General features: G+C 47.3%; 9 protein-coding genes across 10 annotated transcripts; 5 read left to right on the top strand and 4 right to left on the bottom strand.

The window, feature by feature from the left end:
• Positions 1-530: 530 nt before the first annotated feature.
• LOC103536640 (vacuolar protein sorting-associated protein 29) lies at positions 531-2,892 on the bottom strand. The gene is made up of 4 exons (XM_030460358.1): positions 2,861-2,892; positions 2,295-2,483; positions 1,493-1,728; positions 531-921 (listed from the first exon to the last, which is right to left on the bottom strand). The coding sequence occupies exons 1-4, from the start codon at positions 2,861-2,863 to the stop codon at positions 804-806; spliced, it is 546 nt and encodes a 181-aa protein (XP_030316218.1). The 5' UTR covers positions 2,864-2,892; the 3' UTR covers positions 531-803.
• A 1,006-nt stretch (positions 2,893-3,898) lies between these two features.
• VPREB3 (V-set pre-B cell surrogate light chain 3) lies at positions 3,899-4,676 on the bottom strand. The gene is made up of 2 exons (XM_008502834.2): positions 4,494-4,676; positions 3,899-4,264 (listed from the first exon to the last, which is right to left on the bottom strand). Exons 1-2 carry the CDS (start codon positions 4,660-4,662, stop codon positions 3,936-3,938), a joined length of 498 nt encoding a protein of 165 aa, XP_008501056.2. The 5' UTR covers positions 4,663-4,676; the 3' UTR covers positions 3,899-3,935.
• Positions 4,677-9,139: 4,463 nt separating this feature from the next.
• CHCHD10 (coiled-coil-helix-coiled-coil-helix domain containing 10) lies at positions 9,140-17,482 on the bottom strand. 2 transcript variants are annotated; one of them, XM_008502722.2, is made up of 5 exons: positions 17,478-17,482; positions 10,387-10,460; positions 10,114-10,297; positions 9,764-9,902; positions 9,140-9,404 (listed from the first exon to the last, which is right to left on the bottom strand). In XM_008502722.2, exons 2-5 carry the CDS (start codon positions 10,446-10,448, stop codon positions 9,385-9,387), a joined length of 405 nt encoding a protein of 134 aa, XP_008500944.2. In that variant the 5' UTR covers positions 10,449-10,460; positions 17,478-17,482; the 3' UTR covers positions 9,140-9,384. The 2 variants fall into 2 exon arrangements, with proteins under 2 accessions (XP_008500944.2, XP_030316220.1); XM_030460360.1 differs by lacking the exon at positions 17,478-17,482 and having other exon boundaries at positions 9,764-9,899; positions 10,387-10,463.
• Positions 17,483-22,188: 4,706 nt separating this feature from the next.
• On the top strand, positions 22,189-40,954 carry MMP11 (matrix metallopeptidase 11). Its single transcript, XM_030460521.1, has 8 exons — positions 22,189-22,414; positions 31,229-31,479; positions 32,706-32,849; positions 33,867-34,000; positions 36,451-36,698; positions 37,031-37,244; positions 38,569-38,826; positions 39,716-40,954. Exons 1-8 carry the CDS (start codon positions 22,289-22,291, stop codon positions 39,847-39,849), a joined length of 1,509 nt encoding a protein of 502 aa, XP_030316381.1. The 5' UTR covers positions 22,189-22,288; the 3' UTR covers positions 39,850-40,954.
• A 34-nt stretch (positions 40,955-40,988) lies between these two features.
• On the top strand, positions 40,989-53,000 carry SMARCB1 (SWI/SNF related, matrix associated, actin dependent regulator of chromatin, subfamily b, member 1). The gene is made up of 10 exons (XM_030460590.1): positions 40,989-41,241; positions 42,885-42,996; positions 43,627-43,656; positions 44,954-45,083; positions 45,938-46,075; positions 46,759-46,886; positions 47,430-47,596; positions 47,986-48,176; positions 51,573-51,704; positions 52,629-53,000. Exons 1-10 carry the CDS (start codon positions 41,149-41,151, stop codon positions 52,666-52,668), a joined length of 1,161 nt encoding a protein of 386 aa, XP_030316450.1. The 5' UTR covers positions 40,989-41,148; the 3' UTR covers positions 52,669-53,000.
• Positions 53,001-55,172: 2,172 nt separating this feature from the next.
• LOC103536637 (derlin-2) lies at positions 55,173-60,719 on the bottom strand. Its single transcript, XM_030460729.1, has 7 exons — positions 60,592-60,719; positions 60,384-60,449; positions 59,701-59,774; positions 59,115-59,208; positions 57,045-57,240; positions 56,597-56,687; positions 55,173-56,074 (listed from the first exon to the last, which is right to left on the bottom strand). Exons 1-7 carry the CDS (start codon positions 60,682-60,684, stop codon positions 55,960-55,962), a joined length of 729 nt encoding a protein of 242 aa, XP_030316589.1. The 5' UTR covers positions 60,685-60,719; the 3' UTR covers positions 55,173-55,959.
• Positions 60,720-60,936: 217 nt separating this feature from the next.
• LOC103536635 (solute carrier family 2, facilitated glucose transporter member 11-like) lies at positions 60,937-73,868 on the top strand. The gene is given in 10 exon segments (XM_030460694.1): positions 60,937-61,080; positions 68,273-68,373; positions 68,924-69,093; positions 70,557-70,756; positions 71,098-71,167; positions 71,170-71,195; positions 71,656-71,757; positions 71,882-71,952; positions 72,871-73,006; positions 73,668-73,868. Coding segments are annotated over 10 exon segments (1,221 nt in total).
• LOC103536549 (solute carrier family 2, facilitated glucose transporter member 11) lies at positions 69,395-85,641 on the top strand. Its single transcript, XM_030460647.1, has 12 exons — positions 69,395-69,412; positions 78,601-78,699; positions 79,170-79,330; positions 79,695-79,819; positions 80,633-80,762; positions 81,714-81,862; positions 82,301-82,488; positions 82,926-83,036; positions 83,690-83,791; positions 84,570-84,645; positions 84,974-85,101; positions 85,378-85,641. Exons 2-12 carry the CDS (start codon positions 78,604-78,606, stop codon positions 85,582-85,584), a joined length of 1,473 nt encoding a protein of 490 aa, XP_030316507.1. The 5' UTR covers positions 69,395-69,412; positions 78,601-78,603; the 3' UTR covers positions 85,585-85,641.
• Positions 85,642-88,138: 2,497 nt separating this feature from the next.
• LOC103536546 lies at positions 88,139-117,721 on the top strand. Its single transcript, XM_030460693.1, has 25 exons — positions 88,139-88,248; positions 88,855-88,953; positions 89,544-89,704; positions 90,555-90,679; positions 91,036-91,165; positions 101,397-101,545; positions 102,095-102,282; positions 103,407-103,517; positions 103,594-103,695; positions 104,773-104,848; positions 105,815-105,942; positions 106,242-106,441; positions 109,530-109,595; positions 110,973-111,150; positions 111,304-111,402; positions 111,842-112,002; positions 113,532-113,656; positions 113,900-114,029; positions 114,608-114,756; positions 115,124-115,311; positions 115,457-115,567; positions 116,075-116,176; positions 116,341-116,416; positions 117,056-117,183; positions 117,515-117,721. The coding sequence occupies exons 1-25, from the start codon at positions 88,225-88,227 to the stop codon at positions 117,719-117,721; spliced, it is 3,213 nt and encodes a 1,070-aa protein (XP_030316553.1). The 5' UTR covers positions 88,139-88,224.
• The last annotated feature ends 648 nt before the right edge of the window (positions 117,722-118,369 follow it).

Below are 118,369 nucleotides of genomic sequence, written 5' to 3'. Positions count from 1 at the left end.
ACTCCAGCATCACCCAGACACCCACTGAGCATCCCTCCACAGCAGCACAGCTCCTCCAGCCATGCTCCCCCTGACCTCCCACCCAGAGGCTTCTTTGCAGGGCTCCTCACCCACCATCAGCCCTGCACACTCCCCCCAGTGCAACCCAGAGAGCTCCTGTGCCAATGTCACATCACTCCAACAGCACAAACACTCAGACTGCTCAGCAGCACCTGGGGACAAAAAGAAGTGCTCTGGGCACTACCAACTCTTGTTGGCTCTGAGCCCACCCAGCCCCAGCACCCAGCTCTCCTCACCACCCTTCCCAGAGCTGCCTCTGCCTTTCTCTGCTGCTCTCAAGGAGGAGGTGGGATGGGTCTGCCAAAGCAGCTTAAGTCCTTGGGCATCTCTGGCAGGTTCCAGTGATGAACCTCAGGAAGCAAACAGCAGCTTCCTATGAGCCCCCAGAGCCTCCTCACATCAAATTCCAGCCTCTCTTCTTTTAGAAGCATAACAAACAGGACCCAGACACATGAAACAGAGATTTATTATTCTCTGTTCGTTTTACACAAGAGATTCAATGCCAAACCATCACCCCCCTCTGTGACTCCCTGACGAATGAAGCAGCTCCTCCGTAGACCCCGGTAATTTTCCACTCATAAGAGCAGCAGCTTCTGCTTCAAGTTGAGGTTGGGAACCCTGACGGCTTTTCTCAAGCACTCAAGCGATGTGGCCGCTTCCCAGCCCCGCAGCTCCCCCGCGTGGTCTGCGGGAGAGGAGGAGGAGAGGGCGGTGAGAAGTCAGCCAGCAGGGCTGAGCTGGATTCAGTACTTCTTAAACTCGATTCTTTCTACTTTCACATCATCCTCAATAAGCTGGTAGACATAAGCTACAACTGTGGAAGTCTGGATATCCATCAGGACAAATGAAGGGATGATGTTCCTGGAAAGAAAACACATCTTGACCATCTTCCCAGGTACCTTACACTTTGCTGTTGACATACCTTATGCCTACAGGTTCTAACATGCTTGGCTGCCAGGGGCTGGAGGGGTCTGGTGAATGCTACAGGGTGGAGGCACTGGCAGCAGCCTCTTGGGCAGAGCTGCACTGAGCCCAGAACAGTCCCCAAGGCTGCTAAACAGCCTGAGTTGTGTCAGGCTCAGATATTCAAGCTGGCAGTGTCCCCAGAAGTCTGATTTCCTACAAAACAATAGCACACAGCTTCTGGGAAGACACCAGAAAGCAAAAGGACTTCAAGAAGCTGCTGCAGCTCACCCTTCTCCTGGCCCAGGAAGCAGTCCCAGACACACCAGTGCTGGGCTGTCATGCCCAACACATGGGTCAAGTAAAAACCCTGGGAACAGGGAAGCCCCACTGTGCTCCCCAGGCAGGGAGAGAGCCCATCTCCTGCTCCTCACAGCACCTCACCAGTGCTCTGCATCCCCTCACACTGAACACACACAGTTTGGGTAATGCCCAAAGGTTCTGCTGCACTGGGGAGCTCAGGACTCACTTTTCCAAAGCACTGTAGGCTCCTGTAGCTGACCCGGGGTTGATGTAGAATTTATTTTCATGTTCAAACGCTTCAAATCTGTGTGTGTGCCCCGAAATGAGAATGTCCACATCCATCTGCCTCTGGAGCAGTGCCAGGCTGGCCACATCACCCCAGGGAATAACTTGATGGCCATGAATCAGCCCGATTCTGAACTGCCCAACAGTCACAACCTTTTCTTCAGGATAATTCAGGCACTGAGAAGTAGAAAGACACAGGCTATAAACCAGCCAAAGACTCCCCTCACCTGCACAATGCAGGTTCCTACATTCCAAGATACAAACCCTCTTCTCACTACTCCAGAACTCAAGGTGCAGACCCACTGGGTGCCCACACCACACCCCAGCAAGAGCAACTGCAGAGCAAAGAGCTGGGAATTTGCACTGAGGCCAGAAGCCTCAAAGCCAACCAGTAGTAAATAAATACACACACCCCAGTTCCTGCAGCTACACAGCCAGCTGGGGGACTCCAGAGGTCTCACAGCAATCACAGACTTGTGCCAGAGTTCATATGAATCAAGTGACTTTATTACCCACCACCACTGCCAGCTCTCCCCTGGTGCAAGCATGACAAGAAAGGTCTCCAATATAATTCTGTTTCTTCAGTCTTATACATTTCTACTTCCTATCCTGGTGAATTATGGCTCAGGAATTGCTAGTGGGGAAGGACTCCTCTGCGAATGCTAAGGGGAGACAAAGCACACCAAGAGAACCACAGCATGCAGGGAGGCAGAGTGAGGAGTTAACAGCAGGGAGAGCTTTACCTCAGAGTCCCCCTTAACAACGTGAACGTCCCCAGCCAGAGTCCTCAGGTAGTCGTAAGTCTCCTTGGTGCAGAGGTTCCCAGTACACAAGATGTGCTGAATCTTCCCTGGAACCAACAGCTTCTTGAACTTTCCTGGCAAACCACTGCACCGCTGGGGGATGTGAAGGTCCCCTAACACCAACACCAGCTTCGCACACGGCGGGAGGAAAGAGAGAGTTTTAACCCGCGGTACTTAACATCACAAAACCTCTCTGCCGCCCTGCGGCGTTCGCAAAGCCGGGCAAACCAGCACAGGCCCGGCAGGATTTACAGCAGCTGCAGCTTTCGAGGAACAGCCCCTCGCATGCCCGACCTTCCCCGCACATACAGCCGCATCGGGCAGCGCCAGGCTCTCGCCCTCCCGCATGTACCGGGGGGAAGGGAACGCGCTGCCCCCCGGGGCGGCGGGGCAGGGAGCCCGGGGCGGCGGGGCAGGGAAGCCCGGGGCGGCGGGGCAGGGAGCCCGGGGCGGCGGGGCAGGGAGCCCGGGGCGGCGGGGCAGGGAGCCCGGGGCGGGCCGCTCACCATCCCGCTCCGCCGCCAGCTCCACTGCCGCGTTACCGAGACGCTCTCTGCGGTAACCAGGAAGTGATGCGCCCCCCTTTTCCCCTCCCTCGAGCCAATGGCGGCGCCAGCAGCTTCCCACGTGACTCTGCGGGTATTGCTCACGTGACGCGTGCGGGGCGGAGCGGCTGTCCCGGGTCTGGGGATGCTCCAAGGGCCCTTCCCCTTCCCCTTCCCTTCCCTCCCGCACACACGCGCGCTGTGTTTTCCCTGGAATCCGTGGATTTGTATGGGGAATGCATCGTCTCCCTGTGTGGAAACGGCCCGACACAGCGCCCCGAGTGCGCGCGTGGTTAAACGCGTCCTTCTCCTCGCAGACTCTGTGGGGACGCCGGGGCTGTGAGGGGCAAAGGCAGAGTGAAGGGAGCTGGGGGGAGGTGTGGAGGTGCTCCCGAGGGGGACAGGTCCTTGGCGGGGGTCATACACTCCCCCGCCCTCCCCCCATGGGTCCCTCTGGCTGGGCAGGACGGGCTGTGCCCAGGGTGGGTGACACAGCTGCATCGCGATGGACACCCCTCCCTCCCTCAGGGGTACCACCTACATCCTGATGGACACCCCCCCCCGCGGTATCACCGTGGCCGTCTTGGCTCTGCGGTACCGCAGTGCACGGCAACACCCCCATACATGAGGCACGGCGGGGATTCCTCGGGACCCCCCCCACACACAGCACAAACCCCGTGGCTAATTAAACTTTATTGGTAATAAAGACAAACCAAACCCTGCAGGAGCCCAAGCCGGGATCAACCCTGCTTTGTGCCAGGTGCTGGGAGATCTCGGGAAAGCCCGATCATGGCAGAGGTCTCCCTCCTCCCACTGCTGCAGGAGATGCTGCCCTGTGCTGCTGGGCTGAGCCCGGGCAGGTCCCGCACCCTGCCAGGCTCTAAATCTCCGTGGGGGACATTTGGGATCGAAGAGGAGGCTACTGCCTCAGCACAACACAGCGCTGCTGGGCTCACTCAAGCATACAAGGGGGCTTTTTCCATTCCCCACAGAGCTCGGCCCCAGGGGAAAAGCAGAAAGCTGCAGTTTAAGGTTCCTAAAACCATCTGAAGGCGTGTGACAGGGAGCAGTAATAGTTGGCGTTGTCTTCTTGGCAGGCAGAGGCGATGATGAGGATGCAGGCATTGCTGGATAGGTCTTTGGTAGCAGAGAAGCGGTCAGGAATCTTGTCGGACTTGTGCTTGTCTTGCTCAGAGTTGTAATAGAGCAAATACCTCAGGGAGTGTCCCGGGCGCTGCTGGTACCAGGAGATGCCGAACTCGCTGATGTTGAAGCGGGGGCTGAGGAGGCAGGGCAGCCGAGCAGTCTGCCCGGGCAGCACCGACACAGAGGGTGGCTGGGTCAGCACAGGCTGAGCCCTGGAAGCTGCGTGCACCAAGGATGCTGTTAGTGATGGGCTGAGCCACATCTCCTGTCACCCCTAGCCCCAAAATGTCCCCCTGCTCCCTTGAGGCAGCCCCATGACACAACCTTCATCCTGCTCATCACACCACACAGCCCTGCTCAGTCCAGCACCCCCATGGACAGCACAGTCCTGTCTGACAGCCCCCAGGGCCTCCTCAGACAGCAGCTGGCACAGCCTCACTACACTTACCTGTCCCCACTGTCCCTGCCAGCAGAAGGACCATGAAACCCAGGGCCATGTCAGGAAGCACAGGAAGAGAGGCTGTCTCTGAGAAGGTCTGTGCTGCTATACAAGCCTGGGTTGCTGTGAACTGGTACCAGGGAGGTGTATGTAAATGACACAGGGGGCTCAGGGACATTAACAGCTCCTTGTGTCTCTTGCTTTGCTGCAGCTGGGCTTGAGGGAGGGGGCTCGAAGCAGTGGGGCAAGAGCTCAGCTCAGCATTGTGACCCACCACCCACCTTCACTCTGTGCTGAGCTGTTCCCTCCAAATGCACTGGTGCATGCACAGCCCACCCCAGCACCCTCTGCCCTGGGCACTGGGGTACAATGTGGGGCCATCACTGACCACCTCTCTTCTATTAGGGGGAGCAGAGAGGGTTCCCTGTGGTCTTGCATCCCATCCTTCTCTCTCAAGCCTTTTGCCACCAGGAGCCTCAGCCACACGTTGCTGCCTTCTGTATGTAGCTCCATTGCTGTGACAAGAATGACTGCCCTGTGGCACAGGCTGGGAACCACCAATGGTGCTGGGGATGTTGCTGCTTTTGACAGCTTTTTGTACCAAAACAGCAGCCACAGGCAGACACATGAGCAAGTGGCTGTCAAAGTCACCTGTCAGAAATCACTCCCCAGGGGTGCTGGTGCAGTGAGCTGTGGCTGCAGCACAGCTGGGGCCTTGCACGGAAGGACATCAGACTGTCACAGCAAAAGGCTGTCAGACTCACTGGGCATAAAGCCCCTCCTGTTTGTAGCACCCACCACAGGGCACAGACACCCTGCTACACAGCTACACAGCTGGCCTGACCCTCTGAGTCCTCCAGCCCTTGGCAATCCCTGGCAGCAGGGTGGTTGGCACTTTGCCCCATTCCCAGGTGGTACCCCTTGTCCTCCACAGGCAGGCTCAGCGCCCCCTAAGTCTGAAATCCAGAGCAGCTGGGAGCAGAGGGAGCAGGCAGCCCTCCCAACAGGCTGATGTTCAGACCAGGCCCTGCTCTAGCCTGGAAGAGGCTGAACAAGCTGCAGGGACATTCCCCATTGATGGGAAATCTGAGTACTGAAACCACGGCCGAGCTGTGCTGCTGGAAACGCAGCCCCTCCCCTGGGCTCCCCAGCAGCCAGTGCCATCACCACCAAGCATTGTCACCTTGCTGCCTGCCACACAGTGCTGGCACAAGCAGCCCCCACACCACAGGTCTGGAGAGCAGCTGAGGGGAGAGGCTCCCTGACCCCGTGTTTGGTATGGTGAGGCAGGGAGGTAGGTGGGGAAAACACCAGCTTTGACTCGGCTCTCAGGGGCAGCTGGCCATCTGGACCATCTTCATCACTTGGTGGTGGCCCCATGAGGGATGTGGCACCTTGGTGAGCAGCAGTGCCCAGTGGTCAGGGAACAGGGATAGCTCTGCCAGGGCACATCAGCACCCTTGCTTCACCTGTTTAAAAAACAGGGAGATCTTTAACCCATTTACAATGAACCAGAGAAGAAAAGCATTCTCACAGGACTATGCCGCTGGCAAGGAGGGAGGCCAGAGGCAAGGATGCTTAACACAACCAGAAGAGCCATGGGACAGAGGTGACAGCCACCAGCAGAGGTCCTCTGCTCCTGGCTGTGCAAGAAGGGTTCCCCTGAAACAAATCCTGGCCCTCGGTTTCAGAGCAGATTATCTGTGGTGAGAGGGAAGGAGCTGCCTGTCCTGGCCTTGCTCACAGTTGGCTGAGAGCCTTTGCCTGATGCCACCAGACACACGTGGCCCTAAGCCTTTGCTCCCTCTGCTATTTGAATTGGATCCCCAGCTCCGACTCCTGACGTGTGTCAGCCCTCAGCATTTCTCAATAGTGACAAACTCAGTGAGAGTTCATGGCCAAAATGTTCTCTGGTGACTCAGCCATCATCTCCAGCTCCTTCCCCTTGTGACTGGGACAAGTTTGTACAGACCAGCAAGGGCTCGCTGCTTTCTCCTGCTCATAGCTGTAAATTGAAGGACAGAGACACTTCATGAATCAGAACCCTTTTGCCCAAATTAAAGTGTTCATCCCTGCTCCTAACCCAGAGCAGTCCTGGTGCTAAGCCCCAGCAGATGTGGCTGTAATAGAGCAGCTCAAAGCCCTACTAATGGGCATGTGGGGATCCTATCTCAGCTCTCAGCCCCTCACTGTGCCTCCTGCCACATCCCCAGGGTTCCTACAGGAAAGGGAGTGCTACATCCTCATCAGGGTCACTTGTAACTCCTCAGTGAGAGGGCACAGCTCAGCCCCTGCACCAAAAGGGTCTGCTTCAGGGGTGGAGTCACACACCATTTCCAGTTAACTGTCCCACACACCAGGAAAACCCTGTCATCTAGAAACAAAGATGTAACTTTGGAGAGGGGCTCTGCTTAGCAACCACTCGGACACAACACAGCAGCTTTGAGGAGGCAGAATCCACCTCCCATGAAGAACTAGGGCTGAACTTTGTGTTTGTCTGAGGTGGCTGCCCTGGGGGAGGAAGAATCTTTCCTGGGCAGAGCCACCTGCTCCAATAACAAGCGTTGACTTTAGTTTTCAGTCAAGATAGAGACTGATCCATTTGTCCCATTCTGCTGGCAGGAGGGGAAAGCACTGAAGCCACCTGCTATGAATCCTTGCTAGAGAACCTGGGCAAACACCACCCTGATCTAGCAGGTAGGAGCCAGGCACCTACCTCACCTCCACAGAGGAGCTGGGGGTGCAGGCATGAGTGCCCTCCCTGCCCCAGCCCCTGTATGCCACATGTGGGACTGTCCCCTGCATCCCACTGTGCCCCTCCCAGCACAGCTCAGAGAGGTTCTGGCTGTGGGCAGCAAGGAGGGACCAGCAAAAGTCAAGAGCTGGTTTGCAGAACCTCTCCTGGTCAGCAGTACAGCAAGTGCCTGCTGCCCTCCCACCCCATCCCAAGCACAAGCCCCTGCAGAGTAGAGAACTTTGAAGCAGACAGGGGACATTTTCTTGGGGCAAACAGTGGAGAATCATAGAAACAGCCAGGTTGGAAAGGACCTCTGAGATCATCAAGTCCTGAGATCCAGAAGAGCAGGACGGATCAGGAACCCAAGAAGTCCCATCTCCCAGTCTGTAGTCTCACAGCTGGCACAGCCTCACCACACTCACCAAGGGGCAACTGGCCAAGGCTGAAGGCCAACACCTATCTGCTAGTGGGTCATCCACAGGTTGGCTGCAGCAGCTCTTGGCACACAGGTGAGAGACCAGTGGATAAGAGGCTCTTTGCAGAGGAGAGCTCAGCCCCTCACCAGCACCCCAGCCAGGCCCAGGGCCACCTCACAGAGCAGGAAGAGCTCAGAGCTCAAGGGCACCCCCAGGATGAGGGACGTCCCTGATGGGAACAGGGCTCAGCCACCATGCAGTGCCACCTGAGCACTCATCCTGCCCATCAGGAATGCCCCAGGGCTCTGCCCCAGATCCCCCTGCTCCTCTCAGAGGGTCACACATCCAAGGCCACACCTCAACAAGCCACACAAATGCTGCAGCACAGCCAGGGACCGGCAGCAGCCTTCTGCTTCAAGTGTCATTCAGAGTCCCCACAGCTCCAGCAGCAGCACTGCAAGCACTTCACCAGGATGGGTCAGGAGACAGCACCCACCTGTTGGAGGTGCTCCTGATGGTTCTCCTTAACAGCTTCTCTACCCAGACCTGCACACACCATCAGTCTAATATTTATTTCTGAAAGGGAGTTAGTTAAAACAACTTCATTACATAGGCTGCTCACTGAGGTAGCACAGAGCACTTGGGCTCTGAGTCTCTGTCATTGACTTTTTCCCTTGGCTGCCTCTCAGGAGAACACAAGGAACCACAGATAAGGCCAGGGACAGCTCAGAGCATTAATATACCACTGGGAATTTAGGCCCTGACATTTAGAAGGGGTCAGACTTTCAACACCAGCCTGCAGTATCTGCTGGCAGCTTTCACCATCTAGACCTGAATTTCCTCATAAATTCAGGTAAGCAGCCAGGAACTTTCCCAGTATTCAACATCTAGAGGTCAGCAATGAACACATTAATTTTGCCATGAAAATTCATCTGTTAAGAATTATACTATGAGACCAAAGCTCCATCTGAAGCCTCAAAATTCTCCTTCACACCAACACAAGAAGCAGGGTCTCCTGCTGGAGGCAGCACTCAGACCTTTCTACTACTGTGACTTTAAGGAGGAAGCAGCTCCAAACTTAACCTGATGCTGGTGACCTTGAGAGCATTGCATAACCTGCTAAAGCTTTTAAGTAAGATCAGCCAACTGTATATGAGTTAGACAGCCAGACAGGTCATGTTTTCTTAGCTTCAGGGTCACATCAGCTCTTAAGAAAAGGATAAGAACAGAGAAAGAATTTATTTCTGAAAATACTGTAGGACACTTCTCAGATTACCTCTCCAGCCTGTCCTCTGCCTGGAACAAAGCCAATCCAGCCTCAGCTCAGCTGTCGATCCACTTTTGCTAAGTCATACAGGGACAGACCTTGCTAGGCTGTACCTCTGAAACCATGTACCATGCAGAAAATATGCAATTGTACCTTGGCCTTTAAGCAGCTGATACTGTTAACATTGACAGCTTAAAAATTAGCTTAAGAAATAAATAAAGAATATGCACAAGTGTTCAGTCCTAATAAACTCATTTATTTCTCTGTAATAAATAGAGCGCTATCTGAACTTCAACCTCCCACAAATCCCAAATCCCATTCCTTTCCTTCCCTACTAGTCCAGAAGCGAATTACCACTAAAAGACTCCTGTCTGGGCAGTCTGTCCCCTCCAGCTCATCCCTTGTCTGTTTGTTCTTCCACTCCCTGCAGGCAGCAGGGCTCTACACCAGGCTCCTCTACTCCTACGAGGGGCAGATTCTTCACAGGAGAGAAGAAACACCTACAGGGAAAAAAGGATAGGTTCAGGATTAGGTGCACGTTCCACAAGCTGGAGTGACCAGAAAGACAAACACAGACTTTGCTTTTAACAGATGCAGTAGGAATTAGGGAATCAAGCAGGGAAAGCAGGAAGCTTCCCACTGCAGCCAGAGGGTACCTACAACCTCCTCACCTTCAGAGACATGGTGAGGATCAAGCTTCCTGCATTCCAGAACACAGGAAAGGCAGAACTGCTTCCTGTTTGAAGCCTTGAAGGGCACCCTAACCTCGAGGGGTTGCTCCTGCAACCTTTGAACCCTCTCAGGTTTCCCTCTGGCAGCAGCTTCCCCAACCCCATCCCTCCCGGGGGGACGGACTCACCACTGCTGTACTTGCACTGCTTCAGCGCCTCGTTGAAGCCCTCGCACAGGGTCAGGTCCTTCTGGTTGGTTGCACATTCCAGGAACTGCTTTATCTCATAGTGGCAGGGACCATAGGGCGACTGCTGGTACACGGGCTGCTGCGGACACGAGGATGGTCAGGGAAGGTGACCGGGGGGACCGAGCCACGCCCGAGCGAGGACAGCGGCTCCCCACAGGGACAGCCCCGTCACCCCGGGCTGCCGCGCTTGCCTCCTCCCCGCAGGGGCCAAACGGCCCCGGTGCCCGCTCCCAGGCCTGACCCTGCCCCTGTGACAAGGACGGGACAAGGACGCCCGGCCCCGCTCGCACCTGTGCGGGAGCCGCCGCCTTGGCCGGTTCGGAGGAGCCGCCGCTGAAGACGCCGGTGATGGCGCTGCCCACTACGTGTCCCACGGCGGAACCCACCGCCACGCCGGCCGCCGTGCTCGCCATCTGCGCCATCAGCCCGGGCTGCGCCGGCTGAGCCGCCGGCATCGGGGCCGCCGGGGGAGGGCTGCGGAGAGGAGCGAGTCAGAGAGGGGTGGTAGGAGCAGACGGGCCCGGCACACGCACACAGCCCCCCACATCCCCACGCCCCGGTACCTGGCCGGTGCCGGTGCCGGTGCCGCCGCGGCCCGCCCCACGCTCCTGCTGCCTCTCGCCATCCTCTCGCTGCTCTCCCAGCCCCGCCCCGCGCGCTGCCTTAAGAACCGGCGCCACGTGACGCCGCGCGCATGCTCCGCCGCCGCGGCTGAGGCACCGGCCCGGTCCGGCCCGGATTGGCCCGCGGGGAACGAGGTACCGGAACCAGCTCCCCCCCACCCCCCGGCGCTGCCGCACCGACCCGCCAGGGGGCGCCCTCGCCCGCCGGGTCGGGCCCTGGCTGTGGTCCCGATCCCCATCCTGATCCCGGTCCCGATCCCCATCCCGGTCCCGATCCCCATCCCGGTCCCGATCCCCATCCCCATCCCGGGCTCTGCCCCGGTTGCAGACGCGCAGACGCGCGTTGGTTTCTCCGCGGTCCTTCGCGGCCACCGAAACTTCCGAACCGGGAGAGCGGCGGGTCCAAGTGTAGCAGCCCGGTGCTGCATCGGCTTCTGCCCAGCCCCGTACGGACACGGACACGGACACGGACACGGACACGGACACGGACACGGTCACGGACACGGGCACGGGCACGGACCCGCTGTCGGGGGTGCCATAGTGTCCCCGGTGTTGAACAGCGCCCGAGGGAAGATCCCGGGTGAGCCCGTCCAGCCCCCGGTCCAGGGGCCTTGAGTTCCCCAGTGCGATGGCCTCTGCCTGCTCCAGCACAGGGGTCACCCCGCAGCTCCATCAGTCCCACTGTACAGAACCACAGACCCACTGGGCTTGGAAAGGACCCTCAGGACGAGGGAGTCCAACTGTTAACCCACCACCACCAAGATCACCACTGAGCCATGTCCCTCAGCACCACATCTGCACAGCTTTCAGGTCCCTTCAGGGATGGTGACTCTGTCAATGTCTGGGCAGCCTGTGCCAGGGCCTGACAACACTTTTGAGGAGGAATTTTTTCCTAATATCCAATCCAAACCTGTCCCGGGCAACTTGAGGCCGTTTCCTTTTGTTCTGTTGCTTGTTATTTAGAAGAACAGCCAAGCACCCACTTGCTGCAATCGCCTTTCAGAGAGTAATAAGGTCTCCCCTGAGCTTCCTCTTCTCCGGGCTAAACAACCCTTTCATGCTCTTGAAGCACAATTGCAAAACCTCTTATTTTTATGTCCAAAGGAACATCCAGGAAGGCCTCGAGGGAATTGGAAACCACTTTAAATCTCTCACATGTGCCTGGAAGGCAAACTGAAACTCACAGCCACAGGGGGAGTAGACTGTGCTGGTTTATGGTCCTCATACCTACCACACCAGTCACACCATCAGGTGTTTATCACAGGCAGATGAGGCAAAAAACGCACCCATTGGAGGGTGAGCTGGCTTCTAGCTGTGCCCAAACTCAGCACTTGCAGATGAAGCAACCCATCATTTCCAGAGCCACTGGCCCAAATGTGGCTGAGCTCATTTTTGGGCTCCTGACCACATGCTAAAGAGCCACAGAGCCTCCCATGAAGGACCAAGCTCCATGCAGTGCAGGCAGGGGTGCAGGCAGCAGGAGGGAGGGCAGAGGCACCAGGGGCAGGCAATGTGCAGAGCCCAGCACTCTGCCAGGGAGGCTTCTGCAGGTGTTGTGACAAAGCAGAGCTTCAAGGAGGATGATGTGGTGGCTTTTTTTGATGCTCAGAGGCGCCTTCTCCCAGGCATGGAGCAGAGCAGGACAGAGCATGAAGGGGCTTGCTGGAAATATGTGATGGAGACAGTGGCCTGGGAGAGGATGAGTGGGGAGAGGTGGATAATGAAGGGCTGAGAGAGGGAAGATGAACAGTCCACAACTGGGGCAGAGAAAAGAGGGTGCCAGGGAGGAGCCAGGGTGGGGAGGAATGATGTGGTCTGAGCCAGTGACCAGCACAACAATTTTTGCAGCAGCCCTCTGGATACAAACCAGCAGATCAAGGAAACCTGTGCAAGGTGTGGACATAGTTGGGAAGGAAGAATCCATGGAAAGATGATGATAAGCCCTCAAATCACGAACAGACAGACTGGATGACACCAGATTTACCTTCAAACCAATTTCTTGACAATCATCTCTTCCCTGGCACCCCATCTGGTCTCTGAGGTCTCTGTGGGTCCAGGTCTGATTGATGTCTCACTGGGATGGGCCTGGCTGCTTGTTTCTTTGTTGTTCCATATGCCCTATGGAGTGAAAGAAATTTCCAAAATTGAGAAGGATCCAGAAGTTGTCCAGGAAAAAAAAATTTAAAAATCCCAGCTATGTAATGTCTCCAGGGCTGTGTTCATACATTCAGCAAGTTATGAAAACTAGCTCTTTGGGCTGGTTCATTGACTGGCAGGAATTAGAGAGCTAAGTCACTGCAGGGCTGGCAATTAGCTGCTGTGTAAGTGTTTTTGTAGAATCAAATTTCCAGCACGAGGGCAAGAGAAAAGCATTTGTAAAGCAAGCCATCCCCCAGCACAGGAGCTGGGCGGGTGGAGGGAGAACCGCAGCTCCTGTGCTCCTGAGGGAAGGTATTGTGCCTCAAAAAAATACAACTTTGGTCTCTTCTTCTGAGGGGTAACAGCCCCAGATCCTTTCTCCCATAGTGCCAGGGAGCTTGCCTGCCCCTGGAGCTGTGCTGTGCAGTTCTGCTTTCAGCTGGAACAGCAGCATTTTACATTCAGCATTTGCTTGTCTTTCAGCCACTAATGAAGCGGAGAGGGAGGCAAGACATTGTCAAACCAGAAGAATGTAACTGGAAAGCCCCTGCAGCAGCAGCACCTGCTTTTTTTTCCTTTTTCCCAGCCTTGCATCCCAGGGGAGCAGTGCTCCTTCCCTTCCCTGGGCAGCCCCATCCTGCCACGCTGAGCCACAGGGATTTGAGGGGAAACAGATCTTAAAGACATGAGGAAAAAAAAGGAGGGAAGAAAAAGGTGACCTCAGGGAGCCCCTCACTGCCAGGGACCCCCAGGGTGAGAGATCAGCTCTTTGCCACCAGCATGTGAGGCTGTAGGGCCGGGGGTACCAAGCTGTTGGCTTCTCTTCTTGCTTGTCCCTGGCCATAGGAAGAATCTGGGCATCTGCTGAGCGGGGGGAAGAGAGGAGGGACTTTCAGGGGGCGTAGGGAATGCCAGACATCCAGCCATAGGAAACCGAGGTTCATTAGTTCCACTACACGCTGAACAACTTGCTGAAGGAGCCTGGGTTTCAAGCTGAGAGCATCCCTCTAAGCTGCATCTGGGGGACCCTTTGATTTGGTTAATTAGACACAAAGATTTTCTGTGCTGTGGGAGGCCGGGTATGTGCTGAGGAGCACAGCAACCTGGGTTTACTAATGAGATAATTTATTGTGGCTGTCTGAGAAGGCTGAGTGTACACAACTCCACCCGCACGCACACCACCCACCCCAAGCCCTCTGCTCCCAGCTGGAGAGTCCTCAGTGCTGGAGGTGGGAGCACTGTGTTCAGTCTCCAGCCTTCCCAGGAGCTGTCCTCACCTCGGGGGACTTGTGCAGCAGGGATTTATTTGCATCTAAATATCCCCACAACAGTCTTCACTGCTTTCCTATCCAAACTTCCCAATTTTCAGCCTAAACATGATCTTTGAGTCAGTCAAGTAAGTAGCTCTGCCTCTGCCTGCTTCCCCTGCTCCAGAAGATCTCTCCTTACATAGTTCAAGTGTTGGGGCTTGCCTACACTTGAGCGTTAACTCTGGATTAAGGGACGTATAAATCTGACAGTAATTAATTCCTGAATAGTGCTGGGAAGGTGAAAACTCAAACCCAGTCATTCTGAGTAACTCGGTGCAGTGGTACAATCCTGGTAGCAGCAGGATCAGGTAAGACAAGGTTTGTAAAAAGCAGGTGTGTTTTTTTCCAACTGCTTCTCCCCATTGCTCTAAAAGCAGATAATAATCTCCCCCTTCAGAGTCTGCCTCACTGAAACCCTCTCACTGTCACCACTGAAACACGGCTACAAAGAGATCCAGGAATTCCCCACGCGTTTGGGCTGCAGGGGGTTATTTCACAGGTAAGGAATGCAACACCCAACCTCCCTGAGTCCCCTTCTTGCCTCTGCCCCTCCATCAGGTGACAGAACACCCATCTGCCTTTACCAGCCTGCCCATTCCCAGGGTGCTTGCTCAGGGGAGTGTTGCCACCCACAAGTGACACGTTTCCCCAGAAGCCTTCTCCACACAGCCCTGCCACGCTGCAGCACATCCCTGCTCCATCCCAGCCACCAGCCACTGCCAGCAGTAGCCATCTGGAGATGCTGATGGAGCCTGCTGCCTCCTGAGATGCAGGTTTGTGCTTGGAAGAACCCTAATTACTGCATGCAGGGGCAGATCTGGGCAGTGCTCTGGGTGTACCTGAATTTAAGTTATTTAGGTTAGCAGCAAATTGCATGGGATGGTTGCTCAGGGATCTGGGCAAACTATTCAAAGCAGAAGAAAGCGTCTGATGAATTAGCCAATATTTTTGTTTGTGGACAATCCCAGGAAAAAAAAAAAATGAAAGAAAACCTCCAGTTCTTACCATTGTGTTTGCTACTCAAGATTACTGCATGAATCATTTATGACTGAATGTATTGCAGTCAGTGGGTTTCTCATGTCCTGCTTTTATTTACATCTTTGAGCTCTGGCTAGTCCTCATTTTGCTGGTGCCGAGTGGCTGATTCCAACCTCCCAAGTCCATATGGAGCTTTCAGGTCAGGCATAAATATGTAAACAGGATTTTGTTATGCTATGTTTTTTGCAAGCAGAAGATGCAACTGACTAATAATAATAATAATACAGAAGATGCAACTGACTCATAATAATAATAATAATAATAATAATAATAATAATAATAATATCCCAAACAGGCAAGTTGCTGCCACTAAAAGGAATTCACAGATTTTTCATGATCAAAGGGACACATTTCCTGCAGCCTTGCCTTGCCACTGCTCCCACAAGGAATAACAGAGCAGTAGGATCAGAGGCAGGTGACATCCAATGGCATCACCACTGCAGGATGGCACACAGCACGCTGTCCCCACACAGATCTCTGCATCCTTCCTCAATCTCTTCTCAGCCAAAACACAGTGTTGTGGAATGAAGTGACTGTACTGCAAGAGCCAGAGATAAGAAAAGGGAGGGATAAAAAAATGTGACATTTAAACCTGGAGGAGCTACAGATGTCCAGATGTGACTGCAAGGGAAGGGAAGGAAGGGAAGGCAGCACTACGGAATGCTGTTTCAGCTTTCAAGTCTTGTGCTCCCAGGATCTACATGCCATTTCTTGGATGTGGTTTGCCCTGAGGGCAATCTCAACAGCTGTGAAGTTTCAGCAGATGAACAATGTAGTTTTCAATAAATTTCACAAAGCAAACGAAAGGATTTTAACTCGTTCACGCTAGCCCACTTCTGGTCTGAAGGCTCTTCCGGATCTGAATCCATTCACATCACAAGTGTTTCCCATTTCAGCCCCAGGGCCTGACTGCTGGAGCACACCTGAGCTAGGCTGCTCTGCTTTGGGTTTCCAGAGAGTGCTTTCCCATCAGAAGAGGCTTCTCTCAGACATGCCCGTGGGTTCCAGGAGGTGCAGGTAGATCTCTGCATTTACCTGTTCCACTTAAACCCACCCTGGTGACCTACAGGTGGGGGAGGGTATCACAGGTGGAATGTGGATGCCCTCGTCTGCATTGGTGGTTCCCCAAGCAGGTTCCTATCAGCACAGGGCTAACACCACAGAGTTTTCTGTAGTAAAACAACACTTGAGCAAACACAGAAGCACAAATGGGGTCTGTGTTCAAGGCAGAGGCACCCTTGACCTTTCAGGAGGCTGTTAGCACCAACCCATAAACAGCTACTGCTTTCAACTAGGTTATTACAGCAACAACCTCCCCCACCTCCCCCTTCCCACGCAAAGACAAAGCCCATCCAGCAACCAGAGAGATCCAGTCTGATGCTGCAGCCTTTACAAGCAATTGACAGCCACCTGTGATTCAGGGTCCTCTGTCTCTGGTTTCCAAAGTGTCCCACATGTTTTAGTCACCATATTGCTCTCTCTGCCCTACCAAAGCCGTCCAGACATCAAATTCCAACATGTTCAGCCAAAAACTAAACACTGGACCCTATCCTTTCTTTCTTTCTTTCTTTCACAGAAACTGCCAGTGGTATTTCCCTTCTTGCTTCACTTTGGTCTCTGAGTTCTTCCCTAGATCTGAGGCGTCTACACTGAGTTTGTATCAGTGCAGTCTTGGTTCAGCAATTGATGTCCAAGAGGAAAGTGGAAAAGCACCTTGGGAACTGAGCTCTGCCATGAACTAGCTGCCAACTTCTTGCCATGACATTTGTCAGTGGCAACAGAATGTGGGTCACAGACATGTCCTTCCCCACAGCATCTGGGGTAGCATGAGCTCTGAACTCACAAAAAAACAAACTAGCAGCTGTGACACCCACTGGATCCCAAAGGGAGCTCAGAGAGCACTCACACCAATTGAAACCCACATGTTTGTGATCTCCCTTCCTGGTTATCTCTGGACTGAGTTTACCTGCTATCCTGTCATTCTCCCCTCCTGGCTCACATTCTCACTGCCCCACTGATGCTGGCAGGTGCCCTGTAGATGTCTGTTCCTGCTCTGTCAGCACCAACCAGCCCAGCTGCTCCCCTGCCATGAGCACAGCCACCCCTGGTGCTACTACTGCTGGTCCTGGCTCTCTAAGCTGGCCTGGACATGCCAGGGATGGTCACCTTCCCCTCATCATGGGATGGTGGGATGGTGCCTGAGAAATGGGGCTGGAGGGTCCCAGCAACAGCCAGGCTGAGCCGAAAGGGGCTGGAGGAATGGTACCTGTTCTGGGGAGGAGAGGAGAGAGGGAGGGAGGTCAGGGACTTGGCCTCTCCGTGCAGAAATGTGTGTAAAGAAAGGCCTTGACCCACACCCTGGATTCCACAGCTCAGCTCTGGGGACGGGGGGGGAGAGAGGACAGGATGGGACATTTCCAGCTTGTTCATAAAAGCCTCATCTCACCAGCCCTGCCTGCTGCGTCCCCCAGGCCCTCCACCCCTCACACTGGGTCCTATTAATGCAGTCCCCCTTAGGCTAGAGGGAATCACATCCCAGGAGACATTCCAAACTCAGCTCAGCCTCAGAGGGGATCAGAGGGAGCCAAGGGTGGGGGGTGTTTCACCAGGACGTTTGGTTGACAGGGAGCTGGCAGGTCGGGAGTGCTCCAAGACAGCTCTAGCAGCTGCCTTATCAGACACCCAGCAAGTTGAGGCTCCTCTCTCATACTCCTGCTCCGTGTCTCCCACAAACCAGTTGTTGTTGCTGCTCTGTGCCTGGAACCTCTTCACCTGGGCTCCGCCGGGTGCTGGGAGTATGGCCGGGCACAGGGACTCCAGGCAGGGTCTCTCACCTTTCTGCTCAGGTGATGAACACAACCCTGGTGCTGTACAGCCAGGTCCAGGCTGCCGTAGGGGCTCAGCACCCTTCCCCAAGCACCGACAGAGCCTCAACCACGAGCTCCTCGCAGCCGTCGCCATCTGCACCAGCCGGGGCTCACACCTCTTGCCAGGAATTGGAGCTGGCTCCCCGGCGTCTGGCTCCTCAGGTGAATTGTGGTGTGCCCTGAGCCTATGCCAGGAAAATGCCAGGAGATGAAACTCCATCTCAGGCCAAGAGACACGAAGATGGATGTGTTTTCCTTGCCTGGCTTATCTCGCAGGCAGCACTTTCTCACCGGAGCCCGACACTATTTGTGTGCGCTCGGCTCCTGGCACGGGGGCAGGAGATGATGAGACAACAAACATTGTGGTTTACCTCTGCGGGGATGCTGCCTGGCCTGGCCCTGCTGGAACCACGGCCCAGCACGGAGCTGCTTCCCGGGGTTGAATCCCAGGGCTGGCTGCAGTCGCACAGGGGCTGCAGGAGGAGAAAGGGGAGGAAGAGCCGCACGACCCTGAAGCTGCTGAGGGATGGGCTGCAGCTCCTGAGCTGCTCCTTGAGGCACCTACTTCTGCACTGGACCCGTGGGGAGATGCAGGGCACCTCAACAGGGAGAGGGACAGGATGGTTCCACCACCATCTCTCTTGTTCCTAGGCTGGAGGAGGCAGAGGTGGCAGCCCCCAGCCCTGCAGGTTTCCCGAGGGCACTAAGCCAGGCAGATCCCAACCTCAGGCAGGCTCTGCACCCCTGGGCTCAACCTCCTTAAGGTCAAGGAGGAGCTTTTTATTTTCTAAAAGGTAAAACAAAATAAGTGCAAAATAAGTCGTAGTGGATCAAGCAAAACTTTCTGGAAATTCATACTGAGGCTGTTAACATTGGCCTAGTTAAGCTGAAGTCTATAAAAAAATATTTTACTTTGGTATTTTCAAGGTGTGATGTTTGGAGCCAGGACAGCCTGTACTGTCCCAGCCATTTTCATTTAAAAGATCTTAAAAATCTAAGATTAGTTTTGAAGCAAAGCATTTTGCTGACCAACAGACATTTTTTCCATATTATTTTACATGTTACTTTGCCTTTCCACTTCTGAGCCCAGGCCCAAAGGCCAAATTTACCCTAACTCCACACCCTCTTCTTGCCCCCTCCCCAAGTCTATGCTTTGGGCTGCCAGCTGAGGAGAACCAAGTAATTCAAGGCCTGTTCAAGAAATACTTCTGATCCTTGGTGTTTTCAAGGGCAGTTCACTGTGCGTGACTCCCAGCCTTGTTTGCACCTACCACCACCTGTACTAACACCCACTTTTGCTGCCTAGGAGCAAACAAGATGCCAGGACCAAAGAAAAGGGGAATCCCAAAAGTGAAAGAGTGAGAACAGAGACTTGCCTGATGACAATGCATCCCCGTTTGTCACCCATGGAGCAGTGATGCTGGAGACACCAGTTCATGAGGCCATCACCTACAAAGAGGACAGGAAAGACATCAGAGAAGAGAAATCAAAGGGGTTTCTCTGACCAGGGGACTTGTGCTCCTGGACCCTCCTCCTGCTGCTCAGGGAAATGCCCAGGAGGTGTAAAGCTCCATGCTGACTTTGCAGGGAACCTAAAGCAGTTCTCTAGGCACACAGAATATAGCTGTGAAAGTCACACCAGGGAGGTGGCAGGAAACAAAGGGCTTTGGACAGACAGGCTTAATCCATTTAAATTCAGTTTCTCTCTCACTTCCCCCCCACCCCCTTTGCCCTTAGCTCTCATCTGAGACCTCTTCCCCCACCTCCTCTCAGTCCAAAGTGCCTTGCACCAGTTTCACACCCAAGCTGAAAGAGTTATTCCACCTCCTAGCAGAATTAGACCCACTATTCCCTCTTGCACAGTCTCTTTCCACCAAATGTTCCCTGGGAAGGGGCTGCTGAGAGGTCAGTCCTGGTTAGTGGTTCCTGTCAAGATGTCACTTCTCTTGCCCAGGGTTCAAAAAGTCTCTCCCTGCTGGAAAGCCATAGAGAAATGGAAGAAGAGCTAGTGCTTGTGGCCAGACAGACTTGGAAAAACCTTCACAGCTCTGCCACTTGTTAGGACTGAAAGGCTTTTTAGGCAGGTGACAAGCAAGAAGAGCGACGTGTGGGACACTCCATCAGCAGAATTGGTGACTGGAAGGTCACAAAGGCTTCCACCAAGTTTCTGCAAACATCACAAGATCCCTGACCCCCAAATTTGGCTTCAGTCTGGCAGGAGCTGCAGGAAGGCCAGCAGACAGTGCCTGCACTGAGAGATGTCAGGCTGTCAGCGCTCTGGGGCTGGGGTGGGAGACCTGTGCTTGTCTGCCAGCAGCCTCCATACATCCAGGGAGCTGCAAACTGAGGTGGGGATAAGGGCTGCATGGGCACAGAGTGGCTCAGAGAGCTCCTGGCACAGGAGTAATAGCAGAAAGGACTTCTGCAGGCTTCACATAGGGCCCCCTGCAGAAGATAAGCACACAAGCCCCCAGAACCCCCAGTGGGCCATTTTCCCACTGCTAAACACCTACTTCTTGGCTGTGAAATAGTTGTAATCCCAAACACACCATGCGCTTTCTTTTGTGTTAAGTGCCTTGGCAGGAGCCAGCAGTTCTCACATGCACTCCCATCTCTGCAAGGACAGTGTTTCCCAGAACACCCTCTACAAAAGTCCCACTTTATTATTAAGAGCCAAAGTGCTCCTTGCTGCCTCACAGGCTGCTCCCACGCCTCTCCCTGCTTCCCCAGGGCACCAAAAGGCTCCACTACCATGGGCTGGAAGACACCAGGCTCCCAGAGACATCAGCATTCAAAGAAAAGACACTAAAGGAAAGAGAGACAAAGGCAGGAAAGCTTTCCTTACTGGGACCCAGCTGTCTGGCTCAGAGCAAGGCAAGAACGCAGGATTTGCTCTGCATTCCCGGAGCACAGCCAGAACAGCAGGAGAGGGGTAAATTCCCCAGTGTAAAGTCTGAGTCCTGTGAACACCAGCTCCTCTCTTCTTCCCAAAAACACCAAACACACCAAACACACAGTTCTGGTGCATCCAACAGCCACCAGCTAAGCACAGCAGCACCTTCCAAACATAGCCACGACCAGGCTCTTTCTTCTCACATCTGCTCACCGTACCCAGCATTTACATCCTCAATATGGTTCCCATAAACCAAAACATGAACAACTGATCACAGACAAATAAAACAGTAATACAGTCCGGGATGTCAGGAAGCCTTCCCCACTCCCTGCACACCAGCCCAGGCAGCTGGAGATCAAAGTTTTCTTATTTGCATACATTTCTTGAAACAATTTGCAGCTAAAGTCTGAGGGGATGCTGACACAGTCCAGGGCTTCTTCCATAGAAACAGAAACCAAGAAACCAGCTCTGTGCATTGCTGCCTCCATCTCCAGGTGGCTGAGCGTCTGGAGGCTTTGGCACCTCCAAAATGAGGGCTGTTCCCATCTTTTCCCTCCTCAGCATCCCACACAGGGAAAGACTTCTTGCAGATGGTAAGCGCAGGGCCAGACGCACACAGATTTCTTCAGCAGAGATCTGCAGAGATGCAGAGACATTTAAACCCAGAGATCAGGCACCCTCCCACACTACAACAAAATCACAGAGGAGCAAAATCCAGAGAAGGGCAACGGAGCTGGTGGAGGGTCTGGAGAACAAATCTTATGAGGAGCATCTTGGGGAACTTGAGGGGGGGGGTTAGTCAGGAGAAAAGGAGGCTGTGGGGAGACCTAGCACTCTGTAGTTATCTGAAAGGAGGAGGTAGTGAGGTGGGGGTCGGTCTCTTCTTCCTAGTAACACGCAACAGGTCTCAAGTTGCACCAGGGGAGGTTTAGATTGGATGTTAGAAGGAACTTCTTCAGTGAAAGGGTCATCAAGCACAAACCAGGGAAGCAGCTCAATCACCATCCCTGGAGGTGTTTAAAAGAGCTGCAGATGCGGTGCTTAGGGACATGTTCCAGCACAGGACCCAGCTGAAACACGTTAATGGCTGGACTTGGTGATCTGAAAGGTCTTTCCCAGCCCTAAGGATACTGTGATTCTGTGATTGAGCCGTCCCGGTGGGCACTGAGTGTCTAACAGGATCGTTTTAGTCCTTGACACCCCTAAGCCGAAGAGGGCCCAATCCAGATAGAAACCAGCTGCAGGGCTGAAAGGACTGACACGGGGCTCGGGCGACTCCAGCAGCTGCAGATGCAAAATCAGGAGCAGCGCGCGTACCCAGGGACTTCCACAGAGGCCAGGGGATGGGGACAAGCAGGAGCGGGAGGGGGGTCCCGCCCGGACCGCCCCGCTCCGCCCCGCCGCTCCGGGGCGGAGCGGGGCGGTCCGGGCGGGACCCCCCTCCCGCGATGCCGCCGGGCCCCCGTGTCCCCCCCGGCCCGGCTCGGGGAGAACAAAAGGCAGGAGCGGGAGGAGACGCGGGGAGGAGGGCAGGCGGCCCCGGGGGGGGGATAAAAGCTTCAGCGGGGACCCCCCCCCCATCCCTCCTCCGCCCCATGTCCGAGCCCTCTCCGCCGCCCGGCATGGCCCGTTCGCCGCTGCCCCCCGCCGCCGCCGCCGCCTTCTTGGCCGCCGCTTTGCTGCACATCGCCTCCGCAGCCCCCGCCCGCCGACACAAACCGGTGAGTCGGGACCACTCCGCTACCTCTCTCTGTGTCCGGCCACTCGGCCACCCCCTTCCCTCCCTAAATCCCAGCTGTCCCTTGCTCCGCAGCTCTCCGGTGCAGCATCCCCCCCCCCCAACCCCGCCCCGCCTTCCATCCCCTCGGATGCCGGCACTCGGCATCACCCAGCCGTGCCCCCCTCAACACCCCCGCCGGGCACCCCCGCTTTGGGGGCTCCTCTTGGGGAGTTTTCACAGGAGTGGATAGGAAAAAGGGGCTCTCAAGGTAGGGAACGGGACAAGGAGAGCTGAGGACACAGGATCCCCCCTTCAGTTTAAAGGCAACCGAGCTCTCGCTGCCCGCAGTAACTCCCCTGCATGTGCTGCCGATTCCTCCAAGTGTTACTGGGAGCCGAGGCTGGAGGGATGAATGCAGCGCGCAGGGAGGAGGGGAGCTGCAGGGCTCTTTCTTCCTGCACATGTCTGCCAGAGCCCAGCACCTGGGATGGAGTCGGGGCAGCAGGGAACTCCGCTGCCGGGGAAGAGGATTCGGGGGACGGGAGAGGACAGAGAGCTCCTTGTGCCGGGAATGTGTGTGTGTAATTGGGTTATTATACACACGCGCTTCGCCAGTGTGCCATAAAATAATGAGAGCGCAAATGCCCGGTAGCAGCCCAAGGGGATTAGTTCAGGTTCTGTCGATGGTTTTATTATCAGCTCTGTCATCTGAGTACTTTCGAACTTGGCTGCTAAATATGCTGTGGGCTGGGACTTGGCAGGGAGTTGCCTTGGCCCCCAAAGTGCTCGTATTATTCCAAACAAAATGTCACAGCTCTGCCTGGGAGGAAGGTGAGGCCAAACACTCGAGCGGTGGCAACCTGCACCCCGCTTATGTCCCCGCTCCGTCGAGTTCATCCTCGTCCAAACCGAGCCACGGGTGGGCTGGGAGGGACCTGCCCCAAGCTGGAGCCCGCTGGTTCCTGCAGAGACGCTGGCTGGGCTGCCGTGCCTCCAGCTCTGCCGTCTGTAAGCTGAGGAGATGTCGGTCCCGGAGGGACCCGCACAGCCTCTGGTCACCGTCTGGCTGCCAGCCAGGACCTGTGCGGGATCCCCGGGGAAGGGAGAGCCAGCCCGCGTTTCACACTGCCTGAACTTGGGTCCCGTCCAGATGGGATGTGCACTATTCCTCTCCTTCTGCCGGTGCTCGCAGCTGCTGACTCCAGCCCCAGAGGTTGCTGGGGCTCATCTGCCTTGGCTGGTACCCCTTGAACAGGAGGAATACACCAAACTGCAGGACAAGCACAGAGTTAGAGCAGGGTTCAGGTCTGCTCAGGCTTCTGCTCCATCTGATCCACCACAACATGCCTGAAAAAGGTATCCCCCAAATGGTGGTCTGCTTCCCACAGATGGGTTCTTCCTCATCCCAGGATAATGCTCTGCATCTTGAGTGCTAAGGCTTTCCTCTTGACTGGACTAATTCCAGGTGATGCTTCTACAGGTATGTTTTGTCCAGAAACATCTTGTGCTAGTGTGTATGACTAGCCATGTGGAGCTCAGGATTTCCAATCACATTTGGCTCAGTCATTGCAGAGATAGAGAGTGCATGGGTATGAGGTTGGAACTGGACAGAAGATTTCCCATCCTTTCATGTAGCAGCTCTCTGATCTGTTCCTTATCTGTTCTGGAGGTCACTTTAGCTCCCTAGAGGTAAAGCCAGCATCATAGTGGTTGCTTTCACATATAACATAAATTGACAGCAGTGCACCCCATTCCTCTTCCAGCTAGAGCACTCATGTCAGATGTGGGATGGCTGGGCTGACACTGGCACCTGCAGGAGTTTCTGGCCTCAGCCCTTCTCTGCCTTCTGTTACTGCAGAGCTCTGCCATGCCATCACATGTTCACTTCTCTGGCTGCTGCCAGTCCCTCTGTACAAAGAGAGGTTTCCCTGTGTCTAACAGCAGCTGATTTCCTGTCTGAGCACCTTTTGCTGTTGGGTGATGAATGAGAAAGGAGCTGAGGGACTGAGCTGGGAAAAGACACACTCCTACAAGGCAGACAATTGTGACTTCCTTGACCTGTGCTAGTAGGACCAGCACCTGGCACAGCAGGATGCTGCACTGTGACTTTTTGGTGCTCCAGTAACTACTCACAACAGCAATGCTGAGGGGGGAGGGAATCAAGGGCTAAGATTAATTGTAAAGCCAGGCTACACAGAGCAAACTGCAGAAGGAGCTGTGTTCTTTGTAGCAAACCCTGTAGATCTCCTTCACTTTTGCATTAGCACCTAAAGAAAGAAAGAGAAAACTGAGAGCAGAATATGGGCTGTGTCTGGTGTCCACTGTTAAACTTGAGAACAAAAGATCTGCAGTCCTCGGGGCAGTGAACGGCAGAGCCTGAATTCCTGCATTGCTTTCGGGTCCCCTGGGAAATCAAAGTCAGCCCATTTGCTGGGAAACTATCTCTCCTGGAGAAGTGCTGGGCACCCTCCCAGCAGCCAGCATAATCCCTTGGGAGTGAATGGGTCCTGCAGCTCCCATCTCAGGACCAGCAGGTTCCCTCCTGGGAGCATGGTGCTGCCTTTCCTGCAGCCCAGGAGCCTGGGAGGCCATCGGCCTGGCTTGGGGCTCCTGCAGGAAGGGTTTGATTTGTTCTCTTTGGTTTGGTTATTTAAATAGCGCAGTGAGTGCTGGGGTAATTTTAGGCATGTTTATCCTCTGCTCTGGGAGAGGCTGAGGACACATGTAAGTTATTCTCCAGTGGGTTTGATGTGTTTGTGCTTTCACATGCAATACATATGCACACCCTGCAGCGTGGCAAGACTTGGGGTGTGCAGCTGGCAAAGCAGAGCTGGGGGTGAGAAGAGAGCAGGGAGGAGAGAAGCACTTTGAGGAAGATGATCCTCACTCCAGGTCACACTGTGCTTCACTTGCTTCCCCCTGTGCATATCCTGCCCTGGTACCATAACTTGGGGTACATTGTATGGGTCTTGTCTAGAAAAGGATCTTCTGTGGCAAAACTATCCTGCAGAGATGTTTCATACCAGTCAGCTCTTTTCTCCCAATCCCAAATACATAGGCAGGTGAACAAAGGGTTCCTGGATATTCTCACACTGAGGACAGCTCAGCTGGTAATGAGAATGGAAGCATTGCTGGGTCTGCACAGAGCTGTTGAGCACGTCAGGGGTTCACTGAGGGCCACAGGTATGTTTTTAGAGGTTCACTGAAATCCTGGTGAAGATGAGATCCACAGGAAGAGGCAAGTGACCAGACCTCCTCTACTTAGTGGAATTTGTGCAGGAGGAAGGAATTGCTGTCTCACAAATGTGGCTCTGTGAAAATAAGTGGAGGGGGGAACCCCATCCAGATACCTTCAGGATACTGGGTAGAGGTTTAATGATTGTCTTGTGGGTTTGGAGAGCCCAACCTGCACATCTGAGCAGCATACACTTCCTGAGGGCAGAACATCTCCCCTCACAGCTCTGCAGAGGGCTCCTCTGTGCCACGTGGCTGTATCCAGTGGGAGATGTCCTGGCTGCTGGGCACCAATAGGTCATTGCCCGCCTTAACTTGGATGTGATTGTACAATGAACAAAACATCTCAACCCCTTCCTCCTCTGGCTGGAATGTGCTGCTTCCTAGAGCAGTTTCTTGGTTTCAAGGGGATTTCTAGGTCATCAGATTAAGGGCTCTTGAAACCTTTTGCTATCCTGGCATCCTGGGGATTGTTTGCTTTGTCAGTACCCCTGTTTCTGGTGAACTGTTGCTTGGGTGACACCATCAGCTTGGTTGTGGTGTTGTTGACAGACTAGACTCACAAACTGTCATGTAATAAAGTGTCTGATAATAAAAATAGTCCTGCAGTGTTTATTTATTTGCTTTCTCTTCTTACAGCAGAGCCTGGGTCTTCTCATTCTGTCTGTGGGCATAAACATTTGCAGTCCACAATGTTTCATGTCCCAGTTGCTTAGGAAAAATAAACATTTTCCTTTTTTCGTTGCCAACAACAACTACCACCAAATAATCCGGAAACAAACTGTCAGGCCCCAGGAGTTTGTGCTGGTGGTGCCACAGAGTATGGGAAGGAACCTCCAGCTGTGTGTGCACGGCCAGGCACCACAGCATCTCCTGCTTGGCCTCATTTGGCCAAAGTTTGGCCTCAGCCTTTGCATTCCCCCTCACTCTGTCTGCAGTTGGATGAGGCTGCAGCCCAGCAGGAAGGAGCCAGTCCTGTAGCAGAAGTATTTTGTGTTAAGAAAAAGTTCAGTTAGAGGGGTTGGGAGACTCTGCAATGTTAAGGGGGAGGTAGGATCAATAAGTGTGGTGGCTTTGCCTCACCATTGCTTCCACTGAAGTTCCATTGTTTGCACTATGAGTGCCTCAGCCAGGTGCAGGCAAAGCTGAGGGGCTGACCAGGCCAGGCCATGAAATTTTAACTACAGCTTTAGCACCTTCCAAGGCTTCTGGCACATAACCTGACCAGAATGGGGCTGGCTCCAGTTTTACCAAAAATCCATCACCTGTAGTTGCACTTTCAGACTTGCAAATCTACACTGGGCTGAGAGCCAGGCTGGCCAAAACCTGGCCATGGGACTCAGGACAAAGGTGCTGATTTCAGGCAGAAACATTGCTGCAGACCATTAAGGGGGTGAAGAGCCCCTTGGGGGCTTAGCCACACAACAGTGGGCAAAAATGGGGTGAAAGAACTGTCTTGTGTGAGAACTGCAGGAGAAAGCAACTCTGCCATCCTTCTCCATGCACTAAAGTGAGGGCAGGAGCAGTCTGAGGGGCAGGGTCACACTTGGGAGGAGGATAAAGCCACTAGCAAAAGAGGCAGCAAACACCAGGGCCTCACCAAACTCAGAGTAACAGAAGGAGAAAGCAGGGAGAAATGGAAAAGCAGGAGCAGAAGGGACAGGGAGGTGGGGAGAAAAGCCATAAGCCTATGTCCTAGCAGAAGAGAAAACAGCCCCCAATGACAGGGGAAGTATCCAAAACTGATGGGTTTCGTGTTGTAACTTGTCCAGTCACTCCTGTCTGAGAGGAGCAGGGTCTCCTTTCATGTCTGTGCTGCTGGAGCAGGCAGGGGCCCAGGTAATTAGGTACACGACAGAGGAGACAAGTTTAAGTTCAGGGCAAGCAGCAGAGTTTGGACCAAGCAGAGAAGAGCACTGGGTTGGTCAGTACCAGGCACTGGCCTCACTCTTGGTTTTTTTTTTTTTTTGGTCCAGTGTTGCTGATACTGCACTGTGGCTGTGCTGCTCCAGCTGCTGCTCCTCCTAGGAGGCTCTGGAGGGCAAGTGCAGCCCAACACAATGAGGTTAAAGATGCTCCCAGTTCCTTGGGATGGCTGGGACACTTCCTGGGAAGCCTGGCTGGTGTTCATCTGGCCCCAGCAGACCCAGAAGTGATGGCTGCTGTATCACAGCCTTCGAAGGCTGATAAAGCTGTGAGGAACTGAGTGGTCAGTCTGTACCTCGGCTGTGATTTTTGTGCTCCCATGGGATGTGTCCTTTCCCTCCTGTCCCCTGCCTCAGCCTTTTGGTCACAAGGAAGAGGTACTTTCTGTCTCTCTGTGTATAGCTTTGTTGCTCTGCCATCCCCACTGCCCTCCACCCTTCATTTCAGGCCTGGCAGTCCCTCTGTGCTTGTGCTGTGCAGACATCTTGATGCTTGATCCCTATTGCAAAGCCCTGGCCTCTTCCCTTGGCTGAAAGTTTTCTGTTCCCATGCTCCCCAGCAGAGAGTTATACTGTGCTTGGCAGTCCAGGTAACTGCACACAGCCAGGGGCACAGACCCAGCCTTGTGCCAAGGTGCTCTGAAACCTGTCCTGGTTGCAGGGACCCTCCTTTGCTTTTGTTTTCTGGTAATCCTTTCCCCTCCGCTGGTGGGATGGAGGAAGCGGAGACTCTTTGCTAGTCACCTAGCAGCCTGTGCCCTCCTCATTCTCTCTTCACAGGTTTGCACTAGCCTCAGCAGCAGCACAGCCCTAAGCAAAGCCCTAAAGCTTACAGCTGGGACATTCTATCACATTGAGAGATTCTCAGGAGAACCCAGAGAACACCCAAGAAAGAGGGACTTTGGTGCTGGGTGGGAAGGATGCGACCTTAAGCGAGAGGATGTGTTATCTAAGCCTTGGGAAGTGCCAGCAGTGAGGTGTGTCCAGCCAAGGAGACCAAAATCTCCAGCCTGACGTGTGTCCTGAGCATTGTTTGGCAAGAGGTTTCTGCCTGTCACATTTCCCCTTGCTGGCTGTGCCTGCAGTGGCATTTTCCAGCCCTTTCCTGCCATGGTGCTAATGGTGGTGCAGTGACAACAAGGAGAAACTTGCTGTGTGCCTGGGGGCACAACGAGCCTGGGTTCTCTGTCCCCAGGTCTGCCTCCTGCCCCCACCCAGAGCCAAATGCAGGGCCACTCTCTATCCCCTCCCAGGGCTGGGTGACAGCAAAGGGCAGGCAGGCAGGAGCAGGAAGGGTCCTGCCTAAGGCAAGGTGGGGTTTGGATGGCTGGAAACTGGGATTCATGCCAGTGACCTTGAGCTAACCAAAGAGAAGAGAGAAAACCTACCTCTGGTCTGCGTCTGAACAGGGGATCCCATGGGGTGAGAAGGCAGTTGCTCCTCTCTCTGTGCCTGCATGGAGGAGAGTGAACATCTTCAGTTTATGTCAGTGCCCCAAGCCAGGAAGGAGGTGATCAGCCTTCCTGGGCGACCAGGGGGTTGTGCTTAGCTTAGCCAAGAAAAAAAAAAAACTTATCTGTGTCAGCCTCAGCCCACTCACCTGGAAAATTCTTGAGAGTTTCCCAGTGCTCCCAGTTCCTCAGTGAGAGCTCTTCCCAGGGTCCATCTCTACTCTTCCTATGTACCTCAGAGCAGCTCTCCTCCACCTCCTGCTCCTGGGACACCAGACATGTTCATCACCTGATGTCCTCAGGCAGCAGGACCTGCCTCCCATGACAGTGGATGCTCTTGAGCACACCCAGGAACAAAGAGCCACACAACCCTCTAGGCTGGGTTTTGGTGACCCAGCTGCCATTGTGTGCTTGGCAGAGGCTCTCACCAGGACTGGGTGCAAGATGTTGGCCAGGACATGAACCTTATCAGCTCCTCCTGCCAGCTGCCCTTTGCAGGAGCTAGCTGCCAGCCCAGGCAGGGTGCCAGGCAGCTCTTAGAGAGCTCCTCTTTGAGACACAGGTACCTCTGGCCTGGCAGGGCCCCAGCAGTCAGCAGGAGCAGCTGGGTGCAGACTCCCCTGGGACAATCCAGTCTGTACACCCTCCTTCCACTAAAGCACTGGATGGGTTCCCAGTGCCACAGGTGGTCAGATGGGGAGGCTTTGCTGTGCAGGATGTAAAAGGGCTTTCTCTCTTTGCATGTGTTGATGGTTTGGTTCCCATGGTGTGTGAAAGTGAACTGGGATGCCAGCACTGGGTTGGTGGTTTCTAAGGCAAAGGTTGGCAGGTGCCAAGCCACCGAGGGTGGTTTGGCTGGCTGGGAAGGACAAGCCAGCAAACTGGAGTGGTGACAGACACACAAAGAGCCGGACACCTAAACTGCACCTTGTGTGACCTCCCAGGCTCCTGCATCACTCAGAGGCACGGGGCCATTACAGAGCTGGGAGCTCGGCAGCAGAATTAATGCCAAGAGCCTCACACATCATTCCAGCCCGCATGAATGGGCTCATTGTAGGCAACAGAGCAGTGGCAGCACGCGGATTACACGGCATCATGGCAGCCCTGGCATCGTGCCCACCTGACCTTCATGTCCCCAGCAGGAGAGCTCTTTACAAGGGAAGCAAGGGGACTTCTAAACCCAGGTCCTCACTTTGGAGCCCTGTGGGATCTCTACCTGAGGGTAGAGATGTGGCACTGCTGCCTCTCAGCTCCTCTTGCTGCCCACACACCCTTAAATTTGCTCCCTCAGAATCAGGCAAAAAATTCTGCGTTTGGACCTCTGGTTTGTGCAGCACAGTGTCACGGGGACCAAGCCCCTCTTACCCCACATGCCTCACAGCCTGCTGGGGATTATGCTTCATGCTGGCCTCATAGTCCTGCTGTCAGGTGGGAAAGTGATGGGAGTCAGCTAATTAGCAGAAGTTAAAGTTGCCAAAGGGAACACTGCTTTTCCAGCTAAGTGTGGAAGAGCCAGGCAGAGTCACAGAGTGCAGTGCAGCAAACAGGGTATGGCCCTGTCCATCCTTCTGCAGAATTGGTGGGCTCAGGCAGTGATAGGGGCTGCAGGGACAGTCAGTGCTGCTCTCTGCCCCATGGGCTGGGCTCTCAGTCACCCCACCAGATCCACATGTCCTGCTCTCCAGCTTGCACTGTCCCCCAGCCATGCTGAGAGCTTGCTCAGCATGGCAGGACAGCAAGGAGACACCATGGGAAGCACAACAGTGTGCTGGAGACTAAGGGCTTCCTCGCATTAACATCACCTCTACCCGGGGCCAGGAGGGAAAGAAGGATGTGGGGTAAAGGGGGAGAATTCACTCCCAAGTGATTTGTTTCATTCCTGAAGGGTCTGGTTCTCATCCACAGTTTGCAAAAGCATTTCCTGCCGGCCAGCTGCCAAGGGAAAATGGACCAAAAATAGCCCAGTGCTTAAGAGGTGCCATGGCAGGACATGGTGCCTTTCAGGTGTGACCCAGCCTGGCAGCAGCAGAGCCCAGGCACAGAGGGTGTTTGTGGGGAGCAGTTTGTGCTCTAGGAGCTGGGGAACAGCCCCAGACAGAGGTGGAACTCACTGCTGCAGTGCTGCTGTGGGGAGTTCTTCACCACTCTGCAACCAGGACCTCTCTTCCCAGGCACTGCAGTCACAGCCTCGCTTTTCCCTTGTAGGACACATCTCGGAAGCATCACACTTGGAAGGAGCAGAGTCCTTGGCTGTCTTCCTTGGTGAACACTATGGGGACCGGTGTGCCTGCCAAGAGATTTCCTGCGGGTGTGGGGGAGCAGGTACCAGGCTGGAACCCTCCCCGCTGCGGCGTCCCCGACCTCCCGGCCCTGCTGGACGGGCAGAACGGGCGGAACCGTCAGAAGCGATTTGTCCTCTCTGGTGGACGCTGGGACAAGACTGACCTCACCTACAAGTAAGAGAGACCAGGAATAGGAGTCAGGCTGGTCTGATTCTCCATCCTCAGATCCCTCAGTCTGATTTTCCTTGGGACTGGAGCTCAGCATGCTGTGACTGCTGGGGGACAGCCCTAAAACTGAGGGGAGAGGGAAGCCACGTGCTGACCCACCCGCAGGGTTCTCCCTGGCACCTCTCCACCCCCTCATGTACACCCTGCCATAAACACAGCTGCCCCCTGCCCAAACACATCCCCCTGGGCCACAGCCTCCCCCCCTCAGTCAGTCCCACATCAACACCCCCATGTGTGTAACTTCACTTCCCCACATCAAACCCCAGACACACGCTGAGCCCCAACCCCCTCTTGCTCCCCCCAGCCACCCCGCTGTGGGCTCACTTCACAGTTTATTTTACAAAGACCTTTTTATTCAGCTGTTATTGACATTCCCATAAACATGACTTAAAGTAAAGTTTTGCCCAAGCCACCCCACACATTCTCAACTGCAAATCTCCTCAGCAGTTCTGTGGGGGGGTTGTGCTGCCCCCCCAGTTGCCCAGGAGGGCACGAGTGGAGAGGTGAGCACACCCGTATGGACTTTGACAGCATGTAAATCATCTTCATTTAATTAAGTGCAGGAGACAGTTCCTCATAGCATTAGGAGGTGATAGATAATGGAAAGGCTTCATCCATTTTCTTTTTTTTTTTTTTTGGTTAAGAATGTTAAAGAAAGAAACACAGCACAGATGAACATGCAGGAGCAATGCTAATGGGAGGGACAGCAAGCACCCTCCGGGGCAGACCTATGGTCTGCTGGTGTTACAGGAGGGCAGGAGAGGCAGCAGCTGCTCTGAGTGAGCCCAGGTTTCCAAGTGCAAAAAATGCAGAGACTGAGGAGGAGAAATCACATCACACCACTCCCAGGTATTTTTGTGGGGCTGGACTCATGAGGGACAGACCTGGGAAATGCTGCATCACTTCAGAAAAGCACACATCTGCAAAGCTCTCCAGAGAGCTCACCTCTGGGCCCACCAGCCAGAGGGGCTCAGAACTGATGGGACTAATCTGCTGCACGTCTTGTTTGGAAGAGGGTGCTGGAGCACTGCTTGTATGGTCTGGAGATGTTCTGGTTCTGAGAGGGAGTGGCAGCCCTAGTGACACTGTTCCTACAGCTAGAGTCATCGTGACAGCAGTGTCTGTGGGACAACAGCTGGTGCTCTCCTCATCCCCTGTCTGTTGCTTTTCAGAATTATCAGGTTCCCGTGGCAACTTGTAAAAGCTAAAGTGAGAAGGACCATTGAGGAAGCTCTGAAAGTCTGGAGTGATGTGACCCCACTGACCTTCACCGAGGTGCAGGAGGGCCGGGCTGACATTGTCATTGATTTTACCAGGTGAGCACAGTGGGCAGCAGCAGCAGCAGCATCCTCTTCCCAGACAGAGCAGTAGCCTGGAAGGCAAGACTTCTCTAGCCAGAGCTGAGACCTGAGAGCACAACTTAGGCATTTCAGTGGAGGCTCATATTTCTGCTTTCAGGCACTGGGATTTTTTAATTTTGTTGGGTTTTGGTTTTTTTGCCAGCTGTGTAAGTGCAGCTGTTCCGTGCTGGCTGTGCACGGTACCGTTACAGATCATTCATTAATTTTCCTGGTACATTTACATTTCTCTGCCCACAGGCTGTTTTCCTAAGCGATTGTTTTGACTTTTCATCTTCAGGTTCTCCATCCTGTCCCTTGACTGAACGACGTAGCTGTCTGCCCAAAGACAAATATAGTTCCTTGGTTAAATGAATCTTGGCTCCCAGCCTGAAATTCACTTTTGGCAAAATACGCACAGGGGCAAAGTCTTCCCTCTGTTGTGTGTTTGCATAAAACTAATGAAGGCAGTGGAGATCGTCCAAGCAGTGATGTGATCTGCATGCTGTGTACTTGCCTGTGCCTCCCTTAGCATTCTAAAGCAGCCACAACTCTCAGGGGTTTCCTTCACTAGTCAACAGCAGGCTTGGCTTGAGGGAGCCTAAGGACTGGGCTGGGATCAGTGCTGCTGCCCCTCAGCATCCCCCTGTGGCTCAGCTTATGTCAGTGTAATCTTGGCTTGAGCAGCCACCTCTTTAATTCTTTGGGCTCCATGGTCAGCTTTGGGCTGGAAGCTAAACAGGGGGAGGAGAGAAATATCCCTGAGAAAACATGTGAACTCCCCAGAGCTTGGTGTGACCAAGCTCTGCTTCTTTAGTGCCCTGATGCAGAACCAGGTTTGTGGCAATTCAAGTGGCTCAAAGCAGTCAGTCCAGAACTTGGGATGGGAGTGAGAGCTGCTGGCCCCTCACAGTGGCTCCCCACCTTTGGCCAGATGCTGCTGCTCACTGGAGGCACCCAGCCATGTGTCTGAGGTGCAGTTTGTCTTCCCTCCAGGTACTGGCATGGAGACAACTTGCCTTTTGATGGGCCTGGAGGGATCCTGGCACACGCATTCTTCCCCAAGACCCACCGGGAGGGAGATGTCCATTTTGACTATGATGAGACCTGGACCATTGGGAACAACCTGGGTATGGTACTGTTTCAGGGGAGGCTGTGGATATTCCAGAATGTTTATCACTTGGAAATGATTCAGTTGGGGTGTGAACTGGGACCATGTAAAACTGAGAGGCAGCAATCATTTTCCTGGTATGGTTGTGGTGTCATCTATCACAGCCCTGCTGGCAGTATTCAGGTATTTCTTGCCACCCTTGAGCCACAGCAGAGCCTCTGTCTAGCATCAGGACCCTGGTTTCCCAGTGGGCTCCCCAGGGACACATCTGAGATGGCTCCCCTGCCACTTGGGAATTGCACACAGCATTGGCAGGAGCCTTTAGCAGGGAAGGGATGAAGGAAAACTGAGGCTCAAGCACTGGCTGACACATTTCTCTTCCAAAGAAGTTTGGCCCCAGTTTCTGCACACACTGCTCACCCCCTGCCTGCAAAGTATTTTCTCACTGAATAAGTCCGTAACGGGAAACCACCCAGGCTCCAGCTCTGCCCCTCTGGCCTGGGAATGCTCTGGCAGTAAACAAAACCACATCAAGTCATGATTTTTTTTTTCTTTTTGCTAATAATAGATCCAAGCTGGTAGCTCTCTGCTTGGGCACTCCAGGTCTGGTGCCACAGTATCTCACGAGATACTGCAGTACTGCCTGGGACCATCTGAATCAGTGCCCAGATCATCAGTTTCTGTAAAACCTGCCAAAATTAACTGATGTCAGCCCCTCCTGCTCCTTCCCAGTTTATCTACATGGACAAAGGCATAACCACAAAGCCCAAGTTAAGCCCCTGCCTTCTCTGGGGTTTCCCAAGCATTTTGACCACATCAACATTTGGGGCTCAGATGGGCTCCTCCAAAGTCCACTTTATTTGAGTCTCTGTGCAGGGCACAGGACTGCTACATCTCCAACCTTTTTCATGCTGACCCACAACAAGAACCACAGAAATCCCAATCTTCCTGTAGAAGCATTTGTGGTCCTTTGGGAAGGGTAAGCTGTGCTGTAAGCCCCCTCTGTTGGGGCTGCCTGTGTTTTTGAAGAATTTCCTATATTCTCCCACAAAGATGATAGTAGAGGCAAACAAGGAACTGAAAATGGATGCCAGTTCCCATCAGAATCCAAATCTATTCCATGGCTATTCTCACTCCCCCTCTGTCTTCCATAAATAAATGTTGTAAAAGCTCTTTGCAGCTAATTGCTATTTAATTTGCTGAAAAGAGCATTGATATACACAAGGATAAATCCTTGTCTCTGCTGTCAGTGAGGCAGGGAAATCCTTAGCCTTATTCTACAGATTGGAGAGCAGAAGTATGAAGAGGGCCCTGGGCTCACCCCAGAGCTGTGCAGAAAGCAGGGCTTCTGGTGGAGAACCTTCTATGGGGGACAGTGATGCTCCCCAGCACAGCTTCCTTCAGGTTGTTCACCTCCCCTGGAGAGTCAGACAATAGCAGAGCTGATCTGCCAACACTGAAAAGCATCAAGTGAGGAGACTGCCAAACTAAACAGAAGTGTCTGAAAGTTTTCTATAAATCACTGACTTAGAAATCCCACTTTCTCATCTGACCTAGATGTGTAGATTTAATGGGGTCAGTGCCATGCAAATTCATCACTTCGACATAAAGCTGACCAGTGGAGGAAGACAGGGGCTCACCTTCCTTATGCCCTTCCCAGGCACTCCTCCCAGCTGCAGCCCTTCTCTCCTGCCCCATCCCAATGCTCCCTTGGAGTCAGTGGGAAATCCAGCTTGGAGCACCAAAGCTGGCTGAGTCACATCCCTGCCTTTCTCATCACTTGGGCTGCAGCTTGGAGGATTTCTGGCTGAAGGCAACTGCATGAATAAGCTGGGACTTGTCAACAAACAGCCCCTCTCACAAGTTTCCCTGCTTAATATGCCTGTCTTCCAGCTTTCCCTGAAAGTTATCAGCTTCAAAAAGGATCCACTGGAAGCTAAATAACACCTGCCAAATGACACATTTTTGCATACTGAAATCTACTTTCCCCCCCCTCTCCAAGGTTATGTATTGTTAAAACATGATCTCCCATAAATCTGTTTGAATCTAGTGAAGAAGGTTTGACACTGGATACATTCTTATGCTTTCTAAATGTCCCCTTCTTGCTACAGTCCACACACAAGCAATAAATGAGCTCCCTCTGCTGCCTGTGGGGCAATGGCCTGTAGTAGGTTTTAATCCTCTGGTGCAGGTACCTTCCACAGTGGATGTGATCCCACACTACAGCTGTAGCCAACAACTGCTGCAGGGTTGGATGGACAAAGCCCAACCTTACCACCCCAGCACCTACATCTGCAGACCAGGCTTCTTTCTCCATGCAAATTTCTTCTATTCAAAAGCACACAGAAACCCACTTTCTTCCCAATAGCTGATGGGGTACAGAAACTGATGACTGGTAGAAGTGAACCTAGGAGGCAGACATCCCCCACACGAGCAGGCAAAAGCAGCTCCTATCTTTTCCCTTTGCAGGCACTGACCTCCTCCAAGTGGCTGCTCATGAGTTTGGCCATGTCCTGGGCCTGCAACACACATCTGTCTCCAAGTCACTGATGTCTCCTTTCTACATCTTCCGCTACCCACTGAGCCTGAGTGAGGATGACAAGCAAGGTATCCAGTACCTCTATGGGAAACCCAATCTGCATCCTGACCCAACCCCAACTCAGCCAGCAGAGCTGCCCCAACCAGACCTTGAAACAAATGAGATCACCAACGTGGAGGTGAGTGAACAGCATGTCTGTGTCCTCCTCTAACACCACAGCTTGTTCCGAGCTACAGGGACTGTCCTCACAGTGAGGCCAGCAGCAGGCTTACACCTGGTTTGGGGTCTGTGTCTTCCATCCATGCTGCTGAGCATGGTCTAGACCTCACAACTGGCACTGCCAGCCAGCCCAGGATGTGCAGGGAGGGGATCTTTGGGCAGCATGTGCCCAATCAAAACCAGCTGAAAGCAGGGCAGGTGCCTGGACACAGGGACTCACCATCCACTGATCCCAGCCTGGACAAGGGGGTCTCCTGCCAGTCCCAGCACCTGACCCCCGTGCTTTGGCAGCCCCTGCAGCCTGATGCCTGTGACACAGCGTTCGACGCTGCCTCCTCCATCCGTGGGGAACTCTTCTTCTTCAAGTCCCGCTACGTGTGGCGGCTCCGAGCTGGAAAGCTGCAAGAGGGATACCCAGCTCTGGCCTCCCGCCACTGGCAGGGGATCCCCAGCTCTGTCGATGCCACCTTCGAGGACCCTCTGGGCAATATCTGGTTTTTCCAAGGTAAGAGCTGTTAACACATCTTTACTGAGGGGTGTTCAGGACCCAACAGGTTCCTGGGAGCACAAACCTTTTGGACATCCTTAGTGAGCCAGTGATCCTTGTTATTGGTTTCCTTTTTCCATTTAGTATGAACTTTTCAGCAGATATTGAGGGGGCAAGAGAGAAAGAGGGGTCACTTTTGTATTAGACAGTCAAGATCTCCTCCTCTAGAACATTTGTTTTGAGCCTTTGCCTTGGCACTGCTGCTGGCAAAGGAGAAGGAATTGCTTGCTCCATCCCCTGGCTATCCAGGGAAGTAGTGTAACAGGAGAGACCCCCAGACACTTTCACAGGTTGTGAAACTCCTGAGCCTGTGCTCCCAAGGTCCCACTCAAGGGATAGACATTACCACTCCTCAGACACTTGGATGCAGAATTTCTGTGGTAGCCCCAGACTGAATGAGCCTACAGGGAGCCTGTGTGCAGAGCCAGGCAATCTGCCACCACAGGGATTAAAAACCAATCACCCATGGAGATGCCAAAGCAAGTCTTGGCCATCTCTGGAGTTCAAGACCTGCAACTAACTCTTGTTTCAGCTCCACTGTTTTCTTCAGTGTTCTTTCCAAGTGTAAATTCAATAGTGTGGATGCAGTATGACCTAAGTACCCAGGTGTCCTGGGTGCCCACACCTCATCCATGCTCTGTGAGACTGAGAACCAGAAAGCACAGCACATGGCTCTGCAGACAGAGCTCCTGCATCAACAGATTACTGAGCACCTGACCTGCACACTTAACAGTGCTAAAATTGGCAGGCTCCTACCATGAGTTAAAATGAGATAAGGGGAAAATATTATATGCCATAGGCTAATTACAGATTTCCATTTTAATCTAATCTGGAACTTTGCTTTCAGTCTCTTTTTCAGCTTGGTAACTTCTCTGCTGGTTTCTGTAGCTTTCCAGCCACATGCTCCCTTTATGCCTGTGCATGCCCACGTATGTTCTCCAAGAGCTGATTCTGCAGGGTAGAGGCTGGTCCCTCTAGCCAAGTTCTTTAGTGTAACTTCCAGAAATAGAGGAGAAAAACAGCTGTTAAAACAGGCCTCCTCATCCCACCACTGGCACCCTCTGGGCTGCACCAAGGTGGGAAGTCAGCTCCTTGCACTGCCAACACTTCGGGCACCCGTCAGTGACAGTGTCCATGACATTGGTGAGGTTTTAGCCACTCAGGCACAGCTTTCCCTGAGAGCTCTGGCAAGACACCAGCTCCACTTTCACGGTTCACTGCTGAATTATCAAGCACCAAAGAGCTCCTGAACCCTTGTCTCTCTTTTCTGCCTCCTCACCAGACTCTCAGTACTGGATTTACGATGGTGAGAGACGGGTATCTGGTCCCACCCCAATTGTGGACCTGGGCCTCCCTGCATCCCCTGTGCAGGCAGCTCTGGTGTGGGGGGCTGAGAAGAACAAGATTTACATCTTCAGTGGAGGCAACTACTGGCGCTTCAACCCCCGTACCTGTCAGGTGGACAACATCTATCCCCGGACCATGGCTGACTGGCGTGGAGTCCCTCAGGAGATCGATGCAGCTTTTCAGGATGAGTTTGGTCAGTGCAGTGGGGACGTGGCCTGCTCTGGGTGGGTGCTGAGGCTGATGCCAATGCCCTGCTGGAAGAACTGGGCAAGATTTAGACACCTGGTAGCAGTGGGCACTTCCCAGGCTCAGCAGATGCCATATGGTGTAGAGAGAGGGGCAGCTTGCTCCAGGAGGCAGGAAACTGAGGTTTCTTTAGTGAAAGTGAGAAATTTTGTCACTAATAATTGCAACAATCAATAAGCATCTAATAGAGAGAATTCAAAGACTCAGGAATGGTCACAGAATCCTACACAGATTTTACTGCTGCCAACAAAGAAAGTGGTGAGAAGACAGCAGAAATGCTGCCTACACTTCAGCCTAGGCAGCTGACCTGAATGAACAGCATGCTTTTGGTATTGCCTGCTACTCCCAGAAGTGCCCCATGCTGAAGACAGCATGGCAGTGCCACAGAAACACTGGGGACAGACAGGGTACTTGGGATGACAGGTGTGGTGACTGCCTCCTTCCTCCCAAAGGATGTGGTGGAACAGCCCCCAGGTGGTTCCACAGCCTAAATCTTAGGGCAGCTTCCCCACAGTGACAGATCTCTGCAGTAGGTGTTCACTGCTCTCTGTCATGGGCACTGTTCAAGTCCTAGACATAGTCTTCCCTCTCAGGGCTCAGTCACTACATGGGTACAACATATTTAAAATCACAAGGAATATAAAGCAAAACCCATCCCTTCAAAACTACAACAGTGTGAAATAACTGTAAGCCACAAGCCTGGGTTCAAGTGGAATGAATTCAGCAGCATCTCCTGCCACTTCTGGTATACAATGTACTAGCTAGACAAAATGCTAGGAAAAAGCTCAAAGCTGTGCAAACCCTGTTTCTCCTAACCCTTCCTCTATTACCCACAGGATTTGCCTATTTCCTGAGAGGCCGAGATTACTGGAAGTTTGACCCAGTCCAGGTTAAAGTGCTGGAGGGCTACCCTCGCCAGATCAGCCAGGACTTCTTCAGCTGTACACCTTCCTCCAACTCCTTCAGATGAGGGGGGTGCTGATGTCCTCCATGCTCCCCTTCCATCACCCTTACCTCCAGCAGCCACACAGAGGGTTCCCTTTGCCATTCCTGGCTTCCTTTCAGGCTCAGGGTCTGACATAACAGGTCTCTGTCCTAACAAGTGACAAAGTTTGCTCCTCTCCAGTTCCAGCAGCCCCAGCTTCCGTTGCTTATCAATACAAAAGCATCTGCCATGATCTTTGCTGGCAAGAGCAGCCACTAAACCCTTAATGGGGCCATACTCTTCCAGCAACAGCACCAAAAGCCATCAAGCCAGCTTGGAAGGAGATCACACTTCTAATTAACCTTGACCCCACCCTGTAGAACTGATCCAACGGCATTTCCTATGTTTACATAGCTCTCCACAGCAGCACTCGCTGCTTCAGACATTGGCCTGGGAGGAGAAGGGCTTCCATGGAGACACCTCCCGTACCCTTAGCCAGGGACTTTGAAGGACACCGACTGCCTGCGGAGGAGCGCAGACGTGCGGCTGCTGCCAGGGTCACCCCACCAGGCTGCGGTGGTGACTGCCAGGACCCTGCCACAGCCCTACTCCCGGTTTTATGTTGTATTACTAGTATGCGGTAGGATTTTATACTGGTTTGTACATAGACAAGGGGCTCTCTCGCTCCCGGGGTGCTGGGTGCCAGTGCTGGACACTGCCCCGTCGCTCCCCGTGCTCCTACCGAGCTCGGTTCCTCACCCCGGGTTGCTCATGACTGCACTAATCGGCTTCGGACCGCCGTTCCCAGCCCGCCTGGACACCGGCCGGGGGCTGACACCGAACAGCCCCGCTCCAGCTCTTTGCACACCCTCCAGGCTACCGAACCTTATGCCGATAAAAACACATCACCCAACCCAACGGGGCTGGCTCAGCTTCTTCACCTTCCACCCCACCTGTTCCTCGCCCCGGCTGGAGACTCCGCCGCGAGTGAGCCGGGGGTGACCGGCACCGCAGCCCCGGGGGTCTCGGTGCCGGCCTCTCCTCACGTGCATGACTGTAGAACATTACAGCCCCCTACGTTCCTACACCCCTCTGTGAGTGCTGTGTATTTATGTACCGCCCTACAACAATAAACCGCCTCTTTTCTACACACCGCCCACCCGCCTCTCCGTCTCTCCGTCCCCCCGGGGCCCTCCCTCAGCGGGGCGGGCTGCGCATGCGCTGAGCGGCGGCTGGAGTAGGCCGCGGAGCCGCCCGTTGTCGCTCCCCTCGCCGCCGGCTCCCCGGGATCCCCCTCAGGACGCCGGGCGCTGCCCCCGCCGCCTCTCTCCTCCTGCTGCCGCGATGATGATGATGGCTCTGAGTAAGACCTTCGGGCAGAAGCCCGTCAAGTTCCAGCTGGAGGAGGACGGAGAGTTCTACATGATCGGCTCCGAGGTGCGGCCCGGGCGGGAGCCGGGCCCGGGGGAGGCTGCAGGGGCAGCCGGGCCCCGGCCTGGGCTGGAGGAGTTACCGGGGGGGTGAGCGCTGGGCGGGGAAGGGGCTGAGGGGAGCCCTGACATCGCGGGAGGGGTCAGCGGGCTTCCAGCCCCTGCGGGCCCTCTCCTTCTGCCCGCGATGTCAGCGCTACCCTCGGCCCCACGCTGGGGGCAGCGGCCCGGGCTGCGCTCTGCCCCGGGGAGGTGGGCTCTGCTGGGACCAGCGGTCCCGGTAACGTTGGCTCTTGGAGTCCGTGGATGTGGGGAGCGGATCTGTGCTGCTCACAGCCTGAGGCCCCCATTCGAGGCCCTGCTCGAATTTTTGTATTTTTGTAGCACGCTTGTTCAGAATTTTGGATTATTTCATATACCGTGAGTTAGTTAAGCCCACCCCTAGGCCATTCTGCTCAGTAACCCCACCGGACTCAGCAGCAGAGCTGCTCCAGCCTGGTACAAACTTAAGCCGGGCCCCGGAGTCAGTGCTGGCTCCGTAATCCTCATGTGGAGAGGCTCCCCTGCCTCCCACCAGAGCTGCAAGAGGAGCAAGAGATGCTGCTGCTTCATCACCAGGGAAGTGGTCACGGTTCCGAATAGGAATAAATGTTTTAGCCCCCCCCTTGATGCAGAAAAGAGGTTGGAGAAGTTAATGTGCCAGCTGCGTGGGCTGAGCAGGGACTGAAGCCCCCTGGCTCTCCTGTGTGGAATGTAAAGGTTGAAAGAAGAACTGTAACTGCAGTTACAGCAGATCTGTGGGACTGCTGAACCAGACACATGCTAGAGGGAAAGGGGTTGCCTTTTTTTATGGACCATTAATTTCTGTTGGTTAATGAGCAGATTGGAGCAACAGATACAATTAAAAATTACCTGAAAATAGATTTTAAGATCAAAAAGAATCTTGACAAACAGGGAATAAAAAAGTTCTTGTGTGGCAGTCTGCCAGCATTCTGCCAGTCTAAAAATTTGATTTCAGAGCCTAGAAATAGTTCTGTTGTTCAGCAAATCCTGCTGTAGCCTTCAGCAACAGGTGAGGGTCTTGTGCCAGGAAGAACAGAACTGCTTTACAGATGGTAAGTTAATTTCACAGAATCATTTGAAAGAGGATGATTGGCAGCAATCACATTTTACACTTTCAAAGGATTTAATACAAAATGCAGATCTCTGTACAGAATTGCTGTATTCAAACAATTAAAAGATGGCACAGAGGCTCAAAGTAAAAGTGATAAACCAGATACCCAGCTCTCAGACAGTTGCTTTAATTCCTACTGAGCATTGTACATTGAAACAGAAACTGAAGTAAAGAAAGGTTTGGTTGTTCAAAATTACATGAAAGTGAATGGAGTTTCTTCCTATTAAATGGATTATTGTCAGCAGGTGAGAGCTTTTTCATATTGGACTAGTAAAATAAGTGCTGCAAAACCTATATGCAGTCCTATATGATGCCAAGCCCAATGCAATCAACAACAAACAAAAAATCACCTCAGTAGGTTCCTCTTGTCATTACAAAGACCTGAACATATTTCAGCTTCTGCTAAAAAATCCTCTTTCATGGAATACCAGGCCATACTGGAACACCAAGCCACGTCTCCACTTTTCTTCTTGTAGGTGGGGAACTACCTGCGTATGTTCCGGGGCTCCCTGTACAAGAGGTATCCCTCACTCTGGAGGCGACTCGCCACGGTGGAAGAAAGGAAGAAGATAGTGGCCTCCTCACATGGTGAGAGGATAAGGAAACGTTCCCAGTAATGTTCATCTGAAATGTTGTCTTTGAAAACTGTCTCTGGTGATTCAGAAGCTGTTGTGCCTCTCAGGCTGCGTGAATCGTGTTAGATTGCTCCAGTGCTGGAGCACTTGGCAGTGGTGGCACTGGTAGCTCCTGGTTCAGGCTGGCAACAAATGTCAACTGATCAAAAATGTTCTAAAATTAAAACATCCATCGTGGCTTTCCTGGCGTTGGCTGTGTTCATCACAGAGCAAAAGCCACATCTCAGAATCAATATCTTATTCCAGAAGAGACTTTTAAAGACAGAGGGGCATTTTTGTCTCTTTTGTCAAATAGGCAGGAATGTCACAAGGCTGCCCCATGGAAAATGTGCATCTTTGCTTAACTTTGTTTTTTGCAGGGCTGGAATGTTTGGCTCCCAGGATTTCTTGTGGTGTGTTTGGTGTGATTGCTACAGTATTATTTTTGGTGGGAGACTAATAACAAGCAGTTAATTTTCTTAGTGATTTGATTAGTTGTACATTCCTCTGACTAAAGCATAATACAAAGAAATGTCTCCCTAATGTCTCCTTCCTCCAAGTATCCTGCTGATCTTTTATTTCCTTTCTTGTTTTCTGCCAACAGAAAATCAGAGGTCTCACAGTCCCAGAAGATGTAAGTCTTATCTGCCTGTTTTTCTTAGCTGTGCTAGAGGAAGAATCTCCACTGTGACCCTTGGTGCTATTACAATATATATTAATGTCTAATCTTCTTCCTCTGATCTCTCTCTGTGGTCGCCCTAATTGTGCATCCTGATCACATGCTTCACTCTTTTTTCTCAGAATCTTAGCAGGACTCTCAAATGCAAACACTCTCTATAATTCAGCAAGAGCTGTCCCAAAATTTCTTTCCCCAGTCTTGTCAACTTTTTTGTTGACCATTGCCTCTCTATTTCCAACCTCTAAGTCCACTGAGGATTTATTGTTTTCTGGCCTTTTCTTCCCAAGAAGGCCTTGGAAGAGATTTTCTGTCATTTTGGCAGATGTAGGTGTGCAGAGATAAACCATGTGATTCTAAAGGGCAACTCAGGGTAGGAAAAAAATGTTTTTCTCTTCCTCTCCCTAAGTAAAAGCATGTTAGCTTTAGAATTTATATAACTCTTATGAGGATTAAGAACTTTTTTCTGAAAAGTTTTGTAGCCTTCACTTCCATCTTAGGTAAATTTCATAAGAGAAATGATCAGTCTATAAATAAATTGCACCCTGGAGGAACGAGGTTCATCCAGTTGTAATACTTTAGGGAAGTTCATGTAATTCTAACATTCCCTGTATCATGGCTCTTGGTCCAAATGAAAAATGTATTTAATGCAGTATGAACAGGGCAACTATGCAAAGGAAAGAGGTATTGATGCATTTTGCAAATCTTGGCTCCATTGCTGTGCAGCCACTCCAAGGTGCTTTTGTCTCTAGAATTACATTTCTTCTCTGGGCTTTGTGGTGGGGATAGTCATGTATTAACTTAGACATTCCACTCCTGCTCCCAAGAAAGTCACATTTATTCCTGCTGTTTAGATGGATGTTAAAAACTGATTGTATTTCTTTGGTGCCAGGCACCGTGGCTGAGTTTCTGGCCACTCCAGTGCAAGTAATCAACCCAGCAGCAGAGTATTCTGGTGTGGGAGGGAAAGGGGAGGCTTCTGGCAACTCATACATGACTGTGGAAAGTTTGTCAGCCTCGTTTATCCCATGTGTACAAAATGACATGACAAAACCTTTCTCAAAAATTAAATGTCTACGAGAAGATAAATGAATCCCCAAGGACTTTAAGGGCACTGATTTGTACCACTGGGTAACCTGTTCTAGCCCCTCCTGCAGCATGGGGGGGGAGGTGGTTGTCACTATGCAGCCTGTTTATGATCCATTGCTATGTAGAACCTGTCTGTGTTAATTGGTGACATCTTTCCTGGCCATAGATCACGGTTATACAACATTAGCCACTAGCGTGACGCTGTTGAAGGCCTCTGAAGTGGAAGAGATCTTGGATGGAAACGATGAGAAGTATAAAGCTGTGTCTATCAGCACAGAACCTCCCACCTACCTCAGGTAACCAGTAGCGGTGAGGGCCAAGACCAGAGCAGAGCTGCCTGGGAGGTGTCAGCTTGGGCAGGAAGCACAAGATGTTGCCTAAACCCAGGGCATGGTGCAGGGGGTCCTTGCCAGACTGTACTTAACAGTATTTTGTAGCGATGAGCAAATGAAGATCTCCAGAAAGTAAAGATTGGTTTACTGCCCACATGCAACAGGAAAGGAAACAGAACTGTTTGATGATCCAGCTCTTTGTGCAATGATTGCATTCCAGCTGTAACAGATGGTTTGCAGAACACACTCCCTGCACGTACTGCCTTCTTCTGAAGATGGTGCCTTTATCTGCAGTCCTTTTATGATGTATAGACAGAAAATCCAAGTATGAACCTTATATTTATAATGGTGCATCTCTATTCATTTCTCAGCAAGACAAGAGGGCACGGTCTCAAGTTGTGCCAGGGGAGGTTTAGGTTGGACATTAGAAAGAATTTCTTTACGGAGGGGGTGATCAGACATTGGAATGGGCTGCCCAGGGAAGTAGTGGATTCTCTGTGTCTGCAGATATTTCAAAAGAGACTGGATGTGGCACTCAGTGCCATGGGCTGGGAACTGCAGCGGGAGTGGATCAAGGGTTGGACTTGATGATCTCTGAGGTCCCTTCCAACCCAGCCAATTCTATGACTCTGTGATTCATACCTGTTGAATAACTGTGAGCTTCCACAGGGCTTCCCAGGGGCTCAGTGGAACTGTATCATTGAGGGTTCCAAAATAAAATAGCAGGACCTCATTATAAGACTTAAAATTCTACCATTCCCTAAGTAGCAGCAGTGGTGCTCAGGGCCTGCAGTTTAACATACAGTCTCCTTTTTCAGAGAACAGAAGGCAAAGAGGAACAACCAGTGGGTACCAACCCTGCCCAACAGCTCTCATCACCTGGATGCAGTGCCATGCTCAACAACCATTAACAGAAATCGCATGGGCAGGGATAAGAAGAGGACATTCCCTCTCTGGTAAGACAGCTTCCTGCTTCCAAAAAGGGGAAAGAAACAGTTACCAGCATGGTGCACTGCCAGGGTAGTGCTGATGTGTTAATGTGATGTGATTCATCTCTGACAGAAGACCTACAGATGGTCCTTTAGAGGACTTTGGAGATTCTTAATTAAACTGTATGTCTTGAGGCTTACAGAGCCATGCTTACAGGTCCTTACAGAGCCATGGCTCAGGAAGCTTTCATTTGTCAGGAAAAGGGTTTGTTCTTTTCCTAATGGGTTCCTTCTACTTTGTGATTTGCTCAGCAGCTGTCACTTGAGGAGCCTGCAGACCTCTGTAAAGGACAGTCTGCCTTTCACTAACACATTCCAGGACTTTTGATCTAATTTATTCAATGACAAATGATGCTGTGGCTCAGGACTAACTTTTATTTTCCATTATAAAAGTTGAGGAAACCAAGATAAAATGTAATCCTGCAAAGCTTCCTTGTTTTATTTGCAAGGATGTATCATGATAGATGCAGTAAAGGTGATAAACTGGTATTGGTTGCCATAGCCCTGTGAGCTGGCATTGAGGAGTCTGTTTAAAGGCAAAATGGGGAGTTGGAGTGTGGGGATTGCTCCCAGTAAGCATTGCTTTCCCTCTATGGATGCCAGATGTGTTGTGCTAGTTGCATATACCATGTTGTTGCTCTTTGTATTAGCTTTGATGACCATGACCCAGCAGTGATCCATGAGAATGCATCCCAGCCGGAGGTTCTGGTTCCAATCAGGCTTGATATGGAAATTGATGGGCAGAAACTCAGAGATGCCTTTACGTGGAACATGAATGGTATGTGGGAAGGAGGCTGGAGACAGTGCATCCATCACTAAATACCAGAAGAGAACAAGCATGAGTGTGCATGTCCCTGTCCTGTACACACAGCTTTAGAGCTGTCCCAGTTTTTGGCCCTGTTCAGCTCTCATGTTTCTTAGCAAATGCTTTGCCACTTCCATGGGCTGCAGTCGTTCCTGGACATGTGTGATCTGAAGAGTTTAACTGGCCTGTTCTCCTGACTCAATGCTTCAGCTCAGTGGTCTGAGGCTATTCTGTTAGCTGAGGTACCTTAAGTACAGAACAGTTGATGTGTGTGGCTCTTTTATGTGTGTGTACTGTCAGACCATAGCTGCATTGTCTTCATAGAGCAAGGAAAGAAGGCTGTAAGTCCCTGAGTTGTTGTGCACATCCTTACAAACCCACTCTTTTAAAAGTAAAAGGTGATGTCTTTGGGATTCTCTGTGACACACTGTGGGATTAATTTTATGTATTCTGTAAGTGACAGACATTGATTTCTAAGACAATTAACCGTGTCTCTTCATTCTTGTTCTGTATCAGAAAAGCTAATGACCCCAGAAATGTTCTCTGAGATTCTTTGTGATGACCTGGATTTGAATCCTCTCACTTTTGTCCCTGCTATTGCCTCTGCCATCCGGCAACAGATTGAGTCATATCCCACTGACAGTATCCTAGAGGACCAGTCAGACCAACGAGTTATCATTAAGGTAATACTGGAAGGCAGCAGAACAAGAGTGGAGCCATTTGGGTTTCTCTGGTTATACTTAGCGGGGGAGGGGGCAGGGAAAGTGTACAAAGGCTTTCTCAGAGTGAAGGAGCTCTTAATTCCAGTCCTGCATTCAGTCTTCATTTTGTCCTTTGTACTGCAAACACAACCAAGGTAGAAGATTACTAACCATGTGCCAGCTCTTCACATGATAAAATTGTCAAGTCCTGTTGGAAGAACTGAACCTTGGTGAGCAAAGCAGAGTCATCTTCATGACTGGAATTAAGAGTTTAAAAGCTCTGCAGATGAAATGAACCACTCTGCTTCTCTCCTCCAGCCTCTTCCTCCTCAGTTAAATTACAAATGACCTGTTTCTTCTCCTGTCTCCAGCTAAACATCCACGTAGGGAACATCTCCCTTGTAGACCAGTTTGAATGGGACATGTCAGAGAAGGAGAATTCACCAGAGAAGTTTGCCTTGAAGTTGTGCTCAGAGCTTGGCCTGGGTGGGGAATTTGTTACTACTATTGCCTACAGCATCCGGGGACAGCTGAGCTGGCATCAGAAGACATATGCCTTCAGGTACAGAACTGTCATCTTCCTAGCAGGGAGTGTGTGTGTGTGTGTGTGTGTGTGTGTGTGTTTGTGGACATTCACATCAATGAACCTTATAACTGCTGACTTGATGCAGAAAGTTTAATTTGAAATTTATCCTTATGGCTTGCACCCGTTCTGCCCTCCTTACACTTCTTTGTGTTTGTGCTCAAGTACCTTTTCCTCTCAGGTGTCATCCATTCCAGGACCAAATATTAATGAAATACCAGCTTTTCACTGCAGAATGAAAGGCTGTTGTAGCTAACAGTGCCTGAATACCTTGTGTCTCCCTCTTCTGATGTGTGCTGATGATGAGCCCCAGATAAATGTCTGTTCTTTTGGCTTTGCCAGTGGGCCATCCACTGTCACGAGCTTTGGTGTTTTGAACTAAGACTGATTAAAACTGCCATGCTCTCCCCTGGCTGATGTTAAAGTTGACTTGATCATAGGCCCTTCTCACAGCTGGAATCCAGCAGTGTCAGCTTTGATTAGTCAGCTTTGTAACTTGTCTCCTAATAATAATTGTTCCCAGTTGTGCTGTGCAGCATTCTGTGATGGGTTACTGTACTGATGTTATCCCCAGCAGGGTGCTGAGTCTGCAGGCTGCAAGTTTTCCTTCATGTGTGCTGGGGGGGTTTTGACCTCAGGTCATGGTAACAGTAGAGGAAGTTTGAGTTCAGCAAATGATGTGTCTGCAAAGGCAAAGGAATGGTAGTGTTGACACGGGCTTTGTAGAGGTCAGTTGAGGGAAGTGGGTGACCTGCCTGGGCAGCAAGGGGACAGATGCCCAGCCCTGTCCTGCCTCTGGGAGAGGGCTGAGAGTAGTTAATGTGGAGGAGCTGGAGGCTGTGAGGCAGCTGCTGCCATGAGCTCTGCTCCTTCTTCTTCCTCTGTCCAAAGGTTTCTGAAGCTGTTAGCTTTGTGTGTCCAACCCGCTGATGTCCCTTCTCCTTTTTGCCTGAGCATTCCCAGCAGTTTGAGCTTACTTCTTCATATCCTCCTTGAAGTAGAGAGGAAACTCTGCTCACGCCATGCTGGCCAGAAAGCCCTCACTTCTACTTACAATTCACCTTTCCAGTTAATTTACTTTGACAACTTTCACATTTGCTCATAACTCTTGTCACTTGGTGGGTCAGAGGCAGGCTTTCAGTGTGGACAATAAATTTTCTCACTCTTTCTGATGCTTCTCCACATACTGCAGATATCTGAGTGAAGAGATGACTCTGTGTGTATGTTAACACTTGCAAGGGAGGTCAATTTCTCCTTTTGCTTCCTATCAGCCTTTGTAATTCAAAGCAAGGAAGGTTTTAGTCAGTGCTTCCAAGTTTTCTTAGATTAATGCCAGTTTCACACTAATTCTCTAAATGTGTATCTGGCCATGGTTACTAAAGAGTGCTTCTTATCAGGGGTAGTTCAGAAAGGTAGATTTCAGGCTTTTTTTTGGCTGTTGCAAAATATTGCAAAGGGAGACTCAAAAACTAGGAAGGGAACCCCAACAGAACAAAGTATGTAGACATGAGATGTTCAATGAAAAAAACATCTCATTTAAATCTTGTTTTGTATTGTAGTACAAACATGCCCTCCTTTCTCCTTTTCATTCCAGCAAAGGAGTACTTCTGAAACCTTACAGTGATTAATGATATTTGGGTTCTGTGGTTGGTTGGTTCCTGAATTCCCAAACCACAGGAGTGGTGGTTGCTCCAAAGTTATTCCACTGATGTAAGGAAAGGGTATGCTTTAGATGTATCAAAAGAACCTTAATATCTCAAGGGACTGGGGTTTTGAGAAGTCATGTGCCTCTTAATCATCTGAGGGAGAGGTGAAACTGTCTTTTTAGTTGATGAAAGCCAGGGCAGTTCTTTCAGGTGGCCTGCTCTGTGCAAAACAAGGAGAGCCTGAAAGCCCAGTGGAAGGGGCAGGATTGGAAGCAGACAGGTAACTGGTGCTTATCCTCTTGATCAAAAAAATAACAGCAGAGGGGGAGCTGTCTTACTTGGAGGCCAGGAGATGAGGGAGGATTTTTTCAGTTTATCTCTGATTCTAAGCTATAGAATTGTATCTGAGTTGTCTTGCAGTTAAATCTTGTGCACAAGGCTGGCTTTCCAAGCCCCAGTTAATTCTACTGGGTGCTCAGTGTTAAGCATAGTAAATGAGGTAGAGACCACGTTATCAAACAAAAAAAAAAAGCCAGTTAGGATCTAGCATTTAGCCTGGAATGTGTGGCAGTGTGGGGCTGAGAGGAAATTCCTGGGTTTGAGTGTTGCTTACTGGATGTCAGCAGGACTGGAAGGAGATGTGACTGAAGGATGTGTCTCCCAGGATCAGATACCAAGGGCCCTGGATGAATTTTTCATTGTAGCACTGCTTTGAAGAGCTGTTACTATAGATAAGTAGCTTTGATGCAGACGTTGTGTGTTCCCATGATGATTACATCTGAGTTCCTTCCTGGGGGAAGGAGCAGGCTGCCCATGAGCCCTGAATTCCTGTGCAGGGAAGCATGTCCCTGGGGAGGGAGCAGGATGTGTGTGCACACCTGCTGGAGGGCTCCTCTCACACACACACTTTGTGCAGCCCAGGCTGAGCCACTTCCTAGAATCCAAAGCAAACATTTACATTCTGAGGCTCCTCTGTATTTATGCCGGGCTTCCGGCTGCACTGTCAATATTTGGGAAGCTGCTCCTGGTCAGTTCCTGTTGATTTTTACTGAAAAGTGGCTTGTGAAGCAGTAAATATTTTTGTGCATGTGATAATACACCTGGTATTCAGGGCAGAGAGATCTGAGGAGCAGGTCTTGTGATCTGGGACAGAGCCTGGTGTTGCACTGCTTGTGCAGGGAGCAGCCACAGCAGGTCCTAAAAGACTGCCCTTTCCAAGGCTTCCTCCACCATCAGGCTCCCAGAAGGCCAGGCTTTTGTCAAGGAAGAGCTGTCAGAGGTGTGCTAAGCAAACCACAGCTAGGAAGGCAGAATTCAGATTGGCAAAACTGGACAAAGATTCCTGCTAATGGTCCCTGCTCTCTGCTGCTGCTCTAGGTGCAAACTTGGCTGGTGCTGATTGGGCTTGAACCCTGTCAGCCAGGTAGGTAACAGCCTTTGTGGGAGAGAACTGCATCAGCCATGGGTGCTTTGACAAAGCCCTCTCCAGTGGTGAAGGGAGATGGTTGTAGTTGATCTCCCAGAAGCTTCAGGTTCCTGAGACTGATCAGCCCCTGGTGTGCTTCTGGGAACTGGGCTGTATTAAGTGGGGCTAAGAATGACTGGTTGATCCTGAAAGACTGCAGATGATTCTCTGTTGACCTTGTCTTTCATCTGGGCTGGCAACCCAGAGGAGTGCTCTGAGACCACTGATGGACCTTGCTTTGTTGTCCTCTGTCCTGCCATGCAGCGAGAACCCTTTGCCGACCGTGGAAATTGCCATTCGCAACACGGGGGACGCTGACCAGTGGTGCCCCCTTCTGGAAACCCTCACAGATGCCGAGATGGAGAAGAAGATCAGAGACCAGGACAGAAATACAAGGTGCTGCCACTCGTTCAGAGGGTTCTACTTCTGGCCTGTCTCTAAGACAGAAGTTAAAAGCTTTGATGGTTGTCTTTCTCTGCTGAGAGCCAACTGGCAGCATTTCAGAAACTCATATCCCTTTAGCTCCAGGATATTAAACTGTTATCACCTTGCTCCACAAATATTTCAATCTCTGCTTTAACCATCTCCTGCTTGAAGCAAACTTTCCTTTTTTTTTTACCTCTGGGCTCTCTGCTTGTGCAGGGGGATTTGTTTCTATAGGAAGGCATTCAGAAAAAATACTGGAGTTTCATGCACTGTCATGGTACCTAGAATCCTGCCACAAGGCTTCCTTTGTAGGATAAAATCCTGTTTGATGTAGGAATGGGCAAGCTCTTGGCTCCAGCCTGGCTGCTGCCAACCTGTTTGCCAGCATGGGAGCAGTGTTGTGATTCCAGGAGGAGCTCTGCCCACCAGAGAGACCCACTGAGCAGCGTTTGACAAGCAGTGGAGAGCACTCTCTCCTACTTGGTGAAATTGCTCCTGGTATATATGAATGAACTGCTAAAATCTCTCCAAAGGATACATTGTGGGAAGAGTAAATATGCTGACCCAGCTCTTTCCAGGATGTTTTGTGGGGTTTTTTTTAATGCTGATTAAGAGTTTTGTAATTATTTTGCTTCTCAGCTATGGCTGGCTGCCAGGTTTTCAGTAGTGATCAGTTCAGTCCAAGTTCATGAGTACAAGTGCCTTAAAAGCTGTTACTGAAAATAGTCTTGTAGCCTTATCAACAGGAGCACTCCCATGTGGCCAGGCAAATCAATAAACTTGCCTACAGAGTTCACAAAGCAGCACAAAGAAGCCTCCCCAAAAGTGTTGGTTTTAATAAGACTTCACCTGCCTGTAACACAGCCCTTACTGTGCCTCTTCTTTCTCTCCTAGGCGCATGAGACGTTTGGCCAATACTGCTCCAGCCTGGTAAATCTTCCTGCTGTGACACTGGTGCTCTTCCCACAGACTTTATCCCTACTTCTTTCCCCAAATGGATCTAGGATTGGCAGGGGTCTTTCTGTCCCTGAAGGGGGCACACATTCCACTTGCCAAGAGTTCCCAGTACTGCTGACTTCTTCCCCCACCCCCTCCACCTCAGTGCCACATAGCAAGGGTGCTGTGTTAGCACGTGATAGAGCTGAGACCTGTGGCAGCTGTTGGAGCCCTTCCATACCTGTGTGTGAACAGTGTAAAGATTCTTTTGTATAGGTGCAACATGCACTGTTAGTAAAACTTTTTAAATAAAAAGGAACACATACTACAGCTGGCTTCAGCAAGTTTGAGTGAATAGTGAATCTCACCATGGTTTGTGCTGTCCTGGTGACTGAGTTGTCCCAGGGCCTAAGATTAATACTTGTGTGTGTAGTACTGAACACTCATGTTCAGGTTTCCTGAAGCACAGTGGATACTGCAGGCTTTCCTTCAGCAGATGAAACACCTCAAAACCTTTTGCTGCAGGGGAAAGTGAGAATGAGACTTAAAACTACAAGAAGCAGCCACCTCTAAATAGCTGTCACCTCTCTTGGTGCAGAATGTAATGAACTCAGGGAGGTATTGAGCTGGCTTACTTGACCAGGGTAGAAGAATTTAACTGACATCACAAATTACCATCAGTTTCTGTCAGATGTCAACCTGGTGTGTGGCAAACCTATTTTTCTGTGAAGACTGGAAAACAACAAAGTCTCTGAGCTGGTACAAAAGCCGAAGCCTGCCCTCACTGAGAACTGCAGCTTCTCTGCAGCCAGCAGCTTTGCTGTGGTCACTGTCAGCTTTTGTAGCTGCCAATTACAGTGCCCAAAGCAAAGTGGGTGTCTTCAGTACCCTGAGCACTGCAGTGTCAGGATTCTGCAGCCCTACAAACAACCTGTCTTTCCCTGGGGAGTTTAAAAACACCCAGTTCATTGAAGTGAGATTAAAAAAAAATCCATCTTGCTTAAAAACTAATTAAGAGTCTACCTTGCTGTTGAGGCACACCAGCTCTTTGATAGAGTTCCTACCATTCATTGCCAGAACTGATGAGTGTTGCAAGCAGGGCAGGTTTTGCTGGCAACCTGACAGTTACATTCAGGCTTTTATGATAAAGCCAGTAGGTTTTATGAGCCTTGCTGATCCACCCACACTGCTAGCAGAGTCAAAAAACACTCTCTGGCCTTAATTAATCATGTTTAGACTTGAGTAATAGCAGAACCAGTCCTGATTCCTGGGTGGGAGGGAACCTTTTCCAGATGTTAGTCTGCAGGAATGACAAACTTGCAATTTAGCACTAATACTATTAAAGTCTTACCCTTGGCTCCTGTGCCAGGGTGGTGCTCTATCCACTATTCCTTATTAGGGAGGCTGAAAGGTTATTTCAGCATGTCAGGCAAAAGCTGCCAAGGTTTAGCTGCATCTTAGCTGCCTCCCATGCAGAGAACATACTGTGTGTCAGACAGAAAGCCTCCCAACTCTTCCTGAGAACATTTCAGCCTCATTCATATGATCAGGTACTCCTGCAAGCATCTCCCCTCAGGGGATGTGACCAAAACAAGCATGAAAAAACTAGCCTTAAACAAGCATCTGTGGTGACATTTTTTAATTGCTGTGAAGCTTGTGGTTACTTAAGACTTTCATACCAAGGCACAGACACACAAGGGCTGCAGCTTCTGTGGAGGGTTAACAGGTACAGCCCTCTGCTTCTCAAGCCCCAGAAAGGCTGTAGGAATTGTCCCTCCAATGAGCCAGGGGCAAGGAAGGGAAGTCCAGGGGGCCAAGTTCCAGAAAGATGAGAACCTGTCATGTTTCTCCATGTATTAGGACTATTAGGGAGCAGCTTTCCTGCCCTCTAATCATTTTGCATTTGTAAGTCACATGTTGGAGGTAATTTAAAGCAGAACACCTGCAGACTTCAGACTTAAAACCAAACTCTTTCCAGAGACTGAAGCACCTTATTAGGTCATGAGCAAAGTACACAGCAAGTACCTGAGTCTGAGGCTGCTCAGCCCTTACTACCACCATCTTCTAGAACATCTGTACATCTTACCATCTGGACAGGACTTTTATCCTCATCCTAGAAGCACAGCAGAGCAACTTGTTCAAACGAAGTCTGATTTTTTATAAAATGGGTGATACCATGAGAAGCCCACAGAGGAGTGGAGGAGCTGTGGTTCAATCTCCCTTTGCCACAAGGCTTCTACATCATCATTAGTAGGGTGTTGGTCACTCACATTTCCCCTCACAAGCTTTGGTGCCTCTGCAGACAGGAGCTATCCTAAGATACAGTTTGCACACTTACTCCAAAGGCTCCGAGGTCTGGTAGAAGCACAGGTGTGAACTGAACTGCAAGAATGACCAAATCCACTTAGTCCAGCTGCTCACAGCAGGGAGTAGGCTTGTTTCATTTTCCCCTAAAATGCAAATGTTTAAGTTTCAGGACTAAAAAATTCAGCAAGAGTGGAATTACACTGAGTGTGCAGACAGCCTTTATTACTGGTGTCAAGTGCTACTTCCAGTCACTGCCTGGATCAAGAGTTCAGATGTGTTCCCAGTCCTTTCCCAGGCATCCCTTCCTCTCCAACCTCTCATGCTCTGCAGTCCTGCTGACAGAAAAGGGGAAGGACATCTTCCAGAAAGTCTGAACTTTGCCCACCAAAAAAAGTCCAAGCAAGAATCCTGGCAGTCCTGAGCAAAGTCTTGATGAGTACTGCTGCCTCTGCCCCAGGCAGAAATGGACACACAAGTGAAAAATAAAGACTTTAATGTAAAGACTCTTTGGAAACAATAACCCCAAAAAAAAGAAGAAAAAGAAAAACAAAACAAAACAAGAAAAGGGGAAGGGAGGAAGAAAGGGGAGTTGGGGGACTTAGAGGAAGTTAAGAGGCTGAGCAGCATTCTACCATGGTAGATTTGGTCTTTGTACAGAGAACAAGAGTGACCTGGCACACAGTAAGTCATGAACAGCAAGAAAAGGAGTAACTGGTCTAACACATTTGTTACTTGTTCCCCACTGGGTAAACGAGGAGCTGTCTCAGCTTCCTGTGCCTACACCACCTCTGCAAGCATTCATCAGTTCTTATATGCAAAGCTCTGTGAAACCTCTTGGTAGGAGGGGAAGATGGTTACCCATACAAACAGTGAAACATTACACGTTGGAATGGCAACTGGTGTTATTCCAGTAGGATCTCTGGGTCACAGCATAAGTCCAGGTGGAAGAGAGGAATCTGGCCACATGGAGAAGTCTCCTGGGTTACTGTGGATGCTGCTGCTGGTTCTGGTCTTGGACTCTAGGTTGGTTTTCTGGACGATCCTCAGGGAGAGGATTATAGTTGGGATCCTCTTCAGGTGTGTCAAATACCATCTTCCTGGCAAGGGACATGCCCATCCCACCAAGAAGGCAGGTTAGGGAAGTAAGCCAAGGACAAATGAAATCCCCATCCCTTCACAGGGCTGGGCTGGGTGCCACAGCCACCCACCTACTTCACCAGCACTGATGTTCTTTTGCTCAGCTCAATATTTAACTATGACAGTACCCACTTCCTTGATCTCTAGGTCAGCTTTGATCCTCTGCAAGAAGCAGAACATATTCTGCTTTCTTAAGCTACAGAAATACACCAGAAAAATTCTGCCTGCACCTAGCATGTCCACAAGCAGTAACAACACTCCAGTTAAAAGCAGCAAAGCTAAGGGGACCAGCAAAGTGCTTTATGGACCCTGTGCACATACATAGACAACATGCAGCATGCTTTCTGCAGCAGAGGCATAAACTGTCAAGCTCAGGTGCTACCAGCATGCAGCCACATCCTATGGACCCCCCAGGCTGCCCTGAAAGTGACCCAGGTTGGGAAGCAGCACAGCAAAGCTCAGGAAGAATTGGCTTTACTTACAGAAAGCCAGGGGTTAACAGCAACTTCTTTCCTCCAGGCTGGTTGGGGAAAACATCTTCCAAGAAGTAATAGATGTGACCCACTGCAATCCCTGGGGAGAGATGTCACCAAGGTAAGGCCCAGCTGGGACACCTTTACCAGCTGAACCAGAGCTGCTGGGAGCTAAAGTAGAATGAAGCTCCAAGAATCCCTCAGCTGCATACCCATGCCAGAGGGCCAGGCTGTTTGCTGTGCCCAGGTTCTGCCCCTGAGGAAGACACAGCAAAATGCAGGTCACAGGCAAGAGCCCAGGCATGAAGCCATCCACCCAGCTGCCACAGGAAACCCACCATCTCAGAGAAGATGAAACCAAGAGACCACACTGTGCCCCAGCAGCATCTATGAGAACTGAGAGCACTGTGGCTACAAAATGCCTTTGTTTCCAGCACCCACGAGTTTTACAACTTACCCAGTAAGTCAATGATGATGGAGTTGCCCAAGAGCAGAGAGAAACCCATCAGGACCCAGGGCAAGAAGGGAGCCTGGAAGTTAAGAAGCCCAAAGAAGTTCATGCGGATGTAGGGGTTCCTGCGACTCCAGACGTACACCAGCATGATGGTGAAAGCCTGGCCCAGGAAAAACAGGCTGGCAAAGAGTCCAAATAGCTGGGAACTACCGAGTCAAGGAAAAACCCACCCACCCTGTGCACCACCTCCAGGCACCCCAGGGTGCCTTATGACTAAGAAACCCAGAGTATGGGCAGCTTATCACAGCATCCAAGACATGGCCCATGCCACCAAACCTTTTCTAGGCTGGCTGAGATGTTCTGACTCCCTGCCACACAAACACACACACACAGACCACATGTCCTGCCTTGCCACTCCAGAACAAGACCCATACAGATTGTTCACCCTTTAAGCTGCTGTTGACCCCCACCACAGACCAGGAAGCTCATCAAAGTGACCCATCAAAGGTGATCTTCACAGAAGGGCCTTCACATTCTGGCTGTAAGCCCCTGAAACACATGGCACCTGTTAACAACTAGCACACATCCAGTATCTGCCTTCTATAGAAGAATGTCAGCAGTGAGTTTTCCACAGCAATGGGTTTTCCACTTCACAGTCCTCCAGGGCACAAGGAGACAGCCAGACTCAAAAAAAAATAATTCCCTGCCCTTGTTGCATTTGGACTAAATCCACCTACAGCCAAGCATGTGGCCACTGCAGGCAGCTGGACACTGACTGGCCAAAGAGCAGAGCATGGTGCATAGCTATGAGAGTGCACACAGCTTCACACAGAGCTCTGTGGGGAGGGCAGTGCTCTGAGCCATTGGCAGAAGACAGCAGCAAGACATTCAGAAATGCCTTTATGCTTGGGAATCAGATTATTTCCCCATCAGATTATTTTGTCCTACAATAAAAGAACTTCTTAAGATGTGTGACAGCATCTCCAGCCACTGACAGGTTCCAAGGACAGAGTGCTGTATGGAGACACCCCTCTGCCTGTCCTTACAGCTCCCTTCAGCTGCAGGTTGGCTTTCTGAGCCAGCCCCATGCCCGTCGCAGCTCCACTCACCCAAGCTCAGCCACTGGGTCCCTGCCCCAGCTGGATGGCTTCTCACAGGGGCTGCCCTCCAGGCTGAGCACACTGTCACACATCCTCTGCTGGGTCCAGGCAGCCCATCTGCTCACCAGCTGCATCAGCACTTCTGCAGACACCAACACAAGTCCTGGCATCTTCCCCTGTATTCTGTTTCTGCTCTAAGTGTCCTGGGTAAGGCACAGGCCAGGAGATAACAGTGGGCAAGATGATGAGGAGCACAAGCTGTGTCACACAGCCAGAAGTTGCCCTTCCCCCACATGCTCAGCAGAGCTCTCCCAAGATGCAGGGCACAAGCCTGGCAGGCGTGGGGTACAACAAAGCTCTTCCTGTGGCACCAAGGAGGTTCAGGAGCCACAGGACACAGACCAAGAAAGAGCTGGTGAGAAGCCCTACTCTGTCCACAGCATCTCCAGTTCTGGGCCCCTCAGTTCAGGCAGGAGATCGAGGTCCTGGAGCGGGTCCAAAGGAGGCAACTGGGCTGGTGAAGGAACTCGAGCACAGATCCTATGAGGAGAGGCTGAGGGAGCTGGGGGTGTTCAGCCTGGAGAAGAGGAGGCTCAGGGGAGACCTCATCACTCTCTGCAACTCCCTGAAAGGAGGTTGGAGCCAGGAGGGGGTTGGGCTCTTTTCCCAGGCAGCTCTCAGCAAGACAAGAGGGCAGGGTCTCAAGTTGTGCCAGGGGAGGTTTAGGTTGGATATTAGAAAGAATTTTTTTACGGAGGGGGTGATCAGGCATTGTAATGGGCTGCCCAGGGAAGTAGTGGATTCTCCGTGTCTGGAGATATTTCAAAAGAGACTGGATGTGGCACTGAGTGCCATGGGCTGGGAACTGCAGCAGTAGTGGATCAAGGGTTGGACTTGATGATCTCTGAGGTCCCTTCCAACCCAGCCAATTCTATGATTCTATGAAAGAACCTCTACCAACTCCAAAGGATACTGTCATGAGAAACCCTCCGAAGAGGAACATGAAGACAAAGTCAGCTGTCCTTCCACGGAAGGAGCCTTCTTCCAGCATGCGGCAGTACCTGTACCTGAGGGCAGGAGAGAAGGGAGGGGTTGCAGTATAGGAAATTAACTTCTGGCCACCCCACAGCATGACATTACAGGGGATACACAGCTCTGAGCTCTCTTATCACATCTCATCCCATCCAGGTTTCTAAGTCCCAGAGCAGTGCAACCTTCACCTCCTACCACTTGACCCCAGGGAAAGAATGAGGCATCTGCTGTGTTCCTGCCAGAGTTCACCCCAGGAATGGGCACTGCTCTCCAGATTCAGCCACAGGGCACTGCCAGCTTCTCCAGCCTTTTGGCAGGGGCTGCCCTGCAGCAAGCAGAGATGGGGAGGGGCTGGAGGTGGCCACAGCTGTCAGGGAATGGCTTCAGTTCAGACCAAAAGAGCCAAAGGAAGAATCCATAAGCCCTAGACTGCTGCCAAGACAAGTCAGTCTGGAGAGGAAGATGGATGGGGGAATTGTGCCTAAGCTAAAAAGGGAGTAAAAGGCTTAACTGGGACCAAAGGATACAGAAATATCATGTTGAAAAAGAAACTGAATCCCAAGGGCCCAAAAAAGAGGAAGTTGGTGATCAGCCTCCATATCTGAAAAAGAAAGGAGAAAGAAAAGGAGGTGGACAGACACATCTCTCCCCATGATCCCATCCCCTGGGGATGCCCAGTCACCAACCCATCCACTCAGATCTACCCCAGGACACTGGAGAGCTGCCCCATCTGCCCATGGAACTTCCCTCCATTGCCCAGGTCAGAGCATCTTGACTTTCCAGGTGTGGCAAAGAAGATTTCTCCATTTTTCCATGGGAAGGGATGAACAGCCACAATTAGGCACCCAGAGCAAAACCAAATCCCTCTTCATGCCTCTCTGCAAGCCCTCCCCACCCAGTCTGACACCAGCTGGCCAAGCACTTCAGTGTCAGAGGAGAGACAGCTTTGGAGTGATGGAGAGGAGGAGATGCCAAGATGATGCGTGGCAGGGAAAGGCTGGAAGAAGTCACCCCCATCCAGGCATCCGTGACAAGAGGGGACACCATGTTGCCCACCCAGCTCCCCCCAACCAGACAAGGCTGGAGCAGTGGGGAAGCCCCTTGAGATGGCACAGCCCTCCCCGTCCCCGCGGGGAGCGGGACACCCGGGGCCCCGCCTGCCGCACCCCCCGCCGGGAAGGGGCAGGAGGGGCCGCGGGCGAGGCCTCACCTGGAACTTCCTGAAGATGAGGTCGGGGTTGAAATACAGCTGGAAGGGGGTGATGAACTCCAGCTGCTGCGAGAGGAGACAGGGACCGCGGCTGCCACCCGTGCCGGCACTCACCGCCCCCAAACACCCAGCCCCCCAACCCCCCGCCACCGCCTCCCTCGGAGCCGCCCCCCCAACCCCTCCCGCCCCGCGGGGTCCCGGTGCTCACCACGGCGGCGGTGGTGAGGACGCAGGCGGTGGTGTAGGCACGGGTGACAGCGGGCATGCCCAGGTACTCCTGGGCCAGCCCCTGGTAGGCCATAGCGCTGCTCCGCCGCCGCGCACCTCCCCGCCGCCCACTCTTTAACGCGCCCCGCCCACGCCGCCGCCGCCACGCCCCCGCGGAACGCTCCCGGCCAATCCCGACGCGACAGACGGCGAGAGGTGACCAATGGGAGCGCGCCTCATGCCCCCGGCCTCCCGCCGCCGCCAACCCGGAGCGGCCCCGCCGCGGCAGGTGACGGACCGGGGGGGCGGAGCCCCAGGGAGGGCGGGGCCGGGGCCCCCGTAGCCAATGGCGAGCGGGCGGAACCGGGACAGGGAGGCTGAGGGTAAAGGCGGGTCACGTGTCTCGCAGGAATTGTCCAATCAGCGGGAGGGGCTGGGGCCGGGGCGTGGCTACGCGGACGCGCGCTCCACGTGGAGCTCCGGGGTCCCGGTTTGGGTCCGCTCGGTGCCGCCGAGCGCAGCCCGTGGGTGGGTGTGAGCGGTCCGGCCCGTGAGCAGCGCTGGGAAGCTCACCGGCTCGGTCTGGAAGAGGCCGAGCAAACCTCAGGGACACCCCCGGGCTGCTCCCTGGCCCCGCGCCCCTCAGCGCTCAGCCCAGCTGAGTCCATGCACTGAGCGTGCCCAAGGGCAGCCGCAGCCCTTGCTGCAGCCCGTATCACATCGGATGGGGTTTGGTTGTGTCCTCCCGTATCTTCACACCAGGATAGCCACGTAGCTGAGTCCTCACTACACACCTTTGTAGGGATGCCAGCATGGTGCCTCCTATAAAACCACGGAAAATAACTAAAAGCCCCAAAAAAGCAAACCCAAACTGTCTCAGCTGCAGGAAGGTTTGAGGGACTGCCAGAACAGAAACACAGCTCAGGAGCCTCTTTGCTGAATTCCTCCTCTCTTGCCCTCTTTTCCTCCTCCTGCCCAGGGGCCCAGAGCAGATGGAAGCACAGGCCTGAGCACCATGGCTGTCCAGCATCATCTGGGTTCTCCTTCCCTTTGGAAGCAGTTGAATTCATGGCAATGTGCAGTATTGGTTTCAAAACCCGAGGTATCAGATCAGAAACAGATTTTTCATAAAAATATCCCTGATGCCCACAGATTTCAAGCCCATTTCTCACAGTCTTTGAGAAAGGTCTCTGGGGGCTCTTGGAGCTGCCCAAGGAATGAACTGGCAGCCCTCCTGTCTGTAACCTTGGCTCATCACTCACAGGAAGAACAGAAACACGATGGTACCAGGGGCAGCTCTCTCTCCCTGACAGTATTTATCCATCCTGCATCTGCAGGCTTAGAGAGAAACGTCTGCAATCCACAAACCAACTCCTAAGAAATATTCCTGGAAAAGAAGCAGTGTGTGTTGCACACTCAGACAGGGAATGGGTTTGTATGTACACAGTGGCAGACAGCTACTGGACCATTCTGTTACTTCTGGGTTTGTTTTCACCTTTTCTGGTATGATTTTAAGCAACATGCAGGCATTTGCCTGGGGTAGGAGGTAAGTTTAACCCAGCAACAGAAACCCACCAGCTTCCTGTCTCAGTTTCTGCAAACCAAAACAGCAGGGTCAGAAAACAAAGAAAAAAGCTATTAGCTCTCCTGAGCTAAGCAGCACATAGACCTCAAGAAGGCATATGAACAAAGATAAATGGGCTGTTGCAGTGTTAATCTCTTTTGTTTTTGTAGTAAATTATTGCGTGTAATTCATGTTTCCTGTCCATAAATGCCAGAGGAAGACATGGAATCCATTCTAATTTAGTAAAGACAAAAACAACTCCTTTCGAGCCCATCTGTAACTTATTTGTATGGAAACTGTTTTGGGCTCAGTACCGAGTTCAAGATCTAACTGCCCTCACTAATTGTTTCCAGAATAAACAGATGCTTTGTTTCAAGGCAGCAGCTTCCACCTTGCCCAGCCCAGCGCTCTCCGGGTTCTCAGGATGAAAGGCTCTGAGCGCAGAGTCAGCAGAGGCTGTAACGAGCCCTGGCGCCCCGGCCGGGGGGCTGAGCCTCTGGGGAGCTGGTGGGGCAGGAACCCACCCCCAGCCACCCACTCGAGGGGCGTCCAGCCAGTGCCACGCGCTCTCTGCTCTTTCATGGCATTGGCATTTTGTTTGTGAATTCATCGTGTGACCGATTGCTGTGACAAGAGGTCATACCTGCTCTGATGACACACAGGCTCCTCCAGCTGGGCTATAGGGCACACAACGGGAAGAGTTCATTCCCGGGGCCGCTTGATCCCATCCCCCTGCAGTACAGCTCTGTTTCTTTTCTTCATTTGAAAACGAAGAAACTCCCCCACCGCCCTCTCCGAGAGACACCCCCTCCCCACCAGAGGAGCCTAAGCAAGACTTTGCGGGCTGTGTAGGAGTTTTCACCCCTCCCCAGACACACCGCACCTCGCATCCCCCTTAGCCCCGGGGGAAGAGAAGAGGCGGCTGCAGGACTGATGCACGGGCATTGCAAAAAGATTCAGAAACAGCAGCACTGAGCTTCCCTACCAGTGAGCCACCCCAGAGACAGGGACCTGTCAGGAAGGTTATTTCAGCCCTCAGTGGTATGAGCAACGATGCCAAGAGCTCCGGATCCACCACAGAGCTGTTGTTAAGAGCTTCCGCACCAGTTTTGGAAACAAGATTTCTGTGAGCCCGCTGTGAGAGATAAGCTGGGTAATCATAGCTGCCCAAGGCACCTGAAAGGTTTGCTTTTCAATGTTTAATGGCCATATCTAAACTGTTTCTCCTTCACTGAAGGATTTCCTGAACCAAATCATCTAACTCTACAGTGTGATGGCTGAAGGCAGGAGAAAGCGAATTACACAAAATTGGATGGTTTTTAAAATTTGTTTGTTTGTTACAAAGAAACTAAAGATAGCACTCAGAGCTCAGCCCTCCAAGAACATGTGGTTTGCACAAGGCTTGCTGTAAATAAAAGTTTGTGTTGTTTTTGTTTCCTATGCTTTTTTAGTTTAAAAATACAGCTTTGCATCTGGCATGTCATGAGAAAGAAGATCTCACCTAAATCTCCTTGATCAGAGTCTGATCACATGTCCAAACAAAGCACCTCTTCCAAAACATCTTCTGATCATGAGTTGAAGACATAAAGTAGGAAAATGTCTTTCTGCAGTTATTTTTTCCCAGAGATTAATCATGTTAAATTCTTCTGCCTTGTGATCTGTCCTCTACACCATAGGTCACCACCCACAGCTGTCAGTGAGGAACATCCTTCAAGGGCCTTTAATTTGTAACATCCATTTATTTCATAAGCATTGTGGCCAAATCAACAAGAGAACTGAAAAACAATGCTTGTTTCTTCTAAAAAAGAGGTTTATGTTCAGCTCACTGCAGCAACATATGCAGCTGAGCATTCTGTCAGCTGCTGAGGAGCCCTACAATGAGTCAGAAATGGTTTTTGGACTTTGGTTTTCACCAGGGAAGGACCATGTCTCCTAGTCCTAGTCTCAAGAAGCCAGAGGGCAGCTCTAATAGAAAACTCTGTGAGTTAAATAAGAAATCAGGATGAGGCTGATGCTCCAAGGCTGCTGCACACACTTTCATCTGACAGGAACATTCAGCAATATTTGCTGCTGTTTGGAAAAGCCCAAACAGTCTTTTCATGCACACAGAACAGAGATTTTGTTCAGCCAAGCAGTTTGTTCACTCTGGCCTTCAAGTCACCCAGTTTCTACTATCTGCCTGCATTAGTGTCTGATACAAAGAAGGAAGGAAAGAGAATGGTTCAGCCAGAACATGACCTACAGCTCACAAAGGGTATTTCAATTATTTTTAGTACTTTGGCCTTTCTCAGTTTTCCCAGGGAAGCTCTATTGCTTATCAGGAGGCTGGAAATGCAGACTGCTGATCCAATGCACAGAGCATACAGCCATTTTTCTGACATCCAAACATTTCAGCTGGCAAGGCAAAGCAGCTGCTTCCCTTGGCTGGATCAGCCCTCATGTCCTCAGAGGACTCAGCTTCCACAGCTCTCCTCTAGTCTGGAAAGCATCCCAGTGATTCTTTGTGGCAGCAGAAACTCAGTCAGCATTGGGTCCCTGCCCTGATAAACCTCTGCAATGAAGCCCATTTCCTGAAGCTCTTATATAGTTTCTTGAACTTAGATGTATTGTGGGGTTTTTCTCAGGAGCATTAGTGAAATGCTGGAACTGAGAATAATGGTGTCACAGCAGGGCACTCATTTCCTACAAAGAAAATCCATTTTAACAGCTCAATTCCACAAACATTGCTTTCACCACAAAAACAGAAGACCTGCTGTATGATTCTTGAGAAGGCTGCTTGTTTGTAGATTATGTTATTTATCAGCAGTTAACCTCACTTGCATTACACAGCTTGCAAGCTCTCTGGAGTAACCTCCACATAAAAGCACCAGGAGTGGGTTTTGAAGAGAGAGAAGGTGGCTCTGCACAGCTCAGAAAAGGTAGAGGTGAAATAGGGAAAGTCTTGAGGAAAGCCTTTTAGAAGGCCCAGCAGAAGTTGCAGACACATCCTCCTGATAGCACCTGCCTTTGTGTGTCAGTGTCCTGTGCCTCCAAGATTTCCTTTGGACTGGGATGAATACTGCCTTTGTCTTCTGTTAAATAGAAGACTGTGCACATATTTGCCTTGGAAAAATAAGACAATGCAATGGTCAAAACAGGCAGACCTTGACCAGGTTATTACAGAAAGATATATTTGTATGATTGACTGCAACAGAAATAAGAGACATGGATCAGAGATTCATTCATGGCACTGAGACCCAGGGAATGGATGGACACCCACCTTGCCTGGGTGAGTTGCATTCCTTCTCCTCTTATCCATCTTGACAGGCTTTGACATGTTGGCTTCTGTCTAAGGAGCTAGAAATGGAATAATCCCCATCAAAGGCTCTCATGACACATCTCAGTGACTAGGACAAGCAGGGGTGTTCTATCTGGTAGCTGCAGGCTGAAACTCTTGCACACCATCACCTGAGGGGACAGGGACCTGGAAAAGGTGGTCCCTGTTCATACTATGTCTATGTGTTTTTCTTTCTGGAAGAGATCTACCCAAACCTTGTCTCATTCTGAATGGACAGCAAGAAGAAACCAGAGCTTTCCTTTTTGAATGTGTTCCTGATCTGGACACGTGCTGCCTCAGCTACACATCAGTAGCTGTAAAGTGAACAGGGATGTCCAGTCACAACTACTTCCCCCCTGAACAAGTTATCAATTGGGAAGCTGAGGGATGCACTCCTCTGGCTGCTGGCATGATGGATTCAGAGACTAATTTTGGACTTCTCCTGCCACTTAGTGGCTGCAGCTGATGCAGCACCACATCCCTACTTAAACATTTTTAAGAGAATACTTAAGTGGTGCATGGTGGAATGGTGAATGTTTCCATTCAGGTGTAGAAAAACCTGAGTCAGGACAAAGAGGCATTTTAAAAAAGTTTCACTTACTTTGAATACTCTGAAATCTGTCAAGGCCCCTACAAGTTGCACTCTGCAGGATGAAAGGATGTTAAATACCATGGTTACTCCTGAAGGCCAAATATATGCAACAGCAACTTTGCTGTTATTGCTGGCAATGCAATATATGATTTAAAAAGCAACAAGCTATTGTAGGGAGGGGAAATATCTTTCACTCAGTGAACTAGAATAAATGGGAGGAGCAGAGGTATCAGCTACACAATCCTTAGCTCGGGTCTCAGTAACAAGCCAGGGAAGTGGTGTAGCCAAGGAAAGTGCAAGTGAAACCTTCCCACTTGTCACTGGGATAGGAGGGATCTCAGCTTCTTCTTGCTGCAGGGCTGGAACAGCCTGGCTTCATTTCTGTCCTGGGAGAATATCCTGTTTCAGGCTGCTGTGGAAGTTATTTACAAGAAAAGGCTTTGAGGAAGGAAAAAAATCTAAGATTATTTGAATTTGTGATTTTAGAGCTATTTGGAGATTAGTCAAAACTTGTCTTTCCTGTGGTGGGTTGCTCTGTGAGAAAAAAAATGAGCGGGGAGAGCAGAAAAAGCTCCCCAGCTTTGGGTTATTTAAGTTCATCTAAGGGCCAGTGGGGTCATACTCATGTAGCAAAACACAACCCAGCCTGAGGTACCCTGCACTCTCTGGCCAACAGCCAAGTGTGAGCAGGGGCTCTTGATGTCACCCTCAGAGCTGTCCCACAGGGAGGACCTGGCAAGCAGGGGCCTGGCAAAGGCCATCCTGGCCCTGGGCCACACAAAAGATTGTTCAGGAGGTGTTAGACTAAAGGGACCCCCAGTGAGCTCAGAGTGGTCTTTGGATATAGGACAGTGCTCTCAATCGATCAGGGCACAGCTTGCAAGACACAGAATCTCACACAGAGCTGGGAAAAGGAAGGCAGAGGCACAAAGTAGGTGTGAAGTGACAAGGATGGGGCAGATAGAGAGAGACCAACCAGAGGGGTGGTCTGGCTGCAATGAAGAGGGAATGTTAACTGATGGTGAGGTGAACATGCAGAATAAAGCTGTTCACATCCAGCTGTGCTCCTCTACAGAAGCTGCAGCTCAATTTGAAGGTGGAGTCACACAGGAAGTGTCCAGGCAATTGTGGCAAGAATGACCTGAAGCTTACAAACATGACAGAGGAGCAAAGATCAACAAAACTGCTAAGAAAGCTTCTAGACAGTATCCCCAGCTCTCCAAAGTTAGCCTCAGTGTTGTTCTGATGTGGGACACCCATTCATACTATAATAACCATGGCATCTTACTGCAAGGAGAAAAAAGATAAATGTTTTTTTTTCTTGCAAGCCTGCCTCTCAGTTGCCAGACTGTGTCAGCCAGGTCAGCTTGTTCTACACCCTTTAAAAAGTCAAGAGACCTCACTTTTAACCCCATACTGTGATGATGTGTGAAGCAGCCCCAGTCCCCTGCCTATGCTTTTGAAGGCAATATTGATGAAGAACTGACCTCAAGAAGGTCAGAACACAGCATAGAACCTGCTGTCTGCCACATAATTCACCTATATCATGTTACATAGGATGCAGAAAATATTCTGGCTGAACACAGAGTTATAGAATGCTAAACTCAAGGACATGTAGAAACTGTAATGTGGAAGTTTGGCAGAGAGACATTGCCTGCTCTGTACAACATGTGGAGCAGCACAGGAAAAGGCAGAAGAAACAGTATGCCAAAAATACACTGGATATAAATGGCCATGAGAAAATTCCCCATTCCACACGGAAGTTATGGCCAACAGAACTTAGCTAGAAATGAGGCAGAAGTCATTAAACTTCAGTAATGCTTCTTCAGAAGTCATCATGTGAGTACAGGTTTTATGTAATGAACTGAATTACTTGAAGAACACCAGTCTCTACCAGTATTTACTGGTTTTGCACTGACTTCTTGTAAACATACATGTTAAATATTAAACCAAAGACATTTGCAAGACTTTGCCCCAAAGCAATCCTGAATTCTTTGTGAATGGCAAGGAATTATTAATAGTATTCTGCAGTAGAGGGAGACAGTTTAAAAGTCTGTGTGGGTTTGGGATTTTTTGGCTCCTCCCATTTTATGACAACATTTGTAGCCTGTTCTACTCTTACACCACTCCAAGTGTGAATGGAACAGATGTCTGTGGAGCCATTTAACCCTGTGCAAGGAAGTCACTGATTTTTTATCTATCTTCTTCAGCTTCAGAGCAAGATCCTGGTCCTGACAATATGTGCTGCTGGGACTGGAGGCACTTTCCAATATGGTTACAACTTCTCAATCATCAGCTCCAGCTTCAGTAAGTACTGATAGCCTGAGAGCCTCCTCCGGAGCCAGACACTTCCCTGGTTTCCTCAGTCTGGGTACGAGCAGTGGCCTGTCACCGAAAAGATGCAGACTGCTAATACTGAGGGTGAGAAAGGAAGGATGTGTTGTTCCTTTTTGTATAATTCACATCTGAGGTACAGGGCTTTCTTGTCAAGAGCTACCCTTGAGCAGGACCTAGTGTCACAAGAATCTATTTAAAAGCCTTGTTTCAACTGCTCCAGCAAATCTAATTCCAAAGTTTTGCAACCTGCATCCTTTGATACTGTCTTTTGCCCTTAAATTCAAAGTTGAACCCATGAAATACCTTTTAAATTATCCAACACAGCTACATACAGATATAAAACAAGTACAACTTTCCAACAGCTACCAGTTTATGCTCTTAACCCTCTGTTAAAAACCCACCTAAGAACTTGAGGCCATTTACAACCAAAGGTCTGGAGGTACAGAATAAAGAGATATTTTAACAACAAAAAAAAAGCCTTTACAGTTCTCAGTGTCCTTCATCTCTACGCTGTGCTTATGCAGCACTGCCCTTCCCTCTCAGTACATCCAAATGTTCATCAGTGAAGCCAGACTGGAGCACAGGGGTGTTCCCCTTGAGAGCAAGGAGGTGCTGCTGCTGTGGTCTCCCACATACCCTGTGGGAGGCCTCACTGGGGCAGTCATTGCTGGTCCCGTGGCCATCATGTTGGGAGGTAAGAGGGTGCTGGATTTTCATTTAAGCTTTGCATCTTCCCTTAGTCCAAGAGTGTCCTGGTTTGGGCCAGCCCAGTGTTAATCTGTGACAAAGAGGAATCAGCAGCACAATATCCCCTGCAGTTAAAAATCATGAAAATGGTATCTATCCCAGCTCAGACTGATGGTAAGATCCTGAGCTGGCAGGGAGAAACTATCTGGTGTGGCAGTGTTTCATGTCTCAACACCCAGTGGGGAGCTGTTCTTTTCCTCACATTACCTTCTCATCATATTCTGACCCAGCTGAAGTGCTGGATTTCAGCTCAACTCCATAGCACAGTAACCACCTGCACAATGACCATCACTTCTCTGCCCAGTTTCCTGCCAACCTTTTACATAGAAAATCATGATGGAACAGGCCAGGGATTTTTCTTCAAAATGAACTGTGCAAATTGACCATTTGGACAGAAATTCTTCCTAGGACACGTGAAAACCCTCTGATAAACTTTCATAAGGACCCCACTATTACATGAAAAATGCATTTCAATAAATTAGAATTTTCAGACCAAAATACATATGAATTTCTGAAGGAATACTCCTCTCTATTCAAATGGAAAACTGCTAGTGCAAGAGCCATGAATGTGGGTGAGGACTTCATGGTGCCTTCAGTGTGCCTAAAGCCAGCACTGCAGGGACACCCTGTGGTGATGCTGGTAGTTGGGGGTGTCCCTAATTGTACCAGCCCTGCAGATGACCTGTCAGTGCTGATTACTCTTTTCAGAACAAGACACCAAAACTGCTCCTATGCCATCTGCACATGGACACCTCATGCAGGGCTCTGGGTAACCAGGATGTTCTGTGGTGGAGCTGAGCAGCCCATCTGCAGCTTCCAGGCACAGCAGGTTGGATCTGCCATGTGAAATGTTTTTGCTCTACTGAGGTAACTGGAAGGCATCTTCCTACAAAGTACTTTTCACTACCTTTTTAGAGTCAAAGGTAGGACTTGAATTCACAATGGCAAATATGTTTTGTAACTATGTAGTGAAAGAAATGCTGCTTGAAGAGCTCATCATCAAATCTGAAGCCAATTCATGTTAAGGGATTTGTTTAGATTTGTAGCATACAAATCCCCATATACAGGGCAGCTGGAATTAGTTGCTGGGAAATGTGTGCTGTGTACCAAGATCATTTTAATTGCCTGAATTTCCCAGGGAAGCCACTCAAGATCTGAGTCAGAAGCATGGCTGCTGAAATGTCACTGGTGGGAAATATTCTCCTGTCCAACAATAGTGAGGGGTTTGTACTCCCTTTCCCTCAAATCCTTCGAGTGGCTGCACCACAAATGGCCATCTCTGTGAAGGTAACACCATGATCACAGACTCTGCCCTACATCTTTCTGCAGCCATCACTTGCTGTCAACCCTTGCCCTGCAGACAAACTTCAGGTGAAGTCTCAGTGATAAGAGCTTCCCCTGTCCTTGCAGGACTGCAGGAGCTCAGAGGCAGCAGTGACATGAGCACAGAGCTGGAAGAGATGCTGACTGAGCAGGCTGCTCTGAAAGGTCAGAGAGCAAAGAACCCTTTGGAGCTCTTCCCAAATCCAGCTTTGAGGTGGCAGCTGATGAGCATCACTGTGCTGAGCAGTGCCATGCAGCTCTGCAGGAATGACTCAATAAGCAGCCTGGCAGCAGTGGCAGCAGCAGCAGCAGCAGCAGCAGCAGGGCTGCATCACAGGACATGGGTGTGAGTTCTCAAGTTTAACATTCCTGCTGCAGGAGAAGAACAAATGGAGGTCTGCTCTGGTGGTCTGCTCTGCATGTGGAGATCTTCAAACCTCAGATGCTTGGTTCCCAAAGTATGCTGGGGCATTACGGCAAGATTCAGAGGGACACTGTCAAAATAGCCTAAATCACAGCACACTGCTCATTCTCTGGCTGGTTCTTCAGGAAAAAAACACTGGTGTTTAATTTCAGACACTTTCTCTAACTGCTTTCTCCTCTCTTCTCTCCCCAGATGTATTCTTAGGCAGCTTACATGTTGCAAGAGGCTGGAATTCCACAGGACAAAATCCTGTATATTGTAATTGGAACAGGGAGCTTGAACTGATCACATCTGTCACTTGTGTGAGACTCCTGCACTCTGCTGACATGCAGATTCTCTTGGCAATGAGGAGGCAGTTAGTTACAAAGTTTGGATTTACATTGTTTTTCATGCCAAGAAATCCTTTATGCACAGGGCACTGGTGTCCAGGCAGGCTGATGCACCATCATCATCATCATCATCATCATCATCATCATCATCATCATCATCATCATCACTGCCTGAGATCTCTGGAAAGTGTAACATTTGCTTCATGTCAATGTGGGTAGTGGCAGAGCTTAGGCTGCAGCTGGGACATTCTCATCTCCCCTGCCCACCCTGCTTGCCTCCTGCCAGCTGGACTTCTTTTTGCTGAGAAGGTGACAACATCTTTATACTAGTTGTAGAGTGAAGTAGGCACAGAGTATTGGGATGGGAGGAGGGAGCAGGCAGGGAATATAAACCCAAGCATCTGGCTTTATTTCCCTGTGCTATTTTGTGCAGAACATGATCATAGACTACTCTGGTGGGAGGCCACTGCTCCTGGGGGGATGTGTCCTCATGGCAGGATGGGCCATTGTCTTCATGGTCACTCTGAGCCAGCAGGTAACAAACTTTACTTAATTATTGAAGTGAAATGGAGTTGGGCTTTACTTTTTATATGACTGGGGTGTTTAGTGGTGGCAAATAAGTGTAAGTGCCCTCACTGGTTTCCTGTTGGTCTCTGTAGGCTCAGGTGAGCTGGATGCCTTACCTCAGCATGGCCTGCATCTTCACCTGTATCCTGAGCTTTGGAATTGGATCAGCTCCCTCAGCGTGTTCACTTTTGGGTACTGCAGGGGTTTGGAGATGTGTGCAAGCAGCTTATGGGAACTCTCAGACCCTCTTTAGCTACAGCACACCCAAAGGATCAAGGCAATTTCTGCCAGCAGTTTTCAGCTGTTTCCTGGGTGCTTGCATGCCCCTGGTAAGTCAGTGTTGTGCAGGGACAGTCTGTGCCATCGTCTGTGTCATTTCTCCTTTCTGCAATGGCACTTGGAGCTGCTGCATGCCTCAAATGAGCAACAACATTTTGATTTGCTGCCCAGTCCATGAGGGATGTTGACCAGCATTTCTAAGGCTCCACCTTAACCCTAGAGACTGACAGCTATGGCATGTGGTTATTCACTCCCACATCCTGGAGGCACAATTTCCATATCTATTTGTTACCTATAACATGCATTTTCTTCTCAAAATCCCTTAGTTTCTGTGGTTGTGGGGGCAGGACACAGGCTGTGTGTGTGCTGAGGCTCTGTTCATTCACACAGGTTTGAAGGAAGGCAGGCAATAAAAGGACCAAGGTGCTAGTGTCACATGCCATGTGAGTTGGCAGTAATTCCTTGCCTCAGTTCCTACAGTTCCATAGGGTAGAATTAATTACAAGCCATTCTCACAGCTGGGTCCTGGTGAGAATAACGTGGATTACAAAACCTTTTGTGACAGTTCCTTCTAATGTGAGAGTTTGAACAATTAGCCAGTCCTTACTATTTAACCTCAAACTTCCCCACTGCAGTTAATCTCTAGTGCCACTTGTTCTGGCATTGTTGGCCAGAGAGAATAATTTACTGAATAGTTATTTACTGTTCACCTACACTTCATGCTGGGTTTACTTGTTACCAACTGTTCTCTTGGGTTTAATATAACGTCAATAGCATTAGTAACTTTCTTGCCATTTCTTTTTCCAGCTGGTGTAACAGGAGTTCTGCCCACAGAGGTTTTTGATCAAATGTCCCAGCCAGCTGCTTACACGATTTGTGGCTCTCTGTTGTGGTTCAACCTCCTCCTGGTTGGAATGGCCTTTCCATTCATTTGGTGTGTTTCCAAGGAAAAAAAAAAAAAAATCACGTGCAGGTCTTCAGTGTTTTGTTCAAGAAAGAAGCTCTGATAGTGACCAAGAAAAGAGATGGAGACTGGAATATCACAAGCTGCAGACAGATACACAGCAAGGTAGCACTGCCATGGAAAGTATCTTTATGAAGAAAGTGCTCAAAAGTCCTCCAAACCAAACTTGTTCTATGTTCCTTACAGTGATTTCTGATGTGAGGCTGGAAGCAGATTAATTTGGGGCATGGATGACCAATAATCCTCCTCTGTCCTCAGATAAGAAGAGCTGGGACTAGAGATGTGATGCAATTTCCCTTGGCCAGACCGTGGCACCATTTCCTAAAGTGACTGCTGAAGTGAAAGGGAGCAGAACCCCACAGGTTCCAATCCTGTCTTATTTCCTACTATGGGCCTGCATTCTGTGCAATTATTAATAGAGAGAAAGACAGAAAAAGACATTTTGAGACACTCTTCTTGCTATGTCAAATTTCCCAAACTGTGCTAGGGAGCTGTTGAATCCTGGCATGTGAGGTCCTCACCATGATGCTTAGAAATACTCCTTGTGTCCCCCTGCAGGAGCAGGAATTAGTGGCCTATTTGTCATTGTACAGAATGTCACCAACACTGTCTTGTTTTTTCCTCCTCCTCCTCAGGAAAGTCTGGCACATTTCTGCTACGTCCCATTCCTTGTGGTCTGCATCTGCACCACACTCTACGTTGGATTTTTCCTTCCTGAAACAAAGGGAAAGTCCTTCCTGGAAATCTCAGAGGAGTTCAAGAAACTGAACTTCAAAGCTCAGACCCATTCAGTTTTATATAAATGCCCTGATGAAATCAAATCCACTGTATTATAGCAGAAGGAAGGAGGAAGGTACCTGGGGGACACTGAGCACTGGCTGTGTTCTCTTGCAGGGACACAAGGAGAGAAGTGGGGTTAAGCAGGGTTACTCCTAGGTTCTTAGGTTCATCTTGGAAAGATACACTTCAACTGATAAATCCCAACAGCAGTATAATAATCTGTTTTCAGTTTTTAGTGCTAAGTAACACATACATATTTTAGGATCCACATTAGAGAGTGATAGAATGATGCCTTATTCTCTTATCATCAAACACCAGCATGCATCAAACACCAATTTGCTTCAGCAAATTTCTCCTGAATTTCTTCTGTATTTCTCCTCTACTCAAACAGTAACTCCCATCTCAGAAGCCTTTCTGCCCTTGCCCCTGAATCTGGGCTCTCTAATACAGAAATTGATATGATTGAGTTCTGTTTGCAGACACCAGATTAAATTCTCAATACCTTGTTTTGGTGCTCCTGTTGTTTCTGTTATTAAGTGATTTCAAATAGACCCTTACTTCTTGAGCAATAGCAAGCAGTTAATTATTTTCAGCTATTAAAACATGTGACAGATGGATTAGAAAGAAAGCTTCTAGTACTTGCTAGGTGGCTTATTACACAATTGACTTTTGGGCATTGTTCTGCAGACTCTGTATTCTGGCCTGGCTTTCTTCATGGCTTGTTTGTTGCCTTCCAGTCCCAGGTTTTAAAGCACAAGTTTGCACTGCTCTCACTCTCACTCACAGTGCATCTGTAGGTGTTACACCTGCACCCTGCAAGCTCAGGATATGGAGAGGAGGTCTTATGGCAGCAGCTTATTTTGGATGTGGAGATTTAGATCACAGCAGAATATTCTCATCAATATGCTTTTTTTTTGTCTCCATAGAGGATATTGAAGAACCAGCTGTGATATTGATTCCTTTTGATAACCAAGGACACACTCTTCATTTAGTGTTGCCTTTCACAGGCATTGCCTTGGCTGGACAAGTTTCATTCATTTTCATCTCAAAATCATATCTAAGCCACCTCTTTTGGCTTTGTTTGTATGAAAGTCACAGCACTGCTGCTGGTTACAGCAAAGACCATGAACATTTTAAAAATAAGTAGTTGAAAGTTTCAGTCTATTTCTAATTACTTTTTTTTTTTTAAATACAGCATTTTTAAATCTCATAACTGTAAACATTTCTGGAGTTTATTACTGTCATGTTGGGCAGGAGTGGAGCAGCAGATCTATTCCTCAGAAGAGGAGCTCGTGCAAGAACTGTTTCACTACCTGCTGTATATATCACAGGAAAATAAAACTAAACTTATGCTCATTTGTGGTTGCTGCTATTTTAAAAATCATTCATATATATACATGGGCAAGAGCAGCTGTGTCTGCTCTTGGACAATACTGAGGTTTTGAAATATGCAGGATTTTGAAATGAGACAATCAAGACTCAGTGGAGCTGGGAACTGCAAAGATATTTTTAATTTCTACACTTTGGGGAGAGAAGTGAGTGGCAGATGCAAAGAGCCAAACACACAGTCAATGCAAAAAGTGCTGGCACCACCATCATGGGATGAAAATATCTGTCATCATTTTTTTGGTGAGGATCAGAGAAAGGACAGTAGGCTGAACTGAGATGAAAAAGTCAAGGCAGTAGAGAAGATGGGGAAGGAAGAGTGGGGGTGGACTGAAGAGACTGCCCGGGCAGAGGGAGAGGCCTGGCACAGACTGCTGGATGTGCAGATCAGAGGAGAGTTGCTCAGACTGGACAAAGTCCTCCAGAGGCCAGAGGTCCTCACCTTGGCCACCTTTGTGCCCAGTATTGTTGTGCTATTGTGTGCCATGAGTCAGGATTGTTGTGCCTCTCCCCGGAGCTCTGGAAGGATGGGGAACATCTGAGCGTGACAGTGTGAAACATCTCTGTTCAGAAATGATTCCCATTTATTGGTAGAGCCAGCCCTGCAGATTCCTCTGTCAGCCCAGTTCCAACTTCCAGCATTTTTTCTGCCTGTGGGCTGAAGTCAGGTGTCTATAGACTGGCTTAGCAAAGACAAACAGTGCTTATCTTTTAATTGGTTACATTTTAGTTGAAGAATTTAACAAGGTGGTTAATTGGTACTGAATTAAAACACCTTCAACTGAAAATATTATGACACTTGTTCGGGTCAGTTTCTTGATTTGCCTAACACATGAAGTGTTAAGCAAAAATACACCAGGAGAAGTGATCCTCACAGACTCATAGTTTATATCATTGTTTACAAATCAAATCACTCTGCTCTACTGGACTGATAAATAACCATCAACACCAAAGAAAAGTGATTACTGCTGCTGTTGTCAAACAATGCTCCTCTGCACAGGCCACCTCTCACTTCCCATGCAGTTGGGCCAGGGATTTGTTGAGGCACTGAGGACATGCAGCACCCTAGCCTGGGGAAACACCAAGTGCAGCCACTCACCAGGAGAAGGAATTTCTCCCTAAGCAGTTGTAATAACTTCTGAAAACGTTTTAACAGAACTACCTTTGAGACTGCTAGATAAAAAGGTCCTTTGAGAATTATGAATAAAAGTGAAGATGTAATTTATTTATTTGATAGTCAGGATTTAAAGCTGACGTCCAGCTTCCCTAATATCTACCATAGACACACACCTGAACTTTCAGACAATGATCATTTCTCTTAAAGTGTCAACTGATGCAATAATTTAAGAGCTGAATGCAGAGGCTTTGTCAAGTCAGGTTTCAGAAGGCTTTGCTGTACTGAGGCTCAAAGTAGCAGTCGGGGACTTTTCCTTTAAATGTGATAACTGATTACCCAACCAATGACTTGGGGAGCCCAAGCCAGTCCACTCTAGTTTGCTCCAGTCGCTGGACTTTGACTTTTTTCTTGTCCTTTACTCATCTCCTGCAGCTCACACTGTCTGTCAGCTGCTGCTGGAGCTCCCCTACCCTTGTGACCTGGCATGAACGCAAAGCTCTCCAAAATTACCTGCAGTTTCATCAGTAACCAACACAATAATGACAAACCAAACAGCAAGAGCTCATAACAAACCAAAGGGAATGTAAACACTGAGAAAGAATGAAATGACTTGTTGAAATATAGAGTGACTTTTTTCCTGAACAGCCAAAGAAAGCATCAGGAAAGACCTAGTCTGCAAGCAGAGATGACCACCTTTGCATGCAAGTTTGTATATGTTTATCTTTTTTTTTTTCCCAAATAGAATTTCTGCAGTGCATATTTTTTTTTCCTTTCTGCTATTCTAAAAGATCTTTTGCATAAATTAAGTATAGAAAGAAAACTAAATCTGATTAAGATGCAGTTAAAATAATAGTATGAGGTCATATCTGAAAAACATCAAATATCTTTGGAGGATTTTTTTAAAAAAGGAAATAAAACTGGATTTAAGAACACATCTCTTTTTAATGCCTGATACATAGCAGGGGAAGACAAACCAAGAGAGGTCAGAGCACAGAAAAAAAAAACAACTATATGATTTGATAGGTAGAGGAGGGCTGGAAGCCCAAAAAAGCCCTTCACAGTTAAAGAGTTATGAATAACAAAAGACTGAAAAATTAACTCCAAAGGTTGGAAAACAGTCAAAGAAGACCCTTCCAGTCAAAGAAGTATAGGAGGATACACAGAAAAGATAAAACCAAAAATGTTTTTAAAAAGCATTTTTAGGATGAGAATTAAATTAAAAAGATTTCCTGAACTTAAAACCTGTTAGACTGGAAAGCTCACCCAAGAGACACAACAGAAAAATCAAGAGGTATTGTTACTGTACAGAACTGGGATGAGACTCAGAAATTTGCTGCAGGTGCAACATAAAAATTGTACTTAGAGATTACTGATTTTCTTACTGATGGGGAGTTTCATGCTGATGTGTGGCATATTTTGTAGCAAGAAGAACATCAGAGATGTCTAACAGCAGAGCCTGGGAATCTCATTTCTTCCCAGTGTTTTGAGAAACAGGGCTGTTTAAATTGTGAATGTGAATGTGCCAAATGCCACATTTATTCTGAGCTGACTCCTTTGAAGCCAACAATGTTACAACGTGGATAAATTTGATGCTTATTCAAGCAGTGCATGATTAGAAATCAGCTTGTAAATGTTTGCAGTCAATGTTCAGCATTGCCTTTGACTGTGACCTGCTCTTGAGACAGAAGTGAAGCATCAGTCCCCCAGTGCTGGACAGAATGTCACTGGGACACTCAGTAACAGAGCAGAGGGAGTGGGAGGGATGGGGCATGAACTGCAGTGCTCTTGAGCCTCCTCTTGGATTTAGCTCAAAGAAAGGTTGAATAACCTATGAAGCCAGGAATTCACTTCAATCCTCAAATGTTTACCTAGTGGCAGCCAAGCCACTGAGCAAATTATTCATTCAGGTGAGATAACAACTGGAAGGAAGAAGGACAAAGAGATGGAAATTGTGCACATAACGCTTGCACATTGCACCATGTAACTTTACTAGTTACCCTGTGCCAGTGCAGACTGAGACAGCCCAAGCTGATGACAGAAGCAGTGAAGTGTGTAACTGGGTTTTGGGAGACATTTATGAGCTTTGTCTCCTCTCAGATTTCTCACTGTCCTGTGCTGTAGTAGCTGTGGTCTTCTCTCACACTCTGTGCTGGCTCCTTGGTCTGGGAGGAGGCAGGTGCATGGCATTGCTCAAGCTGTTGGAGTTCCTGGAGGTAGAACAGGACAGTTGGGGCCATGTCTGAACAGCTGTACCAGCTTTGTTTGCTGTTTTCATTTCTTTCCAGAAAATGAGCTGCAATCTCTTCCTCCTTACTTTTGTCCTGGGCTTTGGTGGAGCTTTCCAGTATGGGCTGCAGGTGTCCATTGTCAATTCTCCTGCTGAGGTAAGCATGGGCAGCTCAAACAACTGATCTACCAGCATGGATTTCAGTGGTCTCATGCGTTCCTGCCTCCAGACACAATCACTAACTCTTTCACTTCTGATCTCAAAACTTCATTCACTCTGGTTTCTTGGTTCTAAGAGCAGCTGCTATTGATCTTATGGTTCTGTTTGGCAGGTAGTGAAACAAGCAGAGCTTAGCACACAAACACTCTCTTAATGGCACTCACAGTCAATATTTAAATATTGATATTTGATATTCTTTGACTTATTCATTGCATCTGGTTGCTAAAACTTTACCTCCAGGGATGTTAGGGGCAAAATTCCCTTTAAGTTCTCTGAGGCTAAGATTTCAGTCAATATGGTGATAGAAATTTATCCAAAAGACCAGTAAGTCGGTAAGAGAAGTAAAAAAGGTGCAATTAGGCAAAAACATGTTGACTGAGTCCATTCATTTCTGTTTTTCTTTTAAAGTACATCCAAAGTTTCATCCATGAGACCTGGCTGAAGAGATCCGGCTCTTCTCCCAGTGAAGAGATGATTACTTTGATGTGGAGCTTTGTTGTGTCCATTTACAGCATTGGTGGGCTTCTGGGGTCCATGTCTGCTGGATATGTGTCTGTTAGACTTGGAAGGTAGGAATAATGACGACATTTGTCTTTCTGTTTACACCTGTAACTGCAAAAACAGGTGACTGTGTCTTGGGAGAGATGCTGCTTGTGAAGTGGCACCATGAGCAGCCCAGAGCTGCTTCAGATGAAGGATCAGCTCAGTGAAGCCACAGAATGGCAAAATCACAAAGATCTCAAAGAAAATCATACCCTGTCCCTTATAAATTCTAAAGAGAATACAGTCCAGAGAAATCACATGAGGAATGCATGCACAAATTCTGTTCTTCAGTCTAGATATTAACTCCACTAGGGGCATCAAAAGCCTTTGTCAGGCTGTGAGTAGCTCACAGAGAATACTTATATTCACAATGATTTAAATGAATTCCAGGAAGAAGGCCATGCTGTTTGCCAACTTCCCTACTCTGCTGAGTGCAGCTCTGATGGGATTCAGCTGGCTGTGTGGATCCTTTGAGATGCTCATTGCTGGGAGATTACTTTCAGGAGTGTGTGGAGGTAAATTATCATTCCTACCTTTGGTATTCAATAGTTGGGAGAGCCAGGACTGAAGGTGCTAAGGATTTACCAGATTGAATATATGGATCACAGATTTTTACTAAACTCTGCAGAAAGCCTGACTGCTGAAAACAGTTTTAACTAAATAAGAAAACACAAGCCTAATTAAATTGTTAATGTGTAACATCTCCATTTCTACTTCTTCTATCTTTACATTCAATTCATATAAAAAGTAGTGCCAACCTGTGAAAAAGCCAGAACATGCAATACTTCAGGGAGAATGCTTACTCAATAGAAAGCAGACCCCTGTTGTTTCTGTTGCTGATACTGCTTTCCATATTACAGACAAGGGAATGGTTGTCAAGATGGCCAATTCTAATTTCCAGGTGCCTCAGGAGGCATCCTGTCCATGCTTTGATCCCTGAACAGTTGGATAAAGATAACACTTGGATAAAGATAACACTAACCACAAAAAAAAAAAAAAAAAAAAAAAGGAGAGAGGAAGGACAGGTATTAATTAATTGAGGAAATGGAATATATACCACTTGTTAACTTGTTGGCTTCAAGCACAAAATGAGGCACAGAGCAGCTTGAGTAGACAGTGAAATAGATAATGTGAGATTATCTATTCTTGCTTAGTGAAATATTTAGCAAGGACACAAGGCCACAATACTGGCAACATGCTTCATGTCAGGCAGACACACACTCAGGTCTCTCAGTGCCCAAAGCTACGTCCTGTGCCCATAATGGTCCCCTCCAAAACACCAGACCTATGGGAATTTGAATTACCCTGAGAGTCATTTGTCACTGCAGGTTTAACTCTGAGCATCAATCTCATGTATGCTGGGGAGTGTGCCCCCTGGAAGCTCCGTGGGATGACTGCCATCACAGCCTCCACTGCCATCGCTGTTGGGAAGTTTGTAGGGTTTGCTCTGGGTCTCAGGTAAGGAGGTCTGAGACCTCTTTAATTTATTCTGGTATTAAAACATATGCATGTGTCAGTGCAAGCCTGCAGGCAGGCAAATCAGTAACTATTTTTAGACATGTTTTCAGGGCACCTTAGGCAGCCAGACTGAGTTAGCTCAGCCTAAATTCCTGACTTAAGTGAACAGAAAACAGAAATCATACCAAATATTTCACCCTAAAGAACAATGTTGCTTCCAGGAAAGGCAGATCAAAATACAGATAACAAAAGCCCTTAGCAGATTGTAATGGGTTTAACAGAAATAGATCTTTTGTAAGAGCTGATCTCTACTTTTTATTTTTATTACAAGGAGCAGGGAATATCAGATCCACCCAAACTTTTTTTCAACATACACAGAAATCAGCACACCCACTCATCAAACATGCACACAAACCCAGAAGCCTGTGGTGGCTTAATTCTCCACAGCACAGGTTCCTTCTTCCTGCCCTATGCTTAAGATGTTCCATCTCACTCCCAGCGTGTGCATCATTCTGGCCACAGTATTTTCCAAGCTGCAGGACACCCAGAAGCTGCTCTCTGGGGCAGTCAGTCCCAGGCTGGTAACACCTGGATCCTGTCTTAATTTATACCTTGAGACTCCTTAGATCAAAAGCTGAAGGGATCAGCCTCTGCAGGTTCTTTCTTCAAAGCCTGAGCAGGAGCACTGCCTGTCCCTGTGGGCCCTCAGCTGGTGCAGGAGGATGCGGTCAGTTTGGCTGAATTCACCACTGAGCAACAGGAGGCAACACTGTGTAATTTCTGTGCTGCAGGAACAGCACTCAGCTCTCTCACCTCTCACTGAAATTTTCATTTTGCTGGACACTTCTGGGTGGGAGCTGCCAGGACCCAGGAACCACCCTTTTTCTGTGTGTGCTCACCAGGGCAGCACACAGGGCTGCTCAGTGCCTCCCACTGCTGGTTTTGTTTCAGAGAAGTTCTTGGAGTGGAGGCTCTCTGGCCTGTTCTCATGGCAACCAATGCAATTCCTGCCCTTGTTCAGCTTCTCACCCTCCCCTTCTTCCCAGACTCTCCCCGCTACCTCCTCATTGACAAAAAGGACAAGGAGGGGTGCATGAAAGGTAAGGAAATGGGTCACAAAACATTAATGTATAGCAAAAAGTGGAAAAATACAATAAAGTCCCACATGAGCCCCGAAGAGAGGCACAGTTGAGAAAAAGGCTCTTAATCTTTTGGCTCTGAAATCTATCCTTATATTTTAATGTAGGGGTCACTTTCCCTTGGGTGTGTTTGGGTGTGTGCACTAGAGCTGCACCTTTAAGGCATGATTTACACTGAAAAAGTGTAAGCAGCTATTGGCCAAAGGTGAGAACATGACTAAGATTTATGGTAAATATAGATAGCAACGAGCTGGATCTGTATCCAGTGTGAGCCCTGATTGCTGGGAAGTTCACACCAGCAAAGAGCCCAAAGCTTGCAAGGCACGAAGTAACCCTCTGGATTCATCTCTGCACTGGTGAGCTTGGACCAGGAGTCATCTTCTCTTCCTCTCCTTCCAGCTGTGAAACAGCTCTGGGGAGATGGTGACCACATGGCTGAAATAGATGACATGGTGGCTGAGCAAGAAGCCATCCGTGGGGAGAAGACAAAGAGTCTTTGTGACCTTTTTCGTGACAAAGGTGTCCGCTGGCAGCTCATCACTCTCTTCCTTGTCTGCTCATGCATGCAGTTACTTGGTGTCAATATGGTATGTGGGCTACTTTGCTCTGATTTGGGATACTTTGCTCTGATTTCTAGATTGCTTACAGTTCAGAGTCAGCTCTGCAATGGGCAGGGAACTGCTGACTGCAGCAATGGCTGTAAGGAGGGGACACGAGTACATGAGACACTAAAATATGTGAAAGATGTCAGAATTACAACCTGTAATATAAGACAAAGGCAGTGCTAAAAGCAAGCAAAAAGAGAAGAAAAATGCAGTAATTTTTACTGACTTCAAGACAGAGAGCTTAGTAAAAGCTGTTCTGCACAAATAAACCTCATGAAGTCATAGAGGATTGGTTACTGAAATCAGTAAGATTTTCTCTTTTATTAAGGCCTGATTAGTTATTTTCTGTCAAACAAGACAGGATGCAGTGTAAACATGACGACATGGGCACAGCCTTCACCCATTTCTATTCTTTCCAGGTTTACTTTTATGCATACAATGTCTTCATAGAGGCTGGAATCCCCCTTGCTCAAACCCACTATGTCTCCCTGGGAATTGGCATCACTGAGATCCTCTCCACAATTCTGTGTGTAAGTGGCTCTTCAGGTGGATTTCATTCTGCTGTGCTGCATGGGGCACTGCAGTCTTTAGAACTACTGCAAAAGGAGCTTTAGGAATCAAACTTGTGAAACAAATCAACCTTAGTACTTTGCACTCATCACACAAAATCCTCTCCACACACCCTACAAACACAGACATTTCTTTTCAATTTATGGCAGGACAGAAGTGTCTTTCTCTCAAAATCACCACCCAGCCTGAGCCAGCCTTGGGAGTTCCAGTTCCCCTCTATAGGATGGGCAGGTGACCGTCCCTGTGGCCACTTTTCAGTGGGACTCACAGCTTTAGGATTCATGGTGTTTAACAATGCAAAAGTTTCCACTTTGCTGCCCTCTCTGGCTATCCCTTGCCAGCAGAATATCACCTCAGGCCTCCCCTGCCTGGGCAATGCTCCCTGCAGCCCTGCACCTCCCTTCCTTCCCCTGTTCCCTGGAGATCCTTGTCCTGCTCAGTCCCCCAGATGCCTTTACTCACCCTCCCAGAGGAGGTATCACATCCCAGTCCCCAACTCTCCAGAGATCCCCTGCCTGGTCAGTGAAGGCAGCTACTGGAGCTGGTACTACCAAAGCTCTCTCTGTTCTTTTAGTTCTGTCCTTGAGCTGACAGCCTGTCCTCCTCATTGCAGTGCTTCCTAATCGAGCGTGCAGGGAGGAAGCCACTGCTGTGGAAAAGCTACACAGTGATGGCCTTGGCTTTAGGGCTCCTCACAGTCACACTTTCACTGCAGGTAAGACCCCACTTACACATTGGAGCTGTGTCCCTTCTTCATGTTTTATTTTGTGACAGATGTCATTACTGGTTTTCTCCTCTCAAATCACTTCTAATAGTGGGAGCAGAAGTATTTTTGGGGCTAAGCATCACACTAGCAGAGGTCTCCGTCCAGCCATGGACATGCAGATTAGAAACAGTAGCTTTATAAAGCCATGATCCCTGTCAAGACTCTCTTCTTGAGAAGTTTGTGGAAGGAGAGGAAACAGATATGTATTTCACATTGACACAAAATCATAGAATTGCTCAGGCTGGAAAAGACCTTCAAGATCATCAAGTCCAGCCTCATCCTAACCCTATTACCCTATTCCCAATGACCCACTACTAAACAACTTGAAGCCATTTCCCCTTGTCCTGTCATCTGTCACCAGTAAGAAGAGACCAACCCCACTCTCACTACAACCTCCTTTCAGGTATTTCTAAGGAGTGATAAGATCTCCTCTCAGCCTCCATTTCCCCAGACTATACAGCCCCAACTCCCTCAGTCACTTCTTATAAGGGATGTTTTCCAAACCCTTCACCCGTTTTGTTGCCCTTCTTTGGATTTGCTCCAACACCTCAATATCCTTTTTGTATTGAGGTGCCCAAAACTGAACACAAGACTTGAGGTGGGGCCTCACCAGTGCGGAGTACAGGGGCAGGATTACTTCCCACATTTATCAGTGATGAGTGTTTGTTATGGAAATGGTTAGAAAAAAGAAATTCTGATTTTATTTGCTTTTCATTTCCTACCACAGGATTCCTTTTTCTGGGTACCATACTGCTCTGTTGCACTCATCTTTATTTTCATCATGAGCTTTGGCATTGGGCCAGGTTGGTATTTTCTACTGGAATGGTTTCATATACTCATTCCTTCCTCACTGCAGCCTTTAGGAGAGGTCCCAGGCATACTGTTCCACAGTTAGCATGAATCCCTACTCCTGATTCAGCACAGGGGTAGATGTTCTCCTCCGTGCTCTGGTAGGAGGTAAAACTTCATTTCATTTTGCATTCCTACATGCCTTCCTCCTGGAGAGCCAAGCAGCACCTCAGACACTTCCAGGTCAGTTCAAACCATGAACTTCTGTAGCAATATGAAATGGGAGGTGCAGAATGACCTCGCAAAATTGCTAAACTTTCTTTTTTTCTCTGTTTTTTTCAGCTGCAGTATTATGCTCCCTGCCCACAGAAATATTTATTCAGTCATACAGACCAGCTGCTTTTGTTTTAAATGGTATTACAAACTGGATCCAACTCTTCATCCTTGGACTTCTGTTCCCTTTCATTGTGGTAAGCAAAGCAGGGTGTTTTGTTTCAGCTCAGAGGATGTCAGATGCTTCTTCAACCCAGAGCATACTTCTCTTTTTCAACACTTCATGCGAAGGACAGAGCCCAAACTAGTTGAAGTTCATCTTACCACTTGGTACCATTCCCCAGAAAGCAGCAACCAGGATTTACATCAACTCACCAAGTTTTTAATAAATACAAAACCAGAAAGAAGAACCATAAGAAAAAGAGATCTAGATCAACATATATGAATACATTTGTCTCTTTCTTTTCCTATAGGCAAGTCTTGGTAGCTTCTGTTTCATCATTTTCATGTTATACTGTCTGTCCATGGCTATCTTTGTCTTCCTGGTGGTGCCAGAGACCAAAGGAAAGACCATGCTGCAGGTCATGGAGGATTTCAACCACCTGAACTATCGTGGAAAGAAGAGACAGACAGCCCTCCAGCAGAGTAACTTCTCAGGAATGACTGTTACTAAACTTTAATAACATTTTGCTCTTTTATTACTGTAGTGCCCAAAAGTCTCTCTAAGCAAGAGAGAATCCATCACCCCACAGACAGCACAAATGTATACTTTGAAAATAATCACCTGCAGTGCAGAGTGCAGGATGGACTTGGTGGTTCTCCCCAACTGCTGAAATATTAACTGAATTAAATCTGCTGCAGAAAAAAATTAAACACAGCGTGTAAAGAAATATGACCCTTGTCAGTCCCTGCAGGTTAGCAGCTGAGGAAACTGCAAACACAGGATCTGCTATTTTTCTTATCACAACTCCACAGTTATTGGAGAAAGTGAGTCTGGTAGGTTCATGTGTACAACACGCTTGTGAAACTATGACAAAAAAAAGCCAGAGCTTTCTTGCTGAAATTATCTGCTCTTATTAACAAGCCAGTGCTGCTGAGCTTTCCCTGAGAAGGAGCTTCAGTCCAGAGGAGAGCAAGCACATGGTGTAAGAAGCAACTAGGACTTTCTTGAGGAGCTTATGACCACACTCTGTGACTGAAAGAAAGAATGAATAATGAAAGCAGAGCTGCAGGAAATCATGAGTGGGCTAATCCACAGTGGGCAGGTGTTCCTTCTTCATCAGCAGTGACTGTGTAGCATGTCTTGAGCCTGGAGTTATTTCATAACAGGGAGAAGGAACACTGGGGTTCAGTGGGACTGAGTTCCTGCTACTGATGCCACAAAAAAGAGTGGTGCCTCTCCAGAAGAATCCAGTCTGTGTGTCTGATTGTTTGCTGATCTCTTCAGGTCTCTGAATACTCCACATTTTCATTGCAAAATGTGGTAAAATGGGCTTCACTTTTTGTATTCATTGCTATACAATGTGACACACTCTTAATCTTCATGCTTTGCAGTTTACTGCTAAGGAAATAAATAAGCAGAAAAACTGATGATGCCTGGATTTGGCTTTCATTGATTGAAGAGTCAGGGACAGAGCAGAGCCCATCCTCTGGGACTGTGTTGTTGGGGTCAAGGAGTATTATGTCTGTCTTATTCTGGAAATGAGACCTTCACTACTCTACTGTGCAGATGCTGCACAATAGAATTTGTAGAAGAACCTGAATATTGAGTGTCATTTCCTTTTGGAGCCCTAAGCTCCTGTTGCTTTATCTCCACACTGCCCTCTTAACAATATTTATAGCAGTGCCAAGGGCTAATCCCAAGCAAAGTGGACTACCCCAACACAGCCACCCTTCCAATGACAATCATACTACAAACAAAGCTAAACAATGTATAAGCCTCAAGGCACAATACCACAGTAAGAACCAACGTACATTCCTTCTTCTGGTCAAAAATGCAGAAACAATTTAAAGTATTTTGAAAATAAAGGATTAGGTAAGACCTTAATCAGTTTAAAAGCCTTTATTTGGCCTGGTCTTTCTCAACCACACTGGTTCCCAGTGAGGAAGTTTTTAGTGTCTTACAAGACACTTACAAGTGTCTTCCCTTCCTCCTTCCTACTACTAAATGCTGTCTGCAAGAGGGAAAGGGTGGTAAATCATTAACACTGCCATATTGGGAATAAAGGTTAAAGAAGTACTGGTGAATCTGCTGTGTATGTATTTGATTTCCAGGATCACACAAGTGCAACAAGACACCCAGGCAGAGGGTTTGGAGAGACATCCAGCAGGAGAAAGGTCAAGGTGTGACTCAGCAAGCTCACCCCATGCTGCAGGGCACATGGCCAGGGAAAACATGAGGCTGCTGGCAATCCCTGGGAACAGTAGGAGGAATGCCAGGGCTTCCACCCTGCTCCTGTGAAAAACTTTGGTTGCCTCCAGAGTTGTAACCCCACCTTCCCACCTCCCCTTTTGGCACTACCTATAGGCAGTGAAATCTGTACTCTAGAGTGAACTCTGTTGTGTTCAGTGTAGTACAGAATGTTACATGTAATACACAGAAGCCTGAAAGAAGCAAGAATTAACTTACACTCTTTGTAAACAGTCCTTAGCTGAATTTAAGGTGAAAAGTACTTAAAAGTAATTCTCAACCCAGAACAGAATGTGAATCCTGCTCTGGCACACAGTGGGCCATCTCCACTGTTACAGAGACGTAAGAGTGGGGCTACTGAGAGGTTCTGGAAACAGCCTGATCCTTTAAGAACTGGGTGTTAGCAAGGACCCAATATGCCAATATTGAGATACTTCATGTCTTGTAACTGGGACATCTCTTAGCATGCAAGAAAAGGCATTACAGCTAAGCTACTACCCTAAGTGTCTTAGGTCTGTACTAGACTGGAGAGGGGAAAACACACTCTGCCTAAGCTGCTTGTCAGGGACGTGAAGAGGAAGATGGGAAGGGAAGGGAAAATGGTAGCACCATCTGACTCCTTGCACAACAGGAACACAGAGTTGGTTTAGAGCATGAGTAAGGGGGAGTGCTCCCACTACATTTATCAGTGTTGTAATCAGCTTGGCATATCTGGGTCTTAGAATAATTAAACCAGCAAAAAGAGGCCCTGGCCAGTGTTGGAGGAGGACACAACTCACCAAAAGCCACATAGTTAGAATTTAACTTCTGTGCTATAACCCCAAATTCTTATAATCAAAGCACAAAACCCATATCTCTCATCTGACAGACTTGACAAGGGCTCTCAGAGCAGGCAGGTTTTCAAGGGGAAATGGCTGGTTTCCTCTCAGACCTGGTGAGTATCCAACTTCTTGTCTTCTAGCCCTAGTCACTAGCATCACAATCTTTAAAGACTGCAGAAAAAAAACTTGTAACAAAACTGAGCAAAAGCGAACATGGTTGGGAACAACACTGCTGCAGCAATAAGACTGACTACATAGCATCTCCAGAAAATATATTGGAAATTAAAGATTGAGGGGTTTATAAGAGGACCTGGGAAACCAGGGGAGAAATATATATGCTTGTGAAGAGTGCTCTAAAATCCAGTAAACATCATGGATACACAGTATTTCAAATAGAAGACATTCAAGTAGTTTACTGTGGGGTTAATAAAAATGAAACGAAAAAGAAAAGTTTTAAGAGGCCTAAAGAACTAGCAGAACTAACAGCATCTTTTCAGACTTCTAATAAGCAGGAGAGGAATATAAAGGGCTGTGCAATTTTGCATCTTAATAATCTCCCTGCAATTTTGCTCGATTATTGCAAAATTCAAAATTGATTTTGTATTTTACAAGCTTCTTAATCTTAGAATTGTGAAAATACTAAAGCTTGCAATTTATGTCCTGGTTTGAAAGCCATGCTGGTATCAGGAGGCTAAGATGTGTTTCCTCATCTTTGGCAGGTTCAATACCGGAAGCTGGTGCTAATGATTTTGGTACTAGGAATTGGTGGGACCCACCTCTCTGGTTTTCAAATGTCTGTGATCAATTATACTTCTCCGGTAAGCAAAGGCTTCATAAAATCATAATTGTAACTGTTCTCCACCAGGTTAGACCTTATATGCTCTCAAAAACCTATTAGGTGTTGCCATGTGAATTTATTCCCAGCTCATTCCAAAGCCATACTCTACTGGTCACTGTTGAAGAACAAAATGAGTTTGCATGATTGTAAGGACTTTGTGCTCTAAAGACAACTTCCCACAGCATTGTGTGGAAACAGCATATTGAAACAACCTCCTTAAAGATTATGCCATGGGGAAAAAAGATTAAAAACCTGCTGACTGAATCTCAGCCTTCAGCCCTTTTCTCTTTATATCCACCACCTGCAAAAAGAACATTTGCACTTCACTAGAACAGTGAAGTCCCAATATTCTGGTGTAGGAGAGCCCAGATTTAACAGACTAAAGAGTATAATTAATTTCTGAAAGATTCTTACACTACGAGGCTGAAGGAAATCCTAATTTGCAAACAACTGTCCCATGGTTGTGATTTTAGTCATGAGCATTAATCTATTTTTTTAAAGTTGCAAACATTATAGAGAAATGTTGTGATTAGCACCCCAGTGCAATGAAAATCTGCTTTTCTGTCCCAGTATATTCAGCAGTTTATCAACGAAACTTGGCTGGAGCGCTACGGGTCTGTGCTGCAGCAGGAGACACTCACATTCCTCTGGTCCTGCGTGGTGTCTGTGTACTGTGTAGGTGGGATGCTGGGGTGTCTGTGTAGTGGTTACCTCGCTGCAAAATATGGAAAGTAAGTGTATTTCCCAGCAGCTCACTACTCAGGGCTGCAGCAAGGGGAGCAGGTGAATGTTACTCACCTAATAGAAGGGATGTCAGAATTCTCACTGCCCCCTTCTGGTGCAGGGTTTCCCCAGCGTGTATAACCACACCTGAGTATGTTAGAAGGAAGAATATGCAACTGTATCTGATTCCCTTGTCACAATTTTTGGTGCCACACATTTCCTGGTTTTTGCTGAAATTTCAGTAAAAAACACATTTCTGAAATTTCTTTACTGGCCTATAATGCCCCAGGGAGCTCAACAACACTGCAGTAGTGCATAAGGGATGGATATTTTGTAGGCAAAACATTTTTTTTTGGCTTTTTTTTATTTTATAATCAATGGCAGCCTGTAAAAAAATTGTGCATGCTCATTCCTTTGTAATAATCTGTTACAGCAAAGATAAGCAGAAGTCCACCAGGCCACAACTCAGAACCTTCTCTTTGAGGGTGGCCATAAAGGACAAAGACAGAATTCTCTACCTCGAGGTAGTCAGTGAAAGTTCTCAGTGAAGTGGGATTTGTCTTGTTCTGGGGGTACATGCAGAGTTTGAGATGGGAGCCTTGCCCACAGGGAAGAAGTGAAAAAGGATGCTCTTTATCAGTATTTATCCTGCAGGATCCTTCAGCCTCACGATGTGCTCACATAGCATGGAAACAAGGAATCCAGCTTCTCTCTTTTTTTCTGCAAAGACACCAGGCCTTTTCATAACCAGATACAGTTGTCCCCTAAGCCATGGCTTGGTCTGTAAATCCAGAGAACAGCCAGACATTAGTCAAAGATGAAAAAGTAAAACATGGGTCATGTCCTTTGCTGCTGTAGGAAGAAAAGTCTCCTGCTCAACGACGTGGTCCTGATAATAGCCACCCTGCTGACTGGCTTCAGTAGGAGAGCCAAGTCTTTTGAGATGATCCTAACCGGGCGCTTCCTCGAGGGCATCGGTGCTGGTAGGACTCCCCACTGCTCCATGGTAAAGTCACTTCTTTGGGGTGGATACAGAAATCTTCCAGCTGGGAGTACCCAGGCATTCACAGTAACCCCAGTGGAACAAGGAACCAGCTGGGAGGAGGCAAGAGGAGCTGTCCTTTGCCTTCAAGAGGTCTTGTTGGGAGAGAGATCTGATGGATTAGCTAAACATCTGGCTTAAAGTCCAAGGTACATTTTCAGCCACTATCGTGGAGGATATATAGCCAACAGCTCAGAAGAGAGAGAAGAAAGCTACCTTTAGCTGAAGGTAAAACGAAAAGGGAGCCCTTCTCTTGCTTCCTATAGCTTTAGTTCTCTCTTGTCTCCTCCACTTTAGGAATACATATGAATGCCCATGTTCAGTATGCTGGAGAGATCTCACCCAAGAAGTTGCGTGGATTTGTAAATGTGACCTCCTCTGTGTTTCTTGCACTAGGAAAAGCTGTAGCAAGAATTCTTGGATTACGGTACTTGTGCTTCCCCTTCTCATCCTATAGTCTGTGTTGTTCTCCCAGTCCTAGAAACAGACATACACTAAGGGTGGGGTTTTACTTAGGTTAAAAAAGGATGTCAAAAAGGATGCACCTACCCCATACCAGTTGCTGAGGTTTCCATATCACACTGGGGAGAGAAAAGCTTTTCCCTTGAGAAAGGATGAATTCATCTCTGGAGACACAATTCCTCTGTTGAAAGGATTGTATGTAAACACTCAGCAAACTTTTGAGATCTGAAATCTCTGCTAATTTCTTGATAATCTCATGCAGAATTGCAGTTTTGGTTCAGAGGGATGTTGTGGGAATATTCAAACCCCACTGATCTTTAGAAAATATTTGAATTACAAAAAAAAATCTCAGTCTTGAAGTTCAAATAAATGAAGCCTAAATATTTTCTACTTCAATTTATCTTTCCAAGGTCTTTATGTATATTGTCACTCTTAAACTAGTCCAGGATCTAGAAAATACCAAACCATCTATAGACTATAATTGTACTGGACTATACATACACTCTAACCTGCTTTCATAGAGATCTTTTAGGCACTGAAGACATGTGGAATGTGTTATTGTCCTTCTCTGGATTGGTGGCATTGATTCAACTGCTCTTTTTGCCATTCTTTCCTGAGTCCCCTGCCTATCTCCTGCTGCAGAAAGGAGACAAGGCTGGCTGCTTGAAAGGTAAAATAAAACTTTAGATCTTTAGTTTATTAAAGAATAACTCTTGTGAAAGTGAAGCTAATAAAGGGAATCAGCTTCTTTTAGCCAGCTACAACGTTCTTGATAAGTATACAACTAAAGTCTTCCAGATTAAGCAGAGTAATCATAAATCTTTAAGTGCTACACCTAAATGCTTGAGCAAATTGAAAGCTATTTTCCAGGAAAGTTCCCAGTAAGCAATGGTCTAGGTCTTTGCTCAGTGGCTGGTGAATCAAAGCATGGGCTGAACTGCAAATGTTTGTCATTAAAAGCTGAAAAAGACAGAACTCTGAGTGGATCAGGTGTTTGAGGAGTATACTTAGTTGTTCTGTCTCTTCTGCAGCCATGAAGCAACTCTGGGGAGAAGGGAATTACCACACAGAATTTGATGACATGATGAAGGAAAAGGCTGTAACAAAAGGCACCAAAATCATGAATGTCCTGGAGCTGCTGAAAGAACGGTCTGTGTTCCCACAGCTGAGCATCATGCTCCTCATTCTACTGAGTCTACAGCTCTGTGGCCTGAGTGCAGTTGAGTATACCCCATTTCCATGCTTAGATCTACTATTCAGTAACCAAAGCACCACAATTCCTACTTGTCACTTTCCTCTGGATCTACTTTATTCCTCCTCACACAGACCCCACTGCCTGTGAATATCAGTGGTATCATCACTCATATTCTTCATACCTTTAAGAGAACTTCTCAGGTGGGAATATAAGTGATTCCAAGTCAGCAGAAGTTCTTGCAAGTAACAAGTGATGCTGAATGAGCTCATATCACACCTGTATGTTTATTTTGAAAATGTTTCTTATTTTCCAGATCACCTTTTACACCTCAGAAATCTTTCGAACAGCCAGCGTGCAGGAAAGCATAATCCCATATGTATCTCTAGGAGTTTCTATCTCTGAGATCATCTCTATCATCTTCTGTGTAAGTCAGCCTTTCTGGGGCTATAAGAGCTAAAGTAGATGTGGCTTGACTCTATTCTTCCTTAAAGAAAATTCATCTTCTCCTTATGAATGAAAGAATTTCTCTGTGGTACTGCATAAATTTGTAAGGTGCTTGTTACCATCTGCTCCAAATTCTGTCCCACCTTTTACATCTTTCTTTCCATCTTCATTCTCCATCATTTCTTCTAAAGATTCCTCTCTTATTCATAAATATAAGAGAAATGTCACTCAAACATGAATATGCATGCTTATTTCCACTTATTTGTGAACTACTATATATTCAAATGGAGTTATACCCTGTTTCCATTGATTACAGTGCTTACAACAGTAATTTGTAGTACTAGAGAGGCTAGAAGGAATTCAGTGCAGTAACAGATGGTACCCATCAAAGATTTGTGTTCTCTAAAGTAAAAAGAATTCAAGAAGAATGCTTGATTTGTTGGATTTTGCCACACTTGCAGTGATATCCAATTTTTTCTGCTCTCCAGAGCTCCATTATCGATCGGTTTGGACGCCGGCTGCTCCTGTGGGGTGGTTATTTGCTGATGGCACTGATCCTGGTGTTGCTTGAGATGAGCCTTCTCCTGAGTGTAAGCAAATGCCTGGCTGAGAGTGGACTTGCATCAGAAATCTCTGTGCAGGACAGCAGATAGCCAGCCTTAGCTTTCACATCCAAAACTGTAGGTCAGAATATCTCCTGAATACAAACTCACAGCCCTTCTGCAGGGCTATTTTTGCCCTGCCTTGTAGATCACCTCTTTAAACCAGGCTTTCTAACAGTCAGTGAAAATCATTTTGTAAAACCATTGGCCTGCCATAGCTTTTTTGCCTGACTGACCTCTCCAAACTTCACCCCTGTCCTGTTCTGCTGTCCTTTAAATCCCTGGATGTACATCCCTGCTGTCACCTTTCCCATTTGCTATCCCACGCCTCCTGAACCCTCTGACCAACCACAAATTTCCACCTTTGTTACCAGTGATTCAGCTATCCAGATACTTCCAGTCAGGATGATGGGAAGTTGTGAGGAACCCAGTGTCACAGCTTCAGTAGTGCCACTGTTTGTCACTGCTTTGCAATTGTTGTCTCAGAAAAAAAACCCCAAACTTTAAGCTTCTTTCTGTTTAAGAGATATCATCTGGTTCACATGAGATTTGAATACTGCTCCAAAGTTGTCTAATTCAGATAATTGAATTAAATCAGTAACAGTTTCCTCATGCTATTATTCTTTTGGAATTTGTTGTTTTTCAGGCCAGGTCAGCTCCCCTCTGTAGATATCACAATGCAGGCTACTTTTGGCCTTCCACTGTATTCAGTACAGAAAGATCAGTAGCTCTAGTAAGCATCTCCTACAGAGCTCAGCACTTTGGGCTTTTTCATAAATATTATTTGTCCTGTGTGTTTGGATCAGCTGTATACAGCTATAAAATTACTTCTCCTTCTCTTCCCTCCCTTTGTCTAGGATCAGTTCCCCTGGATGCGTTATTGCAGTGTAATTCTCATCTTTTTATTCATCATTGCCTATGGAATAGGGCCAGGTGAGTATAACAATGAAAAATCCATCAGGACACCTTGGACCCTATGGATGAGCACAGGCCATGAATGTATGGAAAGAGAACCAGACTGTAGGAATATATCTTAGAACATCAACAGCTTCACGAATTAATGTCTCAAGAAACTATTTCTTTAACAAATTACTTGAAACTATGCAGATCCTAATGAATCAGGATCCTGTTTTCCCTCACTGGACTACAGGTTTAAGAAAAAAAAACAACAAACCAATAACAACAAAAGAACAAGCTGTTAATCAGTACACTAAGACTTGTTTTGGAGGGTGTGAATGTTATTCAGTACCTACAGGCTCATCTGGTCCATCACTGTCTTTGATTAAGGGCAGAGGTATCATCTGTCTCTTACCATTGCATCCTCCCCTAATGTCACCCTGAATCACCTATATGAGAAATGTCAGAACAAAACCTACAACTCTCCATTAGAACCTCACTTGCCTAAGACCAATATTTACTCTGAAAGTTCCCTTTTGGTTATTAGGCTCCAAGTTAAAATGGCAGCCTTCAATATTGTAAGGGCAGTATATGAGGAGCATGAATGTCTTGAAAATGTGACAGAATTCTCACGGTAGCAGAATCCAGGTGTCTCCTATGGGCAACAGAGGCCCCATTAGGCCCATTCATCTCTGTGTTTCATACTTCCTAGGTGAATAGAAACTGCACTTCAGAGGTGTCCATCTCCCTTCATGGACCATAAGAGAAGTCTGCTTGGAATTTAGGTAGAGATGGTTGTGCTACCCAAATTTAGATGATCTCAGTAGCCTGATTTGCTGGGGATGTCTGACCAGTGACAGCAGTTCATTCACCTTGGAGGAAATGGTTAACTGCAATGATATTTCTATTGCTTTTTAAATGTTTTTTCCTCAGCTGGAGCTGTCGTATCTGTCACAACTGAAATCTTCACCCTCTCAACAAGGTCCTCTGCTTTTGTCATTGGTGGAATCATCATTTGGCTGGGCCTCACTTTCACTGGAATGCTTTTCCCATTTGCTGTCGTATGTAATTTGATTAAAATCTTCTCTTTGACTTTATTAATTTAAACTAGTTTTCTAGGATGGTCTGGACAGGGAGTAGGATGAAATGTCTTGTATCCATGGGATAGATACAAGAATCTATAGGATCAAGTGTTGTAAGGGAAATCATTCATCTTATTCTGTTTTTATCTCCAGATGCTTCTTGGTCCTTTTTGCTTCCTCATCTTTATTGCTGTCCTGGTCATTTCAGCAATTCTCATCTACCTATTCCTCCCAGAAACAAAAGGGAAGTCAATTTCTGAAATCACAGAAGAATTCAAAACATGCCAATTTAAGAAGAAAAGTCATCAGACTGTGGAGAAGAATTCTACTGAAGAAAAGACATTCTGCACAAGGCTTTGATAGATCACCATAAGCAACTTCCATGGCCCTATCTCAAAACTGAACTGAAACATAAGCCTTACCATGGACTTTTCTCAATAAAATGTATTCCAAAAAGTAACTGACAGGTAGCTTGTCATTACTCCAAGCAGTCCTGTTTTATATACATCTTTGCCTTTCATGACAATGAAAATGCTTCTTCCTCAAACAGCTCTTTAGAAGGAAGACATGAGTAAGTACAGACACTTCTCAGAACTGGCAGATGGAAAATATTTTCAGGAGTAACACATGAGTTCTTTTTCAAGTCTTTCTCCTTTTCTATCATTTTAAAGAAGCAGGGTTTGTCCCTGTGTTTGTCCCTATGTTTGGTACTTTGTAAGAAAGCACTGCCGAGGATTAAGAGCAAGATGAAGAGGGGATAAAACACAAATACAGTTTTTGCAAACAATTTTCATGCAATTTCTTTATAATATCACACTGTAGAGGACGTAGTTTTCATCCTGAACACTGTATCCGAGTAAATACCAGGTAGAATAACAAAGAAAACTCAATTTTCTTCTATTTTCTTGAGCTGACATCAAGTAATCGATTGTCTCCATCATGACTGTCAGGGATCAGCCCCAATCCCTGGGCATTTGGTACAGAAGAACTCTCACCTGCATCCTCTGGAGCAAACTGGCTGCACCCTCCAGACATTTTACCTGTAGCAAAATCTGGAGCACATTTTTGCAGTGTAAGCAATGCTCTCAGCCCTACTCTGGGTACCTCATGGATGACACAAGGGTTAAGAAATATACACACAGTGTTGAGAAGTAGAGAACCAGAGTCCAGGTATGGGATGAGAAGTAAGACACTTTGAGAGAGTACAGAGAGAGCAGGCACTTTGAAAACTCAGTCCATTTTGTAAAAAATTAACTACTAAAAAAAAAGAAAAAAAAAAAGAAAGAAAAAAGAAAAAAAGCAGAGGCTGTGACAGCCAACATCTGCTAGCTGTGTGCTGGCCAAGGGCACACTGCACTCCACAAGTGCACATCAGCACACAATACTACACTTTACCACTGCTATGCTCCACAGCACCCATGCACTGCTGCTGTTCAAGAGCTGTTAGTGCTGTTGACTGCTGCAGCATTTAATCAGATCTCTCCCCAAACTCTTCTACCGACATATAGCATGATCAATTTTTCTGTTTTCTGACATAGTTACAAAGGGTGTTACTGTACCTCCTTAGAGTTAGACCATAACCCTATCTTTCTGCAGTTTAACCATTCATATTGGTTTATCAGTGTTGAGATCTGGGGAGTTTCTATTAAAAAAATTAAAATAATGTGCTTGCTGCTTCTAAAGGAATAGACAGAGAGAAGCTCTGTTTTTAAAGTGTGAGTGGCAACTGAAATCTGGGTAAGATTTTATATTAAATCTGATTTCACTTGCTGCATCAAAATGGGGAGCACTTATGCCATAAAATGTCCCCATTCAGAAGGAGCCCCCTGTCAAATCACTGAAATACCTAATCCATCCATTTTAAGCACTGTCCACTTGCTGTGAAAAACATCAACAGAAATCCCACAAAGTAAACATGAACAGATGGTTACTTAAGCAGAAGGTGCAGAAAAAGAACGAGAGAAATAATTCTAAATGCTATTGCAAGCCAGAATAAACATTGCTTGTTACACAGTTATATAGGCAAGAGTTGGAATTACACAAGTAACCAAGGTTTTATTATTAACATTTCTTCTCATTTCTTTAGACTCACAGGATCTGCAGCAAACTTCTCTGTAAATAATTGCATCCTGTGTTTTATGAACTGAAAGTACAAGTCCCGAGGGCGAGCTTGGGAGATGACTCAGGGCTTCAGTACAACTCCACTGCCCCACCAGCCCCCACCCTAAGCCTTGGGGGTGGGGGAAAGTCCCGGGCATGACTAAGCACAAGCAAAAAACTTGGAAAGCAGGAATGAGAAGAAAGCTCCAGACAAAACTCTTTCTTCCAAGTTCTATCTCTAGCAGAAGCCACATACAGCTAGAGTTTGGGGTTTATGTCACAAAAGAGGAGCATCTAGAAACCAGAGGTGATTTTTTCAATGGCTTCAACACCAATTTTGGATTTGTTCTGTGTCTGTAACACTCAAAACTGAAACCTGAGACATTAAGATCCCAGTTGTCCCATCCTAACTCATAAGGCAATATTTACCTCCTTTGGGTACTCTCATGAGTAAGTGGTCTTGCAGTTACTGGCTGTATCAAGTGGAGCCTCCAGGACAAGGTGTTTTATTCCTAAAGCCTCTGCTGTGTCATAACACCTCTTACTCTCTTTTCACCACTCCTGGCCAACAAACATCCTCATAAACACCAGGCAAGAGATGATACCCTTCCTCAGTGCAACCTAATTCATACCTAAGCCAGAGCAGCAGAAATAGGCTTTGAAATTCACTGCTTCTACTTCAAGCCCAGTGAAGGGCTGGATGCTTCAAAATTTGCCAATTTGTCCTCTAATGAACAATATTTACTGTACCAATGTATCTGAAACAGAACACCACATACTTTACATACTAATAAATAACAATATTTAAACATTGTACCAGCTGCTTTTTGCTTTGTGTAGATTACAGCAGACAGTTATCAGTCTGTATCATAGAAGTGTTTTATTCCTCCTGGAAAAAAGTTTAGATTTTTCTTGCCCAAACAATTCTCTTTTCCCTTTCCAAAGCTCTCACTACCCTACAGGTGCAAACAATCTTTTCCTTTGAAACTTTTCCCCTGCAGACTGGACTAGATGCAATTATTTCCTGAAATCTTTAATCTGGCAGTGTTAACTTTGTCCAGTTGAAGTAAATATAAGTGAGTGAAGGCAAAATAGTAAAAATTTAACTCTGGTCCCTGAGGCCAGTGCCCAGTGCCATACATACCAGCAGGCAGGAGATAGAGACACAGAAGCTGTGATGACAAAGACACATCCTACACTGGACAGCCTGCCCCAGCCAGAGATGACAGGCTTCCTATCAAACCTGGTGAGTACTTGAGGTATTTACATCTATGACATTTTTGTACTCTACTGATGATAATATTATCACTGCTGATACATGATTTGGTTTGCTTGCCTGCCAAAAAAAGTTTTGTTAAATATAATTCCTAATTACTTAATGCAAAAGATGTCAGGCAGGTTTTGAAAGGCAGGGAGCAGAACGGGATGTTGGCAGTGGTGGCATCTTGACACACAGATGTTTGTGAGAGCTTGCAGAATTTATATCCTGGCTACGGCTGAGTCCTGAGCCTTCACACAGCAGTGAGGCACCTTCAGTCAGGACACTGTCTCTTTAAGGCTGCAAGCTCAAGAATATTTTGCTTTACTTCTGCAGGCACAGTACCGGGGGCTCTTTCAAATGATCGCTGTCCTGGGGATTGGTGGAACATTCCAAATTGGCTTTCAAATTTCTACTGTCACCTACATGTCTCAGGTAGGTAGAGATGCACAAGGCACCCTTGTTAATGGTGGCACTGAGTCTACATTCCTGCCTGAGGATGCTCCTTCCTGTCAGTCTGCAAGGGTTAAATCACAGTATTCTCCTCTCACAATTCTTTCCCATTACTATGCTATCATGTAAAGCAGTTTTTTTCAAAGTGTTGGAAATATAAGAGAGAGACCTACAAGCTGTTGTTCATAGAACTCTTCCTCAGAAGACACACACTGACTGGGGTGCCACTTGCTTTCCTTTAAACCTACAGCATGTCTACCTACTTCCTTGGCCTTATTCTCCTTATTCTCTTTTCCTCAGATTTCAAGGACAAAAAACCCACCAAGGAATGAACTCCTTTTAATGCCAAAATGAACCCACCTTACTCTGTTTCACTATGCCTCCTAGCTAATGCACACTTAGAGAGTCTTTATGAAATAGTGACTTTAACTGATACAACAGAATTATGTCCTGAATATAATAAAATGCATGCACTGGAGTCACAGTTATTGATAATGAATTTTTTTTTTTTTTTTCTGTCTCAGCATGTTAAGGCTTTCATTAATGAAACCTGGATGGAGCGATATGGCTACCCCATCCACCCAGACAACCTCTTGTTCCTGTGGTCTATCACTGTGTCCATCTTTGGTATAGGAGGTCTCTTGGGTTCATCAGGAAGCAGATACCTCACTGTCAAGTATGGCAAGTATGTATGTATTTTTAAAGACAACTCATCAACTGAATCTTCTTGGGGTTTTTTTAAATGTGAGGCAGGCCTTTATGCTGAGCCATGGCTGTACTACAGACAGTTTAGCAGTGGTGTCATCAGATTTTGCTGCTTCTTGCCCTTGTCCTATGGCACAGGCTCATCAATTGAGCTGCCAGCCTCTAATGAAAAAAATCCTTTTTCATTTCTTGCACTCACAGAAAGAAATGTCTCATGTGCAACAGTCTGCTCATGATACTGGCAGCATCCATCATGGGCTGCAGTAAAATAGCCCAGTCCTTTGAGATGATCTTAATTGGACGCTTCATGTGTGGAATAAGTGTAGGTAAGTGACTTCTCCCACGGGTCAGCAGACTCTCCCAAAGTTTTACATCTTCATTCAAAGTAAATAATAAACCTCCACCAAGAAAACTAAGTATTAAAATAAGTCTGTGATCCCTTGTCAGAAGATCTTCTATAACACCCAGCAATAAAGAGCATAATTACTACTAATTTCTCTGATACCAAATGAAATTCAACTTTCCCAAGTGCACAGATATTCAGAGCTGTCAGGAATGTTTTTATACAATAAGGAACATGGGGTTATTCTGGAGGGAAAATATGTCTAATATGAGGGTATTCAGGCTATTTCAAAGCAGTGTTTCAAAGCCCTTGGGCTGGGCATAATCAAGCAAAATCACCCCTGGCAAGTAGACCACACGCAGTGAAAGCATCCTGTGCTGGTATCAGTGTGCCTTGTATTTTTCTCCTACACAAAGAACTGTTTTTCCATTCAGTTTAGAAATTCACAGGAGTGAGAATTTCATGAGAAATAATGTCTTTTTCTCAAATAACCAGGTTTTGTACATTGCTTCTTTGGCATACACTTGTATTGAAGAACCACAGTTGTATTTTGAGAACTACCCATGGATTCACCTTGCTGTGATCTAGAACCTGTAACATGCCACATGTAAGGACTAACTTTTGTTAAAGACATTTCATGTATCCATTGCTTTGCCATCACATAAAGCCAGAAGAACACATTACTTTCAAAAGAGAGAAAAGAAAAATCTCATACATGAGTTGAGGTATAAGGAATGATTTGCAATAAGAAATGGTGCATGAGGCAGCCCTACTTCTCAATGCCTAATTATTCCCAGGCAATTTTATTTCCAATAGTTATGAATGTCTTCTTCCTTCTCTCCCATAATTCTCTCCTCACTCAAGGTCTTTGTGTTCCTCTACACTACCAATATGTTGGGGAAATTTCCCCTAAGAAGCTACGTGGATTTTCAAACTCTACTTCCTCTTTATTTTGGACCCTGGGAAAAGCCGTGGGGCAAATTTCAGGACAAAGGTATAATACAATTTGTTTCCCACCCAATTAATTTCTGGATCCTCTACCTTTTGTTTCTTCTGCTTTTTCATCCATTCCTTTCCTCAAAACCAATGCAACAAACACAAATTTTATCCCCACCAGGGAGATGCTGGGCAGCCAGTCTCTGTGGCCCGTGCTGATGGCCTCCTGTGGACTTCCAGCACTGGTCCAGCTGGTTGCTCTGCCCTTCTTCCCTGAGTCCCCACCCTACCTCCTCATGCATAAAGAGGACATGGAAGGCTGCAAAAAAGGTAACCTGTTCTTCACTTGGCTTTCAATTGGTTTGTGATGGGTTTGTCCTGTTTGTAAACAGGAAAAAATTTCTCTTTGCTCATTTCTAAGATGACTCTGTGAATACTAAGTATTTTTGTTGTAGTACCCACACAGAACATGAAACTATCTCTCTCTGTATTACAAAACCTTTTACATTGAGCTGACACCACCTAAGCAGCCAGTCTGGTGAAAAATGATAAATGTTAAATGGCTGTTTGAACTGCAGGGCTTCACAGGGCACCCCTCAGCCCTGGTTGCTGTCAGTGTACCCTAAGAGAAAGAAGGAAAAAAGTGGACCCATGGGTAGGGAGGGAGCCACTGTGCACCTCACTAGGCTCTTCTATGAGGACAGATCCCTCTGTGGAGGAGGGGACCAGGGCTCTGGAACACACTGTAGGATATCTCTGCCTCCACTGCCACAGCCACAGCCACAGCCCATGCACTTGTATCACCTGTTCAGTAAACTCCTCAGGCAACAAACAACAGAGATGAATTAACATGGCAGGTCTCACTCTCCTTCTCCACAGCCATAAGGCAGCTTTGGGGTGAAGGCCATCACCAAGCAGAGATTGATGACATCATGAAAGAGAAGGCAACAATGAAAAACACCAAGATCTTGAGTGTCCTGGAGCTAATCAAAGAACCAGCTTTCCGTTGGCAGCTGTATATGATAGTTACTATGACCGCCACAATTCAGCTCTGTGGCATCAATGCAGTTGAGTGTTCTTTCCCCTTAAAGTCCCAAAACACTTACTGACAATGTTACAGGAGACATCACAGCTCCCTGGAGCTCCCTCCATTTTTCTCAGGCTTCTCAGACCATAACTTGCTGTCTGCCAGCTCCCCCACAGGAGCAGCAGCAGCAGCAGTTTGCAAAGCTTGGCCAGGCTCTTCATGTGACATCCGTTTGCCCAGGTCTTGGTCCTTGCTCAGGACCTTGCTCCTTGCCTTGAGTTACCTTCCCCAGTAGTCAGGCTTATTTAACAGCCTTTTTTTGGAAGCCATTACAAGGTCCCATCACACAAATGAGCCCACCCTGTGCTGGGAAAATCCACAATTATATTTTACATTTCTGCTCTGTGAAACTGCTGCTCTTCAGCCCCAGCTCTTACCACCCTGAGATGTTGGCTGGCAGTTACACTCACTCTACCTTAAAAGCTAATCAAAAAGTGTACTCACTGTTCTAGCAGCTTCTGCAGTTCTCCACCTCTTCCTCGAGCAGCACTTTTCTGGGATCATTTTGAAGCTACAGCTTTTCAGTTGCCTGCAGGATTTTTCTACCTCTAACACCACAATGCATCAGCGTCTGTAAAGGAAATACACAGGAGTCTTACACAGCTTAAACTGGAATCTTGATCATCCCAGCATAATTCCAAATAGTAGCAGAGATCCTTGAAAAGAAAATATCCTTGTTTCAAGCTTCTCTCTCTCAAGTTTCTTCTCTCTGAAGACCCATAACCCTCCATAGCTCCACACTCTTCTTTCTTGAGAAAGGAGAGTATATCCTACAGTGATAGGTTTGGAGGGACTCCAGAAGTTATGATAGACCTGGCTGTTTCTGAAAGCACCTAGATCAGGACTCTGCAAACCTAATTACATTGCAGCAGCTGGAGCTACTTTTATCCCAGCATTTTGTCTTTTAGCTAATTAATTAATTATATTTTGCAATGGTTTTGTCTGCCAATTAATGAATACTACCAAAAACAGTCCATAATTCCAGCTCACTCCAAAGCTGAGCTGCATGCTCCCTGGTTAGCAGCTTCTATCCAAGGCTGTCACACAGGTGTGGGTAAGAAATCCATTCTTTTTTTCTCTTACTGTTTACGGATTTTTTTCCAGATTTATTTTTATACTTTTGAAGTTCTCAAGGCATCTGGTTTTGATGAAAATATGATCTCCTATATGACACTCTCCCTTGGACTCTCTGAACTCGTAGCTGCTGTGGTCTGTGTAAGTCACATTACAACAGGAATGGGTCACAGTTTGCTCTTCTGGCCCTGACACCAGTGTGATTTCTGTCCTTCAGAGCTCCATTATTGAGCGACTGGGCAGGAAAGTGCTCCTGAGAGGAGGCTATGGGATCATGGGCTCACTGCTAGCAGCCATCACCGTGACTCTCTCCCTACAGGTAAAGAAATTCTTCTCATGGCAGATTTCTTTATCTGTTCTATTGATAACTCTGCTCACAGGCAGAACCACGCTGCTGAGAAAGGAAAGTGAGGCTTGAAAGTGCCAATAGTTAACAGTGTTAACAGTTTACCTTCTGGGAGGGAAATAGTCTAAAGATCAACCTCGCCTGCACACAGATCATACCTTCCCTCAGAAAGTGCTCTCATCCCACTGCCTTCCACATGGTCACAGGAGTCAGCAAGGAGCACATAAACAGTGGGACACCAGCTCTGACACCTCAGTTCATCAGACTGCAAACACCAAACACTGGGCAGGGATAAAAATCCAGCCCTAGGAAAACGTCCCTTTCTATTCATGCAGTTTTTAAGTAACAACAGAACCCCAGATTCTTTTCACCAGTTAATTTGAAATTTAACTTTGCTGATGACACTGGGAATCCACGTTTGTTCAGTCTGGCCACCAGGTCACCTCTGTAACGTTGTTTCATTGCTGTATCTTCCTCAGAAGCAAATCGGTGTTACCAGCATTCACCCAAGAGCTTCTCTGTAGACATTACTGTAAAATCAGCATTGAAGCAAGGTGGCAGCAGACTTCCATTTTTGTTTCACTCGAGAAGGATCTCAAACATAGGAGGGAGAAATCTTTCCTGAAGCACTGAATCTTGTATCTTCTTCATTAACTAGGAAAATTCCTTTTCAGTGTTATTGAACCTATCACATAGCAAAAGCAAAGACAGATATGATTTGGTCTTCCCATATATCCAAGGGCTGAGGGAAGCACCATGGGGTCAAGAAGAAAGGAGAATGGGTTGGAAAAGCGCTGTTCAGACTTTCTTTAACTGAAGGCTTGACAGCTGTTCTGCACTATCAAACCTGCCTCTGCTCAGCTAACAAAAACCTTGCTGCTCCATCCACAGGAAAAAGCACTCATTTCCTTGCCTGCAGTGTTCACCCACAATAGATTTTTTATTGAGGTGACAGTGTTGGAAAATGAGCAGCGTTTCTCCCCTGTGGTCACCAACAGACTTTACCCAGAAGTTCTTTCTGTTGTTTGTTTTGTTTTGTTTTTTTCCCAGGACTGGTATTTCTGGATGCCATACTGCAGCCTGTGTCTGATTGTCTTGTTTGCAGTGGTCTTTGCAGTTGGGCCAGGTGAGTACTTCATTCAAAAGAAATAAAGGAATCAAGTCGTGTGAGTTTATTGATATGGCTAGAAAAAAACTGCATTGTATTGCATAATATTAAGCAAATATTATTAAGTAAATTAATTTAACCTAATCTTGTAGTCATTTGAACACTTTGGGTCTAAACATTGGCTAGAAACTTCAATGCCATCAGGTTTATATTTTATTGATGAGGGAAAAAGAAGAGAGCAGAAGTACTGACTGGAAAAACACAGCAAAAATAGAGCAAAAGCAGATTTAATTTTTAACCTAAGGAAAATTTTTTTTAACCTAAGGAAAAAAAAGCAAAAAAAAAAAAAAAAGCAAGTCTTCTTTTAAATTCAGTGTTGTATAAAGTTACATCTTATCCCACATAGACAGCAGTGCAGAAGATCTACTTTGGAGCAATTCTATTCCTAGCATGTAGTACCTGCTCCTCTTCAAATACTTATTTTTTTTTAAGTCTACTCACTTTCAAAATATTTACCTTCCTATATGGCAAGGCTGAATTATTTTCTTAAAGTTGTTGAAGTCCTGTCACTTTGAAGCATCACTGAAATGCCCAGGAAGTGAATCCAGGAACACTCACTGCTGATTTTGCAGTATCACATCAGGAATTGTTGTGAGTAGTAATATTATTTCATCCTCACACAGCTTCTTTCAGATGTCAGACTTTTTCAAGTGGTAACAAATTAATTATTGAGTCTCCCCAATGTATGCTTTTTAATAATTTACCATTTTAATAAGCTGATGTGTAGCAGTTTATAAGATGCCACATTTTCTTTTCTAAAACACCAGTGACATATTCAAGTCCCTTGAATGCCAGTCCAAACCAGCAGCACCTATATATTGACTTGTGTAATAGCAACATTCAACCCAAATGTTCAAACCAGACACATCTGGTGATAATTCCAGTGATAATTCAAGTGATAATTCCACTGCTTTGTCCTTTCAGCTGGTGCCACAATTTCCGTTCGGGTGGAAATCTTCAAGCTCTCCTGCAGACCCCCTGCCTTTGTGATCAGTTCTGTCCTCAACTGGTTGGGTGTCTTTGTCATTGGAACATCTTTCCCATTCATTGTGGTGAGTGACTTTCCCTGGGACACTCCCCAGGGGCACTAAGCTCCAGTGGGCCATGGGAGTGGGAAGAGGAGCAGCAGGAGGTGACAGTGCCATGTCACTGGGCACCTGCTTTCCACAGTCCACCTTTGCAGCTGAAGGGCCCTGATTTGCCAGACTGGAATAAGTCAAAGCTCAAAATGCATAGAATTCCCAATCAAATTCAAAGTACTTTGGGACCCAAACACAAAGGCTGTGCCACGAAAGTGACAAAAGAAAAGCTTTGCTCATCTTGCTCTCTTTCACTTTGCTCTTCCCTGCAGGAAAAACTCAAGCACTTCTGCTTCCTCATCTCCATGGGGGTACTTTTCACTGCAGTGATAATTATCCACCTGGTCCTTCCAGAAACAAAAGGAAAGTCAATTGTGGAAATCACAGACGAATTCAATAAGCTAAACTTCAAAAAGAAATGTATTCCAGCAGCTCCAAATCATGTCACAGAGGATTATATCTTCTGCACCAGGCTTTGACCAGCCATGTAGGAGAATCAAGCTTTCTTAAAAGGAAGGAAAAAAAGACGTGTTGTCTTCTGACTGGCAAGCCAGCCCAAAGGGATTTCAGATCAGTCATTTACAAGGTTCCCATTTTGCCAAACCAGCATCTTTCTCAAGCATTTCTCTCTGGGCAGCTTATGAAAGAGATGATGGCTATGAAAGGGTAGAGTGATGTGAATCATGAGCATTCTGGCTTAACTTACTGATGTGTAAATCTCTTCTTGCCAGAGCAACTAATACACACTGAAACTAAATGTAGAATTTATAAACACTCTGCTGACCACAGAGAAAAGGAAGACCTGTGATCCCCTTGCTGTCTATGATTTTTGAGTGTGTTTTTACAACCCTGAAATGGGAACAGTGAAGTTCTTGGCTTGCTATCTCTGGCTAGGGTTCAATCCATAACAGATTAAAGAAAAAATTTAGTGCAATGGGAGAGTAAGTCTTTGTTTCTCTAGACTCAGCTGAGTAATCAAACCTTGCCAGGTTCCCATGCATAACATCATCTTGTCCTTGTGTTGGCTATAGTTTGACAGACTTCAACTCTTTTGGATTGAAGTTTTCTATGTCAGCAGCCATCCTGGCTTCGACTTCAATTTAATTTCCAGTCCCAGTAGCAAAGCAAAGCTATTGGGTAGAAATGGACAGAGCAAATGTTCACAGTGGAGCACACTCTACAAATTAAAATCCAAACTCTAGACTTGCATGGTAGAAAAAGTGGGTTTATCTCTGATATTGCTTTAACTGCCATTTTATTTCAAAAAAGTTTATTCAAAATATGAATTAAATTGCTCATCATAACTGCTGCTTATTTTTAACTGGAAATGCTAAATATAATAAAAATGGCAGATTGACTTGTAATAAAACCTCTGGCCTCCACAATAGTTTATTTCCTAACATCAGGATCTTTGTTAGGGGCATTTGACTAGAAAAATGTTACTGGTGTGCATAGCCTTCAATGATCGGGATGTTTCACTATTCTGGTCTTTAGTACTGAGGGACACTTAAGACTTCTCACTAAAAGGTAATCTATGAAACAGGAAGTTTCCTTAAAGCCAGAAAAGCTCAACAATTTTGTAGTGTTCCATACACATATAACATGATTAAAAACTAACAACCATTTGGAGACAACTACCAAAACAGAAAGGAAAGCTCAGCTTTTTGCAAAACAGAATTCTCCTTGCCTAACCAGTCATTCCAAAAACATCCTTTGTTCTGCTCCAGCAATACCTGAAGTCTTTGGCAACATAAGCAGAGTGGCATGAGGTGGCATTGTTGGAGTTACTCTCCACTCATCTGATCTCAGTTATTCATTAGATGTTATTAGGAAAGCCTTTCCCATAAGATCCTCACCAGGAAGCAAGCAGATGCCCTATGGAACATTAATGTGACAACGAAGCAGAACAGCTCTTTGGAGCACAGGTCAGCCTTGGCTTGTGCTCAGTGGAGCAAGAGCTGTGTTCTGGTAACAGTTCAGTCAACAGATGAAACAGCAAAAATGGTTCAAATGTATATGACTAAAGGATATCTGTAAGATAGCTGCTGGCTACTTGTTAGCACTGATGATGAAGCTGCACATCTAATAAAGGGGCCCTTAGCACAGTGTGAGCACTAAGAGTACAGAAGCAGTAATTAATCAACAAAAATGCAAAAGACATTATGCATTACGACCCTATGGAAGGAAGACTCTTAACAACAGCAGGGATGCAAAAGTAAAGGACAAGAGCAAAGAGTAAAAATCACAATATGTATAAAGTATACTAAGCAGAGATGGGTGATGTAGAATATAAAATATGTGCAAAAGGCTGCATTTGAGAAGGAATGCCCCGTGCTGGTGGCTACATATTATTGCCTCCTTGTTTCTTACCCCAGCATCATCTAATCAAGGCAGATACTAGCAGCTATCATGTTGTTTCAACTTTGTATTACTTTGCAGAGAAGGGAAATAATTCTTAGCACCCAAGGGACAATCTCATTTGTGCTCTAACAGCTTATTTGCAGGAGAACCTAACGTAGAAAAAAAATCCACCCTTAGCACACATCAGCAACACATACCAACTTCATGATGAGGACCACATAACGACAGGAGAAATTACTGGGTGATGCTACATGCTACATTTCAGACATTACCCAGAGATCCTGTGAATATTTTTGGCATGTCATACATTTTCTAGTGAATATGACTGCTTTCATCCAATAAATCCTTTATGATTTCTCTTCATCCCCGTCTTCCATAACTAAGTGTAAATGACAAATAATACCTAAGCCGTTTATCAATTTAATATGTACAAGGACCTCTTAATGATGAAGTAAATGAAGTTAAAGCCTGAGAATTTTCTATCTGCAGGAAAAGATGTCAGTCCAGCTATGGACTGTTACAGGGCAGTTTCAAAGCAATCTTTTTTCATCACAGACACAGAAATAATTATGGAAATTTATGACTAATGGAAATGCCAGACAAAACTGTGCATTATGTTGAATCTCCCTCTCCCAGCAAGTGAAAATTAGCTATTATCAAATATTTAGCTGGTCAAACTGGTGTGCCACTGTAGAATCATTAAGATTGCACCCCATAACAAAATGATGGAGCATTTCAGTTCCTTTAAGTAATGATTAAGTTACGATGTGCTCCAGTTGCCATCACATGAAGAACAGCTCTTTCCTATCCTATGTCAAAGTCCTATAGTTCACTGTCCAAGACCTTAGATTCCCAACAGATAACTTTGTCTTTATGTTTCTCATCATAATGAAAACTAAGCAAATTGTGGCTATTGGAATCCTGTCTAAAACTGATGTCTCAGTTTCCTATTCCCCTAGCACAAGACAAAGCTGATGAAGGATACATGAAGTCCTCCCTTGCAGGACACCATCTTGTTTACTTGGTTTAGATACAATCACTGGTTGAAATATTTAATCCAACAATTCTAAACTTTGTACAACAGCTGAAATATGTGTAATTAACTCAAAAACCTTTGAAGTAAAATTTAACTTCAATAACATGGGACTAGTTCACTGACACTGCTGTTGCATAATGTAAGCATTTGGTTCTTTTGGCAGGTACCAGTCAGTGAGCAACAGGAATCAGCTCTTTCATAGGAGATGGCAACCTTCTTCCCTGACCTGGTGAGTAGCTGCTCACTTTTACTCAGGCCTCTGACTTACAAAGGACAGAGCTAATATAATACTGAAGTTCCACATTCCTTAAAGACTGTAACCTCTCTAGGGACAGAGACCATCTTCCTCTCCTGCATTTAAGCATCACCAAGAACAATGGGGCTCGAGGACATGAAAATCATGTTGCATGGTCTTTTCCATGGAACAAGATAAAATAAAATAAAGACAAAATAAAACCTAACAAGAAGTCCTGGGGCCTCCACCACAGGCAATGCCTCTGTATTTTTACCTTCTGAATTACTGGAAATAATACTATATGGTAAGCACTCTGACTACTTCCTAAAGTAATTAATAGATTAACTGTACTGCAACAGGTTAAGAAATTCATGAAAAATCATTAAATAAATTACTTTACTCATTTCATCCAAAGATAATATCATCTATCAAGAGCTTTCATATTCTTAAACACAGAAGAACTGATAGTTATTTCCTGCTCTATTTCTCAACTGCCAGCAAGAATCTATTTTGCTTTCCTCTTTAAGCATTAAAATTGTTAATTTCCAAGTCTAGTGGGAAAAAAAAGAAGACAGAGCGGAGTTCTTTTTTTGTTTGAATGGTTTTGCCAATTAGCAAAGCCATTGAGTTTGAGACAGAATTTTAAAGGAAGTTTAGAGTCTTCTGGTCCATATCTTCTTGGGTTTTGTCATGTGATAGTGGGAAATCCAGCTGTGGACTAATTAAGTAACAAGCTCTTGCAAGATGAACCTAAGAACCATAAAAAGGAGCATTCTTCTAATATCTCCCAGTCCAGTATTATTCACTTTTGCATTCCTTTTTTCCTGCCTGATTGCATTTTCAACAGTCTCTCTCCATCCAGGCAGTGATCTCCAAATAGTTGTGAGCTCACAAGGTTCATGTTTGACAAAAAAAGAACACAGAGCACAGAGTCTTCTGTACAGACACAATCCCAGTCTGTGGTGTGCTGAAATAAACACAAGAGGCAGATAAACATCAAAGGACCATGAACAGATCCTGATGGGGAAAATTTAGATGCCCAGTATTTCCCTAGGCAGGAAGAATCCAAGCCCTTCAATATGCAAGCACATTCTTTCATTGTTAAATAAGTAGAAAAAATAAAATATTGAGAAAGAAGAAATGAAATTCCAAATCAGTCAGGAAGATTTTTGTTTTAATGCAATAATGGAGGCTGTTGCAAATTGGTCTCTTTGTAGTCCATGCCTTTCTGAAGAAGCTGAATGTTAAAAAGATCTTTTCTTTATTACTCTTAAAGATGTAACCCAGTCAGATATGAAAGCAGAGTAAAATAAAATGTTGATTTTTAATGGTGTACTTTTGTGGCATAGCATCATGGTTTGATATACATAGGTTGCTGCAGATTGCAGACAAGGAAACTGATTTCCCCCTTCCCCACATCCAGGACTGCCAACCTGACAGATACCTTTTAAAACTCTCTCCCCTTACTGCAAACAAAGTGGTGGATTATCACCCTTACACTAGCACTCAGTCTTGCTATGGCACTGTAGCTGATGATTGCATTTTAGCAGTAAGCTAGAGGAATTTTGGTAAAACCTTTCAGTCCAAGAGGATTTGAAATGGAAGACACAGGTTTCCAGATGGGAAGGGCTACAAAGCCTCTGGCCCTGCACAGATCTAGACTAATGAGAAGCTCATGGAGCATTAAATTCTTGCTTTGCAGGTTCAGTTCCGGGGTTTATTTCAAATGATCTTAGTGCTGGGAATTGGTGGTAGCTTCCCATATGGATTCCACATTTCTGTCATCAACTACCCTTCCGTGGTAAGTAGCCATCACTCGGAGGTTAAAAACAGAAAATGGGTTGTCTGATCTCCCCATTCTCCCACAAATCTCAAATTTGCTGAGCATTCAGCTGATACATCTATTCCTTTTCTTTGGCTAGCAGTAACATCGAATTTGCAGAGAGCTTTTTCTCCTTTAAAAAAACAGGATGTCACTTTCTGTGTTAAATAATTACCATGCAGTATACAAGCTTCCAAGGGAAGGCAGAAAATGGGCTTTTAGTGTGCCTCATCAGGAAGCTTGCTGACTGACACAAACTTGAAGATTTTGCAGTGTGATCTCAGCTAACTTGTTTTACTCAGAAAGTCTCAAAAGAAGCCTAAAATTAGAACCACAGGCTAGATTTGAAGTGCTGCAGCCAAATAACATGAAGGGACCTTATACTCATTGCCCAGTCAAACCTCATGTTCTTCTTCAGCACATCAGGAAGTTTATGAATGAAACCTGGATAGAGAGACATGGCTCTCCCCTCCATCCTGAGACAATCACACTGCTGTGGTCCTTCATTGTGTCTGTTTATGGATTAGGAGGATTCCTGGGAAGCCTCTGCTGTGGCTACCTGACTACAAAATACAGGAAGTAAGTGTTTTTTGTAACAGCTCAAGTCAGAAAGTACAGGGTGCTTCTGGGTACTTCTGGGTTGAAGCAATCCGATTGAAGATTAAGCAGACTTGGTTTGCGAGCACATCCACCTCTTTCAAGAAGCAAGCAGTCTTTTTATCTTGTTTATCTGCCCTCCACAATATTTCTGCAAAGGATCACATCACAGGATCAGTGCCTCTGGAAGTAGCAGGATTGTGTAACAGCCTTGTATTGTCTTCAGGATCTCCTGTGACTCTCAGAAAGATCTCCCAAGATCTATAAACCCCCCAAAAAAGGAGTTGTGTCTTGTGTTGTAACATGTTATGTGCAGTTACTCTAACTACCTAGAAACTATTATGTGTAAGATATCCTTAAGTGTCAGAGAAGAGCCAGATTTCCACTTAAATACACTCATTCTGGGGTGATGGCATTATATTAAATACTTGTATCTACTCTAGAGAAAATGTGAGCAGAATAGAAAAAAATTAATTGCCTGTAATCAGCACCAAAACAAATTTTCCAAAAGACATCTCTGTTCTTGGCAACCCATTTACTGAAAGTCAGTTCCAGTCTATCTTTTCTACTGGATGGAGAAAGGATTCCTCACAGTCAGGTCTGTTCTCAGTGCCTTGTGTGTAACACCACTAATTTCATTTGCAGAGAAATTGGCAAACATATCTGCTTGGTGTGACTCACTTAAAGATCTGCTCCACAACCCACTGATCCAGAGGCCCCTCATATGGGTCTCAACAAACCACCTTAGCCTGCCTGCAATTGGGTTCTTTCTTATCAGGTAAGTGCCCCCAAGAAATTTCTTGTGGGACACTGCCTCATCCCACACTCAGAGGGTCTCTCAAGACTGGAAACCAGATTATGCACATCTCCCACGGGTTATTTAACACATGATGAATCTAATTGCTGAATCACAGCCTTCTAAACACAAGATCCCTGTGGATCCTTTCGATGTGCAAGAGGACTCCTGTCTTGCAAGCATCATGGCAAAAGAGATGAATGCAAAAGACTTTGATCTGATCAGGGTGAACATACCAGCCCACGATTCACATGGAGCATACTCTGAAATATGCCACTAAGAACTCTTCCTGGCATCTCAGATCTAATCCACTTAGCCATGAGTGTCCTTAATAAGAGCCATTCTAGAGTGGGAGCCATGGACTCAGACTATTTCTGAGGAGCAACCTGACATTTTCTGAGGAGTTTTAGCCATTTAAAAATCTTGGTGACAAGCTGGGTCACTTTTCTGATCTCTTTCCCCACTCACACTTTGGAAATGCTGATGAACTGCTCTAACTGTTTAAATTCCAAGATAAAAATATTAATGAATTCAAACCTAGAGGATTCAGAAATTTTAAAGAATCAGTTTGACTGTCCAAAGTCACAGTTATTTCAGCCATTCCTCAAAACTGCAAGAATGGCTATAACATGCTTCCTGTCACAGCAAGATCAGTCAAAAGGGCACAAGATGATCTTGTTTTACACTAAATTCTCATGGGATTTTTTTTTTCTAGAAAAAAGTGCCAAATGTGCACCAACCTGATCATGCTGGTAGCTGCACTTTTCATGGCCTTCAGTAAAACAGCCAAATCCTTTGAGATGATTTTCGTTGGACGTTTTCTCTATGGCATTGGTTCAGGTAAGTGCTCATGGTACTGTGAAGCTGTCTAAGAATTGTCTCTGCAGGTCTCACCATTCTTGGAGAATGATTTTTAAATATAATATACTGGGGCACTTAATAAAAGTGAAAGCCATCATCCCTTTTGAAAGAAATTTTAATCCAAATACCAAAGTGAATGGAAACAATGTAAGAGAGAATGCAGTCAGAAAGTTAAGCTTTTCTAGATATTTTAACAGTCATTTATCCTTTTCTATGTTAAAGGGTTTTCTCTCAATATACATCCTCAGTATGTAGGAGAGATTTCACCCAAGAAGCTCCGTGGATTTACCAACTCCACAGTTGCTGTTTTTCTGACCCTGGGAAAACTCACAGGACAGGTTATTGGACTACGGTAAACTCTGCAATCTTTCTATCAGGTTATGTTAAAAATAACAGAAATCTTTCTGTAACTTTACCCTATCACCCACTTGGTGTCTGAGAAACCCTTTCATCCTCCCCAGCTCAGGCCTTCATCTATGTCCAGAGAAAAGTTTTGACCACATTTGAGGCAAACACATAGTTTTAAATACAGGAGAAAGAAAAGTTAGCTGCTTATAAACTGATTTCTTCTTATTTCCACACCCTTTCTATTAGAGGAATTCCCTTTCAAAAATTTCTATAGCTTTGTGAAAATTCTTAGGCAAGACATTTTGGTACTGTGGTCAAACAGTGGTCAAATCACTCATCATCTCTCTAGGCATTATATGGGACTCTAATGATATTTAGAAGGTTTTCCAAAATGCCAAATAATTTCTTCGAAATTCTTTAAAATAATAATACCCAGTTTGTGAAATTTGCCAAATTATCCATTCAGTTGTTTGTTCCACTGCAAGCTTGAGAGGAATCTTGAGAATTCTCATCACTCAGAAAAAAATTTTTAACATTCATTCCATGATTTCAGCATTACTTTGTTTCACATCCACTTTACAGGGAGATTTTAGGAAGTGAAGCTTTGTGGCCATGGTTGTTGGCATCCAGTGGACTTTCAGCACTGGTTCAACTGGTTACTCTCCCATTTTTCCCTGATTCACCATCCTACCTCCTGATACAGAAGGGTAATGAGGAAGCCTGCAGAAAAGGTAGAGCATCCACTTTCCTCACTTACTTCATTTCATTTGATGTGTCAGAGTGACAGCCTCTGCTTTTTTCTTTAAAAGATATGGTTTAGGCAGCTATTTTTAATTAAGTAAAATATACTTTAGCATTTACTTTGTTTCAATTAATTAATTCAATTAATTTAATTTGTTTCAACTAAGCCAACTCAACATTAGAAAGATACTGACAGCCAGCATGACAAGATGCTTCCATTTGCCTGCTGTCCCAGGAGCAGACACCACCAACACCACCCCCAGCACCACAGGGCAGGCAGACAAAAGGCTTTAGTGTCACCTCTGGTCATGAAGCTACCCTGGCAGAATAATCCACTTCCCTCTTTCTCCCCAACAGCCATCAGGAAGCTCTGGGGGGAGGGAGACCACCAAGCAGAAATTGATGACATTATGAAGGAGAAGGTTGTAATGACGAGCACCAAAACCTTGCGTGTCCTGGAAGTAATGAAAGAACCATCTCTGCGCTGGCAGCTCTACATTCTGATGACTGTCATGACCACCTTGCAGCTCTGTGGAATCAATGCAGTTGAGTGCTCTCTTTACCCCAAAAGCAAGAGACAACTCTAGGACACCTTACAAACCCCTCTCAGTCAATGCTGTTACACGAGCTTACAATTGCAGCACAATTGCAGCATTTCTCACAGGTGCATTTCCTCTCTGCATTTTTCAGATATACTTCTATTCTTTTGAAGTATTCCACACAGCCAAGTTTGAAGAATACCTTATCCCATATGTGTCCCTGGGAGTTGGGTTGTGTGAATTCTTATCCTCTATACTGTGTGTAAGTCTTTTCAGGCTTGATTTTGAAGGAAAAATTTAATGCAAGCCAACAATTGTACTTTCTCTACTTATAACTGGGCTTTGGGAAGATTTGCATAGCCTAATAAACATCTTCCTGCTTCTGCAAAACCACAGGCAGGATAAAAGGCACCTCTTCTCCCAAATTATTTGCATGACTGTATGTCTTTAGGCACAATTTTATTGTGTAAAATAATTTTCTGATGTTCTGGGTAAGACGTGTGTATGTATGTGTACACATTCTGATATATAAGAGCACAGAGGAAAGGAAACTGTCTAACAACAGCCCAGGGTTGGCTAATAAACACAGTTTAATTAATAATGAATTACTTTTGAGGACGCTAATCAAGTTCCTTAGGAATTAAGAGGCTCTCAAATGACATTGATTTCTGGCTATTATTGAGATACAGTTTCTGTGAAGAGAGCATGGAGAGTGGAGGAATGATGTCATTTGAGAACTGGGATTTATGACCCATTTTCTGCTTTTCAGAGCACCCTCATAGACCGATTTGGGAGGAAGGTGCTGCTGTGGGGAGGATACACACTGATGTGTTCTGTGCTTGGGCTCCTTACCATGACCCTGTCACTGCAGGTAAAGGGGCAGCAGCCTCCTGGCTACTCACCCAGCATCACCCCACCTCTCTGGTCTCATCTCACAGGATACACACAAAAACTTGTGTCAGTGGCAGAAAATACAGAGCTCTCCTCTTCTGGCATGTGTCTAACAGTTTGGTATCACTGATTTCTCACTTTTAGCATCGTTTTTTCTGGATGCATTACTTCAGTGTTATCTTGATCTTCCTATTCGTTATCTTCTACGGAATTGGACCATGTGAGTACATCAGTGGCAACGCTGGGAGGAAATTTTGTTCCATATACCTGGTGACACAACTGGCAGAGGAAGAACAGACTGCCCAGGTGGAAAAAATGTCTGGAAATCAAGGAGAGAAGGGCACATATGTACAAGTATGAGATGGGAAAATGATACAGACACCTTGAATGTTATTGCTGATCATAGGATGTAAATAATTTAAAATACAGTATCATCTGCTCCAGATGGTTTGAGACACAAATCTTAGAACAAGTTTTAAAATATTCAGCTAAAAACAGGACTCTAGGTGTTGCCAGAGACCTATAGTCCAGATTACTATGATTATAGTAATCATATTCATTAAATTCAAGGGTTAAGCTTTATGCCTATGAAAATACTTCAGGTGGAACTGACCAGAGGAGACAAAAGGGGAACTGGTTTTATATGGAACCACACTGCTCCTGACAAAGGATTCCAGTATGTACAAGAGAAATCTAAATTAACAGCTGTAGTCGTTTCTGGAATCAGAGGCCACCTGCCAGCAGGCCACCTATTCTGCCTGTCTGTCATTCTGTGCCACTACCATTGAGAGGAACTTTGGCAGGAGCAAGGAAACAAGTGTACCTGGTTTGTGTTCTGTTTTGGTATTTTTTTTTTCAGCTGGAGCCACTGTATCTATCATGGTTGAAATCTTCAGCCAGTCATTCAGACCCTCAGCCTTTTTGATTGTTGGCTTCATCAACTGGATGGGACTGTTTGTACTTGGGATGATTTTTCCATTGATTGTTGTAAGTAACTCTAGCTGGGGTCTTCCCCCCAGGCTAATCCAGTTCTGAATGCTGACAGGAAGCAAAATAATATCGATACGTTGCAATGACATGCAAAGCTTAGAGCTCTGTCCTAACACCAAACCTACTCAGGAATCCCCCAGGCCTGTCAGAGGAGCAGCAATTGGACTCAGGTCAAACATGGCCAGTGGAAACTCCTGGTTTGACACCATCCTGGTTTGTGTATTGAGCACACCTTTGAATTTTAATTACTAAGACACAGGCTTAAGGGCAGGGGAAATAGAAGGGAGATTCCTATTTTCTTCATGGTGTCTCCTATTTATGCTTGCAGGATAACCTTGGACCCTTCTGCTTTCTTATCTTTTTTGGAATCCTTGCCTTATCAGCAATTTTCATCTACCTTTATCTACCCGAGACCAAGGGAAAGTCAATCATGGAAATAAAAGCAGAGTTCAACAAAATGAACTTTGGGAAAAACAAAACTTCAGTCACTGAAAATAACTTTCCTAAGGAACAGTCATTCTGCACCAAACTCTGAATGTTCAGAGGAGAAATTTGCATCTCTTAGAAAAGACAGGAAACAACGTTGCAATACAAGTAAAAAGGAAACATTAAAAATCAGGCTGAAAGCTCTTTGTGTCTTACTGGCTTATTTCTTTTTATCCTTTAATATATACATGAAATTAATTATGCTAGAGTTTTATTTCTTGCTGATATAGAACCATTTTCCACAGGAAATTTAGGCATGCAGTTTTAAGTTTTACAGGATGTAAAGTATTTTTCCCCTAAAAACAAAACAAAACAAAACAAAACACTTTTATGGTAGTTATTTTTGTAGTTTTAAAACATATTGTTAACAGTCAATAGGGCCAAAATCCTGCTAAAAGAAGAGACATACAGGCTCTACTCACAGCCTCAGTTGGTCTCCCCTCTTCCCTTGATATTGAGCTTTCCTAAATGAGACCTCACCAACTCTTAGCACCTCAGAATCAGGAAAGTGCTGACAAACAGTTCAGAGAAGAGTATCAGAAATATGAAAGACCAACTAAAATGATTTAAGAAGACAAAAAGGTGGATTAAGAAGGTTAAATAATAATCATCCACGAGGCTGGGGACGTTTCGAATATTGGACTTGGAGGCTGCCAGAGGAAAAGCTGGATATGTGGTTGGGTAACTGAGTAGATGT

This window comes from Calypte anna, chromosome 15 (assembly GCF_003957555.1).
Source record: "Calypte anna isolate BGI_N300 chromosome 15, bCalAnn1_v1.p, whole genome shotgun sequence".
Classification (NCBI taxonomy): domain Eukaryota; kingdom Metazoa; phylum Chordata; class Aves; order Apodiformes; family Trochilidae; genus Calypte; species Calypte anna.
The sequence above is the reverse complement of the archived record's forward strand: the minus strand, read 5'-3'. Positions and strand labels throughout refer to the sequence as shown.

Bases quoted from the DNA above. Each gene is read 5' to 3' on its own strand.
- LOC103536640 (XM_030460358.1), bottom strand. The intron at 1,729-2,294 runs GTAAAGCTCTCC...TCTACTTCTCAG, and splicing joins TTGTTAAGGGGGACTCTGAG to TGCCTGAATTATCCTGAAGA. The intron at 922-1,492 runs GTGAGTCCTGAG...TTTTCTTTCCAG, and splicing joins GCCTACAGTGCTTTGGAAAA to GAACATCATCCCTTCATTTG.
- VPREB3 (XM_008502834.2), bottom strand. From the start codon at position 4,662: ATGTCCCTGAGCCCCCTGTGTCATTTACATACACCTCCCTGGTACCAG. The intron at 4,265-4,493 runs GTAAGTGTAGTG...TGGTGCACGCAG, and splicing joins GGCAGGGACAGTGGGGACAG to CTTCCAGGGCTCAGCCTGTG.
- CHCHD10 (XM_008502722.2), bottom strand. From the start codon at position 10,448: ATGGCGAGAGGCAGCAGGAGCGTGGGGCGGGCCGCGGCGGCACCGGCA. The intron at 9,903-10,113 runs GTGCGAGCGGGG...TCGTGTCCGCAG, and splicing joins AGGCGGCGGCTCCCGCACAG to CAGCCCGTGTACCAGCAGTC. The intron at 9,405-9,763 runs GTGAGTCCGTCC...TTTTCCCTGTAG, and splicing joins GCAGTGCAAGTACAGCAGTG to GTGTTTCTTCTCTCCTGTGA.
- MMP11 (XM_030460521.1), top strand. From the start codon at position 22,289: ATGTCCGAGCCCTCTCCGCCGCCCGGCATGGCCCGTTCGCCGCTGCCC. The intron at 22,415-31,228 runs GTGAGTCGGGAC...TTTCCCTTGTAG, and splicing joins CCGCCCGCCGACACAAACCG to GACACATCTCGGAAGCATCA. The intron at 36,699-37,030 runs GTGAGTGAACAG...GTGCTTTGGCAG, and splicing joins ATGAGATCACCAACGTGGAG to CCCCTGCAGCCTGATGCCTG.
- SMARCB1 (XM_030460590.1), top strand. From the start codon at position 41,149: ATGATGATGATGGCTCTGAGTAAGACCTTCGGGCAGAAGCCCGTCAAG. The intron at 42,997-43,626 runs GTGAGAGGATAA...TTCTGCCAACAG, and splicing joins GATAGTGGCCTCCTCACATG to AAAATCAGAGGTCTCACAGT. The intron at 46,076-46,758 runs GTAAGACAGCTT...TCTTTGTATTAG, and splicing joins AAGAGGACATTCCCTCTCTG to CTTTGATGACCATGACCCAG.
- LOC103536637 (XM_030460729.1), bottom strand. From the start codon at position 60,684: ATGGCCTACCAGGGGCTGGCCCAGGAGTACCTGGGCATGCCCGCTGTC. The intron at 56,688-57,044 runs GTAAGTTGTAAA...ATCTCTCCCCAG, and splicing joins CATCATCATTGACTTACTGG to GGATTGCAGTGGGTCACATC. The intron at 56,075-56,596 runs GTAAGTAAAGCC...GTCCCTTGCCAG, and splicing joins CTGTTAACCCCTGGCTTTCT to GAAGATGGTATTTGACACAC.
- LOC103536549 (XM_030460647.1), top strand. From the start codon at position 78,604: ATGAGCTGCAATCTCTTCCTCCTTACTTTTGTCCTGGGCTTTGGTGGA. The intron at 78,700-79,169 runs GTAAGCATGGGC...TTTCTTTTAAAG, and splicing joins TTGTCAATTCTCCTGCTGAG to TACATCCAAAGTTTCATCCA. The intron at 85,102-85,377 runs GTAAGCAAAGCA...CTTTTCCTATAG, and splicing joins TTCTGTTCCCTTTCATTGTG to GCAAGTCTTGGTAGCTTCTG.
- LOC103536546 (XM_030460693.1), top strand. From the start codon at position 88,225: ATGGCTGGTTTCCTCTCAGACCTG. The intron at 103,518-103,593 runs GTAAGTCACATT...TCTGTCCTTCAG, and splicing joins TCGTAGCTGCTGTGGTCTGT to AGCTCCATTATTGAGCGACT. The intron at 112,003-113,531 runs GTAAGTGTTTTT...TTTTTTTTCTAG, and splicing joins CTGACTACAAAATACAGGAA to AAAAAAGTGCCAAATGTGCA.